The sequence below is a fragment of the Rhea pennata genome, chromosome 17, assembly GCF_028389875.1.
Source record: "Rhea pennata isolate bPtePen1 chromosome 17, bPtePen1.pri, whole genome shotgun sequence".
Classification (NCBI taxonomy): Eukaryota; Metazoa; Chordata; class Aves; order Rheiformes; family Rheidae; genus Rhea; species Rhea pennata.
In genome coordinates, this window is record NC_084679.1 from 16,854,217 (window position 1) to 16,973,063 (window position 118,847).

At 39.7% G+C, this 118,847-nt stretch overlaps 2 protein-coding genes across 13 annotated transcripts; one reads left to right on the forward strand and one right to left on the reverse strand.

The window, feature by feature from the left end:
* Positions 1 to 1,439: 1,439 nt before the first annotated feature.
* Positions 1,440 to 28,758, forward strand: LOC134148396 (acyl-CoA dehydrogenase family member 11-like). 4 transcript variants are annotated; one of them, XM_062590384.1, is made up of 15 exons: positions 1,440 to 1,815; positions 5,271 to 5,503; positions 5,927 to 6,026; positions 6,408 to 6,525; positions 7,394 to 7,536; positions 7,639 to 7,788; positions 8,356 to 8,450; positions 8,727 to 8,826; positions 10,185 to 10,325; positions 10,763 to 10,855; positions 11,460 to 11,567; positions 18,078 to 18,249; positions 18,493 to 18,559; positions 18,866 to 19,002; positions 28,346 to 28,758. In XM_062590384.1, exons 1-14 carry the CDS (start codon positions 1,516 to 1,518, stop codon positions 18,990 to 18,992), a joined length of 1,947 nt encoding a protein of 648 aa, XP_062446368.1. In that variant the 5' UTR covers positions 1,440 to 1,515; the 3' UTR covers positions 18,993 to 19,002; positions 28,346 to 28,758. The 4 variants fall into 4 exon arrangements, with proteins under 4 accessions (XP_062446368.1, XP_062446367.1, XP_062446369.1 ...); XM_062590383.1 differs by lacking the exon at positions 28,346 to 28,758 and having other exon boundaries at positions 18,866 to 21,011; XM_062590385.1 differs by lacking the exon at positions 28,346 to 28,758 and having other exon boundaries at positions 18,750 to 18,934.
* Positions 21,541 to 110,319, reverse strand: MTMR3 (myotubularin related protein 3). 9 transcript variants are annotated; one of them, XM_062590375.1, is made up of 22 exons: positions 110,178 to 110,319; positions 75,938 to 76,015; positions 70,110 to 70,198; positions 69,058 to 69,135; positions 68,592 to 68,681; positions 67,887 to 68,003; positions 60,525 to 60,607; positions 58,427 to 58,593; positions 55,426 to 55,522; positions 53,325 to 53,438; positions 45,800 to 46,005; positions 45,448 to 45,579; positions 43,412 to 43,523; positions 42,120 to 42,315; positions 40,596 to 40,781; positions 38,993 to 39,217; positions 36,706 to 36,851; positions 34,612 to 36,028; positions 32,015 to 32,125; positions 31,389 to 31,477; positions 29,761 to 29,787; positions 21,541 to 27,368 (listed from the first exon to the last, which is right to left on the reverse strand). In XM_062590375.1, exons 3-22 carry the CDS (start codon positions 70,110 to 70,112, stop codon positions 27,197 to 27,199), a joined length of 3,768 nt encoding a protein of 1,255 aa, XP_062446359.1. In that variant the 5' UTR covers positions 70,113 to 70,198; positions 75,938 to 76,015; positions 110,178 to 110,319; the 3' UTR covers positions 21,541 to 27,196. The 9 variants fall into 9 exon arrangements, with proteins under 9 accessions (XP_062446359.1, XP_062446360.1, XP_062446357.1 ...); XM_062590376.1 differs by lacking the exon at positions 70,110 to 70,198 and adding an exon at positions 74,407 to 74,444 and having other exon boundaries at positions 39,047 to 39,217; XM_062590373.1 differs by lacking the exon at positions 70,110 to 70,198 and adding an exon at positions 74,407 to 74,444.
* Between the last annotated feature and the right edge of the window lie 8,528 nt (positions 110,320 to 118,847).

A 118,847-nucleotide genomic window follows, 5' to 3' on the forward strand; every position in this document is an offset into this window, starting at 1 on the left:
GCGCCTGAAAAATCTCCACAGGCTTCACGGGCTGCTGCAGGTACTAACAAAAGCTGTCACCGTCCCAACTGCAATATTAAAAATTATTATTATTATTATTACTATTATTATTAAGCTGACATTCAGCCTCAGCGGGGACCCTGCCCTCTCCCATGGGCACCCACTGCCGCTGCGCACCTCGGGGCCAGCTGCCTCCCGCCGCCCACACTGATCCTCTGAGGCGCCGCTCTGACCCCTACCCCCCCCCCCAAGTAGGTGCGAAGCCTCCCTGAGGCGCCACTCAGACCTCTCCCCCCCACACCCCCAAGGAGGTGCGAAGCCTCCCTGAGGTGCCACTCAGACCTCTCCCCCCCACACCCCCAAGGAGGTGCGAAGCCTCCCTGAGGTGCCACTCAGACCTGTCCCCCCCAACACCCCCAAGGAGGTGCGAAGCCTCCCTGAGGCGCCGCCTCGGCTGCGGGCCGACGTCCTGACCCAGGCGGGGTGGCACCGGTAGTACCCGAGCGGCCAGCCGCCCTCCCCCAGCCCCGAGGCTCTCGGGCTCCCCCTGGCGGCGCGGCTCGGTGTGCGGCCTGCGCAGGGCCGGGGCGGTCGAGGCGGCCTGGGTGGCGGCCAGCTGCTCCCCCGAGCGAGGGCCGGGCACAGGCTCAGGAGGCACAGGGCAACCGCCCCAGTCCCTGGGCATTTGAGATGAGCCTAGCTGGTGAGGCTAGAGGTGAAGGCGGCCTCGCTTCGGCATCCAGCGCCGCCACGCTGCAGCCTGGCCTGGCTGCTGAGGCACCAGGGCGCAGCGCGTCTGTTTAGCGTCACTGCCCAGCTTTGGTGCTCAGTGTGCTGCCCAGTGTGAGGTTTTGATTCCTCGACACCAAAAGGAGCATTCTCTGAGTGCTCCAGTACTTCCCTAGGGAAAAGAAACAATTTAATATCATTTAATTTAACACCATCTGTGATTTAATATCGTTACAGATTTCATAAGAAGCAGATGTGTTTTGGATCTTGCATTGCAACTCAAGGCTCTAGCCAGGGAGGATGAATTCCTGTTTTGACTGGTAACTTATTTCTGGAATATCATAGCAAAACCATTTCTTCTCATTTCCATGCATTTTATCATCATTCAGATGGGGAAAATGTATTTTTCTGCCAGCTTATTAATTGCCAAATTCATCCTCACAAGCAATTCAGTGGGGATCCCAGAAGGTACATGCCAACGTGGTACCCCAGCTCTGCAAAAGTCCAAAGAGCTGCCTGCCTTCAGTGACGTGCCTGGCCCATAGGAAGATGCAGTGTGTTCCAGTGTGTTTTTCATGGCCTGTTTCTGATCTCTTTCCAAAGACCTTTTCCCTAGTTCCTTGCCAGCAGCTGGTTCCAAACTCCTCCTAGAGGGAGGAGAAAAGACATAATTGATTTTCAAGAATAACAATGGTAAAACAAAGGGGGATTGGTGCTAATGTCAAGCCAGGGCTCGTCTAAAGGTGAAAGCAGCTGGAGTAATTCCCTGAAATTCTTCGCGGGATCATGTTTGCCTGTCACTTCCCCCGGTGGAGGCCCAATGCCACTCGCAAGCCATGGCAGTGGGGTCGCTTTCTGCCTGCCATCTGGGAGAGGTGCCAGACCTGGAGCTGTGAAGGATTCAACACACCCGCAGGGCAGGGGCAACAGGTTGGCGAGCAGGAAAAGCAAGAGTCAGAAGGTCTGGAAATGCCCTTTGCAACAAGAAGAACTGAGACCCTCTTCCAAGAGCAGCCCAAGATTGGGAACCAGTATTTGGAAGATGCTCTGCTTAAGAGTTACTTAAAAACAAACCTTCCTCCCAAGGTCTGGTGTGTATGTTTGTCTTTATGTGTGTATGCGTGTGTGTGCACAGTAAAGTCTTGGCTAGCGACGCTCCACTGAGGTCACCTTTTAAGATGATGAATAGAACGTGTCTCTGAACTCCTTTATTCTTTCAGTATTGCACTATAAAGAAATTATCAGCATTCTTTAAAATTTGATTTATTTGAATCTAAACCCAGGTGCAAAACTCCTGCCAGGGCATAAACAGAATTAGAACCTGCTTGGTGATCTCCTGGGACTGATTTGAGTATTGCAACAGGAGTGTTGTTTGGGGATTGTCAGTGCATGTATTTGTGTGTTATCTGGTCACCCACCATAAGAAATCCCAGAAGAAACTTTAAAGTGGGGATGCTTTCAGACTCTTCTATTGTCTTCCACTTCCCTCCCCCTGGGAAGAGAGGCTCTGAAAGAAGTTCCTTTCAGAAAGAATTGGACATTTTCAGCTTAATGCTCAAGAGTATTTTGGTGTTTGCTTGTTCTCAACATCAGTCGTTGGCTTTTCTGGGCTGATTTGCGGACTGCGAGGGCTCTACAGGATTGCAGGGGGGGCGAGACCCTGAGCTGCATGTCTCTGTTCTGTGAGGTTCAGTTGGGGGCTCATTTTGCCTCCTGTTCTTGGCTGTATCAGGTAGATAAAGTCACCCCAAGGACTGCAGTAAATTCTTGCTTTTCAAGGACCAGATCTCCCAGAGCTGAGTTTCACCTCTCTCTGTGATTTATTCCAGCAGAAGCAATACAGTGACCTGTAAAGCCACCAGGTGAGTAAAGGAGGCAGAATGTGTCTCTGAGTAATGCTCTTCCTGCCACTGCTCGGTCTTTGGGTGCACGAGACCTTGCAGTCTTGTCGCAATAACAGAGTGATGGCAGTTTTGGGAGCTTGTATGTTTCACAGCCATCACTAAAGACAGGAATGAAGCCTCCCTAAGCATCACTGCGGCCTTCTTGACAGAAGATGGGAGAAAAGATGATGTATTTGGGCAGCCAGGAAGATCTTCCCCGTAATCTGTACCTTTGGAAGAAGTGTGATTCAAATCTCTTGAAAAATGAAAGGATCAGTGATGTCTGTCATCAAGTCTGAGAGCTGCTCTCTATTCCTCCCGTACAGAGACAACCTGTAAAATCTACCAGAAAATCAGCAAAATCTTTCTTACAGTTCAGTGTTTGGTCCCAGCAGGGCAGTGTTGCCTCACTGTTGAAAAGGAGAGCCTTATCTCTGCTGTCTGCTTCCTGCAGCACAGGCTTGTCTGCAGCCTGAGAGGTCCATGCAAATGCCCTCATTCAACAACAGGTGAAGCACTGTGTCCTGCTGAAGCAGACACCTCACTGGAGGTAGATTCTTATTGCACTATTTGCCTCTGTCCAGTCGTGAACAAAAATATTTTCCCAGAATGGAGCAAAAGATCTATTTTTTTTTAAGATGTTCTCTGGATTACATAGAAGAAAGCACCTGCTCTTTTGGGGCACAGTTGTCTATTGGTCTTTGATCCCTCAGTAAATATGTTCTTTAATATAAAGGATCATCTATTTACGCTCTTGATATATTTCCAATGTACTCATCCCTAGGACATCAAGACACTGATTAGGAGACCACCCTAGAAAATGCTGCTAGCTAATGGCTTGAGCCCTGAACCTAATATTTTGCAGGTGACCCTTCAGTCTTCTGTTTTACTTTGTCAGGAGTGCGCAGGCTGCTATGTGTTTCGTTCAGCAGTCCAAAATACAAGAGCTCTGATTTGTCCTCTGACCTTAGAAAGAAATTCATTAACCGTGGCAACACGCTGCATTAAAAGGCTAAGTGTGGTCAGGGAAGGAACTCACAGACAGGAAGAAAGTCTTCTTAGAAACTGTGTGTATGTGAGAGAAGGGACTATTGTAGCTTGAATTCACTGTAGTGTGCTGATGGTTTCTTTGCACTGTCTAGTTAAGAGCCTGGCACCATTTGGAGACCTCTTTGGTAAACTCATGTTCTTCTACCCAGCTAAAACTACCAATTCAACAGTGCAAAGGTTTTTGGACTTTAGGGATTGGTAAAATTTGTGTACCTTGGACTCTTAGATGGTGCCTCTGAAACAACCTTTAGATTTTAGTCAAGATACAATAAGCATTGGCGGCATATCCATCCCGGTTAAATTGCAGCTAGAGCAAACAACAGGAGTACAGTGTAAGCTATACCAGTTTGACAGGGAGCTCGTGCATGTTTTTGGTTGTGTTATGTTTTCTGTGGCTGAGTATTTCACTGTTCACCTGAAAGGAAATTGGTTGGCCTGAGATGTGAGACTTTCTAAGTACTAACCGGACAATATGTGCTGGATTGTCGTTATACAGTTTGAGAGGCAGAGTGATGAAGGAATCAATCATACAGGATGTAATTTAATGAAAAGTCAATACAGGGGGAATCAGAAAGAAGAAAAAGCAGTGTTTGCATTTCATCAGCAGCAAATTGGTGTGTTTTATATTTGTACTATTTAGGTATAGCAGCTAGGACATTCACCTACCTGAGAGGAAATCATCTTTTCTTGTGCAGATAGAGAACAACAAAAAGTATTCCTCTGAGGAAAGCTAATCTAGATCAGGTACTTCTTCATGCTAGAGGCTGGATTCATTTGACCTAATTTTAATCATCAGTAAGTCAGGTTATATAAGACTGGGCAAGTTCTCTAGGCTCAGGCCACAGTCAGTGAAGAGGAGCAGGTACCTATAGAAGGCAATTCCTCTCACCCTAAAGCAGGGATCTAAGTCAGAATGAATCGCTCTCTGCAGGTGCCCCTTTCTCTCCATTAGCTATAGACAGACTGCTCTGTCCCAGTCAGCCAACTCTGGATAAAACAAAGGCAAATGAATTCTTATCTAGAAGCATTCAGGAATTCTGGTTGCAGAGTGGAAACTTGAATGTAGACACCCTGGGAGCTAAGCTTAAACTCGAACTGTTAGATTTTCTGATCTAATAAGCAGGTAACTACTTAGCCCAGTGGAAGATTTCCTATATAGATGAAGGCTTTCCATTTTTGGCAGCTTTTCCCCCAAGAATTTGTATCCAGTAAATCACAGAATCACAGAATTGCTGAAGCTGGAAGGGGCCTCTGGAAATCATTTAGTCAACTACCCTGCCCATGAATGTTTCTGTGATTCTCAGCCCTCATATAAAAGTTCTTCTGTCTTTTGTAAAATCTAGGGATGTCGCCTTTTCAGAAACTGGATTCTGTAAAAAAAAAAAAAAAAAAAAAAAAAAAAAAAAAAAAACAGCTGGACACAGCTGTCCCAGCAGAGGCTAAGGACAAGCTGCTGTCCTGCTCATTGTAGAAGCACAGGAGGGCCAGGTGGGAAGAGATTGTTAGCACCTCGAAACAATTGTGTTCCATCTTTTGTCTTTCCAAATAAGTCTGCCGGCTCTTTGTCTTCCAGGAATGTGCTGAAGGGCTCTTGTTGTTGCTTCACAGGTACGGGAGGAGGTGAATCAGGACCTGGAAAAATTTGGAAACCGTCTGCTAACTGAGATCAAACCTTTAGCATGGGAATGCGAGTTGAATCCTCCTGTATTTCGGCAGTATGATGCCTGGGGGCAGCGGCTGGATCATATTATCACCTGCTCAGCCTGGAGGAGAATGAAAGAAATTGTAGCAGAACAGGGGCTAATTGCTGAGGCTTATGAGAGAAGATACTCCAACTGGAGGTACCAGGGGAGGAAATGGCATTAGCAGAGAATATTCAGTATCTGGTAGGACTGGAGCCCTTGCTGTATAAGGGGTAACAGATGACGCATGTATGTAATGTTGCACATCAGCAATGATTAGCCATACCTAATGGCCTACAGTTGATTGTCATAATCTTGACAATCAATATTCTATTGATTGTCATGCTACCAGCTGGCAGGCAATGCCTTTCATCCAGCCCCTGCACTGGTAAGCCCTCTGGGATGGAGAAACCCTTCTGTTCCATTTCTTCCTGGTTGAAAGTTTCCGCCCTCTCAGAAATGAGTGGCCTAATTCTCATCTGTGGTACCTGTATCCTTTTGCCCTCTCCCTACTCAGGACATTTTATCCTGCTGTTGAACTGCTGCAAATCTTCTCTGATTCCTTTTTTTTTTTTTTCTTAGCCGTGTGCATCAGGCTATCAAACTGTACTTATTTTCAAATTCTTCTGGAGGTTTCCACTGTCCTCTGGCCATGACGGATGGAGCAGCCAAAGTCATTGAGGTACAAGGTCCACTGGTCTTTCAGGGCACAGCCCAGGCCTTGGCAGCACTGGTTAGAGCCCAGGATGCTCCTCAAGGCTCCAGGAGAGTTGATCTGCCACCAGGCTCTGGGCATGTCCCTTCCTTGCTCTGTGAATCAGCTCCATCTCCCACCCCCTGTGTTTCTCCATTAGTTACAAAGTCTTTGTACCCAGGCTTGCTTTTAGATTTACTTGCAGCAATAAATACAATAATATTGCTCATTCTGAGCCTTGCAGATATACAGTGGTAGGATACATTGTTTTAAGTTAAGGGAACTGTTGATATTTGGTGTGTGCATGACACATTTACTCTATTGCATTAGGATCTATCCTCTTGGTTTCTTTTCCCTCCCTGAAAACAGTCATTGGGTATTCCTGGATCTCTGAAAAATGCTTTTGACCATCTGACATCCCGTGACCCCAAGAAGTTCTGGACCTCTGGCCAGTGGATGACAGAGCGTAGGGGAGGCTCTGATGTTGGTAAGGGTTCCTAGGTGGGAAATGACTGCAGTGGTAGCTGGGTGTGTTAGCAAGAACTGAGAAAGTGAAAGGAGGTGGGGGGTGCCTAGAAAGCCAGGTAGCTGATAGAGGATACCTCAGCAGAGTCACATAAATCTTATAGATAGCTCTACCTTTTATGAACAAAAGACCCAGGTCATTCTGTCCACTGATGCGTGCAGTGCACACATACATGCTGATACAGAGCTGTGGTCCTTGCACAGATAACCCACAGATGTCTAGCTCTAGATATAACCCTTGAGCAAGATATTCAGGCCCATCCCAAGTGGAACTGAGGACACATTCTTGGCCTTCAAGTTTTGTTCCTTGGCAAGTGATAGTACTAGCAGAATAAACCAGGAAATCCCATAATTCCAATGTAGAGACAGAATTGTGCCAAGGAAGTCAAATACATCTGATAAAACAGATGTTGGTTTGCTGGTGGGAGAAGTGAAAAGGTCAGCTATAGAATAAAAGCTAGAGGAGTGAGCATCAAGCACGACTTGATTCCACAGGACCCTCTTTGTGCTTGGCCATAGTAGCTCCTAAAAAATGGAGGAGCTGAATTATAAACCACTGTGCATTTTGCCTATAGAGTGCTGCCATTATCAGCACAGTTAGCCTGGAACAATTGCTGGAAAGCCTCAGACTCAACAGAGCACATTCTCTTTCTAGTAGTTAACTCTGACTGCATCTTTTATCCAGGGTCACTGAAAGAGATTAGCAACTAATCCATATTTCGTCTTGATAGCAAGAGATGATTTAGAAGAGCTTCTGCTTAAGCTGAAAATGAGCATTGATTGATACAAAAGTTCCCATAAATCCAAGATCTCCTGCTCCTTTCTCACAGCTAATGGCACAGAGACAGTGGCCAGAAAGCAGCCAGATGGTGCATATCATCTCTATGGCTTTAAATGGTTTACATCAGCTGCTGATTCTGATGTGACATTGACCCTGGCAAGGATAGCAGATGCTCAAGGACATGTAAAACAGGTCTGTTTCATGGTGAAAAACTCCAAAAGAGCAGAGGTATGCTTTTACTTCATTTTTTCATCCTAATAAAGTCTTCTTTGCGTGCCTTTTTAATGGCCCCAGGGTTCTGGAGGTCTGTCCCTGTTCTTCCTGAAGATTCGAGATGAGGAGGGGAAGCTGAACAGCATCAAAGTGCAAAGGCTGAAGGACAAGCTGGGTACACGCCAGATGGCAACAGCAGAGCTATGGCTAGATGGAGCTGAAGCAGAGCTAGTATGTAAGATTTCACCTTCTTGGGACTGGGCTGGCTTGGCATAGCAGATAACCCCTGGGGATACTGGCAATGATACCAACTGAGAAAGTTCCTGTTTTCCACTTCTGTGACTGGTTGTTCACTCTACAGAACCCTGCCACAACAGAGCTGTGTGTAGGGCAGAGCTGTGAAGAGATCAGGAAACTGATCTGAATTTAAAGTAATCCCAGGGAAGGGGTGGGGGGGAGAAAAAAAAAAGTCATTTTAGTCTGTTATTTCCCTAATCCAGTTGGGCTCAGCCGAGGGACAGTTCTGTGTAGTGTGCAGGTGGGAACAAGCAGCCCAGGACCAGAATAGATCACACTGATATTGTCTCTAAAGCTACCTGTCTGGTCATGCCAAAGACGTGGATAAAATGAGATGGCACATTTTAGAGCAAGCATGTCTTTCTGGTGCTGGAGGACAGACAGAGACAAAGTGTGCAGCCTCTATCTATTTGCGTATTGACACATCTCTCACCAAGATAGATGTGCTTCAGCTTCCAAGGCCATGCAGAAGCATCAGCCTTTGTTCCTTGATGCTTTCAGATCTCTGCAGAGGGTCGTGGAGTGGCCTCCATCTCCAACATGCTGAACATAACTCGGATCCACAATGTCATTGCTGCAGTAGCTTCCATGAGAAGGTGAAGACAGCAAGGCTGCTCTGGGGCTGAAGGAGCAGTTTATCAGGACAAGGGGACTTTGCAAGGCTTAGCATTGCAGCTGATTGACATATTATGCCTTCGTGGGCACAGGTGTGGGATCCAGCAGTGCTAGAGAGAGTTGGCTTTTGGGTAATCTAGGCTGGCATGCTACAGCTGAGCAGGGTTCTTCCAATGGGAATGGCTGGAAGGAAAAGCTCAGAAGTGAAGTAAGAAGGTTGCTGGTCTAACTCCTTTCTCTGGCTATATTCTCTCTAGGATGATCAGTCTGAGCAGGGAGTATGCCCTTAGGCGGGTTGTCTTTGGGAAGCTCCTCAAAGACCATCCCCTTCACATGCAGACGATAGCCCGGATGGAGGTAAGGCTTCTTGGAGCTGAGCTGGGTCTGTTGGCGAGGAAAGAGGACAGAGATTCATAGCTGCTAATGAGCACAGCCAACCTGCTTCTGCATGCAACAGTCAGATGTAGCTGTCTCCTGCTACAGTGAGATGTATGCAACAAGGGATTGATATATTCAAGTAGGATTTAATCTGACAGTTGACCTAGCTACTCTGCTGAATTTCATATTATTTTAAATAACAATTACCTGGGAACTATTCCGAGATGATGGTCAAAGTTCATGCATGTGCCTACTATGCCACAACCTCTGAAGTTGGTCAGCAGCATCTGAGTCCAAACATTACAGCACAGTCTCCTAAGCTGGAGTTAACAGACTGTTTACTAAGACCAAGGCAGACACATCCAACTTTCCTGGTAGTCCATACACCTGCAAATGGGCTATTTGCTATTCGCAGCAGGCTTGAAGAATTTCTGAGGGGTCAAAACACACAGCCTAATTAGCCTTTGAGAGCAGTTCATGTTCACTGTGTGCCTGCACAGTGCTCGGTGCCACAAGATACTGAGCCTCTAAGACCATGAAAGACAGAGGTATGAATTGGCACTCTGGCTCTGAGAGGAATTTCATGTCTGGGCCTTTAACACTGAGCTCTAGCACACACCACTACTTTCACCAGACACAGGTGGCTTTCCACCCCTAACAAATCCTCAAAGAGACAGCATGCAGTTCTGCTGTTCTCCCCATTTGGGTGCTACTTATTGGTTAAGCAGTGTAATGCCAACACTTGTCCTTGGGCTGCAATAGGTTTGTATAAATATTTAAACTAGTATTTAAATATATTTTTGCAGGGTCTGGGAGATGTTGGGGGAATTGTGTCACCCATATTTGGGTGACAATATTCCAAAATCTCAAGTGCTCCATATCCCCAAACTTCCTGAAACTCCACTTGCCAGGGAAACAAGTTACTCAGCAAGGAATCTGCAAATGACCTTACAGATTCTGGTACTTAGAGGCTGACATGCATGGTCTCATGTTCTTTATCCTTGGAAAGAATGTGGATCTGTGATCTGGATGCCTGGTGACAGCTTTGATCTGGCTTCTCACAGGCCTAGGAAATGGCCGCTTTCCTGATACTGAAGTGCAATGACCAAGAGGGGCAGCTCCAGACTGCCTTTAGTATTTCACGCTTTGTGCCTTGGCTACTGGGCACTCTTTGTCTCTGAAGTTGTGGGTCTGTATAGGAGAGGTGGCCCTTTGCCCAGGTCTGAGTGTTGTACATGGCTTCAAGATAGTGTCAAGGCTTATCAGCAGATCAAGCTGGAATCAATCTGAGTCAAATCAGTCCTTGCCAGTGAAGGACCCCACTTCTCTGCCTGCAGGTGCAGACCCGAGGAGCATTTCTTTTGCTTATGGAGATAGTTAGACTGCTTGGACTTGTAGAGACCAACATGGCAAATGAGCAAGACCAGCTTCTCTTGAGATTGCTGATACCGGTAGCCAAACTATACACTGGGAAGCAGGTAAGAAACAACCAGCTTCATCAGCCTGGAGCAGGTTTATGTGGCACATCACTAACTTCAGAGCTGGAAAGAAGTGTGATTAACATGGGCAACATGAGAGATAGCAAGGAAAAGGTAAAAATTCTCCTGGAATATAGAATAGACATTTACTTCCATTTACTCCCAGGCTTTTCCTTACCTAGAGAGGACTGTATTGACAGAGAATCTCCTTGGATCTTCTCCCAAGATCCAACTGCTCATGCAGGTCCTCTCACAGTGTTGCTCAGCCTTCATTCCCCAGGATGCTCCTCTCCTCATTTAATGAGCAATCTGCCTCAGCGAATCAATGGGATCCTGTTGGTCCCATACCATCAGGAACAACTGTGTGATATTAGATGTTTCTGGATGCTTTCTGCTCTTGTGCAATGTGGAACATACTAGCTCTCTGCATTTTGCAGGCTTCTGCTGTTGTTGTTGAGGCCATGGAGTGTTTTGGAGGGCAGGGTTACATGGAGGATACAGGTCTGCCAGTCATAGTTCGTGATACTTTGGTAAGAAAACTGCAGAAGAAGCAGAGAAAGCTCTTTACTGGGAAGCCTTTGTGTGTCACATATAATCCCTTCCAGAGCTGCTTGATGAGTGCTCAAAGACAGACAACAGTCTTCCCCAGACTCACGCCAGCTGTGGTAGCTCTTTCCCTGTTGCCCTCCTGCTCAGCCCAATCATCACCCCATTCAAAGGAGATTAGAGCAGCACTGGAGGGGAGGGGACATGACTTGTGCCTGTCATGAGGGTTGTTTCTTAGCTCAGCAGTGTAGCTGGGCCCCTAACACCGATCACTGATGCTCCTTTCCACTTGTGGTGAGGCAAGAAATCTATAGAGACTTCCTCACTATCCCTTAACTCTGCCCCATATCTTCATAGAATGGTAAGATTGGAAGGGACCTCTGGAGATTATCTAGTCCAAATCAATGGGATCCTGTCGCATAGCCCATACGAGGATATGAACCCACAGCCTTGGCATTAGCAGCACCACGCTCTAACCAACTGAGCTAAGCCTAGTTTTTTTATCTTTGTTATCTCTCTTTTCCCTTTTATTGCAGTCACTCCAAGAGGCTCCTTCATGCTCTTTCCAAAGTCTCTTCTTCCCCACAGGTGCTGTCCATATGGGAGGGAACAACAAATATTCTATCACTTGATGTCCTACGATCCCTCACCAAGACTCAAGGACAGGTGATGGCTATATTCTCCTCCACAGTGCAGGTAAGCCCACATCAGCAGCACCAGTCAGCCTGATTTGTCCACTGTGAAAGGGTATCATTTGGGATTAATGCTCCCAGCTGAGAGCAGTAGAGAGCATGATCAAATTCAGAAGTTTTAGACAAGTATAAAGAAGGTGTCTCACAATTCTTTAAATAGCAGTTACAAAAGCAGAATGTAGGCAGTATTTGTTTTGAGATCCTTATGTGCTGCAAAAAATGTCAACGGTGAAGAGTTTTGCATTGTCAGAGTTCCTTATGACAGGTACCAATATAAGTATATTTTTGATGTGCAGGAAGCTACCTTCCTAAATCCAGAATAATTTAGTGGTGTTATTTCTTAACTGGAAAAACATTGTCGCTCCATGAATCTTGTTAAGGCTATTAAAAATTGATGACCTCCCCCAAGACTGCTGAATATTACAAGCATTCACTAGAGCTACCCCTGTATGATGACTTGCTGCATTTATTCCCACTGAAAAGATGGAAGGAGCCAAGGAATTCCATTGCTGCCTTTTTAAAAATGCATTTCTCTGGCTTCACCTACAGGCTGCCCTTTTAAAGGTGCTCAGATGACAGTCACAAAGACTTAATAGTCAAAGGAGCTCAGAATTTCATGAAGATAGATGAACATCAACTCTCTTGATAAATCCCTTAATAGAACACAGAAATCAGTCTGAAAGACATGAGCAGCATCTCAGAGGGTAGTCTCTCAATGCCTCCTTTGGGGGTTGGTTAATCCAGATATAGCAATTCAGATTACATTGGTGCAGGTAAAGCAAGGAAATTCTAGGCATCTGGAGTGCTCGATTACCCTCTGCTTAGCCTCTGAGTCTGAGTCACCTCCCTGTCTTCAGCACTGACAACTTGCTGCTTGAAAATGATGGCATATGTGAGGTAGAGCAGAGACAGTATTTTCACAGTAGGAGGGAGGGCTGTTTTGTGTTTGAGCTGTTGGAAGCCAGACTTCCCTGGGAAAGAAAGGAGACTTTGGTAAGGGTGAATGTAGGAGCAGGTACAGTGCAAAGCATGCTAGTAGTACATAGTAACAAAATACTTACTGCAAGACTCTGGTATATCTAGTAGAAAATCTTATCCATCCATCATATCTTTCAAGAACACACTAGCAAGAACCTGACTCCTTCTCACAAGTGACTGCAACTGGCAGCTTCTCTTGTGTTTCAAATCCACAACTGAACTTTATTCTATACAGACCATGTCTTTTACCTTCAGAGATGAGTGTCATCCTACTATCCTCTCATACAACTTATGTTAAAGGAAAAATACATAACACAATTTGTTTAAGCAACAAAAAAAAATTATATATATATATATATATACGCACTGATAAGCTAATGAGCATACCTGCTGATTAGAAAGCCAACTGGTCCAGCAGTTGATAAAAAGTAGTTTACTCTGACACTGAAGATAATGGAGTGGGGCAGGAAAGGCAAGGGTGGTAAGCTCTAAAAATAACTTGAAAAGGAGCTGGCATCCACAGGCTTTCTCACTTATGCTAATTTAAACTAAGTAAAATACCCTACAAAGGTGTCATACTTCAGTCCTAGGAACACCTTATTGGTGTAGCTCAAAGGCCCCTTCAGATTCTTAACAACTGGATAATTGGAGAAATGATAAAGAATTCAGCAACATGATTCAGAGCAAATAATTGAGCAGCACAAACGCCAAGTATAGACTTATTAATTAGTAAGCTCATAATGACTCTTGCTCTCCCATAAATCAAACTATACATGAGGCTGCAGGGTGAAGAAGCAAGCATTGATTTTAGAGTTCCCCAAATTCCAGCAAGTGTCATGATGTTTTCTGTTAATGTCATGCTTAGACTGCCTCATTTCCACTGATTTTGGCAACTGAGCAACCAGAATTAGCTGAGCTGAGAGGGCTACGCTGATACATGTGATTCTGGATGTAACAGATAATATTTCACAGATTTAAACTGGACATAGCAGAAGCCTTTTCCCTTACACTTTCAGCAGCCAGGCTCAGGAAAGGCAGACTAGTAGGTATTTCTGCTTACAATACCAGGGCACGCAGCAACATATCCTTGGTGCTACTGAGCCAATACTACTTTTCTCAAGGTTAGAGACTGGTGAGAGTTGGGAGTGCCTCTGCAGCACTGGGCAGGAACATGCTGAGTTTCTACACCAGAATCAGGATTTCACTTACAGATAATACACATCAATGACTGGACAAAGGGACAGAGTGCTTCCTCAGCAAGTTTGCTGATGAGACCAAGCTGGGAGGAGTGGCTGATACACCAGAGGGCTGTGCTGCCATTCAGAGAGACCTGGACAAGCTGGAGAGCTGGGCAGAGAGGAACCTCATGAGGTTCAACAAGGGCAACTGCAGAGTCCTGCACCTAGGCAGAAATAACCCTATGCACCAGTACAAGCTGGGGGCTGACCTGCTAGAAAGCAGCTCTGCAGAGAAGGACCTGGGAGTGCTGGGGGATGACAAGTTGACCATGAGCCAGCAATGTGCCCTTGTGGCCAGGAAGGCCAATGGTATCCTGGGGGGGCATTAGGAAGAATGTTGCCAGCAGGTCAAGGGAGGTGATCCTGCCCCTCTACTCAGGCCTGGGTAGGCCTCATCTCGAGTACTGAGTCCAGTTCTGAGCTCCCCAGGACAAGAGAGGCATGGAGCTACTGGAAAGAGTCCAGCATAGGGCTACGAGGATGATCAGAGGGGTGGAGCATCTGCCCTATGAGGAACGGCTGTGAGAGTTGGCCTCTTTAGCCTGAGGAAGTCTGGGGGGGGGGGAAATCTTATCAATGTCTATAAATCCCTGAAGGGAGGGTGTCAAGGGGAGGGGCTAAACCCGTTTCAGTTGTCCCATGTGACAGGACAAGAGGCAATGGGCAGAAACTGAACCACAGGAAGTTCTGCCTGAATGTGAGGAGGAATTTCTTCACTGTGAGAGTGACAGAGCACTGCAAACAGGTTGCTCAGAGAAGTTGTGGAGTCTCCTTCTCTGGAGATATTCAAAGCCTGTCTGGATGCAACCCTGTCTAACATGCTCTAGGTGACCCTGCTAGAGCAGGGAGGTTGGACTAGATGATCTCCAGAGGTCCCTTCCAACCTTACTGATTCTATGATTCTATGACAATCGCTTCTCAGCTCCAGTTGTCCAAATTCTCCTGGCTCTTTGTGAAATATCTTTACTATACCCATCTAGTGAGGAAATCATTTAGTCCTTCATAAAGGAATTTTTATTACTACAATCTCTTTCCTTTTTATTAATGCTTCTCAAAAATACTAGTATGGTTCCTTTTATCAAATTTCCATCAAAGATCTCAGTCTGTAGGATTTGTAGCCAGTTAGAGAGGTTTCTTCGGAGAAAGAAGCACTAGACTAGCACCTCGTTTCCTCCCTCTACCCCACTGCTACTAATTTCTGCTTTTATCTTGTGCCATTTGGCTCTGTTGACTATGGTATAACAGTGGGCTGATGGTGCTGCATCCACTTGGTTTTGTGACCTATGAGCAGTAATCCAGTGACATAGTTATCTTCAGAAAAAAGATAAAAGAATTTCTTTGTCCTTTGCACAGTGTTATTATGAGAAGCTGATTTTTTTATGGTTCTGGATACATAGGCAGGTTTATTGCAGGGAAGGTAAACCATCCCATCCAGAGGTAATTAGTCTGCAATGACTCACAAGAACTCATGGCAGGAACAGGAAGGGTGAGAGACAGTCCTGGATTCCCATCAACCATGCTGAGAGTTTCAGATGGGTGCCGCACTGGAGCAGTAATTTCACACTACGCTAAAATTTTATTAGATTGAATTTTGAGCCAGAGCAATGAATGTACTTTAAAATTCAATTACAGTCTGAAAAGTGACTCTAAAATAGCATCTGGGAATTCTTTATTTGTTGCATTTTAGTGATTTCAGATTAAATTCGGTCACATCACAAATAAATTGTCTTTCTGAATGCCAGTCTTGCAAATGTTTTCCAGAGCTCAGAATCAATTGTCTTATGCATCAGCAATGACTATGTGAGGCTGAAACCCTATCTATAAATTGGCTATATAATCCAAACCATGTTTTTAGGTCATTTTCAGAACATAATCACAGTTTCAACATACCAGGAAACGAATCTAGGTTGTTAAATTGAGACTACCTATCTACCAGAAATATTAATGTGAGGCTTGTACTTCAAGTTCTGTTTTGGATGTTCTCCCTGTTGCTATATTTTTAAATAATCATGATTATTGTTTGTTGTAAGTAAAATTGTTCTGTCTTGCTTGGTAGTCAACTTGTGAGAGCAAACAAATGAGTGACAGCTTAAATATTACTGTGATAACCTGAAGGAATCAGAAATATTGAAGCTCTAAAGCTCTTTTGCTTTCTGATGACAGAAAAGAACCGTACAACGACCATGTTGATGCTGCATGCATTTGCCTCCCCTCAGGAGGCCAGAATTGGAGCAGATGAACGTGCAGGAGAGAAAAACAGGAGTTGCTTCTGCCTTGAACATCATCCCTGAAGCAACTGTCTAGCTTCTCATTCTCAAATGCTTCTCTGCAATGAAGGATGTGGAAAAAAACAGCTTGATCTTTCAGAAGACTGAGTGCTTTTGGTTAGGAAAAGAATGAGTGTAGTGTTAAAAAGTGTAAATTATTGGAAAGAGAATATAGTCATTTTTGTTTCAGATGAAAACCATGCTTTATGCTACTTGATCTACATGGGCCAGGTCTTTAAACCTGGAAAAAATAAAGCAGTGTAAGATGTAGCAGTTTGTGCCCCAAGTGTTAGCTCTAGGGTGCTGATAGAAGCACATATGTAGTCCCTGTGTTTTGCAAGGCCTGTCTGATGCTGGCTCCCACCCAACCTGCTGCAAATATGTTTGTGCCTTTGGGGTTTTGATCTTTGCTGGCAACAAGCTCCAAGCTACTTTTAAAATATCCTATTAGCATTCTGTGGGCTTGGAGAGTTCTTTGGACTTTATCTTGGCACTAGACCTAACCGCTTTAATGATGATGTTTTTGTATTCGTACAGCATATGCTGTGGGTATTTATTTACTGCTTTGCCGAGAGCACAGAATAGCATCCATTGAGGATTGTGTTTTTCTTGTATTAATAGTCAGAAAATACAGGGCAATGGTTAGGAAGGAGGTGTCATGCATAGAATATTACAAAAACAAAACTGGATTCAGCTTTTGCCTCTGACTCCTACTATGCAAATAACCTGCATTTTCTAGTACTAGCAAGAGGAATTGCATGATCACTTAAGTACAGAAAGCCTCAAAAAAAAAAAAAAAAAGAGAGAGAGAGAGAATTAGTCTGTGCGGCAGATACTTACAGGCTTTAGCTTCATAAATAACCTGCAAATGAGACTAATTAAAAAAAAGCACTTCCTATCATGCGCTACTTAAATATGTAAGTTTTGTTTTTCCATTTCAATTCAAGGTAATCGTTTAGTCTTACTATATACTGCCGAGAGACAGATATGAATATTGTCAACAGGTCAGCACAGTGCATTAAGCTCCTGGGATGAGACTACAGATGAAGCTAGGGCTAATTGTATATGTATGCTGGCATACATTCTGTATGCTGGCAACACTGGGAGGTGCCGGGGCAGCCGAGCGCTGAGGCGGGCAAACAGTCCTGGCCTACTTTGCTGCACCAGAGCCCTGGAAAGCCTGGTTGCTGCGATTGCTGCAGAAGGAGGACTTGGGCTCTGGACAGCAGGATAGCACACTGGTCTTGCTTGATCCCTTGTGAGCGGGCATAATACTGCTACCAGGCAAGTGCAGCTGGAAGGCTAAACTCTACCCATTGCAGCCAGGCAGCTGTGGCCATGCTATATCATTAATGGGCAATTATTTCGAGTCTTTTGTCAGACTGTCACTTATGCTTTCACAGGATATTGGAGACACTAGATAAACTAGCTAAACAGCAGTGTAACTCAGGTGTGTGTTTGTGCGTGTGCACGGGTGCAGGCTTTTAAGCACAGTCAAGTTCCTGACTTCCTTCTAGCAGGAGAAAAGAACCAGTCTGATCAAATGAAAAGAGCCACTCTGATCAAATGAGGCCTTCCCCACAGACACAGCTTGTGGAGAAAAGCTCTTTGAAATCCGAATTTTCCTCTCTGAACACAGCTTTAAGAACTTAGCGGAAGTGAAAATATAAAAACAAGGGAGGTCACATATAATTAAAACCTGACCTGAGTATTCAATCAGAGGATATTACAGATACGATCTAGTCCCCAAGCGCAGCTGGAAAGCCAGCATGGTAATGGCCACATGCTGGGTCTGGCTTACAGGAATTCACTATTCTTAAGGCAAGTTTGTGAGTTTCCTTTTGGCACCATCCTCTTTCCTGCTGCTGAGTGGTGCTCAAGTTGCTCCACCCATGGTACTGCGAGTTAAAGCTACCTTGATTTAAGCGTTTTCATTAGTATCTTGCTGGGTGTGCTCAGGATTTCATCAGCTTCATTTCTGTACAGCATGTAAATATTCTGTAATTTTTCCTGTGATTGTTTTCTTTGCAGAGAAAACTGGAGTTGGCTTCTAGCACCGAAAAGCTGGAACCTGCTGTGAAGCTAATGCAGGATGCTGTCAGCAATCTTGCACAACTTGTTCGAAGAGCTGGCTCCAAAGGAGCAGTGACCATGGAGCTAGCAGCAAGAGACTTCTCCTACTCCCTAGCAAGGATCTATGCAGGTAGTGGGAAAAGCCAGAATGATCAATTTCAGATCAGGAAAAGACTTGTAATTAGTCCTAGAGTGTCCTGGTTTCACACATTCTGGAGGGGAACAACAGAGTTTTAAAGAAAGCTCAGCCCTCCTTTTAAACTGAAGCTCAGCCTGACAAACACTGTTGAGAAGTACTAACCAAGCACTTTTCCTTCCCCTTTGCTGTTTAAGCTGCAGTCTGGCAATACTTATGTCTTACATTCTTTCACAGGAGCTCTTCTAATCGAACATGCAGCTCGGCCTGATTCCTCCTCCACAGATGTCTCCACTGCTCGAAGGTAAGCAGAAATCTCCTTTAGCCCTAACCATTTTAGACACTTGCTCATCTGGTGCAGCAGGCTTTCTTTGCTCTGCCTTGCTAAGAGATCCACCCACCTGCTGGGGTGAGACCCCAAGCTTCAGTATCAGCTTTGGAGACAAACAGCATTCTGAGCTGGTTACTAACGATATTGTTACTTTTCCTTGCAGTGGGGAATCTTTGTTCTGACAGCAAGAGAAAGATCACAGTTGGAGAGAACTCAAGTTGAAACCAGCATTGTCTGTATTATGAGATTTGGACAAATTGTTTGCAATCTGTGTTTCAGATGGTGCAACCAGGAACTGTGTCCTGTAGCCACAGAATTAAAAAATGGCAGCTATGATGCTGAGGAAGCTTTCATGGACAGCTGCCTGGTGTATGATGGGAGCCCTGGCTCCGGTAGCAAGCTGTGACTCAGCAGAGGTACCTGGGAAAATCCATTCAAGGCTTTGCAAATGGAAAGCATATGTTATAGTGGTGCATTCAGTGCAAGCTGTAATGATTGTGGTAAACCGATGATTTAGGATTATGTGGCACAAAGAGATAGTTCCCTCATCAGGGCAGCAGTGGCTGTGTCTGCATGTGTGTTTTGGTCCAGAGCTGTAGTGCAGCTTTGAAATTAACCCCTTTAGTCCTCACTTGCCATGTGTTGGCTCAGTTCACAGAGTGGTTTTGCTGCATGCAAACTATATTCCTTCTGGAGTAAACGAAACTGGAAGCGCTGCTATGGCTATGCACCAAGCACACTCCAATAGAAGAGTGGCAGCAGAAGTTTACAATCCAGAAATTGACACTTCAGCACAGCTTCAAATTACACATACTGTGAGGATACTTGATCCAGGAGCCAGAGCAAATCGTTCTGAAGTAAATCATCAACTACATCAACTGCTTCAGTCTGAAATCCACTGTTTTTGAGCTGAATTACTTAATGCAGACATAGCCACAGAGATTCAGTCTGAGACACTGAAATGTTCTTACCAAGTTTTAGGCAAAGACTGAGCAATAAAATGCAGGTAATGACTTGAAGAAGCAGCTCTTTAAGTACTAACTGATGTTCATTTTAAGGAAAAGCAACCAAAATCGAACTGAAAATTATCTGAGGCTGTTTTAAAAGAGAAAACTGTAATTTTGTCTTGTTCACCTTCTTGCTTTCCAATGCTGCTCCTACCTGCTCTTTCACCCTGGCAGCTGCTGGGGTCATTTTTTCTGCCAGGGGCAGCCTTGTGGTTGTGAGAATTTGGTCACAAGCTGGGCAGCTGGTATGTGCCATTTATACAAGTGACCTTTGTGAGAACTGTTGCACTTGATTCAGGACCCTCAAACTCAGTGACTGATCTTGGTAACTTGGGTAAAACAGAAGCTTTGTAACCAAAATTTTTCATTTTCTTAATCTTATGTAGCTAAGGCTATTGTTAAGCAAGCTAACTGGGCATTGCTTAGTCTAGCTCTGCTTTTGATTTTTCTTTTTACTTCCTACCTTGTACCAAACTTTGCTGTGCTTTAAAATAAGCTGAAGTGGAAGCTTTACCTAGCTGCTGTGAAAGCTGCTGACTTAGCTCCATAGTCAGCTGAGATGGGTAACAAAAACATTCTAAGCCCACTGCTTTTAAAATACAGGATACAATAATTTGGTATTTACATCTTCATAAATGGTTGGCATCAACCTCAGCTCTACTGTACGAAGCTGCTCGGGAAAAGGTTGGGGGGGAATAATTTCAATTATATCACACAAATTACATCAGAACTGTATGAGCTGGTACTATAATTAAAGGAAAATAACTTTTGCCCTCCAGATAGTTTATTTTCTATTTGTGTATCCTAATGATACAGCAATTCATACTGACATAAATTCTATTAACATAAGTATTAGATTGAAATCCAGTAATCCTCCATCAAGCACCTAGATACTGATTGAGTGCTTCTCTCCATACTCAGCACTTCAGTCTCCCTACTTGATATTATCCTGAGGAGAAAAAGTTTAATTAGAAAGTTGCTAATAACAGAAGAAAAACAACAAGAGAAGAAAGACTGTTGGAATATATAACTGCAAAGGGCTACCAGCAACTAGGATAAAGAATGGAAAGAGATAACTTGTGTTCCAAAAACAGCTGTTTTCTTATCTGCATTTTGCTAAGGCTAAAGCCCAGGGCTATAGGAAGACCCAACTAATCAAGAACACTGTCTCCGAGGAGGAGTAGGAACAAAAAGCAGTGCCTGGAGAGGTATAGGAGCAGCAAGCAAACTCTTGGTGGGCTCTGTCCCAACTCAGTGTCTGAGGCAAGTGGAGCTTCCCTCAAATTGCAAAAAGAATACAGCTTTAGCAAGACCCAGCATTCACGGGCTTTTCATTGCCACATTTCTCCGTGTTTGCTGTACATGCTTTGGGGTGAATAAATAATACTAGCTTTTGAAAAAATGTCTTACATTACTGTAGCTGGTTGCTGTGAAAGAAAAAGATCTTACAGGTGTCAAAACATAGAAACCCATCATGTTGTTAAAAATTAGTAAAGGGGGGTGGGGAGCAGGGAAATTGCAGTTCACAAACCAGGCTAAGAAGGGGAAAAAGTGAGAACCTTGTGGTTCTAACCTAGGCAATGAAGTTAGCAAAATCCATCACCAGAGATGTGTGTGGGAAGGGTAGAAGGGTCTAACAGTGTGTGATGAGAACAACAGAAAATGAAAACCATCTATATTTAACCAGCATCTGAAATTGTTTGCAGAGCTGGCCATAGACCTCTGGAGCCTCCGTTCTTGCTAGGCATTGGGCTTTGGCAAGAGTGGTACCTTCCATGCTCACTGTCAATTTGGCCTTTCACAGCATCTCTTAAGTTTTACACACATTTTTTTGAATACTGGAATTACGTTTTCCTAATATATAAGCTATGATTTGCTTAAAAATAAACCCCACAGACTGGGAGGCCTGCAAATGTACCAACACACAAAACACAAAGGACTGTAAAGTTGTCACTGTGTAGGAAAATGACCAATTTATTAAGATCTAAATATTCACTCTGAGGCTACAGCAGAATAAATGCTGTTACAAAGAAAGAAGCACTAGGGTCTAACACTTTATACTGCTGCTAAACAACTCTCTGCTCTCATAGGTTTGCATGTTTTAAAACATTTAATGTTCTTGAAGAAATTAATCAAGACTTCAGATGTCATTTTAATACAAATTCCACCAAAAAAAATGTACAATCAAATGCATCACTGGTTGCCACTGCAAGATAAAAATCATTTAATAACATAACTATGGGAAATCGTTTTAAAAACATTTGTTAAATAGTAAGATAAAACTTTAGCAGCATTTAAAAACTTTGAAAGTCCAAAGAGCACGGTAATCTTAAATCGCAAAATGCAACACTCCGAGCTCCAGTGCCTGTATTATGAGTGGAAAATGAAGGGATGGAAGTTTATTATTCCTTTGCCCAGGAAATGGGATGTCTCTATAGCATATGGACAGTAAGACAGACAATGTTTGCACAAATGTGGCTGTATTCAAATCTTAAATTTCTGCTTCTATTTCCTTGCTCTCATGCTGGTGGATTCCCACTCTGACAAAGAACTGAGCTGAATGCTCAAAGAAGTGCAAACCAGAAATGTCATGGTCCCTGGGCCAGGTTTTGGCTGCCTCGGCAGAGCAGATGCGCTCCTTCAGCAGCGTCTGTATCTGTAAAGGTACCGAACACCCCACAGGAGAATCACCAGTCTGTTCTTTAAAGAAAAAAAAAAAAAAAAAAAAAACAAACAACCGGGGAGCAAACATAATTCCTAGCAGCCCAGCTATAAATACACCATTCTGTGAGTGCTGAATGAACAAAAGCTGCATTCACTCACATTCCTTGCTCAACTTAAAAAAGAACCTAAATTGCTGCTTCTGCTTTTTACTCAGAAAAGGTAATTCCACATTAAATGAACAGTTTCTGAGTGATGCCAAGCAATGGAACTGAACTGAGGACAAATTTAAAGACTCCAATCTGGATCCTGCTTGCAGACGAATGTCAGAGACCTGGCCTCCATTTAGCAGTCTCAGTATCTGCTTATTTGCATCTCCTTCCAGAAGAGCCTAGAATAACACTGCCTTTAACACTGGACACTGCTAAATTCTCTCAATTCCTTGGATTGATATCTGGGAATAATTCAGGATCTACTAGAGCAAGTAGAGCAAGATCACAAAATAGCTGCATGCCCTTTTTCCATTAAATGCTCTCTGCATCAGCTCAGCTTTTTTTGCACATGGCTGTTGCCCCTTGCAGCCTCATCATGCCATTGAGAACAGTAGTTCGAAATCTCTCCCAGCTTGGGGCTTTACTCCACGGGGACAGTCTTTCCTGCTCAGCCAAGCAGTTCTTGACACCTTCTTCCCCTTCACCACCAGATCAAGAACCTTTCTAACTGGTGCCCAGCCATACAATGGCACTGCTTCCTAGCGATTCCTGTTCTGATACATGGCAGTAACGGGCCACCACCAGTAAGGAGTGGCTGGGGTTGCTGCTGTCCTACCTGAGGACGAAAGGGGCTTTTGGTTCTCAGAGATTGTCTTTTGCCCTCAGCCACTAATAATGTTTCTGAGACTCCTGATAAGCTATGCAGATTGCCTTTGCGCAAGATCATTTTAAGAAAATCACAGTACGTAAAACAGCACAAAAGCTGCATATTTAGGTAATGGCAGTATGATGCTTTTGCACTTTTATGCAGCTTAAGAGCAAAGAGGAAAGGATGTTCATTAGGAAAAGCTGATCACTGGGAAGTGAATTTCTACACAGTATCGGCTCTGTGCTCCTCCAGTAGAACAGCTAGCCCATCGGAAAGGTGATGCTTTTGCCTTGAAGACCTGCACAATCACGGCTTTACATTCTGTGGAATTAAAAGTTCTCTAACTCCTTCTGATGAAGCCCATGAGAGAGCCCTAGGGTTTCGCTCAGTGGTTTCCAGAGACTCCAAGAATTAAGTGCAAATGTCCAGGGCTGTGAGTAATGGTGTGCACATGAAGTCTATAGCCACTGCACTACAGAGTAATGAGTTACTGAAAAAGCACTTAGAAGTAACTCAGGTATGAAAGGAGCTATATAAAATCAGATTCTGGTGTATAATTGAAAACCTGCTGTTCCTTTGCATGTTCTTAACAGTGCACAGCATTATATATGCTTTTTATTTTACTCTTGAAGCTGTAAATGCTACCACCAGCTGGGATCACTGCTCTATCCAAAACCTACAGTATTACTGGATTAAATAAATACCTTGAGATTATAAAACCGTGCAGCACATCTTGTGATTAGAACAGGCCTGTCCTAAAATAACTCAAAAGATGCTCAAAGAGCTCTTTAGTCCCCTAGAGAATTCAGGACAAATCCTTTCTCTTGACTTAATATATGTAAGAAAAGAAACAACGGAAGGAGGAATAGCTTAGGTGATGGGCATGCATGCGGCAGGCTGCTGAAAAGAGCAAGCAGTCCTAAGAAAATGAGAATAATCAGAGCCCTGTGCAGGAGACTTTTGCAACACAAACAGCAGTTGAATTTTCCGCTTTCTGGGAAAAGACTAAAAGAGATTAAACCTGAGTTTGGTTTGTTCCCAAAGAGTCACGACTCCACCATCCAGCATTGAGAATAAGGCAGAAAGTGTGCAAATGAGAACTAAACTCCGATCTTCCCACCACGCTGTTGCTGCAGTGAATGCCAGCGCTTGCTCATTACAGAGGATGGGGAACGTAGCGCTTCCTTTCCCAAACTTCACTGAAAGCAGGGCTGATTTCCCTGCTGACCTGGGCCACTTCTGCATTTGGGCTAGCATCATTGAATTAAGCTTTGAAATACAATGGTCAGTTAAGGGGAAGAAGAAAAACAAGGCGTCAAGGCAGGTTAGATTCCCATGCAGTTCTCCAGCCTCAAAGAAAACTGTGTTGATTGTACAGGACAGCACCTGATGGCGCATGTGGTTTGTGTCTTTTCCCCCTCCCTGGGATTGCTGCACCAGGGAAATCAAGCTTAGGATTTTTTCTTCTTAAGTTTAGGAGCAACAGTTTGTTGTTCCTTGCAAAGACACACAGTGGAAAAGAAAGCAACAGGAGGACTGCTGCAGCCTCCTTTTTCAAAGGCCTTGGTGTTTCTGCTGAACCTCAAATACATCCTCTATCAAGAAGAGGAAAGAAAAATAAAAAATTACAAAGTGTGTTAGCAAATGCTCCCATGCAAAATTCTAAACTTTATTCGCTTTTATTTATATATTTAACAATTCTAAAGTATTTACTTCTTGCTTTGACAAAAATGAAAAATATAGGAGCACTTTACTCTCTTTAGGAGAGAAGGGTTATATACAGCTATGGAGAGATACTGGTTCCTCCTTTACATACAAAGAAAAATAATATTAATAAAAAAGTGCTTCATTGATCAAAAAAAGACTAAGAGCTGCAAGCATTTATTCACACTGTACATCACAGACCCCCCAAACCCGTATCATACCCTCTTGGCACCTGTCATTAGGAATTGCAGAATCTTAGGCTTGTTTTTGACTGTCTATTTGCACCACAAAACCACACAATGTTAGTGTGTAGAACTACACCGCGTCTCCTAAAATCAAACTCCTAATCACCCACCTCAGTGGAAAAGCCAGAGAGACAGGAGCTGTATATTATCCTTTTCCTGTTCCAACTTTCTCTGTTTTACCTGCTATACTAATGCCTAAAGTTCTATTCCAGATATTTACTGCACTGGTTTAGAAACAAATACTTATAGCTACAACTCCAACTGCAGACTCTGTCATCTTCTTTGCCTTTCCCTCCTGATGATTTGAAAACATTTCCAAATATGTGCCAGGGAAGATTCCAAGATGCTTCGTTATCAGATTCCCTTCCCATAAGGACACAGGCCATTATGCTAAACCAGCCTCCTGGACATTCATTTTTGTCTTGTAAATCTTCAGCTTACACTGCAGCAGTGTAATGATCCTCTCAAAGGGCATGGGAAGTTTAAACATCAAAAATAAATTACCTGGACACTTCCTTCCCCATCCAATAGAACAAATATTCTAAGCTGGTTTTCTCTGTAGATACTCACTTCGGATTATATAATTCCGCTGAAGGAGAGTGCTCCTTTCCCAACACTTGTTAGATTTTTTTTTGAGCTTTTCTATTTAAAACTTCCAAATACTCCAGTAGGATTCTTTGTTTTTGAGACTATCACAAGAGAAGTCATAACTTTGTCTCAGCAATAAATTGTGAAGCAGGACATTATCATACACATTTCTTTCTTGTCAGATTGCACTAAACAGGTTCTACCAAAACGAAAAGGGGATGAGTACCTAACGCTCATTTAGAAACAGATATTCAAGACATTTACACTTTAACAAGGTGGCTTTATAAGCTGACTCAGATGAGGACATAAGGAAGAAGAGGAACTTATGATTTATTTTAGGTCTCTAATCTTCAGGCAGGATTTTCCTATCTGGATTATACTGAATATAGACTGAAAAAGGAGGAAACATCCCAGGAGTATCGCCAACATCAGTGCACTTCTCATGGACTGAGCCTGGTTAAAATACCAGCATTTTTACTAGTATTTTACTAGTATAAATTTAGTTGCTTTGGATAGTCTCATTAAGGTGTGACTCTAATTAACAGCACAACAATCGGCACAAACCACGACAAGTGCACCGCTCCAAAAGTAGCTCTGCATTTGGAGTAAATCATCTGACAGATGGGGCAAGGAGAGAAGTCTACGGAGAGAGGTCTTCTACTTTCCCACTTGTTTTTAAATAATGAATTGCATTTACATATAGAGGCGCCAGTGTAAAACCAATCTCTGCTCAGCAGCCTGTTCAATCCCCTCCTTTTCACCTCTCTCAAACAAGTGCACACTTTCCTTAGCCAAAGTTGTCCAGGTGTTTCCACTCTGAGTCACAGCTAACAGGGCAAATGGCAATAAAACACATAGATTATATATGTAAATACATAGCCGTTGAGGATGGAAATCTGTGATTGATTCCCCCTTCACGCAGTTGAAGATAACTAAGCCCACTCTAAGAACAGAGAGGGAGAGTGCTCTCTTGGGAAACAGATTCCCATTTCTTCTAGCAGCAACAGGTTCCCAAACAGCAGTTTCTTGTTTGGAAGTAACAGGAGTGATTGAAAGCACTAGCGTTGATGCTACAGATATTCACACTTTGCACGCCGACTCTGGACTGATTCCCCTCTTCTCCTTTCCTCCATAAAATAGTCTGTCTGCAACACAGTTCACCAGTGGGACATACAGGGATCTGGTTCTGGTGCCAGCTCCCTTCCCACTTCACAATCTTCCAGCAAACATATATATATATGTATATATATATATATATATATATATATTACTATATATATACACACACGCACACATTACGCACACACACACGCACGCACGCACACAAATAGGATAGAAAGGAAAGGGGGGAATAACTGGAAAAGGAGAATTCCACAATCCAGTGGTTCATCCTAGATTTCTGTCCTGCTGAGCAGTGTTCCATGCCTCAAGCTCCAAACTGCATGGCTTCTTCAGTCCTCCCAGCCTCCTCCCACCAAGACTGTGCATGTCTGTTGGGGTAAGGGTCCACACAGCTGTTCCCCCGTTTCTTCTAGGCTGGAGCTTTAATTCGATGTGGCAGTGATGGGTTTATCCAGTTCAAGATCAAGGCTGGAACTACTCGGGTGCAAGCTGCTGTAGCACGATTTGCAGACTCTGCTGGGTTCAAAGAGCTGTTGACTAGGAACTGGCACCTTCTGGTTACAGCAACTGGAGCAAAACACATTTCCACAATTCCTTCGATCAGGAACAAAGGAGAAAGGGAAAAAAACATTAGCAGCAGTTGGATGACATTACCCAAGTTCTGAAATTACACTATTCATAGGTGTTGTGAAGGGGTCACCCTGAAGACTGCAGTAATTACTCCTTAAGTAACACACTGCATGCAAAAGCAATCTTCCTGTCCCAGTCAGCACTGTGTGCTACCTGCTTCTAAAATGGAAACAGACTTTTAGGGTATGGACACCAGAAGGGCATACAAAGCAAACTCCGACACAGAATTACAGTTCATTAAACCTCTCTTCAGCAGCTGCCCATCTGCGCAGTAGATTGCACACTGGCTTGTGTCAAACTGGAGGGAACTTACACCCCAGTGAAACAGGGCTAAGCTATCTCCCACATACTGTATGGGCAAGGTGCTAGTCAATATTCTATCTTATAGGCGTATGGCTGAGAGACAACAAACAAGGAGTCTTCCCCCGTAAGGAATGCACAGTCCAGGATGTGGGGAATTGTGTGTTCTGGCCCCTGTTCACTTTCAAGCTTCGCATTAAAGATATATTGGATACTGCAGTCCTGGGAGAAGGTAAAAGTCTCCGCTCCTTCATGCTTTTAAAAGCGTGTGCCAGCAAGTATCAGCACAGAGATAATTTAGTCTCTTTCATTCAAGTGAACTGTTGGAAGGTTTAAGCATGGGACAGATGAAAAAAATACAGTTCTGGTAGATACAATCCTCCCATTGCCCCAGCAATACAGTCCCTTTTTGCAGGGTTCCCAGCAGTCCCACACTTCTGCATAGAGTAAACAGAGAGTCAACAAGGATCATGCAAAGCTATGAGATGGGCAGCCAGGCTCATGCTCAGAAATGGCAGTAACGCTGCAGCAGGGTGAGTGTTCTTGTCAGATGTCAGCTGGTGGAGGCACACTGGCACATGCACCTCACAGAAGCCAAGGATAAGATTTAAATCTTGAAAGTAATTGTTCTCTTCTTGCAGCTCCCCTCAAAACCTGCTGCTGATCAAGCTAACCTGATGAGCACTGCAGTGCCCTGTACTCCAAAACTCAATTTTTGTAAAGCATTCAGAACAACACGTCGGAGACCTGAATTTTTCAAGTTTACCTCTATGTCTGATGCCCTCTTCATTAACTCATCAGGATTTTGTATCATTATCATTTTATGCTGGAAAAGCTTTGCTACTGCCAAGAGACTGACAGAAAATTCTGCCTACATCCAGCAGCTTTGATTAATCCTTCATTGCCAAGAGACAAGACTTCTAGATGCTGGTCACTGATGGAGAGAGAATCAGCAAAGAGAAATCCCATTTCTCACTTCAGTGGGCTAATTTTCTCAGCTTTGCACAGCAAGTACTGGTTTCAAAGCTACAACCCTAGCACTAGGAGACTCACAATGGCTAGCAGTGGTTTTGAAGTCTTCTTAAGGACTCTGTTAGAAATTACTATCAGAAAAAAACAGCAGGAGTGAAAACAGTTCAATGAGGTGTTACACAGAAAATCCCTGCAGAAAAACAGTTCAGTCATCTCACATCTCTGCTGCTGAAAAAAACATTATCCAGCAGAAACTTGCTCTTGACAGATGAGGTCAGAAAACAACCAGAGAAATTAAAACAAATAGTTGCTTGTTGTAGCTCAGCAGCTTGCTAACACATGCGCTTTTTCTTTCTTGTTTTATTGTTGTGTGATAGAGAACAGTGTTTGATTACTGCTCTCCTGATAGCTTTGGAAAGCTCTGAGCAACTCAATTCTTTCTATCCTCGTGGACCTCTGCTTCACTTGAGAGATGAAAAATAGAGATGCTAAAACACAACAGAAAAGGGACCTTTCTCCTCTGAGAAATGAGGCACCCTTCCTCTATTAAAATCTTGACTTCTTCTTACTAAATCATGGCTGTCTATCCATCTTCCATAACAGTAAGCCTCTATCAGCTTTGCATTGCCTGTTACTGCCACAGTATTTTCACTCCTGAAAATTAGTGGTGATTTTTTGTTAATGCACTGCACAGGTGTACGTAACGTGAACTTTTCCCACAATTAAGTCAAAAAGGGAAAGAATGAAAAATAAAAGCATCATGGCTAAACTTGAAGGCTAATCTCTTTTCGGTTAGAAGTGAAGCATTCTCTGTTACTCAAATGATTTACTGATGGTGAGCGTTAGTGTAATCCACATCACAGTTTAAGCTACCAAAAGCCAAGTCCTAAATGTCTTTTAAGAGAGGCCTGTTTAGAGTCATTTGAATCTAAATACCCAACAGATTGTGCTTTCCACCCACAATTCATTGCTAGTGATTTCTAGGCAAGTGAAAAACAAAGAGGGGGAAAAGACCAAGTTAGTTTGGAGAAGTTACTAAGAAAATGCAGACAGACAACAGACAGAGGCTGTTGGAAATGCTCACCGGATTTGATCAACACGTTCAATGTCCCTGCAAGGAGGGGAGAAAGAGCTCAGAGGAGAACTAGCAAAAGAAGCAAACAGTGGCAATGAAGGAAGCTGGGTATTTTTATCCTGCTCAAGGCCTTAAGACTATGTGGTTTTCAACTTGTTTTCACTCTCAGATAAGATGGTGAGCAGACTTCCACTCATCACTGGGCTTTATGAAAACATAGGCTATAAAAACGTATCATTTTCTTGTTGTGTATTACACTATTCCTTATTGGTCTCTATCATAAAAAAAATTGTGGCTTAATAAGGAGAGCCTATTGAACCCAGGTTAGACATTTGAAAGACAAAGAAATAAAAGACACTTAAGGGAAATTTGCAACAAAACTTGAAACTCTTAAGCAACTATTAACTGCTCGTGGTGTTGGAGGTGTCCCTGGGCACTAGTTCTCCAGAATCTAGGCCTAGAAAATATAACTATAGATGCTAAATGCCAGTGCAGGGAAGCAAGGAGGCAGGGTGACAATGCTGAATGCGATACACTTCACAACTTGTAACTAAATAAACAAACCCACTAGTAAAAGGACAAAGGAAAACATCATCGTAACTCTTACAAAATCCTTCAGATATATATTGTATGCACAACAATTATATTTTTCATCTGAAGCCATACGATTTATTTAAATAAATTTGTGCAAACACACTGGACATGAATCAAAACCATTCAACTCCTGTTTATTCTTTCCTGGGTTTGTTTATCTTTACAAGATGATTAAATGGAGCAAAATATAAAATGACAAAAACGAAGAAAGTTCCTTTTATTGCCTACAACTTCAAAAAGCAACAGAGCATCAAAATGGGATAACTACCATTTATCTATATGATAATTCTTGTAATCATTTTGTGATGTCTAGAGTTCAGGAATAGGGTTTTGTTTGAAAATGTAACTTCAAAATCAAGTTCTCTGTCTTAAACTAGAATATGATCTCAACAAAAGGCGATTATCACCTGTCTTCGTTAAGCTCCTGCAACCAGCATTATCTATTGTGGCCTCTGAGAGTGACATATTTTGCAAAGAATAATCCAGCAACTTTTATTTCATGTAGGTGTCTCTTTCAGATTCTCTTACAAAAGTAATTTAATGAAAAGAGAAGAATGGTTAGAAAAGGAAAGGAGCAATTTTTCAACCAGTAATAGAAAAAAAGATGTTACTCATATATTTGCAGTATTGAATGCAAAGCAGGCAAATCAGCATTTTTATTATTTCCACCCACATAAAAAGCTGTATTTGTAAACAGCAAACTGCCTTCAAATTCATTTTGAAGGGAAAAGGCTGGATTCATCTAGGCCAAAGTACAGCAGACACCAACTATGGCTTTTGAAATATATACTCTGAATGCACTGAAACGAAACAGGATAAACTGTTCTATGTTCCCAAAGCTCTTGGTTCCTTTATTTGCTTCAGGAGCATAGGTGGTCCTCTTGCTCTGAAATTCTTAGTTTGACATTCATCCTTGACAAAGAACTACACCTCAAAAGAAAATCCCTTCCTAGTTTAAAAGCAGGAGAGTGACAATTCAAGCCCTGACCTCACCTCCTTCTTAGCTGATAGTCCCTTCTATTCTCTATCAATACACAAGTTACCTGCAGTGGTGCTTCCTGCTGGCAAGCCAGAATGTACTGTCACAGCCGTAGCAGTGTGCAGCGAGGTGGTCTGGAAGCCATCGTGTCACCTGGGAGAAATAAAAGACAAAGACATGTTTATCAAGGAGAGATCACTTAATTAGAAACAAAACCATCTCGTTTGAGCTCACAAAGTCAAAGCAAAGCAGCATGAGGAAAGTGCTTGTTCTATTTAAGAGCACAAATGCAGTGTTGCAAGGTGAAAGAAAGGGAAGAGAGAAACCTTCCCCTTGAAAACTGATACACTCAGACAAACAGAAACATAGTCATAAAGTCTAATTCTCTGGTTTCTTTCCATCTTTCAAAAATATCCAGACCAAGAATATTTACAAAGTACATGTTAGTATAAGGCTTCTCTAGCTATTTATCCCTGCCACAGCTTTCCAAAGAGAGTTCACAGACAGTTGATAGCAGAGGGCTCATAGGCACAGGTACTGATATTCAATAAGTATGAGAGAGAAGCAAATGCAAGGGATATAGTTCATAGGAACTGGCATATGACCAAAGGAAGTAGTATAATTTGAATTATGAACATCCCATCCTACTAGAAGGAAAGAATGATGGATTTACAGGGATTTAGTCTGTACCTCTGTGTCCTGTTTATCCACCTGCTCCCAGCTGGCTTCAGAGAAAATCTCTGTGCTGCAGCGAGACAAGCAGTTCTGATCCAGATTGCTTTCCGAGTCGGGTATAGAAGTCTGTTGACAAACAAACACAGCTGAACAGAACTATCCCGTGTTCCTACTTCCATGCAAATAAAAACTGGACAATTGTAAAGGGTGAATGAAAAGAGTATCTCCTGCTAGGAAAGAGCAGACGATATGCATCCTGGAAGGCCTTCTGTCATAACCACTAGCTTCTGTATAATACACGTGGTGGCAAAGGCAAGAATTACATTTTGAAAAGAATTGCAAATGCCACAATTTGAAGCAGTTTCTGCACTGGTGAATTGCAAGAAAATGGCTCTTTTCTTGACCCTCTGATGACAGGATGATGGAAGGTGGAATGGATTTAAAATCTATGTGTTATGAAGTCCTAGCATGATTAATAGCAGGAATCTATGTGTTATTATGAAGTTCTGGGTGATTAGCAGTGGGAACCTAAAAACTGCTATCTGTGGCGCCAACTTCACTCTCATTTTGTTTCCAAGGTTGTTTCACTTTCAAAAATAATACTAGTAACACGTACATCCTGTCATCTGCAGAAGTCCTAGAAAGATACCAGCCAAAAATCACTTATCGAAAACTAAGAATTTGAGTCATTTCCATAGACAGTTTTGGGGGAATAATGCATCCTCAATATAGTCTAGCCAGGTAGAATTATATTTTAACTAACTGACCTAAATAAAACCCAGCCAGATCTTAAATATATGAAAGGATGAAGGGTTCTTGCTATGTCTGCTAGTGTCTGAGGAATTGGTACCTCAGAAGTTATGGAAGAAAACCCTGTTACTCCCAAGAGGAGGCAGAAACAGAAGATAAAGATCAAATTATTTAAAACAGTGGAATTTTCTAAAGGATGCAGTGATTTCACTCCCAATTCACGCTATAATTTGTGAAGGCTCTTAAAAAATGAAAGTATAATAAATTAAGCCAGAACATCACATTTCTCTAAGGAATTCAGGCTCCTGCAGTGAGAGAAGTCGCACCAAATTTCAATGATACGCAGCTGACATAGATGCCCAGAACGAGCTCTTAACAAACGTTGGTATTGTCACCTCTGACTTGAATAGCCAAGAAGCCCCTGAATCTCTCTCTCAACAAATGTACCTGGGACTATTCAGCACCTCTGCCACTTCTAAAGAAATTAGGAGAAACATAAACAAAAGTTGGAAACCTCTTATAAAAAAAAATTTTTTTTCAAATTTGCAGGTGTATGGAACACATTATAATGTGCATGTAGGAAAAGGAAATTTTTAGTACGTATCAGGCCAACCTCAGGACCTACAGGCCAATGCTCTGTTTGCTGTTCTGACACACAGGCAAATGCAAACTCTGAAGAATTCTCCTGAGTCTCCTCACCTTTCCCTTCATGTCCCTCCCTCTCCTTCTCCTGTGCCTACCTGTTTCCTCTTCTTTTCTTTTACTTAAAAATGTTGAGCCTTCAGAAAAGCAAGTTTTACAGCAATCCATATAACTGCTTTGTGGTCAAAGACCTCTAAAGAACAAGAGACTCCAGCTTGTTTTCTGAATCAGTGTCACATTCAAGCAACAGTATAAGGCCAGAGATTATATTTCTTTTGAAATTTTATTCTTATTCATTAGTCAAAAGAAGAGGAGAAGTTAGGTAAAAATAGGTAAGGGAGAAGCATTTAAGGCAACTCAAAAATTCATCCAACACAAGACATATAGAAAGCTTGCTAGCTGTTGAGATCTTTGTACTTAGAATTACACTTACTTCATTTCTAATTTTTAAATTTCTTTTGCAGCCGCAACTACACAAGTCATTTAATCATGCTATAGAAGCATACTGTATCTGAACCATGCCTCAAACTTAATCTGTACTTTGACTACTTTAAACATTTCCCAAGTAGGAAAAGCAAAAAGATGGTTTAAAAGACTGTTAAAATTCTTACTTTGTAAGAACAAAAAAACAAAACTCATGTTGACATATGGCTGTCACAAAAGCTCTTAAGTTACTCCAGCTAACAAGCCCTGAGCCAGTCATCTTTCTGCCAAGGGGATGGCTTGAATCTGATGGTCTGAGCTAACAGAGCAGCCACTGTTATGTCTGTTGTTCCCTGAGCGTGCAAAGCACCAAAAGATCAGTCCCATCTTCTGGTTCCACTAAATGAAGTATTCACATCTTCAGAAAAGTATTTTTGCCCTTGTGTGAATACAACAATGAAACAAGTGCTTTTGGACACCTTCATTAGCCTTTTTCAACAAGACATCAAAGTATGTGCAAGTTTACTGCAAAACATGTATCTTAAAATAAACCTCTGCTGTATCAATGGTCAAACTGAAATACAGTGAAAATACTAGTCATCATTAATTGCCATTTGCCATGTATTCAATTAGCTGCTTGCCATTTTAAGAATAACCTTGAGACTTTTATAAAACCTGATATGCCCCAAAAAATCACTGCCTGGCCAATGAACTGAGAGCTGACACTATGGTGACATCCAGAACCTGACTAACTGGCCCACTGTTTTCAGCAGAGGTCCAGTTACTCTGTCACTTACCACTTCATCTCCATAATCACCATTGAGACGCAAGGAGCTATTCAGGAACTGGCTCTCCAGTCGGCTTTTCAACTCTTGCACTTGTTTCTTCAAGGTCTCCACTTCCAGCTGATGCCCAGTTTCTATCTGGCGCAGGCGCTGCTGGATAACATCAGTGTAGACAGGCATCCCATCATCATCCAGGTGACTTCTGGCAGGTTGGTCTGGGCTGCTGGCTGTCTGTGGCTTCCCAGGATGACTAGACGTCCATTTTTGGTGCAAGTTCCTGAAGTGAAACTGAGCAGAACTGCAGCTAGCTGTAGAGACCTGCCGACTCAGAGAAGCTTTGATCCTACTGTCCTCTCCATTCACACAATGTCCATTTGTTGCAGGATATTTCTGGGTAACTCTAAACCCCACAGGCTTCTCTGTCACCTTGTTTTCAGGTGACAGCTCTCCATTACACACAATTTCATCTTTACATTCAGCTAAAGGCAAGGCACAAGGGGAAGGCATCAGGATGTGTGTGTTGCTGCTACTAGAAGTCCTATTTACTTTTGTTCCCACTTTTTGAAGTTCTAACATGCTTTCCCCCCCTGGCCTATTTTCAATAGTTCGAGAAAGTTCATCAGCACTGTTGTCGATCAGATGAGGTCTACGGCAAAGACTCTTAGGAATCAGCTCTTGCTTTGTTTCATTCTCTGTTAAGGTTTCAGTAGAACTTTCAACGTTCGATGTTCTTGCCTCATGTTGGATTGTGAGAGATAATGGAAGGCTGCCCTGTGGTGTATTATACAGACCCTCTGTTTCTTCTTGAAGCTTGCTAACACCTTCCTCCATGCTCTTTTGAGCATCTCTATTTACAAAACTCTCCAAAGGAACAGTCTGTAGTCCTTTCAACTGAGGTAACTTCTGGATAGTATTACTGAGATCAATATGCTCATCCTGTTGTCCTTTAAGCTCAGAACCATCTTGTGAAACTGGATATGGATTGGACACTGGATTGTTCATTACAATACTTTTATCCATCTCAGTCTTTTCACAGAGGTCACTGACGTGCCCATGCAGATTTTCAGTTCTGTTCTCCTTATCCAGGGCAATCTCATCCTCTTTACCAACTGTCTCTAGGCTACCCCTTACATGCTCCTCCAGAGCAACATCATCCTTAGTGGCCTCTTGCAAAATGTTCTCCATCTGTCCTTCTGCCACACCAGCTGCAACAGAAAGTTCTGCTCCAACTGGAGCCCTGCCTTGTTTGCTCAGGCTATCTCCATCAAACGGATCATCCCCTGGGTTACCAAGGCTGCTCAGTTCCAGAGACCTACGGTGCTCTTGCCACTTTTCATTTAGACTGGGATCACTACTACGTCGATTGGTTGTAGGCATGCTACTATCACAGGCTGTCGTCAGATTGTCAAATGATCTTGTCTTTGGTAACCTGTAAAGGTAAAAATAATCAGAATCCAAAGTTACAGTATTTTTTTAAACATTTAGTTACCATGTTTTTTTAAAAAAAGAAAAAAAACAATTAGGACAGTAACAATCTGCTAACTAGTGGAGTTTCATAAAGTATTATCTAGGAGCACATTTTGACCTTCTCTAGTTCGAAGTTGCTTCAGTACTTTCTTTGTTTGCCATCAGGAAAATATGTTCAACCAGACTTCAAACATTCCCAGAATAATCCATTTACCACAAAGCACAAATGCTTATATTCAGGTCACACCTCCCATTTAGCATGTGCTCAGAATCATCTTACAAAAAAGCAAAGCAAAGAAATAGGTATACAGCATAGAAGAAGTCATGTATAACCAAATGAATGCCTATATCCCACAAGAATACAAGGAATCCTATAAGGTTACATAATATCCAGAACTTAATTCTGTTTGCTAATCTTTTTTCTATTTTGATGCATTTGTTAAACTAGAACCTCTGAAACTTACAACTTTCAAGACTGAAACAATGAAAGAACGCTTTTTGGTAAATCAGTCAAACAGTCCTGCAAACAAACCAGTAAAAAATAGCCCCCTCCCAAAGTGAGTATTCTTCTCTTTACATCCCATAATATTTTCTGTTGATCTTACTTTACAGGACTGGATTTCTGGGCTCTAGGCTCACCTGCCCAGAGGCTGATCTTCAGGGCTAGAGCCTGGAACAGGGTATGGGGCACAAGTGTCATCAGCAGGTGTAGAGGGGGAAGAACATGGCAGGTAAACAGCACTCCACAGCATTAGATTACGCACATGGCACACTGGATACAGCACCTGAGAGAGGAGAACATAAAGAACAATAGGAAATTTTAACTGCTCGCTCTTGGAATGTAAAAAGTTGTTCAAATCTGACTGTGGTCTTCTCAGCTTATTATTCAGCTATGCAGCTGGGAGGCCTTGCTAGATTTCTAAATGCAGTTTTAATCAGTTACACTTGAATATATAATTACCTTTTCTTTCAGAGAAGGAGGCTGAGGCATAACAATGTGGGCTTTTCAACTTCTCATGAACGACTTACAGCAATGTGTTCTGTGCAAATTACACCTTAATAACACTTCTGAGCAATTTAAACTGCTTAAGTATTCAGTGGCCTATTGTTACTGCAGAGATTTCCTTGTACTTTGAATTATATCATGCCATATGAGAGCAGAACTTATAACCTCTTTCTACAGGCTTGAATTCATCAAAGTTAACACAGCCTTTAATGGAAGCACTCGTATATGAAAAATTAAGCACATGCAGAAATATTTTGCTGAACAGGCAGAATGGCCTCAAAAGGGATTCCTTGAGTACTGAATAAGCTTTCTGTTTCATTTTAAAACACTCTGGGTCACTCTATCAATTCCACTGTTTTCCCAGGCAACTTTCTTGTGGAAAAGCAGAGGACAGGAGAGAAATAGCCAAATGAGCAGAGGGAGGGAATCTGGGATGTCTTGGTCTGAGGGATGTTGCTCTTAAATTACTAGGTTTTATAATAGATCACAGAGGCACCTTATTAACACTGAAGTAAAACCATGGAGAAATGAATACAAGATAGGAAATTACCCAAACTCCTATATACAGACAAATTATCCAAATTATCTTAGTGCAGTACAGTGTAGCAGTTACTGATAACAGAGGCCTAGTCACTGAGACTACATCTATTTTTGCAGGATACAGCGTGTAAGGGCAGCCCCAATGACAGAACAGCTATCTGTCTACACTGCCTGCTTTGAGAGCACTCTCTAAGCTCCTCTTGGGCAAACTTGCAGGTATTCTCAGGGAAACCTTAGATGTATCCACAGCTTTAAAAGTTCCCACAAGCTGTATTTATCTGCAACATGTCTCAGGCTTCCAGCTATCACAATCTACCCTTATGATGACAGTTTCAAGCTGAAAAGGCTTGAAGGGCTCTGATGTTGCCTGCTACAATGACAAATTGGATTTGTACGCTGTCTGAGCGCAGGCTGCATGTACGCTCTCCATAGGAGACAGACAAGGATAGAGAGCTGATGTGAATAGAAAATTAATCTTTTTATTTTTATGAAAAATGTAAATATAAACTCCTAAACTCCTATAAACTAAGCCAGGTTTTAATTTTATTCTAAAGGACAACTAAAACCCACATTTATCATATGCAAAAGCGTAACACAGTCCTTACAGTTAGGTTTATAGTTTCTTGTACCTTTATAAACAAAAAGTGGTCACACTTTTAAAAAATCTTTGCTGTCCTAATCATAGTGACATTCAATGACTGACTGCCTGTTCACAAAGCATGCTCACCACTGCATCGTGCCATGCCTCCTAAATCGCATCTCCATCCGAATGCCATTCATGCCCTTTTATCAAACACACATGGAAAAATACTGTAAGCCCCTTCCCAATGTGCTACTACTGTGCAGCCAAGTCGAAAATGTGAAAGTACTAAACACATATATGCTAAATAACCTCAGTTACATTTTCTGTTTAGATTTGACATTAACACAAACAAAGTGTCTAAGTTTGTAGGCAATTTTATGACATTCCTCTGACTTAGCTTAGTTCTCTAGAAAGGTCTATTTGACAAACATAAAAAAAAATGGTTTTTGTTACAAAAAATAAAGCAAAATATTTAGTTACACAAAATATGTTTCGAGTATAGTAATATTCCTGGCGTTGCATTTGATATTCCACAAAAATCAACAGCAAATAATGTTATGTGAATATTTTAGTCTCAAGTTTTGCGTTGTGAAGTGTATACCATAGATTAAGCTTGAGTCAGTAAATATAAGATTCAACAGACTGTTCCATAGTAAATATTGATGATGAGAGCTGAGGCATTTTCTGAAAAATGTACTCTCTCTGCACTGTACTCATGACGACAGTGAAGCAGTATGATGTCCCATTGCTATAGACTGTGTATTTTCTTAACATATATGCTTCTGAGAACACTATACCTTGGAGCCCCTAAAGGGACTCTTCCGATGTGGTGTGGAATAAAGGATACATACAGATTCAGACTGAGAAGAGTAGAGCAGGTTTTTGAAGGTTTTATTTGCTGCCCGCAGCAAAGACCAGACAGAACAGGTCCGTTCCTGCGTATGTTTTTCTCCTCTCTCTTTCGCATTGTTGCACAGGAATGTACCAAAGAGGCAAGAATAGGTGTGCTGCACCAATTTGACCTGCACAGACCAACGCAAATACAGTTACATGGCAGAAGATAGCAGCTTATGTAAGAATTAACATTCGGGCTTAAGAAGCAATGAATCTTTCCTTCACAAGGCAATACATCCCTTTTTTAACAAGTGATATATGAATATACTTAGCATTTTTATATGCCTTCTTAGAAACTTAATTGCAAAAGAATTCAAGCATAATGGAATCATTTAAAATCGTAACTAAAAAAATGAGAAAAAATAAAGATATAAAGATAGAATATTTGTTCTACAATCAAGTATAAAATTCTTGCTGTTTCAAACTCATAACCCTGGAGGATAAGGCAAAGAAGAGAACCATGATACCTCTGTTATAAAACATTAATTTGACAACAGAAAGGCAAAAAGTAGTGGGGAAAAACATAGATTTCTGTATGTTGGTATAAATGCACACAGCACACACATCCAATCTGGTCATTATTCACTCTATACTCTGGTCTCAGTCTGACAAAATAGCTTAACATGAACTTAACTGTAAACATATGAATAGTCTCAATGACTTCAATGGGATTATTCAGACATTTAGAAAAAGATAACTACTTCAAGACTTTAATAAACTGCGGGCCAGAACACCAAAAGTATGTTCACACATCATTCCTGTAGATTAGCAGATTGCTATGAAGCCAGTTTAAGCCTATGCATGTCATTTTACTGAGCTAAACTAGGACTGTGCATATATTTGGTTACATGACTAAGCAAGTGGCAACTCAAGTCAGTTAGAATCATATAAATGTGCTTTAAATCTCTTAGTGGACAAGAAAACCTTTTACACGTAGGCTTGCTTTGTGCCCTTCAGATCTGATTTTGACAGTCCTAGGCAAATTTCTAATAGGACAGCTGTCCACTTCAAAAGAAAAAAAAACACAACTAGTACATCCTACATATTTTCAGAAAAGAAACGTAAAACCTGAATGGAAAGGTAAGGGAGGGGGTTGCTTTCAGAGGAGTCTTCTCAACTCAAAACATAAAATCAAAGCAAGGGGAAGTTTATACTGGCAGTAACTATGATTTTTTCCTGTCCTGTAGATGTATTATACAGGAGTTATTTCAGCACATGTTATGTAAGATTATTAAATTCATAAAATTTCTTTCTTCTTTTAAAGTTTAAAGGGAGTCCTTAAGGATCCTGCCTGTTTCAAGAGTGAACAGACTTCTGGTTCCATGAAGTATCCAAATACTTTTGTCTGCCATATTTGGACAGTTTTCCCATTTCCTTTATCAGGCTTCACCGTATCACAGGTAGATGGGAAAATCTGAAATCCCTCAGGGCTCTTAAGTATGTTAGTGCTGCGTACTGGTTTAGAAGTATTCTGTAAAACAGCAATCTCTCAAGCTGCCAACTCACAAGGAATGCTTCGTTAAACTCGAAAGAGCAAGGAAACTGCCTCTGGAGCTGATGGACGCAGTCCAGCCACTGTAAAAACACTGGGCAGCGCTCATTTAGGTCATCCGAATTCTCACCATGGCCACAGCGATCTGCAAATTTGTGGCCAAAATCCAGCCACTCCGTCTCCACTAGCACCTGGAAACCCTGCAGAAATGAAAGTGCAGATGAAAGTTTCTGTTTTTTCTTTATTTCAATTACAGTTTTCTAAAATAGTCCAAGACTCATGGGAAACACTTTATTACTGTGCCCTCACTCAATCTGAGTTCACTTCAGCATTAGCCACATCTGTACTTCTCTAGCTAATACCTCTGTGTTCTGAAACAGAGCAAAGTGAAATTAGGACAGATCAGAATTCTCTAGCTTACAAGAAAGGGAATAAGGCAGATTATTTAGTCCTCAGTGACAGGCAAGGAAGATCCTCATATGACACCTATCTTGGCAAGGCAGGAGCAAGTAGGAACTTCATCGTGATCAAAACCCTCCGGATTATGGTAACCAGGATTTTGACATGAGAAGAAATTTTAAAACTCTCCCTTGAAAATCATGGGCAGATCTTTCCATCATAAAAGAAATCAATTCACTCATGACAGGATGTCCATATTCAGATAGAGTGCTTGCCTGTGCATATACCAAATGTAGCACATTCACAAGTTTCATAAAAGTTCAATAGTGTGGTTTGTCCTGCAACCTAAAAGAGCAGAGCAACATTTCAAAATAGTGTCTAGGTTAGCACCTGAAGGGACACTTAGTCTTACATGACCTAAAACAGTAGGAAGGTCTTCATTTACAGCAGACAGAAAATTTGTAGAGGATGCTTATTAAGCCAATGGTTGTAATTTAGAGCAAAAATTACAGTGAAAAGTCTCAACTGTTGCAAGGCTGAAAACTCATTTTCCTAAATGTATGTGATCCCTGTGTAGAAAACTACAAAGACTCTGAGGAGCAGTTTACAGCACAGTGTTCAGACACACGCTTCTCTTCTGGACAACAAATGTATTTTGCACGGCAGCTGGTAGATAGAATCCAGCCACCACATATCCCATTATGCTGAAAAGTGATGGAAGAAAAATCAGTCAGATTGAAAAAAAAGAGAAATATAACTAAATGACAAAGAGCATTGAAAAAGTGAAATTAGAAAAATACGCAGCTGAGAAATCTAGAAGAGAGAAATGCTTCGTATCAATGAGTGGCTGAGAAACTGAAATAGTGCTAGAAGCCCTCTGTATTACATCCTCCCAAGCTAAACATGGGAAAGCACAATGAGTGGGCAGTTACAGGAAAGGGGAAAAATATAATCTGCTCTTGAATTACAGAATATATTTAACCCATATGTAACTGTACCTGCAGACTACTTTTGGCAAACTCCTGCTAGCTTTGGTGCTTTTTCTAGTGGAAAAAGCTGAAATCATTTATTCACAAACTTCTTTGCAAAAGAACCCAAACTCAATGACTAGTTCATGCACTAACAGATGGTTTACAAACCTCTGTGGTCCTGTAATATGGATCTAGCAGCAATTTGGCCAGCGCCACTATCTGTGGAGTACGGTCCCAACCATCTGAACAGTGCACTAAGACTGGTCGCTGGTCTCTGTCCACGGCATGAACTACAAGTAGCGCAGATTTCAGAAGCACAGATAAGTGCTGCAGCCATTTGGTACTTTCCAGAGCTGACAACCAACTAGAGGAAACAAAGGAAGATAGTTTTTTCTCTTCTTAAATGCTTTCCAGTTTTGATCTTTGAAGTTATCCAAAGAATAATCATTATGCTGTGAATGCCACTCCTGAATCTAATTTTCATTTACATCTTGTTAATGCTTTCCCAAACTTCCAAGAAACAAAGCTATGCAGTCTACCTGAGGAATGGCCAGTCTGTGGTATGCTTGCTGCTCAGACATGCAAGCAGTTTAAGTAAAGCTTCCACATGTGCTTCTGGGCAATCATTACTTTCAGCAACTTCTGCTGTCTCGCTTCTTCCAAACTGAGGGTTCAAATTACCCAAGAGTATCACTGGCTAATCTTGGGACTCTGCCATATGCCCAGGAAAACCCCATGTTGCCAGGAAAGAGTAGGACCTGAGGTACATTTCACATCTCCCATCTCTCAACTATTCTTAGAGCTATGTCCCTTCTTGGCTTTCCAAGGTAAGCAATAGGTATCTTAAGGCTCTCAGCCATATGAAGAATTTCATATTCAGTTTAGCAATGCTGGCCATTCTGAATCTCCTTAAGAAGTATGAAAGATTCTTAGTAACAAATTTAAAACAAAGTGGTAGGGGAAACAGGACTGATTTGACTAAGTGTCCTCATGAAGATCCAATCTCAGAAGATCCTTAGATATTGGGCCAGTAGAGACTAATTATCCCATGCCACTGGAAGGCCAAGTCTCCTGAAAGGACACTATAAATATGTGAAATTAATGGAATCACACTAGAATTTTTTGAAGGGGAATCAGATTATAAAGACTGAAGATCAGGAAAAGTAGCTGTAACTAAGTGGTAGCACTTAGAACCCCACATGGAAGTAATAACATTCTCAAAATGTATCAAAACTCAGGGCTAAATTATAATCTCATTATTAGCTCATTTTCTAAAGTCACTTCAGTGATAATAAGCCAACAACTTCCTTTTGCTCAAATTCTGTGGAAAAGAGAAATACAGCTAGCATTATTACCCAGGAAAGTTTGTAAGGGAACAAATATTGGATTTCAGTTTACAAACAGCAACAGGGAATGCAGGAAGATGTAAACAAAGGTAAACCCATTGAACGTCCACTTACTTTCCTGGATCTGGCATTTGTGTGCAGAGCAAACGCAGGGACTGAAAGCTTTTCCGGATGGAGTGAATGTTTGCCATCCCCATGAACACTACTTCACAGTTTGGATAATACTCTGCAGGGAAATGTCAAGAAAAAGTAAAGAAACTAAAAACTACACTGCTGCTGTGGCTAGATGAAATAAGCTGTTTACCTCCTCTGTAGAGGAGAAGCTAGCACTTGGACTTCAGCAGGAATTCCAGACATTACAACACAGGACAGCAAAACAGGAAAAAACTAGCAAAGTGTTTGTACATTTATTTTCAATATTTTACTTCACATTACAAAAAGCAGACCACAGACTTATGGGAACAGTGATATTGCTGTGCTAAAGGTTATAGATGTTTTTAAAAAAACTCAGAAATATAATAAAAGGCTGAGAAGCATAAACAATATTCAACTGATAATTTGTGCATGTTCTTAAATTTGATAAACTAAATTGTATTTTCATATAGATTATATATTTCTTTTCCTAATCACTCAGAAAAGCTGAAAGATTACATGATTTTATTCTGAGTTACTCTAAGAGAAGGGATGAGCAACACAGGGGTGAGAAATACTCAGAGAACATGGACAGAATTGCTGAGTTTTCTTTCAGAGTTTGCTATGCTATATACTCAAGCAAGTCAGCTCTAGTGGGAAGGCAGTTTCAGTATGAAGAGGGTCCACTGGTCACAGGGAGCACCCAGCAAGATGCAGAATTAGCTAATTAGCTAATTGTGACCATTCCTAGGTTTATCTTGCCTCTGTGCTGATGCTTCTGTCTGCAAAAAATGATGACATGATAGCTACAATGACCTTTTCTATGACAGAAATGTCAGGATGTAGAGTATGGTATATTGATTGTTTGCAAAAGGAAAGTCAATACTTGCTTAAAATAGCATAATTTATATTATTTGATTTCTTAACTGTCAACTAGCTCAACAAGTTCTGGCCCAACTCAAAACATCCTGTTGGTGATGGACTATGTAACCACAGTTAAAAGTGACTGACAGTATCAAACAATTTAAGCATTTTTTGTCTTTTGCAAACTTGGCAATATCTGTAGAAAGTGTATCAGCAAAAAGGAAGCACTTAATGCAAATCGAATTTATTGAAGGGGGCACTTAAGCTCTTTGGAAATTTCTTTACAAAGAATCCAAGAATCAATATATAGCAGGAAAATTAAGCTTCTCACATAATCTGCTTTTCTGTTCTGAAATTTTATAGTGTGATGATAAGTTATTTTATAGTTTTGAGCTATTAAATAGAAAATTCATCTCTTTTCTTACTGGTGGCTACATATCAAAGTGTAGCTATTACAGCAAAAACCAAAATAGGAAAATTTAGTTGAAATAGCTTCTTGTTATCTTAATTTTCCTTTTTTGGTATTTTTCTCTACGCTCTCCAGCTATGGAATTTCAACAGGATGTATTCATATCTAATAGGGACCATAATATAATATTTTGTTTATAATATAAAGAATTTATAAATACCAAAGAATACAGAAAGTGATGAGTGTGAATGTCTTACAAATGCAAAATGAATTAGGATTTCAATTGCTTAGGTTATGGTATAAATGCTGAAAAACATTGCATCGTCACAAAAATTGCTGAAACATTGTGTTCTGCAGAACCATTCTGGAATATTATTAGCCTCTATAGTTAGTAGATTGTGTTTAAGTTTCTTAGATGTTAATTGGACAACTTTGTCTTGCTTTAGTTTATATACTTGACCTAGTGAGGAAAAGCTCATCAACATATTCCACACAGTTCAACATTTACTGAACACCGTTACCAGCTTATTTTATGCTCTGAAAAAAAGAGACTTAATTAATTAACAACTAAGCATGTCTTTTTGAAGGGATTGTGTGATAATGATCCAAAACTTCCATGTAGATGAATGGTACTTGCATCCATGCAGTCTTTTAAACATGCTCTAGTGAAGTATATCAATGTAATTACTGTTGAGCAAATCCTTTTGATTAAGTTCATATAAAACTAAGAAGCAGCAGTGCTTACCTGGGCACTCACAGCCTCCACCTTTGGCTCTGTTAGCCACAGCTGCTGCATAGGACCGTGCATCTAAGATCAAAAGCTTCTGAGGCTGTATTGCCAAACTCTCTGCTCCTGAAGCGTTAGAGATTGAGGAATCTGTGGAAGACAGGCAAGCAATGAATAACTAAAAGGATACTTTTGACATTGTTTACAACAATAATTTACTCAAGCTCAACAATGTATATGCATTAGGCATAAAAAAATCAGAGCATGCCTGAATAAATACAAGAGATTTAACCTGCTACAATACATATAGGAGACTAAGCTCTTGTTGAAAGCTGTAGCGTTTTCAAAAATCGAATGGTGGCAAGCTTACCAAATTCCACATCAGACAGATCCCCTCCATTGGAGAAATCTCTAGAACAATTTCCATTCATTATTTTGTTACTGTTGGACCTTGAATCTGAGGCACAGGCTTTGGCTACAGATTGGACAAGGTGTTCATCATCTGCATTCCTCCAGCCCCACCAACTGACCTCAGGCTGTCCACAGCGGGAAATAACCGCTCCATTACTCTGGTGCCTGAAAAAGAAAAGAACAAAAAGAACAGTGGCACCTACACAGAAGAATCAAGATGGAAAACACAGACAGCACTAGAAATTAAATTGCTCACTCTGGCTTTTTAATTCCTGTCAGGGACCTCTGTATCCTTCAGTAGTTATTCTCAATCTGTGATTCAGAGGTAACTTACCCACTGTGATTCCCTTCAAAACACTGATTGTAGCTACAGGAAATTGAAAGTTAAAAGTCAAAGCTGAGGTCAGTAGGAGAGAACAAAGATCTTCTTGATCCATATTGTTGTCTGTTGACCAGTGAAAGCTGGGAACATTTTAAAACACCAGATAGTCCTTCAAGGGGCATTCAACACCTGCTGGCTATTTAGGTCTACTGTTGTAATATAAAAGACTAAATATGAAAGATCATTTTAACTGATGCTAATTTAAAAGCCAGAAGAAAGTGATTAAATCCCAGATTTACTTTTTAAGGAGCTTATTTAATCAAAACGTATCAGTAATTAAATCTGTAAAGGAAGTTATGGTTTTGGTAGGCAATTCTGGCAGAATCTGGAATGTTTTCTGCCTGATGATGTCTAAGGGTAACTGAAATCCCACTTCTGTATGGCATCCTTTTTTTGGGCACCATTTGTGAATCAAATGTAACAGTCCTTGCACACTTTGCAGAACCAGGGCTCTCAGAGCAAGAACCCAGTGTATGCTAGGTATTATTTCATTAGCTAAAGGGAAAACAGTCAAATTCGCATGATGTTAAATATCTGCAGTTTTACTCACCCTGAGGTTAGGTATTAGTGTCTGTTGGAAAGGAGTGGTCTTACACCCTTCTCAGTGAAAAATCTGCTCAGAGAAGTTCTGAAAAACTAAACAGGAGAGTATAAAAAAGCCCAGGAAATTTTCCCCCTCCTTAATTCCTCAGTCCTGCCTTCTTTTCATTTTCTTCACCCTCTTGAGGTTCCTTCATGTACAGGTCTTCCCTGTCCTTCTTACTGACACTAAGTGGGTAGTGTTTCATCTGCTGCCTCTCAAATACTGACCATATCACAGCAAAAGAGTACGAAGGGAGCTGCTTAAGAGCAATAGCAGCCCTTCAATCTTAAATGTCAGCACTGAGCTATGTGGTGCCAGGCTGGTAAACAATACAGTTCATAAGCAAGGAAACTTTGGTAGATACCTAAGTAGCACTGAAAAAAGATAATACTGCTTATTCTAAAATGTGATATACATTATAAGCACCCTATATATTGATAGAACTTCAGAGGATTAGAAAATAGAGAGATAAGTCTATCAATAAAAAACACATCACTGAGGTAACTGAAGAATGACCTAACTTGAACATAACTACCTTGTTTTGGGGAGTGACATTAAGATTAAAAAAAAATCTTTCTCAGAAGAATTAGTATTATTTTTCAAAAGCTAACTTAGCTTTTTGTTGTACTGAAGAGCAGATTTGAAACAATGAAAATTATTTGACCACTGTAAACACTCCCTTAAAAACAGATTAAGAAACTCATCCCTATCATTTATATTAAAAAGAATATTGAAATTATAGTATCACTATAATTTTTACTTGCTGGCTCCATGCAGGCATATTGCACTGCTGCCAAGAGAATATGTGATTCCACATTCACTGAAGTGTTTGCATCTGGCATTTATATTGCTCACACATTCTTCTTGACTTTCACCAGCAGCACCTTGTGTTCAGAGGACCTCAGCCATGGTCTTATGACTTATCTTAGGCCACACGGCAAGCCAACAGTGTTGAGGAATGGAACACCTTGGACTTTTGCCTGCCTGTCTCCTGTCCCATCTGAAATATCCTACTACTTATCTGCACACTGTTTGTTTCTCCTTGATGTTAAATGACCTGCAGATATACATCCCATTATGCCAAGGTGCCTATAGGCAGCACTACCCTTGCTCAGGAATCCCATCAGCATCCACAATCCACAAGTTTTATAAAATTATCCACCTGTCAATTACTGTTCCTATGCGTGTTAAGATGTAGCAAAGGAAGACAGATCAGGGTTTTCCTGCAAGCAAACCAAGTGAGCAACACAGCCCCACATCAGCCAAGAGTTGTTTAATTCTCTCTAACATGGTAATTGCACAGAATGGTAAAGGCTATCTAGAATCTTTATGCAAATCTAAATTAAAACAGTGGACTTTGTCAGCCCTGATCAGAAAGAAGGCACACCTAAGCCCATAAATCCTAACCTTTTTCTCCACCCTAATACATGTTTAGAGAGGTGCCACAAACCAGTTTTTTGATTTGTCATCAGAACTGTCCAACTGTCAGGTGCTCGCCAGAACCACTGCCGCAGTGTCACTAAGCGAGTACAGCAGTAGGTGGCAGTGGCTGCCTCATGCTGTTCATTCGAAAATGTCACTAGCAACCCAGTAAATGCTCCTTGTTGCAGAAACTTAAAATAATAAAATATTTTGTGATACCTGTATTTTAAATATTTTTGGCTTTTTTGTAATTGCTTCAAATAAAATTCCTTTACTGAAAGGAAGCAACTAACACTGTGCACTAACAGACTCAAAGGAGAAGCAATCAGAATGGCAGAGATGCCAGTCAGCTCCATGCAAAGGAAATGTATTTCTACTGAAATGAATAGCCTTCCAGAGACAACTCTAATGATGTAAGATTAATTCAGTGAAATGTGTATGTCAGTTACCACAATGCCACCTAGCTCCCCCATGTACTTACACAAACAAGAAAACAAAACATCATTATACACGTAGGAAATCTATTCTGAACATTTGAGATAAGCTCCTTTACCTTCCCATATGTTTTTCCAGATTCCATTACTACCTACCTGCAAAATCATTTTCATAGAGTCATAAACAGATATATTTTCATCTCCAGGTGCCTGTTTCCCATTTATATCATGAATAATAACCATTAGGACAAAAGTTGAGTTCTTTGACAGCTGTGAATCCCTAATACTCCTAAGCCTGAACAAATAACGTGATGTTCAGATGTATCAGCAGAAATTGGCTAACAATTCTATTTATGGTAATGTTGGAGGTCTGATGAATCACACTCACACTCATTATAACTGAGCTGTCCAGAGGAACAACAAATTACTTAAGTGTGACTCTTTCGTCTTTAGGGATAGATCTGAGGGTAAAATGGTGTAATTCAGATTTCAGTAACTTAAAAATGTTTTTAAAAAAATAAATCAACTCCTTCCCTGTAAATCAACCCCCTTCCTAGCCCTCTTGCGACAGCGCAACTTACAGCCTCCTTGTAGAAACTAGACAGTAAATCACTCACTAAATAACTACAGAGCCCATTATAAAGCACTGGGTGATGCATGATACACCTCTGCATATGCTTAATCTTCCTTGTGTTCAGCCTCTTGAGCACAACAATAAATCCACTAAGTCCCTTAAAATTACACCAGGGAGCACTAATAAGGGTTTGGATAGTCCACTGCGTATCACTGCTTAACTGCTAGTACTTACAACCTAAAAAGTCATTACTGCAGTTCACTGTACTATAATTCAGCAAGTAAAGTACATTGCAAATTTCTGTTTACCTTTGCTTCCTGTGCTGGCAAAAATGCTGCCTGCCTGGGTAATAACCTTCAACAGCGTGAAAGACAAAAAGACATCTTCAACACGGTTAATTTCCAAGTAGGTTCTCATGACTTTAGCACAATGTTTACATAATGTAGGTGAAGTCCTCTAAAGAGTCTTTACTTAAAATCCAAAACGTATCTCCTCTTATTGATTTTCTGGGAGCAAAACAAATCAACTACAAAAACTATATGAAGGGCCATCTTTTCTAACTAAATATGTGCCTACATTTTCAAAAATGGTAAACCCTGACGAAAACCGCAGAAGCTGGCTGTCAGATTTTTTTCTGGAAGTCAGGTCTCTTCACAAAATAGGTGCAATGCTTGGCAATCCAACCTCAACTCAGTATTTCTGAACTTTGGCTCTGAATTCAGCCTGCTCCTCTTTTCAGACTGTACATACTGTCACAGCTTTTGAATGCTTTACTGGAACGGACAATGAGTTGTTTGTAGCAATGTGTCTATCTCTCTGGTCTTTCTCTGTCCCAGCTTCAAAGAAGTTTCTAGGATTTGTTATTAGAAGGGTTTTTAAAAAGTCATTATTACTTTTTTTTCCTGAGGAAAAGCAAAAAAAGCAGATTTTGTGATCAGTAAATAACAAAATTAACAGTCCCAAAATCATCTTCAACAGATAAAAAATGCCCAGTGAGCTTTTTCTCCCTTACTCCTCCAAAGGTAAGCGAAGAAGCTATTACAATGTTTACACACACATAAAGAAAACTATATATGGATTTCCAACTCCATGGATTATCAACTGCTAGCTGATTTGGGTTCTACTAGAGTGCAGAATGATGAACTGGGTATCTTGAAAATCTATTACTAATTGTCAAGGTAAAAAAAAAGATCAACAATGAGAAACTTTTCTCCCACTGGTTTTGAGATTACAAATGAAATATTATGTTGTTATTCAATGTGTGTAGACTTAACAAAAGTGTAGAAAATTAAATGCCAGGGCTTAAATAATTTCAGTCCATGAGGTCTTCTGAATATTTAAATCACTCTCCCATAAATGCCCCCAGAATGCAAAGGACCCAACAATGCCAATAAAGTGGTTCATCTTCTTCTGAGTAGTGGTGGTGCAGATAGGCAGGGGCGTCACTGAATAAAGTGTTACAGGTTTGCAGGTGAAGTGCCCCCACCTCTTACTTAACAACTGCATAAAAGGCACAAAGAGGCCTGAAATGCACTGTTCAAAGGTGGACACAAAATCATACAAAAAAAATACAGGTTTTATATATATACATGTGTGTGTGCGCATGTGCACGTATGTATTACCATAATAATCAAATAACTCACTTCTTAAAAATTTAGCCTATGCTGAAAAGCACTTTTCCCCTCACAGAGGTTAACAGAGGATGAGGGCAATTCCTAACATTTAGAAAGAGACTGCTAACTGCTTATTTGGAAGAAAAGGAGAAAAGGTAGAAGGATGCAAAGATAATGGTCTTCTGCCACAAATTAATCCCTTTTCCCCGCATGGAACAAGAACTCTTTATGCCAGCTAAATGATGTTTCATACGCTATTCTTCACTCTTGCATACTTGCTCCTCGCACCTAGGCCACATGGAAACTCTGTCAGCTTTACTGACCTGTAAATCTAGGCTGCCGTTCAAAGGAACAGCTCTTCAACATCTCTCTGTTTAGAAGGAATGGGTGACTGGGCAGGCTTAATGGAATTATCATTATTCATTATCTTTCTAAACTCTTAGTCATTTGATTTTTTTTAAAGAGATTTTATATATTTTGGGGAAGATAAGTAACACCAGAACAGTAGCCAAAACATTAAATGATAAGTCCCAGAATATTTGAAAAAAGATGCTAAAAAAATATTACTCATTAAAGAAGCTGCCAAAGAATAATTTCTCAGAAAAGTACTTTTATTATGAAGAAAAGCTGGACTCGGCTTAAGCAAGAGACTGTCTGATTAAAAATCTGTTTAAAATACATATACATAGTTCTGTAGTTTGCATATGTCTCTCTTAAATCTCTTTAGAATCTGACAATGAATGTTAGTTTCTCTGAGCTTCTTTATTGTGTGATTCTTCTTCCAAATATCCAAGTCAGAATCAGAGAAAAACTACTAGAGTATCTAATAAGGGGTGCTATCTATCACTCCTTCAGCTATGTTTATTTCTTCTTTTTACTTTTTTTCATTTTCATATTCAAAAAGAAAAAATCACTCTTAATTGAGGTGAATGCCCTAAGAATGAGTTGTAGGAGATGCAAAGCTTGAGTGTTCTTGCAATGTCTGTTTGTAATTAAAACATATAAATCATTATTTACACTTGGAATGAACACGTAATAAGTCTATTTCACTTTATATATGGCTTGACAAGGGCCAGTATGTGCAGCTATGTTATATCCTTGGAGATCTGAATGGGTACAAAACAGAAACAACAAAATAGGGTTGCATATCAGAGGATTTTTCCTTCGTATTGGGACGTTTACCCCCATTGGACTACCAAAGTGACAGAAAAATTCAGAGAAATTTTACAAGATTTACTTAGCTTCCTGATCTGCCACATTATCACCAAGCAGTTTTTATGTTAGTTACAGAAATTGAGCACAAGGAACTGAGTATTTCAATGCATCATCATTTCCATGATAACTTTTCAAACAAGGCAGGGTTTCTAATTTTTATTCAAATAGATGTTACTATAATAAATGAAAGAAAGAAGCAGGCAATAGAAAGCTTCTGTACTGTGATAAAAATGCCACCCATCAAACAAAGAACTATCCAGAAATATGAGGAAAAATAACTGTGTCTATGTGTCTATAAAGTAAAATTCAATATGGCACCAAGGCAGACTGTACAACCATCAAAGCTCCAGCATACAGGAGAAGGTTTCAGAAACAACTTACTTGTATCTTCAAGCTACTTCCCTGATGAGAACTTATGGAGAGAAGGAAAATGACAAATATAACCAGAAAGAAACAGCTCACTATCTGTTTAACACTGTCAAAATGTCCTTTCCAGGTGAAACAGAACATCTACACATGCAAGTTGCAAATGAAGACAAAAAGACCACAGACTATCAGGCATAACATGTTACAGCTGACTGTCAGTTAAATACAGGTTTGAACTTGGTTTCATATGACGGCTCTCCTGCCACCTCCGTTCAACCAAGTAGTATGAATAGTACGGACAATCAGGAGAACAAGACCCTGCAGCTAAATACAAACCACCCACTAGCTGCAGGGTCTTCTTCTCCTGATGGTTTGTGTTTAGCTGCAGGGTCTTGTTCTCCTGATTGTCCATAATACTCATAAGCTACACTGCTTCTGTGATCCTTCTGGAGTGGAATAACAAGGTCTCACTGCAGACAGAACCCCACAGTGCATCAGCACCAGTAATCCCAGAACACGTTGACTTTGGTACCGCTCTAACAGGCAGCACAGAGGCAATTTTGCCAGGTTTGTTGCCTCTTTCCAGCCTAGTTCTCCAACTCCATCCTGGTAGATCCTTGTCCTTCATGCTACATCCCTCTGCATCATGTTACAAATGCATGAACACAGCAAGATGCAAGGCAGACCTCTCACTACTTTGAATAGGTTGTAAAAATACTAATTTGAAGTATCTTTAAGGCTTTTGTTAGAATTTTTCAGGCTCAGGGAGCCAGAGGACAGCACCTAAGCAACCTTCATTACAAGCTGAGATTCCCATTTTAACTTATTTCAGCTTTATTCACTAGAACACCCCTTTAACAGTCTGGTGAAAGCTGTTCCATATGTGAGACCTCACCTGTACACAACAGCAGGGATACGTTTCCAGGACCGAAAGCTTGCCACACTCTCTAGCTCTTTATCCGTGATCCAGGCGGGAACTATGATTTCCTGCGGGTAACTACCACAGAGTCTGTGAGAAAAGTGGTGCAAAGAGTTGAACACAAGCTTCCCAGAGAACAAAAAGAGTATGAGTAACCTGATTGATGCTCATCTCTGCAAACTATGCAATTTTATTAATTCCTGGTTCATTGAATGTTAATAAATTCCTCTTCAGTAGACATAAAAAGCACTACGAACATCAAGATGCATAAACGCATTTCAGAATTTGAAGGTTCAAGTTAGTGTTTCCACAGGAAATTTGTATGCTGCTTATTTTGAATTACAACAGCTGAAATAAACTGGACCACAGAACAGAAATTCCTCATTAAGAATTCATCACTCAATTTCCTGGGTCACAAAACATAGAAATAGAGCCATTGTGGGCTACTGCATTCAAGGGAGGAAATGTCCACTGGCTAAGTAACTCCCTGTGAAGGCAGGAATCTGAATGTGCTGTCTTATGTATGACTGGCTAACTGGCACTTGCCTCTACTAGATACATCTCCTACTTTATAATTTAACTAAGGAAGTAATGACTAGCACAGAGTGCAGAAAGCCTGTACGGATAGCTGGAATAGCACAAGCAGTCAGTAGTGACTGTAACATATTGTTGAATTGTAAACTTCATACACAGTCCAAACAGGCAATAAAATGAACAGAATTATTCTACTGGAGAGATGAGCACAATCTCACATATGGACTGAATGTCATAATTCTGAGAGTACACAAAAATACTATTTTCCCTACTTAATCAATATTTCGAGGGATATATTAAGAACAGGACATAAAGGTTATAATTCTAACAGAACTGTATTCTGAAATATTAAAATATCCTCCATTTTGGCTGTTCTTTGGCTAAGAGAAAAGATCAGCTCTTTTAAAAAAACACAATTAAAGAAGTGGGAAACAACAAAAATCAGCATTATGTGCCGCTGGTTCTAGCAGGTTCCCATTCCTGGTCTGTAGACTGCAACACATTTTACAGTTCATTCAAATGTAAATACATTAATAGGAGAAAGCCTTCAAAACGTAAAAGAGTATCTCCTAAACCTCTTGTATGCTACTATATTTTCCTGCAATGAGGTTCTTTGAAGTAGAAACACTTAAAAAAAAAAAGATGTATTTACTGCATAAGGACAGACTTAATCATATGACTATGTTTATTCTATTCAGAAAATATAAAAAAGTCCTGAAAAACACTCTTTTCTCAAGTGCTGGGGACAAAAAGGAAAGAAGTGAGTTTGAGTCATCCTGCTTCCATATGACATTTAAAGTTTTCTTCATTTTTCTTAAGTACAAAATATGTAAAGAATAGTTATTTTTTCTTTACTAGATTTGTTGAGACCTAAACAAACATCCTCCTTGCAGTGTTGCCAGTCATCAGTTGGAAGTCATTATCCTGCAAAGACAGTGGAATGAAACAAGTGTCCTTACAAAGTTTAGCTGCTGTTTCTGCACTGCACAGGATTAGGGGTCAGTCAGTACACTCTGTCCTCCCAGCTGTGAATGGAGAAACACCTTCATCTGCTTCAGCAGAAAAAGGAGAGGTCATTTGCCCACACACTCTGAACTAGAGATAGACTTTTTCTTGTCACAGTTTCTGGGTCTACATGCTTGACTCTTCAAAGCCAACTTTTTTTTTTTTTTTTTTTAACAATTCTTTGTCCTAAGTTAGAGAAGAAGATACATTAAAAAAAGTTATTAAAAGTTCAATATAACTCCACTCTGTGCTCACTTAAGGCTTTGCCTTCTTGCATTAGATTACTTAATTCTCTAGGAAGTGCACCAGCAAGCACATTAAAATCTGGTATTTCTAAGCCTACAAAAATTTAACAGCTAATATAGTATTAAATGCTGCCTTAAAAGCATATTCATGCTATAAAACAGCAAAAAATCGTAACTCCAACTGTCCCAGAGTTAAGGAGTTCAGAATTTGGAAAAAGTTCCAGTAATCGCCATAACAGAATTAGTGTTGTGAGGTGACATTTGGCTGTGAATCAGCAGCCTATATAACTTACTTATATTTCTCGTTGATGTTGGAAATCCTCCAGGCATTGTTCATATCAAAACCCATCCGCTCAACTTCATTTTTAAACCTTGAAGTTACATGTTCTCCTGGGTATCAAAGGCAGATAGAGAAATAAATGTGAAATACATCGTAAGCATCCTACCTTTCAAAACAGTTGGAGAAAGACACCACTGTATTCATACTTACTAAAAACTGAAAAGAGAAAGGAATTGTCCAAAAAGAAAACTGTTTATGTTTCACAGCCCTATTCTGAAAATCTGTATCAAACAAGAGTGCCAGAGTTTGTGCTGATGGCTCTCACTGATCAGCTCTTCAGAAAATCCAAATCCATAAAGGACTTTTCCTCTGACATGTCTAGTTTCTGTAAGACTATAAAAAACACGTAACACTGCAGACCAGAACCAATCAAGCAGTATTTAGAGCCATCAGCAATCTCAGTGAGAAAATGCTAGTAGTTTTTCCAGAGTTGAGAATATTGTATGAGAATGTGAAGCTCCAGTCTAACTGATACGTGAAAGGTTAATAAAGAGGATGTGGCATGAAACTTAGGCAATCTCAATTTAATACGCAATTTCAGCAACAGGCTTCCTGTGTGACTGTAGGCAAACCCCGTAATTTAACCTACATCTCAGTTTTCCATCTCTAAATTGGAGACTATTCTTCCATGACTCATAGCCAAGATATAAAGATAAAATGCATAAATGATTGTTAGGCACAATTATCAGTCACAAAGTCCTCGCAAATTCCTGGATTAATATATTAAAGGAATCAGAATGAGTTCCATTCATTTTCTGGACATATTTTAAAAAGCATCTAAATACAGTTGAACAAATATACAATGTCAGCAAAGAAAAATTATTCTGATAAACAGCAAATTTAGAGAATTACAAGGTACTCAAAGTGCAGAGCACGATCCCTTGTACAGAATTTCCAGATTCGAAAAGCTAGGAAACCTAATAAATCTAATGAATGTTTGAGCATCGCTAGATAAAACAATTCTGGAAGTCTGTTCATCGCCTGTCTCTTTAAATTACTCTTTCACTGTATCATGAGACAGAGCATCAATCAACGGGGGAAAAATCTACTGAAAAATTAATGCTTTAAGTATCACACATTTCTGTTACGTGTTTCAGAAAACCCTTAAAGGCTTTAAATATATGAGATATATACAATAGACACAGGAATCTGTGTAATGTAATTTTGTAAAATGTAATGAATTTGTCTGAAACCTAAATTTTTATGTGATCTTACTAAAGATTTACTAAAGACTAAAGATAAATATGGAAAAGCAGGTAAAATAAGAGTAAAGGCAGCAGTCTAATTACAGGAATTGATTAACTCTGAAAGAGAAAAGCTATGATATTATTCATCCCCACATGTCAAATCATACATCCAACATGTAAAAAGTTGAGTTTTTTGACAGCTGCAAATCTAGACATGCTTACCATATGGAGAATGTGTAAAGATCTGCATAAGAGACGGCTAACAAGATTATTTTTCTTATACTTTTTGAAAGGTAAAATGTGGGCACCACTTTTTGTGCAAGTGAAAAATATTCACTCTTTAAGATATACACTGATAAATACATTGGACCTGACTAGCAATAATCACTTACTCCCTATACCTCATACAACTAGTAAAAGAAGTATCATAAAAATGAAATAGTTCTGGCTCCTGCGTTGTGCTGCTTCTTCAGAAGGTTCTTCTCAGAATCATATAGGCACTGTAGCTCAGCATTACCTTCCCTATCACCAGATCAATTAGACTGGAGCTTGCCAATTATTTCCTGCTTCTCAAATGGACTCTTATACCCTGCATGACCTTGCATTTATTATCTTCCAGCCAGCTGCTCATCAAATACACCAGCTCCCTGTTTTACAAAAGTTGGTTGGTACCATATACTACTATACCATATTAGACCTTTTGTCAATGTAGAGATGAAACTGTAATAATACATTCCAGCAAGGTAACAACCTCCGCCATGTTATTCCTCAGCAATGAATTTTAATTTTTTTAACTTTTTATTGGCACAGCAATATACAGCATATTCGCTCAGCACAGAGGATAGGTTTCATTATCAGCTGCTGTGAAGAACTGGTCATTAAAACTTGTGAGGTATGCTCAAGGACTTTTCTGGATAACAAATGAGAATATCAGAAATAGCCCCAGTCCTCAATACTCCTTATGTGTTTTAGGGAAATATAGGAAATTACAATTACTCTTATGCTGAAGACCCCAGCAGGAAAAATGAAACATTCTGCTTGATTTGTCCCTTGAATTTTCAGCTACTCTGAATGTCATGAAATCACAGATTCGCTGCTCCGTAAGAAACAAAACTTTAGCCTTAACATTTTGTCCTTTCCTCCTGAAATGCTGGCATTTTAAGAAGAATTTTGAGTCAAGTTGTATAACCTAGACTTTCCTAAGTATCCCAAACCAACTCTCAGAAACAGAAAAACAAGCTATGTATTTTGTGGACTTGTGCCTTCTAACTATAGAAGTTGATCTTGTGAGCTATAATTCAAATCGTCCAATACATACATTGATAAGATTTAGAATTTTTTTCACAGAAGATTTAAATAGGTATGCATAAAATATTAAATTTCTTCAAAATCTATCAAATACTGGACAAATACTTTCATGTAAAGAAATAGATTATAATGGCTTGGATTAGCTTCTTCAATTACATTCCCATGGATTTATTTTAACTGTAATTCAATTCTTTATAGGAGGATAATATCCAGAAATAAGTAAGCCATGGGGAAGTAAAAATTACTAATTCAAGACACAAATTATTTGATTTGTAAATGCTCCATTATATCCTAAACCAATGTTAGATTGAAACCTATCTGTCGAGTAGGGAAATGAACTACATTGTTAAATACATTACTGTTTGTCTCTTCCATTTCTGGAGAATTCTGTATTTCAGTAACAAACAGGCAGTTACTAATCAAAGCATATCCGATGATAACCAAAGTGTTTCCACATACCTGGCCGACACAAATCCCCATGCTGTTCTTTTTCGCTGGCATATACCTCCATACACCAAGCATGATAGGCAAATGAAAAAAGGTCTTCTATCTTTGAAGGCGGGCGGATGGCATTGTTCAGTCGCTTAAGCCAATCTTGACACTGCTCAAAAGTAGAGAACTGACACCTGCCCCAGAACCATACATTTCTCTATTAATTTTCAGTCAAAGACACCAGACTGTAAGATCTGACAAGAGGATCTATCAAAACTTCTGTGAAAGCTAAAGATGAGAATAAGCATCTTTTTGTCTCAGAATTACATCTCAAAAACCTCACACACATTGTACCAATGTATCATATTCCTGCAAGCAAGAATGCATTTTCTGATTAGACATAGGAGAAATACCATCTGAATCCACTTAATTTGAGAACAATGAGGACATCTTCCAGTACCTGAAATTTTACATTATTTCCCTACCTCATATGCTATGTTGCTCTTCCCTGGCCTTGATGGCAAGGAGAAGCAATGTTTTTGGATTTGACCTTTGCCTGAGGTTACAGACTAACAACAAACCGCCATGAATATTCCCTATGCAGGAGAGACTAATCTTCAGAGCAGTATATGAAAATTACATTAGTTTGTCTTTTCAAAGAGGTTCCCTGGGCCCTCTAGAACAAAAGGGTGGAAGTAAAATTAGCAATTCATTTTTCTCTGGCAGATTTTCTCAAGATTTAACAGTTATAAAACATACACCAAGTATTTACATTTGGTTCAGGCTGTGTTCTACTGCATTCATGGCTAATGATAGCATCTGTGTTCTCTAAGGGCAGAATTCCTCACCCCCACCTGTAAATATCTAAAAGTCATTTAGTGGAAGGAAAACACACATCCAACTCAAGCTGTCTTAAGAAATGTGTCTAAAATAACTGAGAGAAACCGCTGCCTGGAGGCATTTTCTTCACCAACTATAAAGTGAGCCTAGACTACTAGCTTAAACGAGATAATTATCTTCTACATAGCTATGATTAGATAAGATGCAGCTCACCCTAAAAACTGCATTTTCTTTCTAAGTACTGGAGCTTCTGTAAAAACTTGAAAAATTCTTATCAAGTCGGTATTTTGTTATTTTCAACACTAGCTTCACTTGAGCACTATTATTCACAATACAAATTATTTTGTTCAAGAAAAATAATGTAAGCGTGTTTTAAATCTGGCATCTTGGCCTCACACTTCCAGTGATCAGTGTTAGCAAGCACTAATTCCCAGAGTTACGATTTTGAAGGGAATTTCAAAAGGAAGGGGTTATATACAAGTAATTTGTATTCACTCTACGATTGAAGAGAAAAAACAAATTAATGTAGACAGGAAGGCTGAATTTTCAAATGTCAAGAGCTACAAGTTAAGAGGAAGTTCAATATTTAATTCAAATTGAATTAAATATTACTTCTAAAGTAAAATCAGTCCTAATCAAAATACAGCATTTCAGGAAGCAGCTGGCCTGTTAAACATTCTGAGTGCTCAGATATGGCTGAAACTCATTTCGTTATACAAAAGGTACTGCCAACAAACATTTAATCAGAAAGAAATTTTCCTTTCTTGTTAATTAAAATTTATAGATCAACATTAATTTCTCCAGTATAAAAGCAGGAAATGGTGAAGCTCACAGGCTTCTAGGGCACTCTGGAAGAATGCTGAAGGACAGAAACAGATTTATACTACCTTCTACATGATGCTGTCTGCTTTGCTCTGCTGGCTAACAGGGTGGGTTGCAGACTTGGCTCTACCTTATTGCTAGATACTCTTACTTTCTTTTTCAATATATTGCGAGACAGGGAAAATGCAGTGATACTAAAATTAATTTCTGAATTAAAGGGTCAGACCAAGACTTTCTGCTATATTAGACAGCAGCAAGCAACAGTGCAGACCGTATTCCCTCTATCCTCTTCTCAAAAATGTCTAGCTACCCTATACAAAAAGGACAGGAGGAAATTTTTTTTTTTTGGGGGGGGGGAGTAAGTACACAAAGGAACAAAAAAACATTTCCTTAGAACATCACAGATGTTGGCAGCACAGGGAAAGTAAAGTTACGCCCCCTCCAGCACTCAGTGTGGACATACCTTATAACTTTGCAGTCTTTGCAAGTCAAATGGAGTTGAAATATATCGCGGCACTCAACACTTTCTATAAGCTGTAATGGAACCTGCAATTAAAAAGATTATATAATTTTAGTCTGAGGCACTAACACTGTAATTTATTGGCATACCTCACAAGGATTTATTACAGGGCTATGTGCAGAGAAAAAGAGAGAGAGAGAGCAAAAACTCTTAAGTATCTACTTCAACAGCTCTGAAGTGTATGGTTCTATATATCAGTCAAGTTGCTAGTTCAATTGCTATATAGTCTATGAACCTTAAGGGATCACAGGAAACCAGCTGAGACCACATGTTGAATGAGGAAGAGTGCAGCAGCAATAACATAAGTCAAGCAGCAGAAACCCACAAGCTCCTCTCTCAGGGAAGCATCATTTCTTCTTTCTTACAGGTCCCAATTTAGGGGTTTAGTGAATATAATTTTAGATATTGTTGTAAAAAATGAAATGCCAAGTCAGACTTCCCTTTACAGGCTGCTGCATTATAGATGCTTGTTATATGGATATACTCCATATTTCCTCTTTAAGAAAAATCATTTGGCCTGTGTAGATCAAGACTTGTGATCAAAGCAGCCATATTTAGAATAAAGCTGAATCTTTTCATTTTTAAAGGTGTAGTTACATGCACTTATGTTTATGGTACATGTAACTAGAAGAAGCTTGATCAAGCAAAACATTTAAGTACATGCAAGTACATTTAAAGATGGAAAGCAAGAGACCACAGGATGAAAATAATAGGTTTCACTAATGTTTCTGGTACTTTACCCGAGGCAGCCAAATGTACATCTTCGTCTTAAATGAATGAAAGTTAGTATTCAACTAACAAGAACATAACTGTCTAAATTCCAAATACTGTTAAAAAAATTAGTTAATATTTGTAACAAATAGGAAGTAAAAAATTGTTTCAAGTATTTATTAGAGATTATATCAAACATTACAGGAAGACAATAAAAGCTCTGACACTGAGATTTTTCAATAAAAAAAGAAATGTTCAAACATTGAATACACTCTACTCAGCTCTGATGAGGCCACATCTCGAGTACTGAGTCCAATTCTGGGCTCCCCAGGACAAGAGAGACATGGAGCTACTGGAGAGAGTCCAGTGTAGGGATACAAACATGATCAGAGGACTAGAGCCTCTGTCCTGGAACAGCTACGAGAGCTGGGCCTGTTTAGTCTGGAGAAGAAAAGACTGAGGGGGGGGATCTTATCACTGTCTATAAGTCCCTGAAGGGAGGGTGTCCAGGGGATGCGGACTAACTCTTTTCAGTCGTCCCATGCGAAAAGACAAGAGGTAATGGGCACAAACTGAACCACAGGAAGTTCTGCCTGAATATGAGGAGGAATTTCTTTCCTGTGAGAGTGACAGAGCACTGGAACTCCACTGCCCAAAGAGGTTGTGGAGTCTCTTTCTCCGGAGATATTCAAAATCTGCCTGGATGCAACCCTGCCTGATATGCTCTAGGTGACCCTGCTTGAGCAGTGGGGTTGGACTACAGAGGTCCCTTCCAACCTTACCCATTCTGGGATTCTGTGATTGTTATTTCCTTTGTCATCAGAGTAGGATGATCTAACTCTCAGCTGCACATCCAGTACTCCTGTCCGCTCAGAAGTCAGAGTCCAGATTCACTAGAGCTCGCAATTCCCCAAATACAACAGGCAGATATTGCCCTAATACTCATCTTTTATCCTTATCCTTTGGTCAGCCCTCAGCCAAGAAGCAGTGCTAGAATCCTCCCCAGCTAGAGCAAGCTCTAACCCTCATCTCCCATTACCAGACAAGTTGGTACAGGTAAGTTGTTCTCCGTTACTCTCATTGAAACTGGGCTATCAAAGAATATAAAATTCATGCACAAAATGAATAGACAAGATAGGATCTGACTTGGTAACCCAGTAGTTAGGGGATTCAGGTAAAGGATTCAGGTAAAACTGAAACTTTCATTTTAGTCATTGTTTGCAGCTTTATTACTGTTTTTAAAATCTGCGATAGTCTAATATAAATTACATAGCCAGCAACAGGAATGGGCATCTTAACTGAGGATTCCCTCCTCTGAGATAAGCCTCTACGTACAAAACTACAAACTGACAGACCCTCTCTACTTGCCACCATTAAGCAGAACTTTACGGCAGTCACCCATCTCTAGCAGAACAAGCCAACGGCAAGGATAATACACGGATAGGCTTGGATACTGGTGTAATGCAGATTAGATAAGCATTACAGACAAGCAGATTGGCACTGGTGTTGCTCTAGTTAATCTTTTTATTTTAACTGGCAATTTATTCTGTTCCTTCTCCTATTAATTTTAGCCTGCAAGGTAGAGGAACTATTGTGGCAGTTTGGTATAAAAAACTCAAAGACTGTAACAGATTTAAGATTGGAGAATCCTCTGTTCTTTGTTCCACACTGGGTAGCCTCATGTAATGAGTTACTTAGCAGTACCACATGCTTCTATAGGGAAAGTAAGATATCTTTCCCCGGCTAAAAGAATTGAGAATCTAGAAGACTTCCCTTTCTTTCACTCAAATGCTCCTTCTCTGTTAAAATTCTTTTATTTTCAAGCCTTCTTTTATTGCATTCCTTCCAATGCCCATCTTCGTTTAAGCAGCAGTTTTTCACCATAGTCCCTACTCCTAAGAGCTTTGTTCTCTCTCCTGTTCCTATCTGCACTCTAATGACATACAAACGATATTTATGCTTTCAAGACCAACTCCTACACTATTTTTAATTTCCTTCTTCCAAAGTCATTCTTTGTTCTATTCCCTTCCAATCTGCCCCCTGCTCAACAGCCATTTTTTTCTCTCTTGACAATCTACATGCAGATCTCCATCTATTTCCTTACAATCTGCTGTTTTTCTTCAGGACTACCTTCTTTTCTTTTCTGGTCATAAAAATATAGCCTCTTATTCTCTTCCATTTTCATCTTTTCTATCTCCTTCCTGCCCATTATTCTTCTCCCACAAAACTGCATAAAATTACCTGCCTTCATTCTCCCACAGAAAACCTTCCATTGTCATTGTTATGTTTTTCAGGCTGAAGCACGCAGCAAGTCAGATACATTCAGTGCAGTTAGTTTGCTCGTTCAAGAGCCATCAGGTCTATTTGCAGGCACTTCACCATAAAATAATGGCTATCTAAATAACACAGCGGAGAAGCAATCATTTGGGGGTTTGTATGAACAAATGTGCGTTGTTAGGAAAGGCCAAGCCTATCACACTGTAGAGTGCACTGCAGCATCATGCTTTTGCAATACTTCTCTCTCAACTGTCTCTTCTTAAATTATCTTATTTTAAACACTAGCAACATTTTACAATTCCATTTCTTTAATTAAATGAGGGAGGTTGAATTACTGCAGTTGGCTGTGATCTAATAGCAATACAGGATATATTTAGAAAAATATACCTCTATATACCTCTTTTAAAAAAGTAGAAATAATGTTTACGCTGCTGAAACAATCCATCCGTGGCTCAATCCTCGGCTGCCAGATCAAGTGGCATGCAGTGCACCACGTTCATGTTGCTGTAAGCCAACTCCTTATACAGTGAATATGCTATATGCTCTACTCTGTATACAATTTAGCCTGAGTCTCTCCTCAATGCCATGTGGCATCCAATGGCTTTTGGCCTGTGATTAGTAGGTTTTTGTGGTTTTCTTAGTTCAGAGGCTGAAAAAAATGTCTGGGTTATGTTACAGACTGGTTATTTTTAACAGTATGATGGTCAAGGATATGTATTGCATGACCTGAAGCGTGGTAAAAAGACATATGGAGGTGCTGAGAGTGAAAGGTCAGCTCAGAAGGTGTCAGAAGACTCTTCCAGTTGGAGGGAGTCAAATCCCTCCTGGAGTGATTCTGTCCATTCAGCCTACAAGGAGTACTTGAAACAAATTACGCCTTGACTTACACCTCAGGTATACCTAGGTTTTGTCTTGGAGGAAATCATTTAGTCTGCTTTCATGACTGACCTAACGTACATGCATTGTAGATAATCAGAGGACAAAGAACTGGGAATGATACAAAGACTGAGTTCAGTACAGATGAATCACTACCTTGATACAAAAAAAAGATGGGAAAAATACCAAATGAATTATCTTTTAATTAAAGATGAAGTAAGGAATGCTTATACTGAAACTCACGTTATTTCCTAAACTGAAGTAACTGAAGGGCTTCCTCATCTTGCCAGTATAACTGTTTTTCCTATTGTGATCAAAATAACTCTTTGAAGGAGGCTACATTCAAATCTGCAGTTTCATAAACTACACTGAAATTTTAATTCTCTCATAAATGCATTTAGCTTAGTGGGAGCAAAACAATGAGAAAGAAATACTTCCCAGCTGCAAAGTCTGATTTTTTTCTTAAGGAAAGCCAATCAACAGAGATCTGCCTGGGAACCGAACTTCTGATTTGCACTGAGATATCACTGTTGAGTCTGCATTTTTATCCCATGGATTAATAAAAGTCAACACTTTTGAAAGCCATAATCCCCACCAATTTATGTGTGGTCTACTGGATCTTTTCTCTTTGCATCTATAATGCTGTGTTCTTATTACTACTCTAATCTAGGAAATTACATATATGCTTGAAAGGATTCATGCATACAACTTTTCTGCTGTGTTGCAAAGTGAGCATTACAAACATTTAAATTTATTTCAAGCACAGGTACAGCAAATGATCTAGCAGCATTGTGCTACTTAATAAGGTTTCACAAGCACTGTTTTGTCAGCCAGTCTATTAAATTGTAAAGAAACAAGAAGAGTAAGGCAAAACATAGACTAGGAATCCATTCTTAACTGGGTTCCATTTCCTTCATGCAGTTGTCCTTCTATCATTAGTAAACATCTATACATTTTGAAAGAGGTCTCCTTATGGAAGTCAGGTATTTTCAGAACAGTTCTAAGGATATAAAAGCAGTAGTAAAGAAACAAGATGAATAGAAACAGATAGTACTTAGCAAAGACTTCATACAAAATGTCACCATTTGATCAATAATTTTGATCGAAAACCACCAAAGTGATCATTCCAAAATTTAGCAACGTGAAAAATAGTTCCTAAATACTGCATGTATCTTTTACCCTTAGAGGTATTCAAAGTCCTGTCTGCCTTAGATTCTGGTCAGTAGAACTCACACTAAGTTAGTGGTGATGGTCATATATGGTTACAGAAAAATAATCTATATTCTGTTCTACCTCATACACTATTTAACTGAATCTTTCTGGTTAGTGATAGCTTATGAAGCAGGACTAAAAGCACTTGAGATATCAGATGGGGTGAGAGGCAGAATACTGGATAAGAAAGGGCCAATAAAGTAAAATCAACATAGTAATATTGACTCAATTTCATGTACTCCTTCCTGACACAAAGAAAGAATATTTTATTTAAGAAAAAGTTGATTTTTGTTACTGTTCAAAAATATTAAACTGATAGCTCCTGAAAATGAATACCCCCCTCATTATCTACGGGACAGATATGATAGTAAGGGCAGTGACAGCATTTGTGTCTTCTCTAATAAAGTAATTTGATTATTTCCTAACATTCCTAAGGACTAACTCTTGATTTCTAAAGGTACTCTTGTTTCTCATGTCTTAGCTCCTCATTCTTAAATATTAAGTCCTTCGCTCTATCATTTCTAGTTGCTAACTTCATTACAACATTCAGACTCTGAATTTAAAAAATCTAATTGTATAATTCATTAATAGATTTATTGCAACAGGCCCCTTGACAGAATCTCACTTTAGAATTCATATCTGGATCATAAAGAGGAAAAAGAATCCTATAAAATGCGTACCACGTAATGTATTTTCTCTCTGTTGCTAACAGTGTGAATAGATGCATCTGACTGGACTGCAGTTGAGACATCCCAGCATATAGCTGACCCTTGGCTGCCATTCTGATGCCTAGTGGCACTTAGACATTAACTTTTAAGTCTTAAGTTATATTTAAAGACTGACTGTAGAATGAGATAAGTGAAAATTAAAGTTATGATACCTCTGCATATTAACATATACGTATTATCTCCTTCATAGGGTCAGCAGCGGAAGATAATAGCTCTTAAACTTCTAATTAAACTTGTGTCATTATAACAGACAAAAACAAATACCAAGCTCAGAAAAACACCTTATTTGCTGAAAATATGCTAAAATCTTGATGATGCAGGGATGTCAATGCTGTGCATAGACATTCATTAGCCTAGAAGACACAACTAATCAGCCGACCAGCTTGACAATTCACGGACTAAAAGAGCACTTAGTATGATTAATGGTATCTATGACACAGGCATATTTTAAAGTCCTTACATAACATAGCTCTACGATCAGAGACAATGTAAAAGTGTGTGAAGCTGTAGTTTTAAATAATTAGTAAAAAAGATATTTATAGAGTTAATAATTTGGCTTTTGCACAAAACAACAAAGGAATGATTTAAGATTGACATGGCATCAAAATTTAAATCAGTTATGTACACAGGCCATCTAGCTGATATTCCTGACCATCGCATCTCCTGTGTATCAGTCAAACATGGATGGACACCTGTCATTCTTATATTTTAATTTCCTTGCTTTTGGCAGCTTTAGAACAACATGTACCAGTTTTGGTGTTTTACACTTAATTCATGATTACATAGTTCAGAATTCATGACTGACCACTGGCAGCTGTCAACAACTAGCCAGGCATTCAGGAACTGTCCTGAACTAAGGAGACTGGATAAAAATCCATTATCGGGGAAAAAAAATGCTGTGATTCTTTGCCTTTGTTTTGCTGGTTTTACCACAAAAATCCATAGAAATATTTCTGTGACACGTGTAATGTCCTAGCTGATTCCTATAATTCACAGATGGTATTGTAACTAGCAGGACTGCTGTATGTCATCAATACACTATTGTAAAGGACTGCAGAATGGCCACTTAATTGATTTTATATAAACAGAAGTTTATCTAAATGATCATGAGTAGCTGGACATGTAAAAGTTTTTAAAAATGGACTCTTAAGGTAAAGCTTAGAGTAAAGAGTATCTGAAGATTCATCCACATCCAATTCACAGTTCTCATGTCAATGACACTGAAAGTACTGATATTATCAAACTTCAGGCATCTAACTTCAGTATCTGAACCTTTCCAGATGTGTATTTTGAAGCTCCTCTGACAATGGAGGTCCCAACCTTCCTTGGGAAAAGACTATCTTTTTCTACTGACTATGTGCAGTAAACGTGGTTTAAGCATCCATTTTCCATTACCACTGACCCCAAAAGGCAGATTCATTCTACATTCATCCTTAGTTCTTTGATCTGGATTGTGTTCAGAATATATGTATTTTACCACAGCAGCATGAAGGACACTTACATTCACAATAGACTCTTTGAATTTGATGTGAAGTCTGTAATTTGAAAGTGCAATGATGGCATCCTCTGCTCGTCCTACATACTCTGTACTCTCACCATGAAGTTCAATGAACGGGACCTTCAGAATGGGAAGAGAAACCTTTTAGAAAGCATTTACCAAACACGCACCTCCTGTAAATATCCACTCAGGAACACATCATCAAAAAACAAACTGAAACACTGCTAAGGGCTTAACTTAGCCATTATTGCTAAGAAGAAATGTTTCTGGTAAGGTTGCTTTGGAGATTAATTGTAGCCTTTGTTTTAAAAGATTCTTCATTTTCTCTCAATTTTCCTGAGCAATATGTGCTTTTCTGTGAAAAAGGTGAATTTTTACAAAAAATTTGAGCAAAATATCTTCACATTTTGGCAAAGAGTCTGACCTCATCATTTATAATCTTACTCTTTAATTGATGGAGAGAGGCATTTCATACAGTGATTAAATTCATCCTAAAGAAGGGAAAACATGTAAGACGAATAACTTTCTAAGCTATTTGTTGCCAGCATTCACTAAGAAAGCCCAGGTGACTATCTTATGTGTGTACTTAGGAAGAAAATTTATTTCTCCTATAATTAGGAATTAAAATTCTACAGGAGAGGTCAGAGAATATATAGCTCAACTACTGTTACTTTGATCTTAACTGGCAAGGCGCAACGTGGTGATTACCTGAAGGTTTTCATCCTCTCGGATCAGCTGCTTCCTGGGAAAAATCTGATTAGCCTGGATGCACTCAAGGCTGTGTTGAGTCTCTTCATCCTGAGAAACAAAGCTTTACAGTTAACTTCAGCACTGTCATAGACTTCTTCACCATGCAGCAGTCTATCAACAGAGCTCAAACAGAACAGACTGTTTAGAGAATTCAGCTATCAATAACTTACTAAAGTTACCACACTTACAAAGACAAGCACTCAAACAACTAAATATGGTATTAGAAACAGGTCTTCTTCTTGCAACATGATTAATAAAGTCATAAAGAGAAGGATTTGTAGGGGTATACAGTAAAAACATTAGCCTGAGCCCAGTACTTACACATAAGATTCTACAAACCCACATGTAAACATAATTCTCTAATGCTTTTCAGATATTAGCCTATTCTGCTCGGCAACAGTCCATACAAAATCATTTTGCTTACCATGACAGGCCCTGAATAGGAGGAGAGATCCTCGTCTTTACTCAAAATATTTAAAGGCTCTTCTTCACTTATTAAAATCTGGAAAACCAGAAAAGCGTAAAGATGAAGACAAATTTATTTTCTTTTGGCAAATAAATACAGATTCATTTTTAAAGGTTGGTAGTACAGCTATTAGAAAACCTCAAGCAAGCAGTAATTATGAAAAGATGAAATCCATATAAACTAACTCTCCTGAGAAACAAAATGGTCTCATAATGTGTTTGGTTCTTCTGTACATTCTGAAAAATCATCATTGAATGTAGTGCCAAGAAAATACTAGTCTGAACATAGCAATTAGACTACTCTGTTTATATCCTTTAAACTAAAGTATTTTCATTCTTCCAGATTATCCTGAAGTTTCTCCTGAGTCATTTTGCAGATGGTGATTCACAAACATATACGTTATAAAACCAATGGTATTGTTCTGATCATTTAGTCTGCTATATAACATAGGTTGTAGCATTCTCCTTAAGTTTTTTTTTTTTTTTAACTACAGTGTATATTTCAGGAAAAAGATTTTTTTTTTGAATTGTTAGTGACGGAAGCCATCACAGTTTTAATGATTTGCTCCATAAGTTAACAACCACACAAAAAAATCTGCTTTGTATTTCTAGACATAAAATACAACCTTTACTTCTTCCAGCATCTGAAGATTATTAATATCTTTTCTGCTAAACTTAAGCACCTTTTATCGCTACATTTATTTTTCCCACATGAATACTTGTTACCTTTGATGAAATTACCCCCTAAATCTTCTCTTTGAGAATCAAAGAGATTGAGCTCCTAGAGTCTTTCAGAGGATGTACTTCCCAATCTTTCTACTGTCCTCATAGCTCCTGTCTGTACTCTTTTCCAGTACACTTCTCCATCTGATCTGTAGACACTAAGACACAGAACTAAGACACTAAGACACAGAAGTCCAGCAGCAGTTAAAATAGTGGCAAACTGAGAGTCAAAGAGGTCTTTACTTTTCACCCACTTCCCCCTTTTTATATATATGCAGACTGCATTACCATTTTGGTTCCACCACTTTGCTGGTTCCTCCTGTCTTGCTGACTACTCACTAGAGTGTCCAAGTTGTTTTCATAGACAGTTGTTAATTCTGAGGATAGAAGTCCACATTCTACAATTATTACTTTCTTCTGTACATGTGGATGTACCAAGATACACATTTTCTTGTAGTTATCCTTCCAAGACCTTTCCAATCTCTCTGTATGACTGACTTGCACTCTCCACTAACAAGTCCCCAATCTTTTACCACCTGCCTTTTTTTGGAAAATATTAAAGACCACAGGGTCATGTAGTTTGTGCAACTGACCCTAATAGGAACTTAATGATTGAACTGAATACAAGAATAATAATTTAATCTTGAGCTCTGTCTGCTATTCAGTTTATGATTCAGATAGGTTCTTTCTTTTTAAAAAATTCATATAGATATTTTATGAGTTTTGCTATCCACATCACACAAAAGATACAAAGTTAAATATAGCAATTGAGCACAGTCAGTTCTCAGGTCACATGTCACCTCACTTATAAATAAATTTGGAATTATCAGTGTTGTGGTTGACAGAGAAAACCATTTCAAACTCATCAGCCCACAGGCACAATGACACTGCAGGAAGGACTAACTATATTCTGTATATTGCACAGAATATTTACAAAGGGAAAAGGAGCAGTAGATGGATGTATTCTGAGCATAACACATCCCCTGTGTAAAAATGTGTAAAAATCAATGAGAAAGCACCGCACTCTCTTTTAAATACAAATACTCCAATAAACAAAATGCCTTTATGTTCCTAGAGTAGGCAAGAAACAGCATATAAAGGCTCGCAAGTAGATTCAAAATCCCACAGTTAATTACAGCATCTAGAATAACATTTTGAAGGAATAGTGCCAGAGTACAAGCCAGAATAATTCTTAAAACTTATATCTACTGCATGAGACGTGGTGGTAAGTTTCTAAGCACTGCCTTGGTTGCGACTCTCACAGCTTTCCAGCAGAAGCAAGCTCAGAGTTACGAGTCGAGGTAACTGGGGGGGTTAATTCAGACTAGCTTAGAAAAGTCCACGGAGACACGGCTCTGTCCGCGCCGGCATTCAGAGTCACTTTTTGCTATCTCACAGTCTGCTGCCCCACTGCCAGCTGCAGGTACCAGTCATCCGCAAACGGCAAGTGCAGCGGGATATTGCAGGCTGTGACCGAGACAGGGCTCAGACTGCAGAGAGGAGGAGGCTGAGTGGTGGCAGGGAGATGGGCTAGAGATGAGAGCAGGCAGAGGATGTTTCGGAACTGGAACGGGATGTCAAACGATTCAAAGCCTGTATTACCTACCGCGTCAGCCAACATTACCACTTTTGTAAAGCTCAACTTGGTGTTCATATAACAGAAAATAAGAACTCAAAATACAGCAAACCTGTCCAGGCCAGATGGAAAAACTTGGAACTCCTGAGCCCTTTATTTTAACTAATTTCATTAAAAGTATATGGCCCCAGGTATATAGCAGGCTGGTTCCTGACAGGAGTCCATTACACACCATACTACTAAACAGAAAAGTGCAAGTCCTTAAGCATTTTCTTTATTACAGGGAGAACTTTCAATTTAGATTACAAAGTCTGGAGTTAAACAGTAGACATATTCCACAGTAAAATATCGTGGGCATTTAAAAAGTTATAGATTATATTTTTCTAATGAATTACATTGTATGCAACACAATGCAACTTTTTTCTGGACTTCATTATCACAGAAAAAGATTATTCTTACTCATTGAACCGGAAAATTATGTTTGCCTTGTGCTTAAAAATCATGACTGTATTACACTAAACATGGATAAACTGAATAGCATATATGTCAAATTGTTCAGGAATATAAATATATAAAACTGGAGGAAAATATGAGCAGAACTGAGATGGAACTGCCACTAATTCTTTGAAAAAATGAAGGAAATATTAGATATAAGAGCATAATTTTGAACAAAAAAGAAAAATAAAAACTAGAAAACTTGATAGCAAACAGAAACCATCAACTAAGCAAAAATCTATCAATAAAGAAAAACTGAAAAAACAGCACAGAAATTTCTATGACTACAAGAATGAAAGCGAGTAAGAGATTCTTTTAAGTTATTAGAAACCAAGGAAATCTAGAAACGTACTCTGTCAACAATAAGATGAAGACAATATTATTGTTAGTATTGATTTAAAAAATGAAGAATTATTTAATAAATATTTTTGTTTCAAAGGAAGCAGAAGGATGACAACAGCTCCATATGACCTTCATATGAACGTGAGTTCCCTCTGTAGCTGTGATTCAATGAACCACAGTGATTAAAGCTAAGCCGGCCATAAATTCATCAGGTTTGACCTCTCTCATATATCAGAAGTCACAAAATTTCAGTCCCTGTATTCAAACCAAGACCTTGTGCTTGATTACAGCACAACTCCATATTTTATTTATGCTGTATTAGGTTATCTTCCCCCAAAAATCTACTTTTGACTTGAAGATATCAAGAAATAAGAAATACAGCAGTTCTCTCAAAGGCATCTGGTTTTAGCTTCTAAACTTTGTTTCTGACTACATGTTTTCCAGATTAAGTGATGCACCTTTGTCCTTGCTCTACAAGATTTAAAAAATGAACCTCCTGCTCAATGAAATTTAAACTGATGGCTGGCTAAGTAATAGGCTTATTTGTCCAACAGACCTCCGTCTTCAAGTTCATCTGTCAAGAAAAGGCACAGACTGGCTTATCTTTGCAGTATATTCTGATAAAATGAACATTAATGATTCAAGAGAAGATGGATTTAAGCACTGTAAGACTCTACATAAATCTCCTTCTCCACCCACAAAGTAGTTATTAGTTTACACATTCTTTTGTCAAGCCTATAGCCAGACAGAAGAGGGATAAAGAGTAACAGCATGTTTAGATAAGTACCTCTAAGGAGGACATCTCAGTTACCACTTCTGCAGGCTGCTAGAGATGAGCTCTTGGCACTACTGCCTTCTGCAGCCAACTACCTTCTTGCCAGCACAGAGTCTGCTGTTCCAGAACCACAGTTTAAGTGGTTAAGACCAAACATTTCCAGTCCATCTAGATGATTTAGATACCATTTAATCATACCTTTAAACACTGACAGTAAAGACTTCTGAATAGAAAAAAAAGACTGCGCTATTTCAGAAAATTTCTTTAACTGGGTTAGGTTTAGCTCAGTTGGTTAGAGCATTTTGCTAATAATGCCAAGGTCACGGGTCCAATCCCTGTATGGGCCACTCGCTTGAGGGTTGGACTAGATGACCTCCATAGGTCCCTTCCAACCTTACCAATTCTATGATTTAGGCATGATTAATAAAGAAACAAATACATAATTAAAAAGATGAGCTTTATTACAAACCTAAAAAATGCCTAGTGTCACTGATGAGAAGTTTGAATTTATTAGGCACTCTGATGTGACAAAATTGTTCTTTTACACTTTGGATTGGTTAGATATATTTATGTTAAAAGTTTAGTACACTAACCATCAACATGTTAATAACAACAATATTAACTTAAAGAAATAGCTCTTTTAAAATTTCCAAAAATCCAATATGAACCATTAGCAGAGATTACTCAAATAACTGCAGAACAGGTTTCTTAATTGTAACTGTTGTATTTAGCTGCAAAACTACTTCTACTACACTACTGTGGTTTTTACATGAATGTGGAGAATTTCCTTTCTTTAAGTGAGTTTTAGGAAAGTTATGTGAACAAAAATATAGTGTTTTCAGTGTCAGATATAAACTGTGATGTTGCCAAGGTAAAAGGTACAAGAATTTATAAAACTTTCTGATATGAATACAATCTGCATGCTCATGCTGCTTCTAAATGTTGATGAAATGCTTCATCACCTTAACTGCTTTAACACAAAAGTATTTCTAAAAACTACTGGCAAATACAGCAAGAAAGAATTTGTTAGAATGAAGTTTGTTGATCTGATGGAAAACAAATCCACTTGAAGAAATAATTCATTTCCCATCACATCAGCAAGCTGATCCCACTCACCCCATCACCTCCTGATCACTAGACTCAGTGCAATGGAGTGGAACGAAACACACTAGTGGGACCCGGATAGGCAGAGGGGGACCACAGCCTGTTTTCAGCAGCACCACATAGTGAGACTATGCAAATTAACTGTGAAATGACACTTGTAATCTCAATCTCTTTCCATACCAAGAGCTTTCTAATCCATTTCTATCATGCAACTAGCAAACTCTTTCAAGTTAGTCATGCAATAGAAAAAGGATGATAGTGATTTTGGGACAATTAGGAAGGTGATTTCTGACCTGTGCTGTAAAAGCCCTTGTCCTTGACGTCATATAACCTAAAGGAAAGAGGTCATGTTTCATATTCTGAACTCCAACAAGCAGTTCTGTTGAATTTTACCGAAGATAATTAATGCATCGTGCTATTTTCAAAGACAGTTTGCTACGAAATGTGATTAGCACAACCTGATTAAAGAAATCTATTTGCAAATTGACCCATTCTGTATTTTCTGAATAGTAGCTGAATGGAGCAGAATTCTAGTTTTGTTTAACCACGGCTGACATATCATCAGTTCTTCCATAACAGCAAAAAACATTTTCCAGGATCAAACAGAAGTGTTCAAATACAGCTCGGATAATAACTGACGAAGAAAAAGTCTTAAATTAAGGCTCCTATTTATAGGATAGCATATAAATACTAGATAGCTTATAAACTGTATGGTGAAAGTCACTTGCATTGTTAGGAATAACATTTTTTTTGATAAAAGTGCAGCCAAAAAAGGTTTATTAAGTTATCAATTTCCTCTGCTATTAAATTACATACAAACAAAAAAAAATGCTAGTATTGTAATTCTCCATCCTTATGTTCTGCTTGAAAGGATAAACGATTAGTTGAGGTTGCAACCTCAGAATCTGTTCAGCTAGTACAGGAATATCTTAATTACTTTCCATTATAAGATGTGCCCTCAGGTTTAAATTATGTACATAATTAAAAGTAGCATTAACCATCTGTTTGCCAAAAATTTCAATTAAAATGATCATTTAAATTCACACATATTTCAATACAGCTGGATTGTAATGTATGGCAAGGAAAAAAAAATTGGAGAAAAGATGAAGAAAAATGAAGGATTCAAGTGTTTCACATTCTTCCCCTGCCTTCCTCTTCCAAATCCTGAATTCCATTTATTTCAGTATCATAAGCAAACTCAGTCAACTCTGGTTTCTCAAAATATAGCTATTTGTTGAGTTACAGTTGTCCTTAACAGTTTTAGATTGGAACCTAAAGATTTTGATAATGAAGCACCAGAATATTTCTGCATGAAGGTGATCTTCATGCAGGTGATCTTGCTTTAGCAAAAGATGCTTCTGTTACACAGTGGAAACACTTCTTCCCTTTTTGGAGGTGGGAGGAAAATATGCAGAGATGAGGATGAACACCCACTTTCTTTTTCACTGTGTGAAACACACAGCGTTTCCCTTTTTCCTGACATGCATTTAGAAGTAACTGAATACCTTCCAGAAGTATTGACCTACATAGTAACTATCAACATGGATATTTAGACTTCACCCAGGAAATGAGCAGGTTATATGGGCACGTGAGTTCTCTGTACAATCAAGAGTCAAAATCTTTTTTTTTTTTTAATTAAAGGTTAAATGTTATATAATTCCATTATAAATTCCACAGCAGCAAAAAAAAAAAAAAAAAAAAAAAAAAAAGTCTTCCTAACATCTTGGAAACCACTTGATTTAATGAAGAGACTAATCTACAACTGCAGAATCCACTTGCAGTAGGTAGCCTGTCTCATCAAAATCATACAATTTACTAACTTACCAAAGAGTAATAGACAACAAAACAGTCCTCTCTGTCCCAGAAAGTCTCAGGCAATGCTCCAATACTTCACAATGGCAACTGCAAAGAAAAAGACAATATTTGAAAACATAAAGCTTAAATTTAAGATACTTCTTGCTAAATAGCCAATAACTTGCACAAGAAACTTAACTGTCATGCTAGTTTGTTCTAATTAAAGAGGAAAAGTAAAAAATTACTTACTATCACATAAGAACTCACAATCATTGAGATCTTAAGACACCTGAAGGGGGAATTCAGCAACTATATTCTGACAGGTATGCCTGCTCTGGTTAAGGCTTGACTTCTAGTAGGGAACAGTGCATAAAACTTGGCCTTAAAGCAATTCAAATGTTTTTTCAACATTCTTTGGTACAGGAAAGTGAGGAAATAAACTATTTTGCAATGCAGGCTACAGAATAACTCTTTTGTTGTATATAAAATCCAGCTGCTTTTGTACTCTTCACAAGTGTTTTTTAATTTTAAAATATATTAAGCTTTTTTTCAAAAAAATTAGATGAAATCCCCCAGTCAGTGGCTACTGCCTAAGTGCAAAGGGGCAAAGCTACAAAAAAAAAATAAAAATAAAAAAAAAACAAGTGGAGAGTTATGCTGTTATGATACCATTCTTCCCAACCCCACTCTCTTTGAGTCTCCAAAGGCAGTACATACAGTAATTCCCTAAAACATAAACGTAAGTCTTGTGTTATAAGTACACATTTGTTCATAAAGTTACACGGATTAAATATCTTGTTTGCATCGTGCCTATGCAGTCACTTCAGCAGGTATTCACAGACATCTTCCATAGCGCCTGAACGATTGCTTTAAGAGCTTGAGTCATATGGGATACAAAGGTCCAGACTAAAACACTCCAAAGCTAAAATTAAAATTCCTGGCTAAACCCAACCATTCCTAAAGCATGCGAGCAACTAGACCGATGCAATACCACTCCCTTGCTTCCAGTACACCAACAGATTTGCTCTCTACAATAACTTGGAAACTATCCTAATAGCACACTGGATTTATGTATGCCTAGAAAGTTTGACTTATACAAATAAATAATCCTGCTGCTAGTAGTTTGCTAGGACTCTGATGTGCCCCAAATAGTGGTAACTTTCACATTCTGCTCAATTAAAAATATATCTATTTTAAATTTATTGTCTCATTTAGTTCCTATTTTATGACTGGAAGAACAAAAAGTGCTTTCAGTAAACAAAAAAGGGATACCTAATTTTAGGTTTCAGGTAGTAGAAAAGGATATTTAAAACATGTCAACTTGGAAGCTTTAAGCAAAAGGAGTTTAATATTTCATGCAGTGGCTGCTCTTTAGGAAAAACGGTATATAAATCTCTACATTTAGCTATTATTAAAAAAAAATAAAGAGGGGGGGCACCATGGGAAGATTCTGCTTTAACAGAGAAAACAGGAAAGGATTTAACATGCTAATAATGATCACAGTTGTTACAACCCAGAGGTAAGCATGAATGATGATTTTATAAAATAGCTTCCAAGTGCACCATTTTGTTACCTGCAAAAGAGGTCAGCTGTTTTTTCTTATGTCTCCCACAGCAGACAACCAGCAAGCCAAATTCCAGTTCCAACAGCTTTTACGGGTTACTGATAATTAAATATAGCACAGGAAGCAAAAAGCACACAGCTTTACTCTGAGGGAGTAGGTTAACCATGGAACAAGTTCAACTTTACAACTGCTCGGCGTATAAAGTTGCCTTTGATGGGAATACCGAGAAAGCTCGTTAAAAGAAGTTCTGCAGACTACGCAATTCAAGGACTTTCTTCAGAGACACTTTTCTGACCAAGCCCATGCTTTCAAAAAGGCAAAACACATGTATAGCGTAGTTGGAGGGAGACTTAGTTTTTGTTTTAGGTCCCAGAGAAAACCTGGATGCAATCTGCAGCAAACATTCTCTCAAATTTAACAAGTTCTGGAGGAAGCTTCTGGATCTCTAGAGTTTTCTAGAGAAATTTAAAAACAGGAAGAAAATGTTCTGATGTAAGTGTTAATAATTCTGCTTTATTTCTGCCAGTATTTGGAAACTACTTCATGACACACTCGTTGGCATTCCTCCTGTAAGGCTGCTAGGCGCAGATAAGCACCCAGAATGCTATCACTTCCTCAGGCAACAACTTGTGCCAAAAAAAAAAATAAATAAATAAAAGACTGTAAAAAGAAACATGTTACTTACGTTCACTGTTGTTAAAACCCACATGTAAGCCTGAATTAATTTTACAGAATAGTTTCTAAAAGCACCATCTGGTTACCTGCAAAAGAGGGCAACGATTTTTGCACAGGATTTTTCCTAGCATCTCACAGTCACTGATGGGAGGAGCAGCCTCCAGGACTGCTACAAGTGTTCAATTAACACAGCTAAGTAAATCTAAGCAAATATCCTAGGGAAAAGGGATCAAGCCTTCCCAGCTGTGTCCTCCCACTATTTCCCTTGCATTGGCTGTTCTGTTTGAATGATCCATGGTGAATGGACTCAGCACCACAACGGGCACTGGGAAAAGAGAAAAGACGAAAGAGCACGGTCTCTTTCAATAACTTCTACAAAGTCAAACTTATCTGGAAAGGGAATAGGCTTTTTATCGTCTTTCTTGCCAAGCCATCACACAAACTCATATCCAGTATGTTTCCTTTAGTTTATTGAGTTTTCTTAAGCACAGATATTGGGGTTCTGAAGGACATATTAACATTGTTCAATTTTAAATACTGAAAAAGTCTTTTCATCAGATAGCTCTGGTGCTTAAGGTGATCTGAATTTGAATAGTTAAGCTAAGCTTTTGCTTTGAACCATCTTCCTGGGATCCCTCTGTCTGTTGGCTGTTTAGGGAACTCTGACATCAGATAAACGCTTGACGTGAATATCCACTTTGGTCTTGCCTCTGCTGCATTTTCTTGGAAGATGCTATGGAGAGCTGAAGAGGTTAGATGACAAAACATGCATACTACAATAGTGAAAACTAAGTAGTGAAATAATTAAGAGAAAAAATCTCCTTGGAGATTTTCCCAATTTGACTGCACAAGGCCCTTGAGCAACCTGATCTGACTTCAAAGGTGGCCCTGTTCTGAGCAAGGCAGTGGGCTAGACTACCTTCAATTTAAATTATGCTATAAATTTGTGATAATGCTTCTGTTAACATGCATTTAAATTAAACACAGTCAAATGGTTGGGAAAAAACTCTCAAGTAACATTTTAACACACAGGCTTAGTTAACTAAAGCTTGGAAAGCCGGCGCTTTAGTTTCTTAGCTGAAAGGACGTATCTAGCAAAAACAAAAAAGGAAGATTTGATAAACGTAAAAGGAAATGATAGAAGAAAACAACAATCCAAATTCAAATCTTCTCTAGCCACAGAAAATGCTAGCCTTAGAGAACTAGACAAAAACAAACTTTTTTTCCTTCTCACAGTCAGCTATTGTGAAGTTTATTCTCCCTTCACTGAACTATTGCGTTTCTGCATGGGTTATGCCACACCATGTCACAACCTCAACATTATGCAATGTGGCTTCTGATTCAAAGTTCTCTATTTTTGTTTACATTTCAAACACTTTGCTCGCATATAACTTAGCTTTGGAGTGAATGGACCTCCTCTTGCACCATACTATCACACATTTACCATTTTGCCACCTGTTTGTCCATTTATTCTTAGTTTAAGCTCGCATTTTGTCTATGGTTCTTCTTGGCCTCTCCTTCTCTTTTTGTGCTCTTGCTCTTGGATTCTAACTTGTTTTCCTCTAAAGCTATTTTTACCCTATTCTTGGTAGTACTTTGTTCTTATTCCTTAACATGTTACCAGCTACATAGCACTCGAGGGGATGCGGCTGGCTTGTGGCTGAGCTAAAAACCACAGAGGAGAAGAGAACGTTGGGCTGGCTGCACTGAATGTAGTTGCTCCTGAGACTGGATATTGCAAGGTTACTACTCTATAGAAAATTTTAAAATACACACACAGAGAAGGAGAAAAAAATTGCTGACCTTTAGGGAGGCACTTTCTGGTATACACTGTCAAGTGTCTCCTCCTATATACTTCCCAAAACTAACTTAGGTAACTGAATTTCCAGTTTAGAAAGCAGGTGAATTTGCAGAAACAGCCATATGTATACTCAAACACATCACAGAGAACGAGCAAAGAGAACAGCCATGCTGAATCTCCTTTTCTCTTCATTCAGATGACAACCCAGAGTTCCACATAAGATGCTCTCCTGAAAACATCTTACCCCATTTGTCATTCTACTTGTGCTTCTGTGTGAGTGACAAACAAGTAACCTTTTAATTACAGAAGTCCAAAGCATCCAAAACGTTTTGTTGATGCATGGCACTGCACTGACTGATAACACTATTGGTAGCTAATTTGGGGGTTTGTGGAACTTTTAACAGGTAGGCATATTAGTTGCCTTAATCTTCTCAGTCAGAACTGGCATCGATCTGTTTTTAAAAGTAATTTGACTAAGCTGATTATTTTTATTTATCTTTGCATACTAGTTAAAAAAAATCAATTCTCTTGCACTCTTCAAAAATTGAATTCAGAAGTAACTGCTGAAAAATAAAATGTGTGTCAAATCTCAAAACAGTAAGAAAAGATTCAAATGACAGAAGAATCAAGTAAGAGAGGCAGTAGAAGTACTGCTAAGACTGCTACTAGCTAATAGTGATAAAGAAAATTTGATCTTGCATTAGGAAAGATCAGTTTCTTCCATAAGAGATGTAAAAAAGGCGAGATTACAGTAAATTCCAATAACTTAGAGATTTTTAAGAAAAAGCATGTTCCTATGATTAAAAGATTCTATTTCAAAATTCTTCTGCATTGATCTCAAAACAATCCAGACCAAAGCAGTGCAGCAAGCTCAAGACCAAGAAGCTGAAGAAAACTTCACTTCTTGTAACATTTCCAATTCTTTTCTTTGAATTTCTTTTTTTTTTTTTTCATTTGGATAAGCCCCTGAGATCCAAATTCTGCAAATATGTTTGTGTGTAAATTGGGGCATAATTTACCTGCCCATGAAGTTCTTCCATCAAACCACCAGAAGCCTGAAGTGTTGATTATTAATCCATTCTCCTTCTTCCTTTTCTTTCAAGTACTCTTTATTCCTTAACTCTGCTTGCCTGACACAAGCAAGGAATGTTTGCTAAGAAAAGAAGACTGAGGGGGGATCTTATCACTGTCTATAAGTCCCTGGAGGGAGGGTGTCGAGGGGACGGGAACAAACTCTTTTCAGTTGTCCCATGTGACAGGACAAGAGGCAATGGGCAGAAACTGAACCACAGGAAGTTCCGCCTGAACATGAGGGGGAATTTCTTCACTGTGAGAGTGACAGAGCACTGGAACTCCACTGCCCAGAGAGATTGCAGAGTATCCTTCTCTGCAGATATTCAAGGCCTGCCTGGATGCAACGCTGTCTAACATGCTCTAGGTGACCCTGCTGAGCAGGGAGGTTGGACTAGATGATCTCCAGTAGTCCCTTCCAAACTTACTGATTCTATGATTCTATGAAAGACACAAGAGCTACATGGAACAGCTTGAACTCCGGAGAGACTTGCCAAGATGGGATCTGAATTTGATTCATATAGAAGAGTTTGGAGGATGCAGAACTCCCACTTGGGAGCAAAGTGGTGGAAATGGAGAGGTCGCAGAACAACGGCTAGAAAGGTGACCAAGTGGGTTGGATAGGGGAAAATTATGTTAAAAGGTGACACCCCCCCAAAAAAAATTAATTACAACAGGAAGAACCTCTCAAGCATTTTACTTATTCTCCCTAAACACCTAGTCAGCCTTCTTTCCCCTACCAGAGTATTTTTTTCTTTCACTTGGTTCTCTCTGCTAACTAGATGAGCCCTGAAACAAAGAAAGATACTGTTCTCTGGAAATCTCAACATACATCAGTTACCACAATAGACTCCCTATATGCTGCACTTCATTGTCATCCAGTGCAACCCCATAGAGCTCTAGAAGTCATACGGAAGGGAAATTTTAAAACTGGAAAAACTAAGGGTGTCAGGAGCCACTTTGTTTTGATGAGTCCTCTGGAGTTTCGGCTTATATTTGCCCAAGATATTCTTCACAGAAGTACTTTAAGGCAATGCACATCCAGTCATAGCTATTAGCTCGTAAATGTACAAATTGACCTCATTTGCACAATACTTTGCTTTGGCACAAAGCTTTTGAGACCTCTTTAGCAAGCACCAGTCAATGTTTTTGCCATAAGACAACTTTATTTAAATAGCAAATACTTGCTACGCATAATTCACGTATTTACTTCTCAAAACATTTAAGGGCTTTAAAGTTGCTACAAAAAGTCCATATCAGGAAACTCAGCCCTCAGAAATTCTCAGTGCATTCCTCTAAAAAGCTACATGAGAACAGAAGGGACACTACAAAAAGCCTCCGTTCTGTCATAAAGGCCTCTAACTAGATGCTATTTTACTGCACTTTGCACAATGCTATTACAAATCACTTCACTTTAATCCATTAATTCTTAAATTGCACAGGAAAAAAAAAACAGTTTTGTCCTGAAGCCTGTTTGGGCAAGACACCCACATGCCATCGCTATCCTCTGCATCTAGGAATCAAAGGCCACTTGAGAGGCTTTAACAGAACAAATGGGAACTGTGCAGAGCCTTACACAGGCCTCCTGCCTTCCAGGAGGGTGAAAGTCAATCATTTCATGTGACCTAACCACACACCAGCCCTTGGCAAAGCCGTGGCACACTCCAAAAATGCTTTTATATGTTTTTCTTTGAGTAGCTTGTGCTTACATACAGGCTATTTAAGACTATATTTTCAAGAAGGTGTTTTTTCTAAAAACAAGTAAGAAACCCACACACTCTCCAGCTCAGGTTTCAGGTCCCTGAAACAGGCTGAGCCATCAAAGGGGAAGGGTCCTGCTTCAATATTCTCCCCCTCCCCAAACTTACAGACTGACATTTCATATCTCCATGGCCTTGCTCAATTTGTGGATGCAGTTCAGAACTAATCCATAAAGACCACCACGGGAGCAGAGCGCAACACGAGCTGGTAAGCACCACATTATAGCACCACTCTTTTAAAAATTGTGGCTGTTTGTTTTTAAAGCAGATGCTGACAAAAAAATGTTGAAAGCAAATCTATGTCTTTCAGTAGTTGTAGAATTTGAGTCAATTTACAAATCTGAGTGCTGTCAAGGTTACTCCCCCACTCCCTTCTTCTTGGCCATATCTACTCAACTAATTTGCTCATCTTCCTTAGAAACCTGACAGAAATAGAAAGGTTTTGTGTTGCTGTTGTTTTTTTCTAAAAGAACTAACAGTGGTACATATGAAATATTAAAATAATGCTCATGTAAACTCGAAAATGTATTAACATTGGTTGTAGGTGCTACTGCTTAAACATGTAAGATCTAAAAAAGTGGGATCAGTACTACATACACATGAAAATTTGGTTAAGTCATCTTTTGGTTTCAGCAATTTTCATAAGAGTCTTGCTATAAATGGTTTTATTATAGTGTTCCTATAGTGAAATAAAAATGACACTAAGACAGAACAAAACACAAATGATCAAGAGGCTACATGGATCTTTTATTGGAGAGTCTTAAATTCACAAATTCTTTATTTCAGGAAAAAAAAAACTCTTTGCAAAATTAATTTTATACAAGACTAAAAAAAAAAAAAACCTGTTCCTAAAAACTCTTCACTCTAATGCAGGTTTGTTTGCTCCAACTCTTATAAGATTAAAATGGCTGCAATATTGTTTGGAGCAGAACCTCAGCACTGGCCTTCTCCATCAGCCTATTGTGCAAACCCAGGCACGAGCACCTTCACTGCAGATGTTAGATGTTCAACAAGGAGAGGAAGTCTTTCAGATACCACATGCAAGTTAGCTGAGTGAACCCTCCTGCTAGTTTACAATCTTAATTTGTAGCTCTACAGCCAAACTAGTGCGGATTTGCAGCTCAAACTCCAATTATGATTGAATAAAGCTAGCTCTACCTTAGAGCTATAAAACATACAACTGATTTCTGTACCAACAGGAAGAAAAATTGTCTTTAAGGATAACACATAGCCATGATATTTCTGTTTGCATTAATGAACTCATGGGATAAAGAGCCAGTCTCTTCCATTCAACCATGGGGATAGGAAGAACATGTTTGATCACAACGTTAGTAGCCCTGTTTATTTACAGTACAAAGCTGTGTAAATACAAAAAAGCATGAGTCCAAATATTTTACTAGTACATGTAAAATAATCTTGGATCAATACAAATTAACCAAATAATTACATTCAGAGCATTGACTTAAGTGGAGAGCCAACTACACACAGTCACAAGAGGCTGTCCTTTTTATGAACTGTCCTGATGAATTTTACACTTCGGGAGTTAAGGGAGAATCAGGCTAGTCTTTCCGAGGATCACAAAGAGGTCTGGTTTTTGGAGAAGAGTGCAGATGCCTGTTTGGGCATCATCCACAAGACTACTGAGACATCAACAGTCCTTCTATCATCCACTTAAAGAGTGTGCAAGTTTACAAGGCAAAAGTTAGAAGTTATGAACAGATAAAATGGTGTGCGTACACATGATAAGAGGATCAGCCAGGGCTGGTAAAGGAAACACCACCAACTTACATGACAGTAAGTAATTTTCTACTAGGTGCCCTTTAGATAGCAAGTTTAAAGCCAGACAACTGAATCACCATACTACATTACTCCCCTCCTCATGTTTGAGCTGCCAACCTCTTCCACATTAGAGGGGTAAACAACACTGGTTCAGCCAATCTGCCAGCACAGTGCCCCAGAGAAACCTGCTGCTCCATGCTCTTTCTTTGGTCAGCTGATTCAATTCACTAAAGCCAGAGGAAGAACACCCACACAAAAACAGAGAAGAGTAAACACTTTCTCATACAGTTAGGCAGCTTCAATATTCGTCAAATACTAAGGCAGTTATTTATTCCCATTTTTCTCCATCCATGAATGGCCAGGTACTTTTGGAAATGTATTTACTATATATAGCTTTCCATGTGCAAACTGATAGCTTCTCTTTCAAATAAGGGACTCCATGACTAAAATAAGAGACAAGAAAGAAAACAACATAGACTTAAAGAGAATCCTGTAAATATACGCAAGAAAAAAAAGGAAAAAAAGGCACTGAGTCAGCTGCAGACAACTGCATTTCAAACTACAGTGAGGAACTCTGAATGACTAGTCAAGTTTGCACCTCGCTCTCAAGAGCCTAATCAAATACTAAGGATTTAAACTGCTTTTATACATGTCCTCCTTCTCAGGGGGAGACAAGAAGCACAATCAGCAGAGTCATACATTTCTTTCAATAGCCTAAACAATTTAGAAGTGAATATTCATGTACTTCCATTTTTGTAACTGTTCTCAAGACTGACTGTATACATTATGAATGTCTAGTCTCAAACACAGAAGTCCTCAGAGTCAGATCAATTTTACTTTGTCCAACTGCGAAATTTATTCCTCTAGTAGCATGAAAGCAGCTTTTTAGAAGAAAATTGGATCTGTTACGTAATTTAAGTCTAGCACCCCTCCAGCTACTATACTGTGGTAGCATGCTCTGGAACCATTTTGTTCGAACTTTGTACATTTAAAAGCAAAAAATAATTATGATTTTTTAAGAGGTTGTCTTAGACAGCCACAAGGCTGGGTTCAGTCATGACAACTCCTTACAGATCTTGTCTCCATAGAATTCTGATAATACCAAAAGTCCACAAGCCTATCAGTTTACATTAAGATTGCTTGAAATTTCAGTCCCAGAAAAGGATTCTTGGATTAACAATGCGCTCATTCTGGGGAAAATAAATAAATAAATAAACAGCATGAAGCACCAGATAAATATACTTAAGCACTCAGATGCACCAAAGAGGATTTTTAAAGTCATATATGTATCAAAAACATTAATTTCAATTCTAATTGAAGCTCAAAGTCTGTAATAGAATGCAACCCAACTTCTGCTGAAACAAGATTTGATATATCCCCAATTAATATATGCCAGTTGTAGATTAGTCTCTTCCTCTCCAATGTTTAAAATTTAAAATCCATTGACCCAAATGTCTATTCTATTTTCCTTAGCAGACAATGAGCAGATATTTGAATAAAGGAATCATTCCTTTGTGGTGGCTTTAGCTCTTTTTAAATCAATGTGTCTCAATGGCTGTATCAACCAATAGCAATGAGCTTCTCTAGGAGAAACAAGTAAGGAAGAAGATTTAAGTCAGGGTTTCTTGTCTATTGACTTGGATCAACCTACATTATAGTTCTGTATCGCTGATTAGTTTTTACTTAAGAAAGAGATTTGACTCCAGTATAATTTTACACTACAGGTCCTTAAAAAAAAAAAAAAAAAAAGACAAATTAGTAGTGCAGGATAATAATAGTGCCTGTATGTACACATTCCTGTAACAACTCAATGCAAGAAGCATCATCTACAGAGATCTTCGTTTCTAGCACTGAACATTTGTAGGATTGCATCTGTTCACAGACACTTATGTTCTGGTGAAAACTAACGGGATTATAAAGAACACACTTTTCTCCACAAGTTGACTTAGCATGGATTCATCTAGGTCAGCAGACATGAAACTCTTACTTAAGTCTTCTCACTTACTTTCCCTAGAGAAACTCATTCTTTCTAGTTGATATAGAAAATACCCAGAAAGAAAAATACTAATGATACATAAAAAATACAACTGAAATTAAGTCATTTTTAAGTATTTTATCCTAATACTAAGAAAACATTCACTCTTTCCAGTGTGACTCAAAACAAATCTGGTTCACTACAAAAGTGTTGGTTGTAATTAAAAGAGAAACTATCAATTTAAAGACACAAAAAGCTCAGGTTCTTCAGCAGCTTTCCGAAAACACAATGTATCCCCATCTTACCCACACAGATGTTACAAAATTGACAGCAGCTCAACAGGTAATTCTGTTATTGGTGGATCAGATAAGATAGTTATAATAATAGTAATTAAAAAACTTTATTCATCTCAAATGTTAAACAAGATGCATACCAGTAAATAGGGAAATTAAATTACCTACTTTAATCTTGTTTTGCTCATGAACCTTTGTATGTCAGTATCAGCCACTAAGAAAATAAAAATTGACTTAAAACCATCTTTACATTGAATTTGCCATGCCCCTTCCAAGTCGTACTTTACAAATACAAGAACAAGTGCATATTAGTCCATGAATTTGCTTAAAGTTGTGGAAATAGTGTAAACTATGCATTTTTTAATACCAGAATTCTTACCCATGACTTGTCTAATGAACAAACATTGATCTTAAATAAAGTGCACAAAAGCAGCGTGTCATCTTAAAAATTAGATAGGATTAACTACACAAGTCTATTTTTATTCTTTAGTAAAAGAGATTTCAAATTCAAGTATAACCAATTTAGTAGCTAAAGCAAGATAGTGTCTGTACTTACTGAATGCAAACTCAGATGTAAGTCTTTAAAACCATGAGGATAAAGTACTCAGCTTACATGATTTGTTCAGATCCAAAAAAGGTCAAGGAAATTTTGTCAAGAAGGGGCATACATCATAAATGAAGAGCAGTAAGAGGTTAAGTACTTGGTTTTAAGATTCCTGATTCGTCATTTTGTTCCAGATGAAATCAAAGAGCAGAAGACCTTGTCCTCAACTGACTACATCTAGTTTTATGACCTTAGCAAGCAGCATGAAGCTGTTGACAACACACAGAACAGCACTGAGAAATTCTATAAGGATTCTTGACTTCTGAAGCAAATCTTACAAGATGTCAACTTTGGTCTACAAAGTGCAAACCAGGAAAGGACAGGAATTTCTTTCCTTCCCTCAACTACAAAACTAAAAGCTCTTGCAGGCAAGCTTGCCTTCAAATCTGAAAGGACTGCCTTTTACAGAAAGCATTCCTTCAGAAAGACTCAAATTTAATACTGGAAGTTTTTGTACTGTTAACAGCTAGCAAAAATTACTTTTGCTCATTTAAGTACAAGGGAAAAAGTATGAAAAACCAGGACAGATGTGCATGCGGACACACACACACACAAAATCACAGAATAATTTGGGTTGAAAGGGACATTCGGAGGTCATTTAGTCCAAACCCCTACTCGACACCATTCCAATTATATGAAGTTGCTTAGGGACTTGTGCAGCCATGTTTTGATTATTTCCAAAGACAGATTTTTTTCTAGATGACCAGTTCCAGTATTAGGGTTGGAACCTTAAAGTTTTGAGTTAGGAAAAAAAAATCAAAGGGAAAGGAAGCCTCCAAACTATGAGTAGAATTACAAAGAACAAACAGGGATAAGAACAACATTCAGAACACTTAAAGTCTACTAGACTCATCCTAAGCTTTTATTTCAAGAGGTTTCCCAATTGATGAAACATACAAAAATCTACCTGTGAAATCTGGAAGCAAATGCTCAGAATTGTGCTGAAAAAGAGAAAAACTGTAATTCAGATAAATGAGAGCTCACTGTAGGAACATCCTCAGCAATCAGGCCTTGTATTATTGAAAGAGTTAACACACAATTTTGTACATTTACATTCAAACGCCAGAAAATGACCAAGTTGCTTTGCCTGGGCAAAAGACTACATCTGTATGTAGAAAAGCTTACTTAACAAGATTAAATTAATCTGTCAACCAAATTCATATAAAGTAGATGTTTTAATAGAAGTACTGCATCTGTGTCACTAGCTTGGAAATGTAATATCTATAAACTGTTTTCAGGTCCAGCTGACAGACCTGTTTTGGAAGTCTTCCCTCGGAGATTTCCAGAATAACCAACGAAACCCATGAAGCAACACTTACTGCAGTAATTTGTATGCTCAATCTAAAGAATTTAACACTTGACATGAATCAAAGATGTTCATTTTTTCCAGTCACCATTACCACGGTGCTGAAAAAAAACTTTTGAAAAAAGATATTAAACCATAGCCTCACTATTTTGATATTTTACTCTTTTTCCATACACAACAGCTCAAGATGTTTGAGCACTGGCATGTAAATGCCGCTGTAAAGAGTTCCTTGATAGGGCTGGCAAGCTGTGGTGATGGATTTTTGGACTAAGAGTTAAGGTTGTTACGGGTACTTGCACAGTACAGTAAATAAGGGAGACAAGCTGACAGAACTGTACATTAATGACACTGCAGCTATCTTCTCCGCTTATGTATGCAGTAGAATTAAAGTTGTTGATTATTATATATTGACATTAAGATGCCAAGTTAAGAATTCCACATTAGAAAAAATACAAGTACTATGATCACCTGTGAAGCTTTAGTTCAGCTTCTCTGAGCTTAGGTAGGATCATCAGTTCTTTTCAATACATACACACTACTAAACCTTATTCAGAACACCACACTGACTCTAAAGTCAGTCTTTTCCACATTGCTCATTTTATAGCGCTTCTGGTTAAGCTTACTGTACTTTAAATATATTTTTCCACTGTCACATACAGCCAAGTGGTAGCACTGTATTTTTAGAAGGCAGAAGAGCTACGCATAGTGAAAGCATAAGGCATCAGGAGCATCTTCTCGTTTTGGCACCTTGAAAAGATGTTTAAAGTTAGTTTTTCAAGTACTTTCCATTTTTAGAGTGCTCTGTATTTTGTGAAACACAGCTGCACTAGCTGGGAGTATGATTTGTAGAAGCGTGCACTCAGGCCTACCAGTTATATGCGCAACACCACAGACAAAACTAGACACCTGAAAGTTTCTAGTAACTTACCCTGCAGGGACAGAGATAGAATCTAGTTCTCCAGGATGAATCTCTTGACTCACAGGATCACCACCTAATTTTTCTTCCCCCAAAGTTCCCATGCCCTTACCTAGTGCTTCTACAAGTATAAGGTAATTTAATCTTACCAGGCCATTCAGAAGATTTTTTCTGTTTCTTCCAGACACTTCCAGACACTTAAGACAATAGCAGCCTTTCCTCGGAATGACCACAGTTATTATCTAAGTGGATGAACTGGTGATGCCACTGCCCTCACAGCAGCATTCAGAAGATGAGCCTTTTGTTAGACATTTGAATTACTCCAGTCATCATCCCTCCCACATACAACTTAATATGATATTAGTCTATCAGCTCATTTGCACATTACAGAATAAAAATAAAAAATGTGGGCCCACTACTGAATGGGGCGGGGGCCCTGGTGACGAAGGCTACAGAGAAGGCAGAATTACTGAATGCCTTCTTTGCTTCAGTCTTCACTGCTCAGGGCAGCCCTCAAGAATCCCAGAGTCTGGATGTAAGGGGAAAGTCTGGAGAAAGGAAGACATTCCTTTGGTTGAGGAGGAGACATTCTGGGCAAGCTTGATGTTCAGAAATCCATGGGCCTGGATGGGATGCACCCACAAGTACTGAGGGAGCTGACGGATGTTGCTGCCAGGCCGCTCTCCATCATCTCTGAAAAGTCCTGGAGAACTGGAGAGGTGCCTGCGGATTGGAAGAAAGCCAATGTCACTCCAGTCTTCAAAAAGGGTAAGAAGGAGGACCCAGGCAACTATAGGCTGGTCAGCCTCACCTCCATCCCTGGAAAGGTGATGGAACAGCTCATTCTGGATGTCATCTCCAGACAAATGGAGGAAAAGAAGGTGATCAGGAGTAGTCAGCATGGATTCACCAAGGGGAAATCCTGCTTAACCAATCTGATAGCCTTCCAGGATGGAATGACTGGCTGGGCAGATGAGGGGAGAGCAGTGGACGCTGTGTACCTTGACTTCAGCAAGGCTTTTGACACGGTCTCCCAGAACATCCTCCTACATAAGCTCAGGAAGTGTGGGCCAGGTGAGTGGACTGTGAGGTGGACTGAGAATTGACTGAAGGGCAGAGCTCAGAGGGTCATCATCAGTGGCATGGAGTCTAGCTGGAGGCCTATGGCTAGTGGAGTCCCCCAGGGCTCAGTACTGGGTCCCATCCTGTTCAACTCATTCCTCAGTGACCTGGATGAAGGGACAGAGTGCCTCCTCAGCAAGTTTGCTGATGAGACCAAGCTGGGAGGAGTGGCTGATACAGAGAGACCTGGACAGGCTGGAGAGCTGGGCAGAGAGGAACCTCATGAGGTTCAACAAGGGCAACTGCAGAGTCCTGCACCTAGGCAGAAATAACCCTATGCACCAGTACAAGCTGGGGGCTGACCTGCTAGAAAGCAGCTCTGCAGAGAAGGACCTGGGAGTGCTGGGGGATGACAAGTTGACCATGAGCCAGCAATGTGCCCTTGTGGCCAGGAAGGCCAATGGTAACCTGGGATGCATTAGGAAGAGTGTTGCCAGCAGGTCAAGGAAGGCAATCCTGCCCCTCTATTCAGGCCTGGGTAGGCCTCATCTCGAGTACTGAGTCCAGTTCTGAGCTCCCCAGGACAAGAGAGGCATGGAGCTACTGGAAAGAGTCCAGCATAGGGCTACGAGGATGATCAGAGGGGTGGAGCATCTGCCCTATGAGGAACGGCTGTGAGATTTGGACCTGTTTAGCCTGGAGAAGAGAGGGGGGAATCTTATCAATGTGTGCAAGTCCCTGAAAGGAGGGTGTCAATGGGGATGGGAACAAACTCTTCTCAGTTGTCCCATGTGACAGGACAAGAGGCAGTGGGCAAAAACTGAACCACAGGAAGTTCCACCTGAATGTGAGGAGGAATTTCTTTCCTGTGAGAGTGACAGAGCACTGGAACTCCACTGCGCAGAGAGGTTGTGGACTCTCCTTCTCTGCAGATATTCAAAATCTGCCTGGATGCAACCCTGTCTAACATGCTCTAGGTGACCCTGCTAGAGCAGGGAGGTTGGACTAGATGATCTCCAGAGGTCCCTTCCAACCTTACTGATTCTATGAAAAATCTCTTCTGGAGAAAAATCAACTCCCAGCAAGCCTTCAGAATACACCACCACTCACATCTGGTATTATAACTTGACCAACAGCCACTGACATACTTATCAGGAATCCCAGGTCATCAAGGACTCATATTAGAGGGAAAATAGGTTGGATACCCAATTCCATAGCCTCCTTTAAAGTGTTATTCTTTTGAACACAAAGTTAGTGAAAACCTCTTAGCAAAACAAGTAATCTTTCTCTCTTTTGAAGTTTTCTTGCAAAGACAAAAGTGTTCTCAAGCTGACAAAACTGTCTGCAAGGGGAGAAAGGGCAGTAAACTATCATTTAAAGGATACTCAATTTTTCCACATCTCAAGTTACATTAGTGCTAAAATCAGACAAGTTTCAGTGGGCTCTTTCATCAAAACTTGTATACGACTCAGGAGAAGCTGTCCTTTGCCAAAAGGTCTTCTCCTTCATATGCTTTCACAGTTGCAAGCCCTCCAGTCAGGGTTCCCAGACTTACCCTGAAGCACTTCAGTGCTAGGCTGAACATCACCTTCCTAAACAGCTGTTCAGCCAGGTTCCACATATAGCCCCTGGAGTAAGGAAGGTGTTCATCTGCCTTTGCCATTAAAAAGTTATTTCTCCAACACTTATAAATGCAGACTGCTTTCTTTAAACCAAACTCTTTAATTAGTTCTCAAGCCAATAAGCATAAGACGCTGCATGTCACTTCAGTGTGGCATCACTGCTATGCTTCAACTACTTCTAGTTGTCTGCCATACCTTTAACTCATTTATCTTATCAAAAGGATGTCAGTCTTGTGCAAGTTCATCTCTAACATACTTGTTATGCCCTTAAAAGCCACTGAATTAAGTTTGAGTTAATGAATAACAGCAGTAATTATTTCATTATCCTCACGCTGAAAGAGAGCCACCTAATTCTTGGATATGATGTCAGACTTGAGAATCAGCCAGTGGAACTTATTGATGCTTTTACCGCTCAATCAGCTGCTACGCTGGTGGTACGCCTAGCGAAAGGCTTGCAGACTGCACTGACAGCTCAAGCAAGGCTTTCAGAGCATAAGACTGGGCTGCTCTGGTGGCAGCTTCAGAAAGCACTAAGGCAGCAAAGAAGCGAGTAACTGAAGTCTACCATTTTGCTTCTATGGGAGGGAGGACAAGTGTGGGAGGTTTTTAGCAGCATGTCAGTGCAAGTTTAATGTACAGGTCATGCACACTTATGGAGATCAATGTAGTAATAGCATGTCAGCTTTTCACAACTTCCTTCTCTTACCTCTACTTTCAGAGCCTCAGCGCTCGCCACTCCAAATTACAATGTCTCTGGCAGTACATAGGACAACCTGTTTATCGCACTCCATAAGAAACTGAAACTTTTAAAGAGAAACTGATCTATAGGTCCTTTATCAGCAGTTGACAATTTTGTCAAGCATTCAAAGCTAACTCTCTTCCACTTACAGCTTAGGTTGACTAACGCTTTTCATTACAGAACCTGATTCCATTTGACTTCAAGTACATGTTCATTCCCCTGTGAAAAACAAGGGCATCTCCTGCTACAGGTGGCAAGGAGGACAATTGCAAGAAAGAGTTCCTCAATCTACCAGTCGTCCCTTAGGTCCAAGACATCTGCCTGTAATACAGAAACAAGCTTTGGATGGCTAGAAGGGTTTGTATGTTAAAAAAGACTGTTCAGTTTTTCCAGGGAGATCAGACAGTTTAAGATAAGTGTTTGAAGAGGTACTATTTTGTTGACTTTATGACTATAGAAGTCCATCCTCATTGGTATCAGGACAGCTATGCTATGCACTGTCCTGAAAATAGCCTGACTCTTAGGATAGAAGTTCCCTCTTGCCTAAAACATTCCTCTATTTTCTTTAATTTAAACAAGCAGTCAACAGCAAGCTCAGAGACAGAAAATTAAGGAAGGAATAAACATTTGAACATTCCATACAAATCCATTACATGCAACCATTTTATATCAGGTATTCCCACCTAACAACTTGACTGCTCAGAAATAAAGTGGTACAGAAGTCAACTGAAGCATACAAACATAAGAAAAGATGGAAAGCCTGCAAGACCAAAGCTCAAACTTCTCATGCATAGGGAAATGAGAGAAACCTCTTGCTACCTTGTCATACTCAAGGAAAGAGCCCAAATCAAACTCTGCAAGTAGTTCTCTCTACATGGACTGCAGAGACAAAGATGCATTCCCTTCTGCAGAAATTTGATTTTCCCATGACCTGGAATTTGTAGTCCCTTCTGAACAGCCATGCACTACTGAGTTTGTATAAGATAATTGTACCATATTCTAAGTCATACAGAAAGAAATGTTATCTTCAAGATCAGCATGTGCTGTTCTGTCAATCTTGCAGGAGTGTACATGTAAGATGTATTCATTTTCAGGAATCAAGTTCTTGCATTAAAAATACTGTCAAGAATGCAATGCTGAAGTACATTTAGAATGGTTCTATTAATCCATTAGTTAATTTTTTAAAACTGTTAATGTTTACAGACATAGTGATTTATAAAGTCTACAGTAGTTTTAAGTTCTTCAGTAATACTAAAAAAAACATGCCTTTAAGATACAATACGAATTTCACAGCAAGTAAAATTGATACAAAATTAAATAAATTACGATACAGTATCAAAAATTGGCTTTGGGACAAGTTTCTATTATACAAGAAGTTTCCAAACTTGTATGGAGCCGCATCAGCACCCAGATCCACCAGAGAGCATCTCTCTAAGTGCCAAGAGCACCTGTGTGCAGGTACAGTCTGAGCCACAGAGTACACATCTCCACACAGGCAGTCACTGTCAAGCAGCAAATAACTCTTGAGATGCTTAGCTGTATGGGTATGACTGTCAGGCATCAGCTGATCAGCAGAGCACACAGCTATGCTTCAGCCTCCAGAGCTGGAAATCAGTCCCTATAAAGGTAAACATAGAAACAGAGTGAGGTAAGAAACACAGGGTTTTGAAGCAGAGTGTGAGTTAAGCAGATAATGGGATAGAGATGTCCTAAAACTTGAGAGACTGGAAGCTTAACAGTTGTGACTCAGTGATACAGCTTTCAGTTTAATCATATGCTTATATGTTCCACTGAGTCAGAGCTATCCTTACACAGGACATCTCAAACCAAGTGGTCAAAGCGTTTTAGAGCTTTTTTCAGTTGGGTCCTAAGAGGCCACATCTACGTTATTTCCACAGTAGTGTCATCTGACCAAGTTGTCTTGCCAAGAAAACTGTGAAAACCATCTGTAGCTTAAAAAAGATTAATCCTTACCAGATGCATTTTTAGTGCCATGTCCACAATAGCTGTTAATAGGAGCTGCCCCAGAGACTAATCAAGCTACATGCTTACATCTGACCTAGTCTTCTTTTAAAAAGATCTACTCCATCAGTTAGTAAGCAGTTCTTACCTGCCTTTCTCCTGAAGCAGGTATCCAATACATGCTGAATTCCACTGACTATCTCCCATTTGACGGGAGGATAGTGATATCTTAGAATCTCCTTTGCAGTTCAAGCTTAAATATACCTAGACAGAACCATTAGAAGGATGCAAAAATGTCATCCAGATTCTGCCTGCAGAAGCATCAGTAATTAAAAAACTTCAGTGAACACTGTACACTGCACTTTGGTGTTCAAACTGAAGAACAAGAAGCTCAGACTTGCCTGCATTAACATAAGAGAGCTGCTATTCTCAACAGTTTTAAGGACACTACTATTCTTTTCACACAACCACATCTTTTTGCTAGCACAACATATTGGTCTAAATGAAAGTCCAATATAAAATAGCTCTCCTATCAACTCTCTTATTTTTTCTCCAAGCTTAAAGATTACATCAGGTATTTCACTACAGGAATTTCCACTGTCAGGAAGCTGCAATAATGTTTCTTTGGTTGATTTGTTCTCACAGTATGATAACTCGACCATCAGTTTAATGCTTTGAGTTAGCAATCATTATTGCTTAGCAAAGGTAAATGCAAACAGAGACCTGGAAAGCATTAAGTAAACAGTATAAAACTAAGCTCAACTGCTTAGAGATAGCCTGAATATGCCACAAGTCCTGCAAGGGTTAGAAATATTCTCACACAGCTCTAATATGTATGGAAATTTAAAGCCCTGATGTTTAACACTTCAGAAAAGTCACACAAAACAGATCGTGCAGTGAGGTAGATTCAGACTTTCCACTATACCTAGGCATTTTGGGGTTAGTAATGGAAAGTAGATTATTTATATATGAAAAGTGAGAATTAAAATCTGGATGCAGTATTTCCAGGGTATATTTAAAGTTGCACATTCTCTCTGCAACAAAGTACAAACAAGTAAGAATGATTCTCTGAAGAGCCCACCGAAAGCCCAGAGATACTGTTCTTATAGGGTTCTTCTATACTCATCAGAAAGTACCATCAGTCATATTATTGTTGTCTCATACGACTCTGAGGAGAATGAGATACAGCATCAGGGATCTGAGGCAAGAGAGCAATGAGATTTTCAGTTCTGGCATAACCTTACATGAGGGCTATCACAGTTGCAGGAAAAGTTTTTCTAAAGACTTTTGTTGACAAGATTGAGCTCTGAACTGCTCAAACAGATACACCATTTTAAAGTGTCATGTGAGATGTTCAATCTATAGATGAAGACGTTGAAACTTACTACATACAGTGGAAGTGACCCACTTAAGGCATTCTTCTACCAAACAGTGAGCTTCACTCAGCAAGAGTAGTACACTAAGAAAATAAGTGACTCAATAGAAAACTAGAAAGAGTAATTCAGAAGTGTCAGTCTTTGCAAGAATACCAAGGACAAAGTGCTTTTTGTTTCTACCCTGGAGATCTTGACAAATCAAAAATAGATTAAATGTGCTAGTAGACTGGCTTCTACCTCGCAGACTGATACATGATCTCATAGACGAGATCTGCCAATACTCTGAAGCAACTTAGACCACTGCAAATACAGAAATACACACAGTCTATTTTCCTTTTAAGAAGTTTGAGGCAAATCAACATTACAGTAAACTGAAGGGTAATCATTTTACTTAAAGTTAAAAATTCAATAAAACATTAAAAAAAAGAAAAAAAGATAAGGTCTTAACTCCATAGATATTAAGCAACATGAATAAGCAAGTGCTTAATCTTGTCATAGCCAGTAGGAGATTCTGCATGAGTAAGGTCACCAATGAAGGCTTTATTGCCTCCAGGAATAGGCTCCGAATTAGAGACTGTTGTTGTACATTTATCATTTAACCTTGCTGCAAAGTTCATCAGCATTATTTGCTGCTCAGTAACCAAAAGCAAGTTACTAACTTTTCAGTATGAAGTTTCAGTGTACTAGTTCTAAAAATTAAATTACATACACAGACATCTTAATATCTACAAATCTATTAACCCCTTATACTATAACCCACAAGGATTAAACACATTTTATCTGTAGAAAACATATGAACATTCATCAACTAAGGTATCAGATCTTACCACAAGTACCAAATAAAACCCAGCAATTCAACTATTTCAGCGCACATTGGATAACAGTTCTGCAAAAGGAATCAGTCTGCTCCCACCTCTGCATAAATTTATAGTACAACTCAAGTTGAAACTGGTAGCAATGGTTAGACCTTTCTATATCAAAAGTTGAGCCTAATATCCAGTGCCATGAGGCAATCAGTATTGCTAAATCAAAAGAGCTGCATGATCTGCAAAGCAGATCTATTACTTAATACCTGTCCTAGACTAGGTGACACCAGCAGTACTCTACCTAGTGAGGACCATTTTAAACTAGCAAGACTTACTTCTGAATAGAAGCAGTTTGGCTACAGAAACAAGATGAACAACTGCAAAAGCACTCAACAGTTACTTTACTTGCAGCAATCTTAATGCAGAAGTCTCATACCAAAAAAACCAACCACAATCTCCCTAGATTGGTTATGCTGAAGGTGGCACCTTCAGACTGCAAGTTAAACAAAAAAAATGCAAGATGCCAAACACCACAGACAAAGCAACCTCAGATTAAGAAGCAGATATCTACCTCAAATCTGCCTGCAAGGAAAGTGTGTCACTTTTTGACAAGGAGTTACATCCTGAGAGAAGGAGAAATAAATATGTTTGAATTGTGATAAATTTGAAAAATTTTGACTCCTACCCCACCAGCTGAGTATTAGCAACATTTTCTTGAAAGCTTTACACCAAAGAGCTATAATTCAAGCCTACTGCTTTACACACAAAAAAGCTGTTATTTATCCCTTCAAAATGCAGCCAGGTTTGAAGGAAGGCAAATCTAACTAGACTAACTAAAAGACTTGCTTCTTACCACAGAATTGTACCCACTTTCATTCTACCCACCTTCCTTCATCATCAAGCACTTCATTTTTAAGCTCCTTTTACCAGGTTTATGCTACAGTATCCACCCGAACTATTTTGTTTAGATGAGACACTAATATGCACTTTTCCCCCATTCTTCCCCGTCAAGAAAGCTTGTATCTGATTTGAGTTCTGCATCACCTTCAAAGTGATATAACAGGCTCTTTATCTCAGAAAGAAATTTTTGGAAGATCTCCAGGATTTCACAGTCATGAAGCCACCTGCAGATCAACTCCTAAATCTTAATTAAGAAGTTCAACACTGTTTTTTTTACCCAAGATAAGAAATAAAACTAAAATAACTAAAGAACAAAAAAGGTGTAACAAGATAAGTCTTTGATTTGCTACAGATGGTGTTTGCTTCCTTCTGTTAAAAAAGAACACCTACCTACCTAGTAAGTTTGGAGTGACACACTTGGTATTTATAACTAAGACCTAAAGATCAGGATATAAGTGAATGAGTAGGAGCTAGCTCTTTTGACAAATGCAAGTTTTAACAGGATACATTTCCATTCTACACTTACACAGTTTAAAGGTTACAAAAACCTCTGAGCTGGAGAAACAGATCAACACCATGCCAAAAAAAAAAAAAATCTTTATAACATGGCAAAGATGTTCTGAATTCCATTTAGAGGCTAAGCCGTCACACAGCATGATCTACATATATGTTAGCTTCACAAAAAGAGATCAGCAAGTTAAGAGTTCTAGTTAAATAAGATGGGTTATTTAAGAGTTTAAGATGTACTAATAGTCCAGTACCTAAGCCATCAACATGATTTTTCAATACACTTTTCAGGTAAAGTGTGTTTTTAGAAGTCAGATAACAAGCAGGAGATTCTTTGCACAAGTTTTAACATAACCTTTCTTTCAGCATGTACAATCTTTTGACAAATTAAGTTCTTCAATATTTAGCATAAAGTCACTTACAGGAGAATGCATAATGTGACTCAGTTTCTGCTGAAATATGGTGCAGACTGTGTTTTGATTCACAAATATTATGCACTGATTTCTCTTTTAACAAATATCTCCATTCTGCTGAACAAGCCATCTTTGAACCAGCCCTAATATATTCTTAATCTTTTGCATTCAGTTAGCTGCAAATAGTTAAACAGATCTTCAGAACACTAACCACACACAGGGATCCTTTTCTCTCTCTTAAGTCTTCCATATTCAAATAGGAGGCCCAGAGTTCTAGAAAATAAGAACTAGAACACTGGTTCAGGAGTTTACTGTCCATTGATTCATACAAGCTCCTAGGCTGACCTTCTGTACCACAAAGGTGTTTCACTGCAACATCTCCAGACTCCCAAAGATCCTTCCAGTAGTAAAACCACTGAGACCCCACCCCGTCGCTAAACAGATTTGAGTATCCTCTGCACTTCTCTTCAAAACCAGCCTGGAAATTCAAACCAGCTCTAGGAATTCTTTAATTGTCTTGGCAAGAATCAAGATAAGAATTGTGGACTTTAAGCACATAAATCAATTTTTAGATTTTTTTTTAAGCACTAGACCTTTCTTTAAGCCATGAACTTAAAATTTAACTAGATTCTTCCCAACTTGCCTGCTTACCTCTAACTGGCACTTCTGCTACAGCAACTCTCTCCCCAAAAAACTATGTCCCTTCTTGCCCTGTTCATGACACAAGCCACATTTAGTGAGACTGACTTTTTTGACAAGGTGGGTTTTAACTACTTTATCACTTTTTACCTTTGAGCAGTGAAGTCAACTGAGCTCAATAAGTATGTTATTGAATCTGAAGCACATTTTTAGAAGCTTTTTTTTTTCTTTTTAACCAATACACTGCTTGATGTACTGGGACTGACATGGTACCAAATGTTTATGATGAGACTGAAAAGTGAGGTGTGTTAGAAAGCTGGACAGTAACTTAAACTAATGTTTAGAAAAATAAGATTTAAGGCACAACAGCACGCAACTCTAGTGAGCTGTGAAGCTGTTTCCTCCTCAACCAGAATAAATGGAGTTTTCTTATGCAATAGGAAGAGTTGTCATACCTTAGTGCTGAATGAGAACATGGCAGTTGAAGGAGTGATGCAATACCACCATTAACGTTAATAGGAGTGCTGCCTGGGTGTGACTCAAAGGACAGAAGCACCCAAGATTGTACCTTAGATAAATAGTATATTTAAAACTAGTCTTAGAGCAAGAAATAGCTCTTAGTGCCCCTGCTATACCAATATTAAGTTTGTCAAATCAAGCAAAACCACAACTCCACAGGCTGAGCACTCTGCATGAACACACCCACCAGTTCAGGTAACAGCCAATACAGTGACAAGCAATGAACTTAACCAACCTCTGCAGGTAAAAATCATATCAAGCAGGTTTCAAGATGAGCTTCCTATTCCAAGTTGAATTATTACCAACAGCATATTTGGTGTTGCTCCTCTCTTTCACATATTGCTAAAGAACTCTCATCCTTAGTCCCTTCTACTGTTAGGTCACCATTAGCCTTTCAAGAGTTCGTAAGTGCCTGTGTGACAAAATAAAAATATCACAGAGGACTTAGAATGGCCTAGTAATTGAAAGCTAGACAGCTTTTAACCCAACCTACCAACTAATGCTTTAGAGAAGCAAAAGATAATTTGTCTGGAGTAATAAGCTAACTACAGGGCCACTACAACTAGAGCGCCTCAGTTATTTCTGCATTTCTGTCAATGCAAGTGAAACAGCTTGGGGAGAAGCAGGTTTCAGCTGCGGATGGAATCAATTACTGAAATTACTCCAAGCAAAGCTGTAGTGTTCTGGTGCTTAATGTACCAGATTCTGCAAAAGCAGCACCAATACTCAAGATCAGTATCTTAAAATCATTGGAGCTTATAAACATCAGCTCATGACCATATTGCAGGATTTCAGGGTATCCACTATTCAATATTCCATAAACTGAATGTTTTAGAAGACCCCAATGATATTGTTATCTTGCATAGTCCTCTCACTTGAGATTACTGTTTAGCAGTTACCCTCATCAAGTGTCAGCATTCATGCTATCATTTAAAATGAAAATTCCAGTTTTAGACATGCGGAAAATATTTTGGTTCTAGCTAGTAAAGCCTTCAGAACTGAAGTCAGGAAACAGCAAAGTGTTACTGTCATGCAGTTATACAAAAAACTACTATTTCTTTTTTGAGCATATCAGCTTACTGTTATTTAGAATTCTTTTACTTCAACAAAGGTTTGAGCACAATTAAACAGCTAGATATTCACCAATGCCCCATGTAGGCACAGATTCTGAAAGGAAGACCTAGTCCCACACAAATTCCCTAATACATGGTTTTAGCATTTGCAGATATACTGAACGTATGGGTATACCGCAGGCATATTGAAGGCCGACTCCTTTTCGTCATCAAGCTTTACAGCAGAAATCTAATTTAATCATAGTCAGAAGTCTAAATGATCAGAGGCTTCCCCTTGGTTTTGCCAGAACATACACCAAATATTAAAATCTTAGACACAGATCTGCCATACTGAAGACTCCCGTGTTGCTGTCCCTCACAATCTTAATTTACTCATCTGTTATGTACAGAGATGCTCTGCAGCAGTGAGGTATGTTAACCGAACACCTCCAAATCATGTGATACTCATGCTCAAGTACAAAAGGATTGAAGAGATTTCAGTCCAAATCAAAAAAAGTACACAAGCAACCTATTGTACTCTGCACTAGAAAACAACTATGCCTTGACCATAATCCACTAGCCAAACCTACAAAGTAAGCCTAGTAGGCCGCACAATACTTACTTTGCTACCATCTTCCTCCCTTTTCTTCAGAGTTCAGATTTTCCCAAAGTAGGAAAAAGGTACATTCCTCTGGGAGTTACTGAAAGAAAGGTTCACTGAACATAGATAAAGATGATAATTTAATTATAATGGGTATCCAACCAGAATATAATGCCCTGCTCACAGCAAATTCCTACTACCAGCAGTATGAACAGCACTGAGAGAAAATAAAGAATTTGAATTTGTCAGGTTACTCAAAGCTCATGACAGCTTGTAGCATACCCACAAGTCACTAATTAAAGAACAGGAACTCTGTAATATTAACGATGAGCATTTGTTTGATAAGAATTTGTCATTCATTTGATTAAAAGGTTATCAACTCTTAAGAAAAAGGTGCACAGTGCTTAAATGTAAACAAAAAAGTGCTAACAAAGATAATGAATGACATTAAGACAACTTGATTTGCTTTCAACTTCTGCCTGTAGAAGGCAAATAATCAAAATAATCTAGAAATGCAATAAACTCAGTCAACTCAGTCAAGTGTCTTCAGCCAAAGGTCTACCAATGCGTACATTACTCTAATGTATTTGTTCTCAGAAACTGAGAAATGGGATTAGCTTGATCAGAGAAGTCTAGCAGACCCCCCAAAATTCAGGATGACCAGGAAACAAGCTTACAGGTAACATACAACAATACATTACAACTGCTGATCACTATTAATAACAGTAAAGAAAACTCAAAGACAGTTTACTCTCAAAAGAGTCTCTTGGCAAAGCTACCAATTCACAAGACTCAAAGAGGGCTTCAAACAATAGCAAGCTTTGACTGCAGAATGGATACAACGTTTCCAAATTAATTTGCAAGCAAAGTTGCCTTTGGGGTATAGCAGGTGAGCTTTTATTTTGCAGCTTCTCATTTTGGCTCTGTTCTTTGTCAGAAGGTAGACAAATATTCCAAAGTCTGAACTTAAGAATGCACAGAACAATAAAAAAGTCAGCTCTCAGCTCTGATAAAAGCAATTTTGAAATTTAGAGAAGACACTGTGAAGGCTGGAGGCAAGTAAAACGAGAGTTTTTTGTTGCAACAGATTTAGAATTAGGTTTCTGAAAAGGTCTTAAAGCAAACACCTTATCAAGGATGCAACAGTCAAATTGTATAATTAGGAATGACAAAACTTCACAGCCTCTCATTTTATCTCAGGCTTAAGTTTCAGTGATAGCAATTACAAGCTTACAGACAGCAATGCAATAAGTGAAGCTTTCACGGGTACACATTTAGGTCTATTACTAGGACCAGAGATGAAATCAGACAGCCATGGAACCTAGCTTACTCCTTCCATGATCTACTTGCAGAGAAAACAACAGAAGCAGGCTGCTAGTCCCGTACGCTAACTACCAGGTAAGAAATTCCAGGGAAATGCTCTCCAGCAATTCCAAACCAAGTCACAAACACTTCCACATGGAACTTGGGACTTAAACTCATTCTGAAAACCTGTACTGTGGTAGCACAACAGAGATTAACACTAGCTCAGCTAATAGACTGGATCATTCTAATATCTGTATGCCAAAACTGAGGCTTCATAAAAAAGTATTGAGGTAGCTGCAGAGTTATCTTACTCACGTAACATCTGCTTTAACACATTAAAGGTAATATCTTAAGTACCTTTAACATATTAAAGGTAATAAAATGCTGCAGTCATAAGTAGTTTCTTCCACACAGTTATGTTAAGTGCAAATAAGTTGTTTCTTACCTCTCTAGGTGCTCAATCTTTTTGTTACTGTATCTTCAATTCAGTCTTCAGTTACAATTACTATCCTAATACTTCCAGCTACATTTTCTAAAGACTGAATGACTGAAATCCTTAACAGCCTTTTATAGGGGAGGAGGATTTTAAGACTGCAGAGCATACACAGACAGTTCTGTCCTCTCCACACAAAGATGGTAGAGAGCAGTTCCCCCTAGGCACTTCCAAAGGGACAGAAAACAGCATTAGAAAAAAAATGTTCCGTTCTGTCACGAGCCCTCCTTTTCCCAGTTGACACTGAAGTCAAAAACCTTCTTTTACAGACATAGCAAAGGAGGATCTATTTTTATGTTTTCCAGAAGCTCTGATCATTCAGGTAACACTACAGAATTAATACTTTGAATATAGTCCTAGTTTCTAGTCCCAAAGTTAGAGAAGCAAATGAGGCCCCAAAAAGGGCAACAGAAAATGGTTCCGTGTTTCTATAAATAATGCTTATACCAGTGCATAAAACTCAGGATTAGAGAGAAAAATTGCAAAGACTTAATTATGGCATTGCAGCAGTTTTCCTCTACAATTCAGCTTGGAGTGTATTACTTCCTCTTGTACTGATCATATTCTAGGAACTGAATCTTGTACAGTACCAGAGAGATCAAAAATATTTAAATAAACTTGTTTTGAATACAAAAGAGGTGTGCCTCTTTTGAGGCACAGATAGAGATCTTCAATTCAAGCTATCTTATTTTCCAAAAAAAAAAGGAAAGAAAGGAAAAAAAAGAAAATCTCAGTTATAACGTAGAGCTCTTCATTAGTTTTCCTAGAGAAAAAAAAACTTTCCACATTCTTAGAGAAAAAGGTAACAGGCAAGACAATCTTTTGTAGAAGTCTTACGTAGACAGTGCAGCCACAGGATGAGAGAATCAGATATAGGCAGTAAATTACTTTGACAGTGTTGCCTCCTTGAATAGTAGAAAGTTTTTAAGATTAAAGTGAAAAAATCTCTTTTCCAAGTAGGATCTGATAGGCCAGACCTTGCCAATCTACTAGGGGCAGCACCAGTAAAGATAACTTAGTTCTGAAATTAAACTGTTTGAAGACGACCAGCTTACAAGCTACTTGAGATTCCATGAGTATGTTCAATCTTTAGTTCACTAGGTGCCTGCAACTGCATATCTGTGCTCCAGCTCAAGAAACTTAGCACCTAAATCCTGCTTCAGTCCCAGAGGAATGGGTATGCTGATCAGCCCAAGTCTTCTAATGGACCTAATCCAACAGACAGAAAACCGTATTTAACTTGATACTTTCTGGAGCCAAGTTACAAAGGCAATCACAGCTTCTCAATTTAAAGCTTAGCCAGGAGTGCTTTGAGAATGTGCTTGCCCATGAAATAGGAAGCTCTCCTCACACCAGAGGTTACAACTCATTCTCCCCAGTCACCACACTACAGACAATTCTGCAGAGAAGGAATATCCAGCCCTACAGAGGTCATCACAGAGAACACAGGAATGACGGGACTACTAGACAGGGAACACAGAGGAGCACAGGACAGGCTAAGACCAGTGCACACAACTGCGTGAAGGAAGACTGATTTAAAAATCAAATTTCAAGGATCAGAACCAAGACATGTTATCTTTCCTACAAAGGTATTAACCATCTTCTGGTGCTTACCCTGCCTTCTTATCCCAAGAGTTTAACCATATGAATGTGTCTCTCATTATGTTTCCTACAACGGAGCCTCCCAGTCAGGATGGCGGGGGGGGGGGGGGGGGGGGTCTGTTCTGATTGCCCTTCCAAGTGTCCAGCTCTTCCTAAGGAGCCTAGGGCTAACACCAAATTTCTGATTTTGGTCTAGATTCAAGCTTCAAGCTAACTCCACAGGTGACAGAATAATTTTCCAAGTAAGCTCAGGGTTCACAGCTAGGATTCTAATGGCTCTTAAGATACAGAACAGCTAAAACCCAGAAGCTGACCACTACCGTGCTACTCACGCACTGAAGAACAATTTAATGAAGAATTGAAGCCACATTAGTCAGTGAAAACATCAGATAGATCAGCCTTTAACAGACAAAAATCAACCAACAGCACAGGCAGCCTTTTAATTTTGGTAATCTCCACCGCAATGAACACTGGAAAATAGTGAGATATGGTGAATGAGGTAAAAAAGACGATCTCTTAGGCTTTTAACCTACTAGTATTTTCTTCAGGACTCAGTTTCCTTGACTTTTTGACCATTTTCTATTGTGCTGCAAATTATAATTTAAGGTAATTTTGTAATTGAATTTTTTTCACTTGTTTATCTAATAATTTTTAATGGTACTTAAGATCTAGCAGCATGCGTTCCCCAAGTCGCTATTTAAGCTGTTAATTTATTATAGGCTTGATCAGTAGCTAGTATTGCCACTTCACTCCAGGCCATCCTATCAATGCTGCTTTACAGCTCTTCATCTTTCTTCCTTCCTATCTGAAAGGGGGGAAAAAATTGACTAATTTTTATCCCCCTTCCCCCCCCCCCCAAAAAAAAAGAAAAAACAAAAAAAAACCCCAAGTTCCACTAAAATCATACTCAAAGCATTATTTTTTTTCCAGAACGATAATACGTTAGTATAGCAGCTTTTACAAGTGTAGATGCAATACTGCTTAAAGCCCATTTAGGTTCAAGTCTTTGGAAATCCAACTTTCCCAAGGATGGGCAAGTAGAACCTACGAAGGCAGCCTTGTTCAGATTTTTTTTTCCTACCAGAATTTGGAAGAGTTCCCCGACTCCTGAGAGCTACTACAATACCATACAGTTGCCTCACTTATGCATATAAACACTATTTAAGAAAAAATTCAAATCGTATCATACCAAGCTTACTTTGTTGCTACTACTGACAACATTAACACCCATGTGAAGGAAAAACGTCTTAGAAATATCCAGTTCCCTCCCTATTAAGGCTTACAGAACATACTTCCAGTCAACAGTAACAGTTAACAGGTTTACTTGCTCTCATATTCACATGTTAAGCCAACGGCTGCTTTCTAAACTTTAGATTATGATTCTCAGTAAGGGATACTTCAGAAGATAAAGCAAAGCTAGGTATCAGCAACCATAGTTTTGTAAGTTAAGCCTTTAGCCTCAAGAAAAGCACTCTTTTTAAACCAACTAAAGAATCAATGACTTACCCATTTCAATTAACATTCCAGAAACACTTCTGCTCACTTGGCATAGTGCAGATCTGTAGTTCCAGTTTTTCTAGGAGCATATTGCTATTTACTGAATGTGAGAAGAGCACCTCTAGTTCATACATTTCCAAAACAATCCAAGCCCATTTCGTAGCAGACTAAAGGTGAAAAGTACCACTGATTTCAACAAGATAACACTGCACTTCCCTCCAGCTACAGGTTTCAAACTATGATCAGCAAAGACTGATTTAAGGCCTTCCTTACGGGATAAAACATCATCTCCCCTACGGCCCATTGCTGCTCATTTACTTTACATCACTACCAGAAACTGTTAAATAGATTATAGGAAAAAACAGGTCTACAACGTTCATGCTCTAGGTTACAATTAGGATCCTAGGACACAAAGCACAGTTAGGTGTTCTTCACTAGCCCAAAGCAAGGGGACAGTCTTGGCTGTTTCTCTGTTCTCAAATAGATTCTGAACAAGGACAGTGGACACCAAGTAGTGTTGTAGTTTGTGACCTCTGCCCATCCCACCAGCAGCAGATGCATGATAAGCTGATACACACGCAAGTCAGTACAAGGATGTGAAGCAATCCTTCACAGTTCAACAGTTAATGTATTCAGGAAACAACTAAAGTTATAATACTTTTGTTTATAAAGGAGACAGGTCCTCAGTGCTGCATGTCACACAAGTCTTTCTAAGAAGTCAGCATTTCAAGTTCCTGAACTAGCGTTAACCTCACTTTTAGATCTTTCATGCAAGCAATTCAGCCACCCTATAATTTTGAAGCTTCACAAAGATAAAGAAATTGCTATCTTTTAACCATTCAGGTAATTACAAACAGCATGATTTAATACCCAGGCATATTCCAAGTTTTCCTGAGATCACTGGAAAGATATAGCACCACCCATCTAAAAGAGGGATGAAATTACAAATCAAAAAATTCATTTCTCAGAGAGGTAAAACCTACAGGGGACCTGAACAGCAAGTCTTTATACCATCAGCTACTCAAGCATGAGACACATATGCAGAATGGTCGTACACTATGACAAAAACCAGGCTTAGAGAATTTAGTGCTTAGAAGCTTATCTTGAAATAAACATTTATATAAGCCATCTTTCTTTGATTCAGTCAACTAAAACATCTAGGAAATAAGTGTGAATTCAAACACATGGAATTTTAATTCTATTTTAAAATATCTCATAAGCACTATTGTACTACTTGGAGATACATGCTCTGGAAGATATTACTAATTTTAATCCAGTAGAAGAGTCCTGTGTCCATATCCAATTATACATCCCCTTAAACAGTTACCAGAGCAGAACTAGCCATCACATCCCTTTGTTCTCTGCATGTAAAAAGATGTTAAAACTTTGTAGTGGATGCTAACCTGGTTTCATCCAACTCACTCCACAGAGATTCTCCCCCTTGCTACAGCAGATTTGTCAGGCCTCTTGCCCTCAACCCAGTAGCTTTGCAATTCCCTTCTTTTTCACAAGTTAATTATCAAAGCACTGAATAGCTATATTCCTCCCAGTCTTCAAAAGCTAAAATTATACTTCTTTCCATCATCCCATGTGAAGTGTAGGTTGAATGAGATCCGAGATAAAACATTATATCCCTATCTTCAGAAACTCAGACATGTTCCAGTTCTACCTCCTGCAGTTGTGGACAGCCATTGTCATGAAAAATTAGTTTTTTCAAAACAGCCTTTTTCACCTACTATCATTTCTGGATTGCACAACATAGCTGTCTGCACCAGAAAGTCTTGAAATCTTAATGTTAATTTTTCTTAAACGGACTAACAGTGATGGACATTATCAGTGTTCTTAAGTAACTATACTAACACTGTCAGCAAGAGAGCTAAGCTTGAAGCTTAATATACGACTTCTATAATTCTTAAGTTTAGAGAGGAAGTACTATAAGACCATCTTTTAGTACCATAGCTCAAAAAAAAAGGAAAGGAAAAAAGAAAAGACCAACCTACACATCATTCAACATTACTATTTCTGCACATTGTCCCCCCTCGCCAAACTTCAGTGACAACTCAAACGCACTTCTCATTGCAACATCTTAAAATCTCAGGCCCCACCTCTACTTATCTGCAGAAAGCTTCAACACTTACTGCTCAAAGAATTTCCTGTGCTATGAAAAAAAAGAAAACACTTTTTCCATCCTCCAAAAACAGTGTGATCAGTAGCAGTTGAAGCAATGCAGAGATCAGGTGTCAGCCTCCACTCCTGAAGTTATCTAGGAGCAGTCCTTTATAAGATTCCCCCACTTTTTCTCCACCAAAAAGTCTGTTTTCAAATCCCAGAGCACATACAAAGGTATCTCAAACCTTTAACGAAAGCTCTGTATGTGACATGTTTTGCAAGAAGCCTACAATATTTCCTTCAGTCACACAACCATCCTTTCCCAATGGTCCTACCTAGGCATTCAAATACTCCTTTATTTTCAGCATAAAGCCAAGCTGTACTTCTGCACTCAGCATTGCTTGACATGATTTGTTAGACAAGCTCTTTGCTTCTAAAGGAAAGCCTTACTACACGTGGTTACACAGGCTCATCACACAACAAAAACTGGTGACAAGTGCAAGGACAGGGGAAAAGTGCATGTCAGATGTGCAGTCAGCAAAAGAGTTACAAGCTCATACCCAGCCTTCTCGCTTGTGAGGAACGTGTATGTGAATGAAATCAGTTTCCAGTGCAGACAGAACTGAAAGAACATGAGGTCTTATTTGTAGGGAAAACACTTGATATAAGAAAGAACAGAAAAGTGGCACTGCACTAGAAAAACCTCAAACGCTGGGGGGATGAGGGGAGGGAGGGCCACTACATACCGGAGAAGAGCAACATCTGCTCACATCGCATCAAAAGAACAGGTCTGTTGAGAGGGACGTGGGGAAGAGGTGCTAGCAAAGCCCCATACTCAGTAAACAAACCCCGGGGCGCTTCCCACCTCGTGTAAAGGCAGGGAAGGTTTTGGCCCCGTACAAGAACGGCCCAGCACAACCGACAGAGCGCCAGAAGGCGCCGCGGTCACGCGCGGCACCACGGCGGCCGGTAACGGTAGGAAATCCCGCCGCTCCGCTACAAGCGACCGGGCCGAGCCGCCTCGCGGGAAGCCCGCGGATCCCGTCGGGGCCAGGGTAGGCCTTGGTACGCGGAGCCGCCGCGCGTGCCGCCTCCGCACCCGGCCCCGCGAGTTGCCTGGCCGCGGCGGCGGCGGGACAGACTGCGCCGCAGCGGAGCGAGTGCAGGCCGCCGGCCCGGCCTGGCCGCCCGCGGGCCCTCACCGCAGCCGAGGGGGCGTGCCGCGGCCCCGCCACTGACAGCCCGCCCGCCGCCAGGCCGCGGCCCGCCGCCGCCTCCCGCACACGGCCCGGTTGGGCCCCGCCGCCCTGCCGCCTCCTTACCGCGGGGCAGGGCATGGCGCGGAGCCCCCACACCCCTCTTGGGGTGCGGCCTCCTGCTTCGGCCGGGGTCGCTCGGCTTCCCACTGCAGCCGCCACCACCGCCGCCTCCTCTCACAACCACAACAACATGGCGGCCGTGCAGGACGCGGGCACAGCGGGGCCAGGCGGGCGCGCGCGCGCAGCACCTCCTTCTCCCCCGCCCCCCATCGGCCCTGCCGAGGGGCGGGGCCGGGCGCACGCCCACCGCCTCCTCCTCCCGCCTCCGCGGCCGAGGGGCGGGGCCGCGGCCTGTGGGGCGCGCGAGGCGCGGCTGGGGGTGTCGCGTCGCGGCTTGGGCGAGGGGGTGGCAGCGGGTCTCGCCGCGCCGGGCCGCCTCCTCTGAGGGGGCAAGGTGGCAGTCAGGGCAGACGAGCGTAGCCTCGTTTCCCTCCGGGCCCGTGTTGACATCATTAGGAAGCAGAATATGAATCTTTAAAACTCCATAATAAACAATTACCTTTTCCAGTATGCCTGGAAGGAGATCAAATATGACATATTTCAGGACAGTGGATCCTGGGGACCTAGGGCTTCTGTACAGCATAACCTGCTGGTAGCTCTTTCTGCTTTATAGAGGGAACTAGCTGGGATGCCTCCACTGACTGTCTCTGTGACAACAAGGATGGGGGAAAGCTGTATTCCAGCTGCTTATTTTGGTGACACAAATAGTCCTTCTTTGACATAATCTTTAACAATATGGTTAAACACATTACATGAAATCTCCGCATTTCTTGCGTTCCAATCTAATTTTTAATAAATATTAGGCATGGCCCCATATTAAATAACCATTTTGCCTTTGTCTTCAGTAGAAACGATGGTCAGGGCAAAGGACAGCAGTTAATCAGTGTATGGAAATGGAAATTACTGTATCCAGAGGGAGAGTAGGACCCATGGAAACCTGACACACTCAGCACAGAGCACAGGGTGTTGCCAAGCCCATGGTTCTGACAGACCTGGAACATGTTCACACCCATCCAGACCAAGGTTTTTTAATCGGTCGAGTTGGAGGTAGCAATGAATTATTAAGGAACTGCTCTAACTCTGTTTTTTGAAGCAGGAGGAAAAAAAAGCAATCCAGTCATTAACACACCTGTTAGTCTGACCTCAAGACCATTAAAAGCTTTAGAAAAAAATGTAAATGAAAAAGTAATTGGAGACAGACAGGTAAGTGGAAAATAAAGTAAAACGCAACATAGCTTTTCTACAGGTAGATTATGTCAAATTAAGGTGGCACTTTTCTTCGATACGATTGTTTTCTAGACAATTGTTAGACAATTCCTAGACAATAGATTCACTCTAACTGGATTAAATAGGCTAATAAATGCAATGCCACATGGCAAATACATAGACTATCTGGGGAGCTTTTTGGTAGGTAAGAAACTAGCTACAGGCAAATGACAGTTGGGTGAAAAGGTAGATCGTGAGGATGGAATTGAACTCTTTAGGAAATGCTTTGGAATTAGACTGTAGGCAGGTTCAAAAATGTATTAAATTAATGGACAACAGTCCATAAACAATTGTTGAAAAGGCAAGGATGTTGCCTCTAACATGCAACACCTTTGAATGTGTGGGGATTGCGAAAGGAAGGGATAGCAGGACGTGGCTGGGCTCCTACCTTTTCCCTAGATGGCATCTCTGTCGGCCGCTCTCAGAAACAGAGTACTGGGCTACATGGAGTAACAGGCTGACTGAGCAAGGCGTTGCTTATGTTCTTTTGGTCTTACACTATATTTCTCAGAAAGGCCTTGGGATAAAAAGTAGGAGTGAGCTGATGGCATTTGCTAATGACACAAAGTTGGGAGGCACCCGCAGTCCACATGGAATATCTATATGGCTGGAATATCATGCAGGAAGAGCTGGATAACATTGAGTACTGGCACGTAAGAAATGGGATGAAATTTAATAGTGGAAAGTACAAGGTCATGCAGTTGGGAATTATTAACAAGAATCTCTGCTAGAAGCTAGAGCTCATCAGTTGGAAATGACAGAAGAAGAGAAAAATCTGGGTGTATTTGTTGATCTCAAGATAACTGAGAACTCCCAGTATGAAGCAACTCTGATGAAAAGCTTATATTACTGAGATATTTTCTGGAGAAAGAGGGAAATGTTAATACATACAGAGCTCTGCTGCAATCCTCTCTGGAATTTTGAATGCAACTCTGGTCATTTTTAATCAAGGAACACAAATGTGACTGGAGAATAATTACAGGTAATCCACAGCTTTTCTTATATAAGGATCTTAAAATAATTTGTTTTGCCTAAAAAATGGATGCTGAGAAGGGATACAGCTGCTCTTTATGAAACCTCAGGGAGTAAACACAAAAGTAAACACCTCTGTAAGAGCAGGGGTGAGATGATATAAGAGCAAACAAATACCCAGTGGCCATGAAAAGTCTGGGCTGAAAGACAAGAAACCAGAGCTTCCAAAGGCCCAAGACCAGAGGCTCTGGATCATCCTTCCAGAGCTGCCTTACTGTAAAGTAGTTGCCACCTCCTACTGAGTACAAAATGTGAAGGCCCAGCAAGCCCTTTCTCAACCTCTCTTACTGTTTGAGGCAGTCACTAAGCTACTAGTTGGCCTTTTATGAAAGAATATGGGATACGTAGTGCGCAATATATGGCTGCAGCCCAAGAAGTTTCATTTAGCTATTGGCTGTATTCAGCAAGAGCACATTTAAAATCTATATGTGGTCAAGGCAGAGGCTGGCAGCATGCTGTTCTGGATCATCCCACTCTGGTCCCTCAGATCATCTTCCCACTGGTGCTTGCTCCTGTGCCCTTCACCTATCTGCGGTGCAATCCTTGAGCACTCCTGCACTTCACACAGTGAGAAATGGCAAAAATCTACTTGTCTTAGGCACTTTCCTGACCATATTACCATCCAGTAACCTTTAATATGCTTCTCTCTTGTAATGCAAACAGATAGCCAAACTCAAGTTTTGCAGGTAGCCTCTATTGCAAGGAAAAGCTGATGGTAGGGACAGATTTTTGTTTGTTTGTTTGTTTGTTTGTTTTTAAGAGAATACACCAAATCCTGGTTCTATAGGAGCATCATGAAACACAAGGTAGTTTCCTCTCTTGGGACTCCAGCCAGTCTCCTGTTCAAAAGCGACTCTCTTGATCCGTTCCCATTTTGCTGCTTTTGCCATCTTTCACCTCATTGTGATGTTTTACATCTTTTACTCTCCAGTTTCCTCTTTTTTAATCAATATGTGAGCACACTGCTGCACTCAACCTTGCCACTGATCATTATTTTTACGCTGAGCTCATCTTTGTGCAGAGACTTCCATTAATTCTGCTGCTGTCAAACAAGCAGTTATTTCATTGTTCATTTAATCAACAGGGCAGGTGGTGAGGGCATTATGGTCAGCACAGTTGCATGGCCACCCGAATCAAAATACACTGCATGAGGAGCACCAAGTCTGTCAGTCATCCTGATGGGACCCAAAACATGGATTCCCCTCTTGAAAAGTAGATATTAGATGGTTAATTTTAAAATGATGAGGTTTTTATTAGTTACGTATCATTTTTGCAGATCATTTTCAAACAGTCTTGTTTTAATATTTATTTTACGTAATATCCCTCTGCTAATGCTGGATGTACTATTACTGACACTTTGCAGAAGGTAAACTAGCACAAAGAAGCTGGCTTGTCCAAGGTTGCACATAGAGATTATTATCACAGGACTAATCAAATAAAAAGTTCTGGGGTCTCTGAGAACCTCAAGTTCAGTGGAACGGCTACAGCATTTTTGAACAAATATTGAAAATGGCTTTGGGGACTGTGTTTCCAGGTGAGAGCACAGCAGTCCAAGGATGGCTCAGCATGGACATGTGAGCTAGCTGACACAAGAGAACCCAACTTCATCCTGCAGATCAGCTGAAGATGTGAAATGTAACCGTGAATGAAGTTCAACAGTGAAATGAAGTACAGCACTTGATTATAGGACTTGTATTGAACATGATAATTCTTGTTTTTATGAGCACAGAGCTGTCATCTGCAGATGATGAATGACACCTTGTTGTACAAGGCATTTTTATGCCTGCAAGTAAAAGAAGAGGACATCAATACTGAATGTATACTAGCAGTTCAGTGTAGGCAGAATGCATAGGATATGCCTGCTTATATTATTTTCTTATACTAAAATACTGATAACCCATATTGTTTGCCTAATGTGTTAAAAGTAAATAGATAAAATGTTCATAGTATTTTCTACTGAACATGTCTGCTGTTTCAAGAACTTAACTGACACAACCTTAGGTTGTATTGTGTGCCACAATGCTGCCTGACAAATGTTTTTAATAATAAAGCACATATATTTTTCTTAATGAGCAGGTTTTTATAGGCTCTTCCTCCTGAAGTTATATAGTTGTTATTATTATCCTATTATTACAAAAGAGAAACACAGGGCAAAGAAAGGCTAATGATTTGCTCACAGGAGCTGCTTCCAGTACTGCTAGAAATGAATTTCCAATGATTATTTTAGCTGATAAATCTTTATCACATAAAAGTGTGCCAATACCCCACTCAGGACTGTGCCTAGTGTGCTAAGCACGTGCAGGGAAGAGACAGTTCCCACTCACAGGAAACTGCACTGCTAAAACTCTCAGAAATTGAGCAACTCCTTCATTCCATGGGCCAGGCAAATGTCCCACCAGCCTTTCGGTGGTGTTCCTATTGCTACGCAGAAGTAATCCTATACAGAGAACAAACTTGAAAATACCTTGGGCCACCCACGGTGTCTTGCATCCATGACCAAGATAAAAAATACCCAAAGATAAGACTTTATGCTAAGAAAATACTTAGAAAGGAGTAATTGGAGGATAAGAGAAAACTAAAAAACTACTTAATTATTGTAGAAACTGTGAAGTTTAGTAGTTTAATGATAACATCTCTTTTATAGCTGTCAAGAACATGCTGCTGAAGGCTTATAGCTCCCTTTAATCCTTAATAAGATAAAATACAAAATATTAAGATAAAATGTAGAAGAGGAAGATGTGGAGTCAGGGTGAAAAACTGCAAAACCCATGGCTTCACTGCTCTGTCATTATTACTGTAAATGCATTTAGCCATGTAGAAAATATAATGACCAATTTCCACAAGTTTGCAGTTTAATACTATGGTTATGTCCTTTTTTAGATTACATTGACATTTTCCTCAGGCAATTTCATAACTCTTAAGTTTTATTTATATTTGCAGATCTAAAAATGTGTTTAGAGGTGACAGTCCATCGGGGTTTTCTGTGCTTTCAGACCTGCATATAAACAGCATGTGGCCAGGTTGGTCTCTTCAGGCTTTCCACAATTTCCTTTTGAAAAAGAAGAGGGGACAGCAGTTGTGCCTGGCCCTGTTTGCATGAAGGGAGGAACCAGTAACAGCTGAGATTACTGTGCAAGAGAAAAACAGCTATCTTCCACAACTGTAAAGCAGACCACGTAGCCATTTTAACCAGCCCCTAGACTGTCACTGGGGACTTTCAGGCTGAATTTGAGAAAATGCAAGAACTTTGAAAAACTTAGATCTGTTCATGAAACAGAATACCATACTGTAGCTTTCATGACAGACCTACAAAAAAAAAACAGACTGACCTCAAATAGTTGCATTCTTGGGGTAGCACCAGCATTTCAATCGTCCTCTTGGTGCTTTTTCCATTGCTTGAAATTAAAAGGCTGCTTTTGTGTCTTATCACTAGCCAAGTCAAGAGTGACCTTACCGCAGAAACAGACTCAAGGAGATTATTGGTATATATCTGTCAAAACACTGACAGTGCTACCGGAACCAGGGCACTCTTCCCAGGCTTCGACTTCTGACATCTGATAATCTTCATAGTTACATTCTGCACTGAACAACTTCCACCCATCCATGAATCATTTCAGAAGAAAGATCCCTTTTAATACAAGCTTGCTTTTTGAAAAGTTCTTGTCTGGAGAAATTCTCTACTTACAGTCTGTTCCAAAACCCACTTATCCAATAATTTCAGGATACTTTGGATCAAACTTTGAAAGAGTAATTTGCAGTAGATGTCAGTAGCATACAGGCTGTTTTTAATGCTTTGCCTTACCTATACAATAAGGGCCAGTAGTTAGCATATACTTCGGGGACTTGAAAGTTGTAATAAGTGAAAAGCAGTTTTTCTCTTAGGTTTACATTAAGGTTTCAGATTTGACTTTACTATGGTGAAGTGTTAAAGGTCCCTTGTGTGTTGCATGTACATGAACAATTGCACTTTTTTGTTGACTTGCTTAAATTCTATTCATTTGCCAGATCTAATCCACACAAGTAATACATACAGAAATAATTATGTAACTCAGTTATACATGCATAGTTAATATCTCCAGTCCTTTGTGCAGAGGCCCCCATAGCTTTACGAAATCAAGCACACAATACACACTGATAATGAATACACAAAACAAAAATGTAACAAAAATTAAAAAATAAATAAGAGGAAGAGATATTCCAGATGGCGCAATGGCAGATTCTAAGCCCACCTGAATCACTTGGAGTCTCTCCACTGCTGCTTTGGAAGAAGGTTGGCAAAGACGGGGAAATAAATAGATGTATTTCCAGAGGATCATGTTTCAATTGCAAATATTACCTTCCACTAAACAATCTTAGCAAACTTTGAATCTGGTATATTTACTAGTTTTGTTCTGTAACTGTTTTGCACAGCATACTGGTGCTGGGGTTCCAGGCTGAGGGCCAGTCTTGTATATGTGACATTTGAGAAATAAAACTAGCAAATGCCTAATTCATTTGCAAAAATTAAAAATTCAAGTGACATGACAAAAGAATGGTTAAAACTGCAGGTTTGCGAACAACCTGTGATGACATTAAAAGTCCAAATCAATGGTACTGTTCCAAATGTGAAAAGCCACAGAACCCATCCATGCTGTGTTCTTTCCAGAGGGGAAATGTCAGCATGTTAATAGCTACACGTTGAATGTAACAGTGTTAGGAGGGAGAATAAAGCTTTCCTGGTGAAGCTGACACAAGCCCTTCAGGCGTTTGGCCCACTCCACATTGTTTCCTACTGCAGCGTGTAAAACACAGGATCATGGGCATTCATAATGCAATTACATACAAGTGGGTGACAGGAAGTGGAAATGCTCTGGGATAGTATTTCCATGAGGGCTGATCTGAGGTATTGGGAGCTGGAACCTGGTTACAGTCTCATTCCCAATTAACCACATGACAGAGGGTATGACACGATTTCTATTTCAGACCATTTTAACATCTAAACTGGGATTCTGAATTTAGAAGTTCCCTATAGTCAGTGAAGAAAACTGAGATACTTTAGAGCACCTAAATTAGATACTGAAATGGCACAAATCTTCTGCTCCATCAGACTTTGATCCAAAAGGTGATTAAAGCAAGTTACAGAATGTCTGATTGCTATGATTTTAGGGTGTTATAATCTGGACTAACATAATCTGTTCTTAAAATCAGTTGCACCTGTATTGACAAGAAGTATACTTGTCCTGCAGTGTCAGATTGGTCATATACAGTAACCTCCTTAAACAGCCAAGAGAAACCAAAGCTTAAGAAACCGGTGAGTTGAATTGTATAGACTCCTAACAGGCCCTAGCTGTCCTCATGGGAACCACTTCTCTGTGTCTCTCCCATTAAAAGAATGTGAGACACTCATTTTGCTGGTGGACTCCTACTCTCTTTTCATTTGCAGGCCTTTAGAAATGCCTATTAATGAATTTGTTATACTGGTTTTGTCTGGTTGGGAGAAAGTGTGCTTGGAAATAGTCTGGATGGCTTGAGTATGGACTGATGGTCAGAAACTTTTGACTTTTGAGTTGCATAATAGCTCCTTCTGCTATCTGGCACTCATTTTCCATGTTGCATGTGTCATTTTATTTATCTGCAAAATTAAGTTAATAAGATCTACCAGTTTAACTAGTTAGTTTAACCAGCTAGTTGTCTTTCAAAGAAAAAAAAAAACAAAAAAACAAAAAAACAACTGCATTGTAGGTAGAGGCTTTTTACCATCACAAGATAACATTGTGGGAAAAAGTCATGTCCAAAATATATTTTAAAAATTACCTTTCGTGTTATTTGTGGAATAATGTAACTACAGATTTCTTTCATATCTCTACAGTGCTCTTTTATCGCTTAAGAAAAATAGTGCTACAACAAGAAGCAATGTCATGTACATTTCTCCCTGGCCTTGGGCTCATTTCCAGAGCAAAGTTTTATTTTATACAATTGAAATGTAATTATACAATTGAAACTTGGCAGGGACTGAAAGTACTATTTTGGGTTTAGTTTAAATCCTTTTCCAAACACTAAGTAAAAATGCCTGTTTTCTATGGAAGTGGGCATCCCTCCATAGTTATTGTAGTATAACCGCAGCAATTTAAATTCACTCCATAGCTTTTATTCCTGTATCGGGACAGGTTTGCATTCAACGAGGCGGCTAACTCTGCTTGATTCATCTGCACACTGCTGGGCTCGTTGCTCCGTGTTGCAGGCAGGCTGCGCACAATCCATGTCGCTGGAGTTTGCAGAAGCACGTCGCCATCCACAGAGGGGATCACCAAGCAGTACTGTTAACTTTTTAACTAATCTTTTCAGGGGGAGGGGAAGAGGTTAAACAAACCTACCTCATCTCTTTGGCCCTTTGGT

Bases quoted from the DNA above. Each gene is read 5' to 3' on its own strand.
- LOC134148396 (XM_062590384.1), top strand. From the start codon at position 1,516: ATGTTTGCCTGTCACTTCCCCCGGTGGAGGCCCAATGCCACTCGCAAG. The intron at 1,816-5,270 runs GTCTGGTGTGTA...GTTGCTTCACAG, and splicing joins AAACAAACCTTCCTCCCAAG to GTACGGGAGGAGGTGAATCA. The intron at 18,250-18,492 runs GTAGTGGGAAAA...ATTCTTTCACAG, and splicing joins CCTAGCAAGGATCTATGCAG to GAGCTCTTCTAATCGAACAT.
- MTMR3 (XM_062590373.1), bottom strand. From the start codon at position 74,439: ATGACGTCAAGGACAAGGGCTTTTACAGCACAG. The intron at 68,682-69,057 runs GTAAGCAAAATG...TTTGTTTCTCAG, and splicing joins CCTATTCAGGGCCTGTCATG to GATGAAGAGACTCAACACAG. The intron at 39,218-40,595 runs GTGAGTTGGCAG...TGGTCTGTGCAG, and splicing joins AGTTTAACGAAGCATTCCTT to GTCAAATTGGTGCAGCACAC.